This window comes from Mus musculus, chromosome 6 (genome assembly GCF_000001635.26).
Source record: "Mus musculus strain C57BL/6J chromosome 6, GRCm38.p6 C57BL/6J".
Classification (NCBI taxonomy): Eukaryota; Metazoa; Chordata; class Mammalia; order Rodentia; family Muridae; genus Mus; species Mus musculus.
In genome coordinates this window covers 88,835,355-88,963,057 of record NC_000072.6, presented here as the reverse complement: position 1 = coordinate 88,963,057, position 127,703 = coordinate 88,835,355, and the positions used below count along the sequence as shown (strand labels likewise).

Here is a 127,703-nt window from a genome sequence, read left to right as displayed (position 1 = left end):
GGGGAGAAGGAATGGGATAGAGGCTTGGGGGGGGGGGGCAGGAAAGGGGATAACATTTGAATTGTAAATACAGAAAATATCCAATTAAAAAAAGAAAAAAGAAAGTCCCTCTCAAGGATGCAGGAGGGGCCAGCCTGTGTCACATGCTGTACATGTTCCTCTTTGTAGCTTCTGGGGACAGGAGTTGTAAAGCTCTCCAGACTTGACTGGGGAAGTCAGACTCTGCCCCTCTGGATGCCCACCCTCTGGAGCTCTGAGCATGTGGATTGTGGAGCAGGGGTGCCTGTGGAGCCACTTCAAAGATACAGCTCCTAGGATGGGCCTGATGTCCTTGGCTGTTCTCTCCCCTAGACCATCCTCCTTGCCTCCCTCTCTTCTTTGTCCTGAACTTTCATTTCTGATCAATCTTACTTCTTTTCCAACCTATCTTATCAGCATATATTAATTATACAGAACAATATATTTCATTTTTTGGCAAATCATACCTAATGTATTTCAAATATATACACCCCTCCCCATTGTGATCTTCTTGTCCCATTCTTCCCAGTGAGCCATCCTCTCCCCCTGCCCCACCTCTTCCACACTAGGACCTATGGCCTCCCAGGCCATGGGCTTTTGACTTCACTTACAGTACAAGACCTGAATTGCATCCCATGGAACAGGCACTAATTCCAGTCAGAAAGAGATGATGGTTCCTGTAACAGACCTGCCACTATCACCTCTTGCCTGGCTGGTCACTCCTATGGCATAGAGTCTGAAACTGAGTAAGCCAGTTGGTGACAATTCTCGCCCAACAGCCTGCATAGCACTTTCTGGCACTGGCTAGCAGGAAGGGAGCTTTGAGCCCAACCCCAGCTTGATTTCTTTATTTCCTCAACCAAGATGTCCAGTACTACATTGTCAGGTCTTTTTCCTGATGCTCAACCAACAAGCTTTTCATCCTGCTACCAGCCATTCTGCAGCCACTGTGACTGCAGGCATGGCATGTCCACAGCACCGGAAAGCAGGCTGGATGCAACACAGATACATTGTTCAGCTCAGCACGCATGGGATCCTGAACTCCACTCCCCAGGGAGGGGAAGATGGAAAGGGAGAGGCAGGCAGGAAAGGGAGAGAAAAACTTATGAGACTCCATGACTTTATGCAGAAAGCCAGATTTCTGCCTGCCCCAGGAAAGCCTCCCTTTCCTTCCATTGGTCAGAAGCAAGTCAGATGACCACTTTACCTGCAGGGAAGCCAGGACACATGACTCGGCCACAGAAGCAGTTAGTGGGGGTAGAAAAACAAGAGAGGATATGGCGTCAGATTTAGCCACAGATGGAAACGGTGGCCACCTCAATCAGGAAGGGCAGCAGCCAGAGAGAGAGAAAAGCAGGAATCGCAACAGGGCCCTGAAGAGGAGACAGGGAGGAGGTAGTCTGCAGGCACAGCCAGGTGACCACCATACAGAGGACATGACTCTGACCACACAGGCCCTGTCCCTGCCTACCACAAGAATGTGCGGGTCCATCTTTCTGTTATAAGCATCAGACTCCCACTCAGACCCATCTATAGCCTGGGGAGGGCTGGCTGCACTCAAAATGCAAGGTACCCTAGCATCCAGCGTCTCCTCCATCTCTCATTTTCACCTTAGTGGTGCCACTTCAAAGCACCTTTCCCAGTGGGGCGGTGCCACCTGGGACCAGCAGCTCCAAGTTTGTTCCAACATTCCTCATTGCCTATGCTTGACTGATGTCCCCTCTCCCAAACCCACTCTTAGAGACACTTCCAGGCCAGTCATGGGGAAAAAAAAAAGGGGGGGGGGTGTTTGCAGTCTGTCATGTAAGCAAATCTGTGGCCTGGCTTCAGTGGCTGGTCTCCCTAGCCACATTCCAGACATTCACAGGCAGAAATCTGGAGTCTAGAAATATGTGTGAGACTATCCCCAAAGAATGCAAGGAGTCAGGCTGAACGTATGTGCCAGCGTGACGTGGTCAGGAGACCAGATGTGTGGTCCTCCCCTCTACAATGAGATGGCACCACCTTTCTGGTTGGGATAAGTGGACCCAGGCCTTCTGCTCTCAGCCTGCGGAGCCTCACTGGGTTTCTTGTTCCTGGTACAAAAATGATTTGATCAGGGAACAAACAGGACCCAGGATCAGATGACAAATGTCTATAGCAGAGCTCAGGAAAGGGAGCCTGTTCGTCACTGAAGGAGGAAGGGACGATTCAGGAAGTCACAGGGCAGACCATGGCACGTTCAGGGTGAAGCGAGCCTCTGTGTGGAGCAGAAAGCTAGAGCAAAGGCTGCAAGAGCTGGCTGAAATGGAAGCATTGGCATGCCGCTCCGAGGCTGGCTTCCGCCTGAGGGCCGTTTTCTGAGGCAGGGTCTGGTGATGAGACTGTATGAGCAGAGTGCTTCAGATAAGGAATCTCAGGTGGTGTCTTGTCTCAGCCATGCCCAGGCTGAGCAAAGCTTGGCGTCACAGGGCTGAGAAGCAACTAGCGCAGTGTCCACCACAGCAGGAGGGAGCAGAAGTCCAAGGCCAACCTCCACCCTTCCTAGGCCCTATTCTACAGCTCTATGTTCCACCAAAGACTATGACCCCAGGGTGGCTAAGCTCACAGAAAGGCACACCATGGACCCAGGGGGACAAATGCTGATTAGCCTGCTTGGCTCATCTGCACCTGTCTACTAAGTTGTGTGAATTCAGACAAGATTTTTAACCTCTCTGTGCCTTAGTTTCCTCACTTATAAATTAAGAGTGGTGAAACACACACATAACTCCAACAATAGTTTGGGTTATAAATCAGCCAATGTGTGTGGTGTGCACTGGAAAGAGAAATATCCTCCTGAATAAAGGCTAGAAGCCGTGAGAGAGGCGTGACAGCCGCAGGCCCTGACAATCCACACCACTGTAGCCCCCTGCTGGCCCTTCAGCTGAGCCACGGCTGGCTCCACGCCCACTGAGAGCGTAGAAGACAGAAGACAGCTCCAGTTCTCCTTAACAGCTAGGAAGAGCCTGCCCTGGCCCAGAGCCAGACAGGACTACTCTCAGCCTTGGTCTTCCTGCGGTGCAGAGGACTGGCATGTGGTACAGGCCTGTGGGCTGCTCCAAGATGTCACTCTGTCCTCCCAGTACCCCAGAACTGTCTCCTCCATCCTCAGCCCCAGGAAGCCTGTGAGTGGTCTCCAAGGCAACAGGGCATCAGAACAGCAGAGAATATGTTGAGGATGCTCAAGAGTAGTTGGGGGTGGAGGAAGCCCACAGATTGATACCTACCCCATAAGGCTAGCAAGGATCTGCCTGTATCCACTGCCCCCACAGTCTCCTGGCACCCACCCTGACAGATTCTATCTTCTGGGAGCTACAGACCTTCAAGTCAGGTTGCTGATGGTCAAACTGAGGTACAGAGCAAAGTAGCTCCAACCAAGATTGTTCAACCGTCCCTCCTGGTCCTTGCCTTTCATTAGGTGATGGTCAGGACAGCCAATGGGGAGGCAGCAGAAGGCTGGGTTCAGAGGCTTTTCAGACCTGCAGATTCCCAGGTGGGAAGCTAACCACAGGCCCAGGGAAACCCTGGCATGCAAGTCCTAGTTCCCCTCCCAAGGCCACAGCAGATATTGCTAATATGCAGACATGTCTCAGGTCATTTGGAAACAGCACACAGGAGAAGGGGCAAGAGCCTGAAGATGGCAACTGTAATAGCATGGATCTCAGGCGCTTGCATGCCACAGGGGCCAGCCCCTTAACCCCCTCACCCTAAACTAATTGTGTCTCCTTCAAACTTCACATTCACAACATATCCTCACCTCATACTATATTTGGAGATAAAACCTATCAGGAATAAATTTCAGTTAAATGAGGTCATGAATTTGAGCGGGGATCTGATCCAACAGAATTAGTGTCTTCATAGAGACACACTCCCTCTCTTCAAGTATGCCCAAAGAAGAAATCGCACAACACACAACAAGAAGTTAGGAAGCCCTGGCTGTTCTGCCCTGACCCCAAATGCATAGCCTACAGAACAGAGAGAATGAGTCCATCTAAGGTGTCAATTTGTGGCAGCTGGTGCCAGCTATGACCCTCACATAACAGCTCTGCTTGAATCTCCGCTTTACAGAAGAGGACACAGGCTCAGGCAAGTGATGCCTGTGAGTACATCTGTAAGGGTGGAGTGAGGACAGACCAGGTCATCCCTCCACCGCCCACACTGCACACTGCATGGCTAAGTATGCATGGTTGTTCACGCCAGACCTGTCTTTTGTGGAGTCCAACAGTAATGCCAACTGTGCTTCGGATACTGCTGCTACTTAACAGCATTAACTAAGACTCAGTGTACTATTGGACAAGCCCCATTAGCTTTACACATGGATTCCTTGCTGGCCCCTCCACTGAGTCAGTCCCACTTGAAGCCTCCTGCACAACTTCAGATGGACTCTGAGTGAGACCACAATCCACTGAGGCTGGTCAAAGGCTGGACAGGACGTACCAAGCACTCTTGTCCACAGCCCATCTGTACTTCTCTAGTGGCTCCAAGACCCCAGCAGGAGTGTCCCCACAGGAAGGCAGCAGCCATCTGGCTACATGCCACAGCACATCGGTTGCCAAAGCCCATGTTGAAGAAGACCCATGTACACCCAGATCCAAGGGAGGGGAGGGCATTGGTCAGTTTTCTTCATCATTGTGGCAAAATACTTGACAGAAGCAACCTGGGAAGGAAGGTTTCTGCTGGCTCACAGGCTGAGACAGTACAGTCCTTCCTGGTGGGGAAGTCTTGTCAAAGTTCATGGTGCCCAGAGCAGGTCACGGATCGCATCACAGCAGGAAGTGGGAAGCAGAGAGTACTGAGTTAAGCACTGGAGCCAGGTCTCAAGGCCCATCCTCTCCCACCAACCCACTTTGCCAGCCACGCCCCACCTGCCAAAGGCTTTACAGCCTGTAGAGGGGGGCCACTTGCTGAAGGCTGAGTGTCCAAACACACGCCTGAAGGACACCTCTGACTCAAACAGTATCAGGAAGTTGAACCACACCTCTGTGAGGCAAGGGTGTTGTGGTCATGCGCCAGAGGACCCCATGGGAAAAAGGTATGATTAAGGCCATCTTGGGAAAGTACAGGCCACATACAGTGCTAAAACCAGATCTGACCTGCTAACGGAAATGACAAAGAAATTTCACTGTGACTTGTTTCTATTTGTGTTCCCATTAATCACCTGTCTGTTGTCATTAAGTTGTCATGCCTGCGTTACTGGCAATAATAACCTGGGGTTTGATCACATCTCACAAGGTGGTTTGCATGGGCTCAGCTTCTTCATGGGGATGAGGAGAGGGCTGACACAGCTGATATAAAACGAGCAAAACTAAGACTTCTCAACCAGCTGCCAGGGAGACCCCGAGGAGTTTCTTGAAGTCCCAGGACCAGTGTCTGCCAGAACAGCTAAAGTAGAAGGTCCCAGCGTTGAACTGTATATGACTGGAAACCCCAGAAGATGTCTTCAAGTCCCCGGAGACCTCCAGGGCTAGTGCTGACATTCTCTCTCAGAGGCATCTGCACATTGTCTCCACCTCAGGTCATGTGTCTGTGACACTGCACTATTCTCACCTGAGGGAGTGACCCTCTGCATTCCCCCACATGCCACTGAGACAAGGTGTTATACTCATGAGTGCACACCCTCCCCGCCCCAGAAGTCTCCAGCTTCTATAGGGAGTTAGTGAAACCTCTAGGAGGTAGATGGGAAGAATCAGAGCATTGGAAGTGTGTCTTGAAGGCCATATTGGGAGCCAAGTCATTTCCTGTGTCTCTTAGCTTCTCGGCCACCATGATATGACCAGTTCTGCTCCATCATGTGCTTCCACCATGATGTTAGGGCCTCAGAAACCTCTGAATGTGCGAATCAAACAAGCCATTCCCCCTGTTATTTTTTCACAGCAGTAGAAAGCTAACTAACACACAGGGTTACAGGGTAAAACAAAGTTCATTAAAAGTTCAAACAGGTAACAAAGGTCATTATATCACCCCCAACTGGATGTGACTTATGTGGCAGGGGTGGTGGTTAAGCTACCATTCTCACCACAAGGCATCTCATGACTGGTGCTATTCTCTTCCTCTGGAAGTGAGACCAAGGGAGATGTTCTTTCACATCCTTCTCTATGACCTCTCTCACTGCTGAGGCTAAACGACTGCCAAGTCCTCCTTACTAACAGTCAACGGGTCTTGTCTTCCACCTCAGTGTTTTATGCTAAGATTATCCCACCTAGGGATACCCAAACCTGTCACTTTCCAGACAAAAGAATCATTGGCTCTCACAGGAAGGTGAGTTCCATAGACAGAAGAGCTCTTAAGCTTACCCCACTGCCCACTATAGAAGGCATGCATGTGTACAAGTTGAAAAGACATCTCTTACACTCGGTGCTAGACAAGATCAAACCAGCTCTTTTGCTGAGCTCAAACAGAAAAGCATAAGGACGAGGTTGTTTGAATATTCTTAGAGGTATAAAGGAGCCCACTAGACAGTGGAAGCTCACTAAGGTATGGCTCCCAGGGCACTGAGAATGATGCAAACAGTAAAGATGCTGGTGTGGGTTGCTTCTCCATGGTGGTGTTTGCAGTTCCATCAGAAATGGCAGAAAGGGTCAGAGTTGGTGGTAATTTCAGCACTCAGAAGCCAAAATAGGAGGATTGCCATGAGTTCTAGGCCAATCTGGGCTAAATAATGAGTTCCAGGCTAGCCTGAGCTACAGAGTTAGACCCTGTCTCAGAAACAAAACCTAACAACAAAATCCATGTATATGCCTAGCAAAAGAGCCAGTGCACCATTCTTAGCCCATGAAAGCAAGTCTTTAGTGGGGAGGCAGGTATTTTGTATTTTGAAGGGAAATAACACAATTAGCTTGAAGGAGTTTATACTTCAGCTTTAAATGGCAATGTTCATTTAGACGGCATCAGATCTTTGCAAAGCTAGGGTGTTGGAGATTGCTGTGATTATTCTGTGAAAATCAATACAAACAAGAAAGGAAAGCAGCCACGTCCAGCCTGATCCCAAGGCTTGGCAGGCTATGTGGTGTCTGAGGCGATTAAGTTGTTATGGCATAAATACTTATTTTAAAAATAAAAAAGCCACTGGAAATGGTCCTAAGAGAAAACATCAAACAAAGCAACATCTGTTCCTGAAAACTTAGAGGATGCATAGGAGTATAGTACACTGTGGCTACCTCTACCTCTGCCCCAACCACAATGCAGACTGGCCCAGATGGCTGCAACCCAGGGCACAGGGCCCCCTGCTAGCCCAGCTCACAGGGCAAGCCTTTCTTCCCAGGCGAGCAGACCTTCAGAATTTCCCATCCTGTCCCCCTGTTGCTAGGGCCAAGTTCCACATGAGGGCAGCTAGGAAGTAGAAGTTAAACTCTTCCAGCAAATCACAAAAAACAAACAAAACCAACAACAATACCAAAAAAAATTCAAATTGTAACAAGCCCCTTGGTAATATGGGGATGAAAGCCTAGAGTTCCCACAGTATAGTATATAAAATTTAAAGTTTCCAGTACAAAATTATAAGATTTATAAAGAAGCATAATGCATGAGACTTTTAAAATCAAGTAATGCAAACTGTGAAAGCCAGCAAAAGCTGAAATTAACAGAAAAAAAAGACATTGAAGTAATCATTTTTTATGCTCAAGGAACTGAGGGAATATGTACCTAAGGAAGTACAGAAAGGTATGATAAGAACAATGTACTGAACAAAGAATATCAATAAGGAAATATAAGAAAATGTTTGTACCTCATCTTATTATAATATAGTTCAACTTAGTCTCAAACTTGTGATCCTTCTTTTTCAGAGTACTGAGATTATAGATGTATATCATGCCTCACTGAGTAGTAGTTTCCTTCACATCAAGCATACTTTCCTGGAGAAGAGAAGGGAGACTCATAAAACAGGAAATAAAACTTACAAGGCTCAAGAAGTTCCTGAAATTTACAGAATTAACAAGATTAACTGAGTTTAATTCCCATATAATGGAATGAGGGAACTGAATTTTACAAGTTGTCTTCTGATCCCAAATGTGCTGTGGTACATACACATATACACAATAAATAAATAAATAAAATCTAAAGAGAAATGTAATCTATGAAATACATCTGTTAAGATAGAAAGTGTGAACAGGCACTGAGCTGCATGGTCAATGGTGACATTATAGTAATCATGACAAGTTTTCCTGGCTTTGCCACATTAACACATGTAATATGGAAAACAAAGTATCTTAAGAAAAATGGAAGCAGAGAGAGAGCCATATGGGAACAATACCCCCTATGACACTGTAGTTAAGCTAGTCCAACTCTGAAGATGATCTGATCAATAAAGTGTGTATGATAAGCTAGACATGCAAGTTAAACTTAGCTGTGTAGAAGGCTGAGGCAGGAGGATCATAAGTTCAAGGCTACCTGACTATAGAGTGAGTTCAAGGACATCCTGGGAAAGTTAGTAAGACTCTGTCTCAAAGTAAAATGCAAAATCAGGGCTAGGGATATAGCTTGGTGGTGGAACACTTTCTTGGCATTTTCTGGGTCTTTGATTCAATCCCTAGAAATACATTTATATGGTAAAAACAAACAGTAACAACAACAACAACAACAAAAACCCTTTCATATGACTAAAAATGAACACATAGACCAAGACATGCAGGATGCAGGCAGAACAGTAGTGCAAGGGAGCTTAGTGGCCACCACGCCTGTGTGAAGAAGGAGAGATCACAAATAAAGCTTTTGTGTTTTGGAGACAAAGTCTCACAATACAGCCCAGGCTGACCTGGGACTTACAGAGATCCTCCTGCCTGTAATTGCTAGGATTACCAGGACGAGCTCTCAAAGTAACCTTACTTCCTCCTATGATACTGATAAGAGAAAAGCAAACTAAACTTGGAGCCTTCAGAAGGAAGAGAACAGTAAAGGCTAGAGTAGAAGTTCATGAAGCAAGGAATGCAAAACCCATAGAGGGGGGAAAAGCCAATGAAGCTCACAGCTAGTTCTTACAAAAAGAGCATCAAAATTAACAAAATTTTACCTAAATTGTTGGGAACAAAAGAGAGCACTCAAACTACTGGAATCAGAAATAAAAGAAGTGACATTACTAATACCTTAAGAGAAATAAATATGCCAATACTATATGACAAAAAGTAGATAAATTACAATTTCACAGAAGAACCCAAGTAATTTATAAATAAACATACTGAACAGGTTAATCAATTGTCAGAGCAACCTACAAGGCAAACACTAGGTCTAAAAAGCTTCACCGCTGCCAATAGTTAAAGAGAAAAAGACTTCAAGAGGACAGGAAAGGAAGGAGCACCTCTCATTCAGTTTATGGCCAGCACTTCCTGTGCGAGATGCAGATGGCCCAGGAAAGAGGATTACAAACCAGGTCCACACCCTTGCCATCCCAGAACTCAGAAGTCAGAAAGCAGGAAATTTAAGACCCCAAGCAGCCTTGGCTACATGAGACAAAAATTAATCAATAAGACTTATTTATATCTGTAATGACTAAGGATTCAGAAATCCTCAAGAAAATCCTAGCAAACCAGATCCAACTATGTACAAAATAAATTACATACTGTGGCAAAGGTAGATTTGTTCTGAGAATGCAAGGTTGGCTCAATATCTGAAAATCAATTAAATTAACATGTCACAATAATAACAAGTAACTGAGCTAACACAAAACCCATTAGTGAAAGGCTTATGTGTTCCTTCCCTGAAACTATGGAGACAAGGATGTCTATTCTTGTACCCAGTACTTGCCTAATGTGATGCAAACGGGAAAAGCGATATCTAGATCAGAAAGGAATAGGTGGAGCTAACTGCTATTGCTTTTGCAATGGTCTTAACCTAGAAAATCCTGAGGATTCCACTAAATAGCAAAACACACACACACACACACACACACACACACACACACACACAATTGTGATAACCAATATATGAGCTAAACAAGGTTGTAGGATACAAGATCAATATACAAAGCCCATTGTGTCATTATACATTTGCAGTGAACAATTCAAAAGTTAAATTAAGAAAACAGTTCTGAAAGCCAGGCTTGATGACATGGGCCTATTATCCCAGAATTCAAGAGACTGAGGCAGTAGGATTGCTACAAGTTTGAGACGAGTCTGGGCTGCAAAGCAAGTTCCTATCTTAAAAAGAAAAAGAAAACAAAAAAGAAAAAGAAGATAATTGTGTTCATAACAGGATCGAAAGGAATAAATTTCTAAGAAATAAACTTAGCAGAAGACTTAAAAAATCTTGAAACTACAAAATAATATTTAAAGAAAATGCAAAAGATCTAAGCAAGGGAGAAGTCATCCCCTCTCCCGTGGATTGTAGCACATTGCTGTTAGCATAAATTCCTCCAAGGGACCCACACACTCACATACTCTGCAGCAGGGTCCCAGCCAGCTATCTTGTAGGACTGAGGAGCTGATGCAGACATTCGCATGGGATCACAGGACTTGGGACAACCAAACAGCACAGGAAAGAAGAAAGTGGAAAGATTCAACCCTTAGTCTCAGCATTTATTAAGAAGCAATGAAAATAAAGGAAGAAAATAATGCAGATGAGAGCAGAAAATGACAAGGCAGAAAAAGCACACAAGAGAGAGGTGCTTCGTACAGCCAAAAGAGTGTGTGTGTGGTCTTTGAAAAGTGTGAGAAAATAAACAGAAACGCAGGGACCTGGCAGAACGCAGAGGCTGAAGAGATGGCTATGACTTTGTTAGCTGCTCTTGCAGAGGACCTGAGTCTGGGTCTCAGCACCCATATACAATGGCTCACACGCATCTGTAATTACAGTTATGGGGAATCCAAAGCCCTCTTCTGTTCTCCAAGTCACCATCACACACACACACACACACTCACACACACTCACACACACTCACACACAATCAAAAATAAAAATAAATCTTCCTTAAAGAGAGGGAGTGTCTTGGCACACATCTTCCATCTTGCACTTGGGAGGTAGAGTCGGGAAGATCAAGAGATCAAAGCCAGTCTGAGATACTCTTGGCTTTGTCTCAGAACACCAAAGAGAACACTGTTACAGACTCTGACTACGGTAAAAACTTAGGACACTCTGAATAAATTTTTATGCCTACATATCTGAAATTTTCTATGAAAGGGAAGGACAACTTACCATATCTGGCACAAGAAGAAATATAGACTATTAAAGGTTTCATAACTTTCAAAGAAACTATTACAGAAACTTAAATCATAATTTAACATCTTTTCACAAAGGAAGCTCAAGATTCGGGTGGCTTCACCAGCAAATTAGAAATTTGACTTAGAGAAGAGAAAGAGAGGAGATGCTTCACAAATTGCTTTATGAGGCCAGACTATCCATGATACCAAAATCCAATAAAGATGTTATGAGAAAGAAAATATCAGTTGAAAAAAAATAAATGGAAAAATCCAGAATTAAATATTACCCAATTGAATCCAATAAACTTAATCCAAATGAATATGATCTGATCATGCTGATTCAGACTTATTCCAAAAAAATAAAAGTTGTCTCTGCATCTGGAAATCATTGCAGTAACAGAATGAGGTGGAAAGGTTGTGCCTCCCCAGATGCAAAGTGTTCAGTTTAATACACCTTTAGGGTGTATTTTTGGTGTGTGTAGGGGAGGGCATGTGCGTACATAGCCATGGAGGGAAAACGTAGGTGGCCATGTGTGTGGAGGCCAGAGGTGAACCTGAGGTGTCTTTCACAATCACTTTCTTTTTGGGCAGGGGCTCTCCACATCCTGCCAGCTCATGGATCCCTCTATACTTGCTGGCTAGCAAGGCCCATGGATCCCCTGTCTGGCCACCTCCTCAACACTGGGATTGTAGGGCTTTTTCACAGATACTAGAGATCTGAACGTCACTCCTAGTGCATATACTGTGAGCATCTTGCCAACTGTGATACATCCCCAGACCTTCTTAGACATATTTTGCAAACTTTTAGTGTTTTTCTTGAATATTAGTCTCATCCCTCAACTCCCAGACAGGATCTTATGTATTTCAGACTGACCTCAGTTTGTTATATAGCCAAAGATGAGCTTGAGCTTTCCATCTGCCTGCCTCCACATCCCTCGTGTTAGATTACAGGTGTGGACACGCCCAATTTATGAAATGCCACAGCCTGAACCCAGGGTTTCATCATGCTGGTCAGATACCTGGCAAATGAATTATAGCCCCAGACCCATTAAGTTTGTCTTCATCTTACTCCTGTCAGCCTTGAGATTACACATTTCTTTACATGAGGATGTATAGTTTTGTCTTTCACAGTTAGATCTTGATTCTACCTGGGACTGATTATTTCCGTGTATGGAATAAGATTGGATTGTTTTGGGTTTGTTTGTCTATTTGTATTTTTTTTTTGAGAGGGTCTTACTATGCTGACCTGGACTAGCAGGTAGTTCTTCAACGACAGGATGCTAAAGGTGAGGAATAGATGAGGAATAGGGGTGAGAAAATAGAGAAGACAGGAAAGTTAGAACCAGGACAAGTTGATGACTTATGCCAAGCAAGTTTAGGGAGAGATGGGACAGTCACCAGGAATCAATCTACAATGGGATGAGGTCAGCAGGAAACTAACCAAGCAATGTTGCTAAGGGGAGCACAGGATAGCTCACATGTGTCAGAGACCCAGCACACAGTGGCCTTGGGACTGTCATCTCCAGTCTCTTCAGTAGGGAAAGCCAAGTGCCTGGAACCAAAACTCCTTCTAGGCTCTGGCCCCAGTCCCAGACCTGACCTTACCAAGTCTGCCTCGGACACAGGACTGGGTCCCTTTTGTACTTTCACCAGGGCCTGTGATAAGGCTTTGGATCAGCCTGGTTCTGGACTCAATGTAACTCTGGCTGGCCTGGAACTCCCTATGTAGAACAGGCTGGCCTTGAGCTCAGAGTGGTCCACTTGCCTCTGCCTCTCAAATGCTAGGATCAAAGGTGTGTGCCAACACACCCAGATCTGTTTTAGTTTTTTGTTGTTGTTGTTTTGTTTTGTGTTTGTTTGTTTTTTAATCCTAGGCCTTTGACATTTATGTAAGCTGGTGAAAATAGACTCTTTCAAACATTTTTGCCTCATATTTGTCTTGCTGTTCAGACAGTCAAAGGCACTCTGTCTACTGAACTGGGACTCGTTTGAATCATCTGTCCCATAGTCCCTCTGACTTGATCAACCTTTCTAATGCAATCCACAGATAATCCCAGTTTCAGTGGTTTTCCACTCTTTACATCTTTCTTTTTTTTTTTTTTACTTGCCATAACATGCAGGCCAGAACCTCTCATTACAGGCCAAGGAGAGATGGCAACCATGAATAAGCCTGAGGTCAGCAAGCAGGCTCACTAGACAGCCAGACCAGCCAACTTGGTACTACCCATACCACTCCACCACACAGAGAGACAAGTGAAAATGAAGAATCATTAAAATATATATTGAGCTCCCACTTCCTGTAGATAATCCATTATGTGGAATATGTATTGAAATTTTGAAATAAAATTAAAATTTTTCCCTTTTAGAAAAGTTAAACTAAATTGAAAATGAGAAAGTCTAGAAATCAAAAGGCAGCAGTAGGCAGAGCACAGCATGGGAAGAATATAGCAGCAGCACGCGTGACAGATGCTGTTGTTAATAGCATGGGATTGTATCTAACGGGTGCTGACATTAATAATTACACAGCAATGTATATGGCAGATCAAAGGCTTGTGGCTAGAGAATACACAGAACTCCACTAGAAAAAAAAAAGTCAGAAAGAGCAAGACTTGAGCAGGAACTCCACGGAAATTACCCAAATGGCTAACAAGTGCAGGGGAGGCTGTGAGGACCCTTCAGTAACCATGGGCATTCAAGGGCTAGCCACAGTGAAGTATCTTTACACAGCCGTGAGCCAGGCTAAAGCCAAAATGTGGGGTAATAGCGTCAGCAACAATGTGGAAGAACTGGAATGGTTGTTTGGGGGAATCTGTGGCTCATCATCAAAGAAAATGTCTTAGTTAGGGTTTTACTACTGTGAATAGACACCATGACCAAGGCAAGTCTTATAAGAAACAACATTTAATTGAGGCTGGCTTACAGGTTCAGAGGTTCAGTCCATTATCATGAAGGTGGGAGCATGGCAGCATCTAGGCAGGCATGGTGCAGGCAGAGCTGAGAGTTCTATGTCTTCATCCAAAGGCTGCTAGTGGAAGACTGACTTCTAGGCAACTGGGGTGAGAGTCTTAAGCCCACACCCACAGTGACACACCTACTCCAACCAGGTCACACCTATTCCAACAAGGCCACACCTCCAAATGGTGTCACTCCCTGGTCCAAGAATATACAAACCATCACAGAAAGTTAAGTCGTACATTGACAATCCCACTTCTAATTCCAATTCACTTCAGTTATAGCCTTCACACAGAAGAGTGCAGAGCCTCATGGACCCTGCATCCAGGACAGGAATGAGAACGGCCACAAGATCCCGGAGGTCAACACAAGCTGTGAGCCCACCAACAGGAAAACAGAAACACAATATTTATCTAAGTAAATCCTGCAGCAAAGAACCCAAGCAAACTGCAGTCACACACAGGTATGGTGGGTCTTGCTAAAGGAATGCTACTTGTGACACAAAGAGGAGACAGACCAAATGCCTGCTTAATTTTGTTCCTTTTGTTTGTTTGTTTTTGAGACAGGGTTTTACGTTGTCCAGGCTGGCCTTGAATTTGCTATGTAGTCAAAGATGACTTTGAGCTCTTAATCCCTCCTGCCTCTACCTCCCTAAGCACTGGGACTATAGCTAGGCAGCGCAATGTCCATACATGTATATTTTAAGGCAAGATTAGACAGTGATGTTTATCACTTAGCACAGCAATAAACACAGGAAGGCTCTGGCCACCAAAATTGCCAAGAGATGAGAGTTAGAACTCAAAGGGAGCTTGGGGGCTCTGTCAGGGCTCAGGGTCATGACCTAGTGGATACTCCCAGGATACATGCCTTAGAAGCCTTTGCTTGTGTGTGTGTGTGTGTGTGTGTGTGTGTGTGTGTGTAAACATACCACTTGTTTTTTTGGATTCTGCTCTTATTTGAGGAACTGTCTGCTGAAGGCCCTGTGCCAAGAGGTTGGTCACCAGCCTGTGACACTATTTAGAAGATGGGAGTGTGTGTTTGAAGGGGACAGTGGGACAGACCCTGGTCCTTCCTCTTTCTCTCTCTCACTTTTCTTTTTTTTTTTTTAAAAGATTTATTTATTTATTTATTTATTTATTTATTTATTTATTTATTATATGTAAGTACACTGTAGCTATCTTCAGATGCACCAGAAGAGGTCATCAGATCTCATTACGGGTGGTTGTGAGCCACCATGTGGTTGCTAGGATTTGAACTTCGGACCTTCGGAAGAGCAGTCGGGTGCTCTTACCCACTGAGCCATCTCACCAGCCCCTCTCTCACTTTTCTTAATGTGTAGGAGTGTTTTGCCTACCTGTGTCCATGTCCCACATGCAAGCCTAGTGCCTGAGGAGTTCAAAAGACATCATCAGACCCCCCTGGAACTAGATGGTTACTGATGGTTGTGAGCCACCATGTGGGTGCTGGGCACTGACTCCAGGTCCTCTGCAAGAGCAACAAGTGCTCTTAACCTCTGAGCCATCTCTCCTGTCCCTTCCTCTTTCTCTTTGCTTCCCAGAAAGGATGACAGGAGAAACTCCCCCCACCACATGATCCCACCACCATATTCTGCCCCAGCAGCTCCAAAAGCAACAAAGGCAACCAGCTGTGCACTGAGACCCCCAAAACTGTGAGCCAGAACAAGCCATTATTCTTTAAAATTATTTTAAATTACCTTTTCTTTTATATGTGTGTGGGGGGACATGCTAAAGCACATGTGTGTAAATGTGTGAAAAGCAGAGGTTAACTACATCCTTTCCTCCCACCATATAGGTTCCAGGAGTCAAATTCAAGTACCAGGCTTGGCAGCAGGTAAAATGCCCTTCCCCACAAAGCCATCTTACCAGCCCAGCCTTTCCCGTTTTACAGCTGATTATCTCTGGCGCTTTATCACATCGATGCAAAGCTATTTATATAGCTTCAACATTTTCATAGTCACTTGATTTTTTTCCCCTTGAGCTTCAGTCTTGTGTAGCCCAACCTGGCCTCACCGTGCGGCTGAAGATGACTTGGAGCTCCTGGTTTTCCTGGATTCCCACCTCGGGAGCTCTGGGATGACCGACGTGTACCACCGAGCCCGGCCATATCCACCTGATTGTTAACCAGGCTGTTACTCCTGGCAGCAGCTCTACTTTCTAAAAGTGCAGCGTGAACAGTAAAGTGCGGGGATACCAGGCAAATTGTCCTCTTTCAGTGAAACAGACCTAAGTTTGGGCACAAGACAAAGGGCAAAGGGCCAGGCTGGTGCAATAAGAGAGTGGGCACTGAGCCTATCTCTGCCTGTCTGGCCTCTGCTTCACACAGTGGATCAGCACCGGGTGCAAATTGCAGTTTTGTAAATTGATTTCATTCCCAGTGCACCAGGGAGCCTGTCACACAAAGAAACCCCAGAGCAAATTCATTTATTAATTGATTCAGCAAATATTTATCGAGTGCTTGTTTTATTCACAGAGCTGTGAACCCCTTTGGAACCGAAGAATTTATGTCACAGAGTGAGTGAATTCCCTCTCATTGGCCACGAAGGCCTGTGCTTCCAGACACTGACACTTTGAATGGCATTTGTTGTTGTCTTTCTTCCTGTTTCAAAGGTGGCACATGTTCATTGTGGAGTATTTTCAAAGGAGGAAAAAAACAAAGTGGAGAAAATAAAATCAATGTATGCATCAACCACATCATTTACAAATGTGTATTCATGCGTCTGTGTACGCACATGTGTATGTGTGCTCACACATATGTGGGGTCCAGAGGCGAATGTTGACTACCTTCCTCAATGGATTCCCACTGTATTTCTTGAGTCTTAGTGAAGTGTTTGCTGCCATGGTTTATTTCAGTACAAGTGGAGTGACAGGGATAACTTGAGTTTAATCCTTAGCACCCACATTAAATGTGTGTGTGTGTGTGTGTGTGTGTGTGTGTGTGTGTGTGTGTAAACTTAGGCTCAGTGCTGAACGCCTATAGTCAGAGCACTGGGGATACAGACACAGGATCCCGGGGCTGGCTAGCCAGCTAGTCTAGATGCATTGGTAAGCTCTAGGTTCAACAGGAGGCCTCGTCTCAAAAATAAGGTGGAAGGTGATGGAAGAAGACACCTGATAGCCACCTCTGGTCTACACACACACACTCACACACATACACACACACTCACACATACATACACAGATATACACATATATATATACTCATACACACATACACACTCATACACATACACATATACACACACATATACACACACACTCACATACATACACACACACATATACATACATATACACACACATACCTACATACACACATACATACATACATGCTCACTCACACAACATACATACACACTCACACACATATACATGCACACATACATACTCATACACACACACTCACACACATACACATATATACACACACATATACATACATATACACACACATACCTACATATACACATACATACATACTCACACACACATACATACACACTCACACACATATACATATATACATACATACATACATACATACACACATATACACACATACATATACACACAGTCACCTACAAACACACTCACACACATAAACACACACACATACACCAAATGAATAATTTAAAAACCAGTCACAAGAAATCAAGAACCATGTGACACCATGAGTATATGTTCCCTAGAGCCTCTGGTTCATAGGAAGTAGCATGGTGGGTTCCAGGGCATGGGAGACAATGGAGAGTTAGTGCTTAACAGGGACAGAGCTCCAGTTTGGGAGGTTGGGGTGGCTACGGGTTTCTTTGTGCTTCACACGGGTGAGCCATGCAGTTAAAAAGGTGAAATAGAAATTTTATGGAACCTCATCCCAGCTTAAACAATTTTATTTATTTAATAATTTATTTTACAAACACCTCATGTTGAAGTCAATTTTTTCTTGCAAATAGTGTTCCCAGATTGGGACTTTATGTGGCCTTGAAAACTATTTCAATCCTTAGCGGCCCACTGGTCTCTGCTGGATCACGGCACCCTGCACCAGTGACAGCCAGTTCTTCAAGCCGGATTCTTACCTTGCTCCTCCCCCACACATGAAGTAGGCAGACAAGTAGGCAAGGGTTGAACAGGTGAGGGCTGTTAGTGACCACAGGGAGGTGAAGACCCAACAGAGAAACAGGCCCGCAGTGGGATGCTGAACAAGAGGGACACCGAGGGTTACAGCTCTGAGTTTAGGAAAAAACCTGTGGCCAACCAGATTAGAAGCAGAAGCAGCCAACCCCAGAGGCTGGCCCACTGGAAGCAGGAGACGCCTCTGGAGGAGCAGGAGGAACCCACCTCTGACAGGTAGTCTACAAAGTCTGACAGGATGCTGTGCACAGGGTTTATATAGACCCAGGTTGAGCCCTGATTGGCTAGATGCACACAAATGAGGAAAAAATAAGGGCCAATCAGTGGAGAGTTTGCCAAAACTAAGGCACATCCCCCACCCCAAGGGCTCTGCCCCCTTTCCCCTCCCCATCAGTTCGCAGCAGAAGAGAGAAAGGCTGAGGGGTGGGGTGAGGCCGAACCTGAGGTTTTTGCTGGTTCAGATGCTGCTCTGATCACAGCTGTGGTCCTTCATACTATTAGGCTGGGACCCCTGCTCTCCCCTGCACACGCTGGGAAGCCTGTCTGCCCTCCTTCCACCAACCCCACCCACTCAGAGAAAATTTCCCCGTCTGCTTGGAGAAAACTCCGGGCTAACATGTCACCACTCCTGGTCTCCCCATTTCCAGCAACTCACCCAAGAGTACCTGCTGAGGGGCTCAGTTTTTGACCATGTATGGACACAATTCCAGCTCCTAGCTGGTACGTCATCATACTCACCTAAACTCTATAAAAGCCCCTTGCTTTAACCTGAACCTGTGACCTCACTGACCTCCACTTGTGAGATTGGTGAACCTACCCGAGAGCTGTTGCGTAATAATAAACCTGCCTTTATGTCTAATCTGGCCAATATCTGTGTCACTTAGGGAGAAAAAGTGCCTATCACGTGCCACCATCACGTACCACAGTCCTGGCCTGAGGACAGTGGCCTGAGGTATGCTGACCAGTGTAGCAGTGACTGGAGAAAACTACAAGCTCTCTGAAAAGGGTTTTCCCCAACGCACGGGTTTCTCACACAGTTGGTGGCATGTCAGAAGCCAGCCTGGATCCCAGTACCCTGTGTGGCCTGTACTGCCCCCATAGAAACTTCAGGTTCCCTCTGGGAATGTCAAGTCATATTCTGAGCCTTTTTATCACCCTTGGGTGCAGAGGATATTAAAGTCTGAAGGTGTAGGGAGGGTCCCCTCTGAACTGCTGTGCCCTGACCACCTGTCAGAACCTGCTGCTCTTACAGTGTTGAAAATACCACTCAAGGGTCTTCTACTGCATTCTAATACTACACAGCCTTCCCTTGTGTGAACACAAAGAAAGATGATTTAAGCCCCCCACCTCGTGGTTGTTTTAAACTTTTGCTATTATAATTGTCCCTACAGGGAACAGACGCATAGCTAAATCTTTACTTGCTTAATTACTACCTTGGAATAAATTACTAGGTCTGGAATTGATGGTTCAAAAGACACAAGCATGTAAAAGCTTTTTGATACATATTGCCAAATTGACCTAGCAAAAATGTACTAAAACCTGCCTTCAGCCCTGAAGCAAGAGCCACGCCCCCTTCCCTGCACATGGCCCAAAACACCTCCCAAGCCCTCACACCCCCAACATCCCACCCCACCACACACACACACACATACACACACACACACACACACACACACACACCGCCCTCAGCTTGGGCTTTTCCTCACCTGCCAATCACACAGTTGTTCTTAAGCACCTTGTGGTTGTGCTAGGAATGTTCTGGGTTTATTAGCCACTCATGGCTTCAAGTCTTTTGTCAGAGTTCTTTGTCCATCTCCCTGTGGAGGGGGGTGGGGGGCTCCTCTCCTCTCCTCTCCTCTCCATAATGGCCTACAGAGTGCTGAGAAGTACCTGCCTTCCTGAAGCGGGGGGCCCAGCTGCAATCCGTACCCTCTCTGGTTGCTATGCAGATGTGCCAGTGGAGGGGACCAGTCTCCATGGCCACAGATGCCCGGGTCTCCATGAGGAGCTAGCAGGGAGAGGTTGCCATGGTGATGCTACCCAAGCAGGGCCTGGCTCCCCGCCCACCATGCAAGGCTTTGAGGGCTGTGGGGAGGAAACAAGGGGTTCCGCAGCCGTGTGCCCCGCAGAGCCCAGCCTGAGAAGCCAGCGGCTTAGACTATTCCATCTTGAACATGGAGATGCATGATAAGATGAGAGAAGAAGCTACCCATCCCAAAACTTAAAAGTCATGTCCCTCGGCCAGATCCGAGAGCCCTCAAGGCGCTAAATGAACGCTTTGTGAGTAAAATCGGGATTATCTTGTGATTGGCACAGTCACGGTGCGTTATTTGTGTGAAGTGTGTTTAAAGAACCGGCTTGTTAGAGTAACATTCAAAACACACACCCGTTCTTTAAAAGCGTGCCTTTGAGTTGTAATTGCCAGGATTCTCAAAAACAATGAGCGGGAAGTGTCAGCCCTTTTGGAGACAACCTGTCCCTCATTTTACAGATGAGTTGTACCCCAAAATCCACGTGATGAATTACACACACACACACACACACACACACACACACACACCTCGCTTAAAGATAGATTTTAAGGAGAACATGAAGTTAAAATGATTCTTTGGGGTGGTCCCAAGCCACTGGCTGGTGTCCTTGTGAAGAGGAGGGAGGACATAGACACCTATGGGGAGACAGTGTCTACCAGAAAAGCAAGTTGGCCTCAGAAGAAGCCAACCGTGACTTCCCTAAGCTCACCTCCCAAACACTCTGAGCTGTCCCTCTTATGCAGAGGGCAGCTCACTCCATGCTCTGCTTATTTCTTTGAAGAAACTGACTTAGTTTTGTTCCACCTTCCTAAGAGGCTGAAGGGACGATGTCACCACTCCTCAAATAGCCACAGCTCAGACTATCTTTGGCAGGCCTGAGTTCTGAGTTCTTCCTGCCTGAGGTTAGGGATATTCATATCTTTTTTTAGCTCATCCATGACCTCACATTCTCCCAACCCCTCCCTTGCACCAGGCACTGGGCAAAGTGCTGGGATGACAGAGTATGCAGGGAAGACAAGCGCCCGCCCTTCCCATAGTGCTAGCATCTCAGGTGCTCCCCAGGCAGCAGGGAACCGATAGGACAGGTCCTGAAGGACAGGGTGTAGCCAGGGAGAAGAGAGGGGAGCATCTGAGGCAGAAACCAGAGAGCCAGGAGCAGGCAGGGGGAAGGCTGTGGGCAGAAGGAGCCATGAGTGGCTGTTCCCAGGGGGTGCCCATGAGACCCTGCTACAGTTCTGTATGGAGGGGTAAGGGTACAGGGGCAATAAGGATGGTGTCTTAAGTTGTCCCCAAGTATACTGTGCTGAGGGTCCCCTCTGGTCCCCTTGTCTACAGCAAGCATTGGTAGAATGCAAGTGAAATTTAGAGAGAAAACTAAATTAGAGTCTCAGTTTTGAATCAGCAGGGTATGGGGCCTCAAGGATGCTGTGTTGTAGGGGCACTGTTATACATCCCTGACTCCTGCTTCAGGGCCAAGAGCAGCTGATCCTGCTGAAGGTGATAGGAGTGTTGATGGCTGCTACTGGGTACTTAGGAAGGGGCTTCAACCAACGCTGGCCACCCTACTGGTTCACATTCCTCTCAGGGAGGAGGAGGCATCAGAAGGAGCCTGCCCTGGCTGGTTTGGGGCTCACAGATCTAGAATTAGGGACAGATCTGCAGGAACACTCAGGGGAGTCCCTGGGGATCGACTGCTCACCTCTACATCCCACCCCCACCCCCCTAAATAACCTCTTGCTGGCAGTTCCACTCTGCAGCCTCTTTTTCCCCTGGAAACTGGCTCCAGGCATGTTTGTCCTAATCAGCCCCTACAGATACACAACAGGTATTCAGCCTTCAGCATCCTAAGGATGGAGAGACTGTATCTGCAGAATGGACAAGGGTAAATGGGTTAAGTGCTCGACTCATATTGCTTTTCCCCTTGCCGGACCTTGCCAAGCTCCATCTTACCATTTCCCACAAAGCTCTGGCCAGGCCCTGGCAGAATGAGCTCAACCGACAGCTCCACCCTGGTTTCACTTCGCTGGCTGCCACTTCCACTCAAAATGCTGTCTCACACCCGCATCACTGGCCCATCTCCAGGAGGATATCCTAGACGCCAACCCCACTACAAAGATTTAGGTGCCCGTAAAGTGTTTCAAAAGTGCCTTCGGAGAAAGCAATTGGGAGTGGGAAGCACAAGGCTGCCAGTGAAGAAGAAGGCCCTCCCTGTGTCCCTGCTCCACACACCAGGCACATCTTTCCCATCCCCCACCCCATCCCATGTTGCCCAACACCTAGGCTCCCCTGTGGCTGTCTGCTCTGTAGGAAAAACTTACTGAAGAACTAGGAAGGGATACCCTGAGGTGGTGGCCAGGTCTGTGGGCATCCTGGCCAGATTAGAGGCATTACCCTGTCACTCTGGATCAAAAGTGCTGGCCCCCCTCCTCTTCCTCTTCACAGCCTCCAATCCCAGGAAAACTGCTTGCAGCTCTGTGGTCCTCTGTACCACCCTCTCCAACCCCAGCAATCCATCCCAACACTGTCCACCTCAGAGCCAGATGATCAGCACTTGGCTTCCCCCGGGGGAGGCCCATGGTCTGGGCTCACTCAGAGTATCAGGAACTTGTTCCCTTGGAGAAAGGTCCATCAGGGACACTTGATTCCATTCTGACACAGCTGAAGTTCACATTCAAACAACCATGAGATTAATCCCTCTAGGTGTGGTAAACTTTAGACAGACTCCTGAGGGTCCTGCCATGGGGGCTTCCCCACCAGTTGTCGGAGGCTGACTGGAACAAAGACTTGAATCTGTCTCATTATATGTCACGCTTGGGAGAATAAACTGTCAAGACACTGGACGTCTGCACACTGACTCCCCCCCCCCCCCCACTCCCTGCCAGTTTCACACAGGCCTGTGGTAACCCCAAGCTTGGGGCTGGCTCACATTTCTTTGTCCTGACAGACATCAGCATGGAGCTGACAAAAGGTGGAGAACACACACTTGTTTTCTGTGGGTTCACAAGTGCAGGCCCTCTCCAGGGTGAGACTACTCACAGAGAGCAAGAGAAGCTGTAAGTCCCGGCAGCCTTAAAGTCAAACCTCAGCTGCCACCCTGCCAGCAGGGGCTGGGTATTCCACAGCCGAACAAACCACAAAAGCTTCAGCAAGGCTGTGGGCAGGAAGGAGCCAAACCCTTTCTGACTAGTACAGAGATTCCGTGCCCCTCCGTTCTCTCTAGAAAATTTTCAGGGCCACTCTTACATATTAGGTGTCAGGCATCCTCTGTAACCACGGGCCTGGCACTCAGCCCTTCTGCCTCCCAGTGTAAAATGGAGTCGCTGTTCCCTCCTCGCTGCTGTGTGCTTGCTTCAGTGTAGAGTGAGCTGAAACACTCCAAGGACTCGGCACAGAGCTTGGCACGCAGCAAGTGCTAAATGAGTCTGGTTATTCTTAGATCCTGGGGCTGTTCTGCTGGTGAGGTAGAGAACTAAGAAGTCACTGAGCAATAAGATCACCCAGAGAGGAATGAGTACCACCAACCAAACAAGGTAGTCATGAGGAGCACAGGGCAGGAGGGGCGCTCCTATGCACAGCCAGAATAGACCTGAGTCCAGACTGTTGGCTTGGATCACCGTGGAGCAGGAGAACATCAGAGAGGAGACTTGAGCCCCAGAAGAAAGTCATGGCGATGGAGAACCAAAGTTGTCTCTATCCCATTCCAGGGAGCACTGGCCCTCCTCTGCCTGGTACTGGCTTCCAGAGAAGGCAAGCCCAAGTCTGGAGGGAGAGATGAAGCAAAAAAAAACAAACAACAACAAAAAACAAACAAAAACAACAACAAAAAAAAAACAAAACAAAACAAACAAACCCTCCACACCTTCTGCGCCTGCTCTCCCCTGAATGTGCTCCCAAACCAGCCTGGATCTGAGGGTCTAAGGCCTTATACTCTAAGGCCAACCAGATGATACCCCGTGGTCCACACCCATGTTGTCATCTTTGTCTTCACTTCCAAATGAGGTTCATGAAAGCCCACAGAGGCTCCACGGCTAGTGGGAGCAGCTTCTGTGGAAAGGGTAAGCATGCCTGAGGACTCGGGTCCTCAGCGAGCCTCTGCCTACCTGGGAAGACAAAATGGGGAAGGGTTTACACAGAAGACAGAGCAGCAGATAGATAAGGGGTCTGCTGAGCTGACATGGGATTTCCACAATGCCCCTCCCCCACTTCTCTGTGTTCCCCTCCCCCTCCCCTCAGGAAACCACCCTTTTTTTTTTTTTTTTTTGTCTGAGAGGCTGCCACTGACTAGAGTCCCCAGTTGCTAGGTGATGAGAACTCAGTCTGGCAGGCAGAGTATGGAGAAGGGCAGGGGCTGGTGGGCTTGAGTGCACCCCCCCACATGTTTCCACAACCCTTCAGACAGCTGGGCACACAGACCCACAGGCCCAGTGGCAGGCAGAAGCAGACAATGGTAGTCGCAGGCAGGCGCTGGGCCCCGACAGCACACTCACACCACCAGAGTACACCCAAACAATCCAAGGCTTCTGTATATAAACACCCCTCACTACCCAGACAGACACAGCAGGAAGACAGGAGGCTTGGATTCACACAAACACAGGCACAGGTGCACCCCAGATGCCTGCTGCTCTGCAGAGGAGGGAGGGGCCGCACCAGGCTTTACTAGAGATCAAAAGGACCCCCCACCCAGGGTAGGTACAATGGGACACCCAAGGAGAACCACATCCTCTCCCTAAGAATGCTCCCCACCCCATCCATCCCTACCTCCCACATCATCTAGAAGACTAGAGGCCATCTTCAGTCCAGAGCTAAACCAGGTTTTGTGCTTCACTTTATCTCCTTTGCTGGGGACACTGAAAATGCACCCCCCCCCTCGGCATTTGCTACACAGATCAGACTAGCCTCATACTAATAGATCTGCCTACCTGTCTCCCAAGTGCTGGAATTAAAGACATGCACCACGGTACCCAGCAAGTGACCCTAGGACTTTTACAGAGGAGACAGGCACATGTATCCCAAGAGACCCTGACCTGGATGCATTTGATAAGAAGAAACTGAAGTAGTGATGGGGGTCATCCAAAGGCTGAGGAAGAAATGTGAGTTAGGTGCTTTCCTCCTTGCCTTGAACAACTACCTGACAGGTAGCAGGTTAAGGAAGGGTGTATTGTGGCTCACAGTCTGAGGGTGCAGCCCATCACAGTGGGAAATCCTGGCAACAGGAACATGAAGCCCCTGCTTACAGTGCACCCACAGTTGGGAAGCGGAGAGATGACCCTCTGGGGCTCAGCTCATCCTCTCCTTTTAAGTGGGCCCTGGCACACAGGGCGGGCTCTCCCTCCCCAGCTGACCGCTGGGAATACCTCAACGACTGCTCTGAAGTGTGTTCCCATGGTGATCTAAATCCAGTCACAGGGAAGGAAGATTAACCATCACAGGGAGCCACAGTGGCTGCTGCCCAGGGACAGGATGCTCAGCAGGGAATTCAGTCCCTGGGAAGGCTTGTGAGCAGGGAGTGTCATGATTTCTCTTGGGGAGGCAGGTCTAGAAAGGAAACCTGGGTGTAGAAGACCACAACCTTGCAACAGGCTGAACCAGGGATGGCCTTGGAGACTAAAAAAGGAACAGATGTACAATTTGGCAGGAATAAGACCAGGTCCTAGGCATGGTGGGGTGTCTCCCATTCCAGGAATAAATCCAAGCGCCTGGCCCTCTCCTTAAGTGAGCATACCAGTTGACACAATAGTGCCAACAGCATGAAGCTAAGATCCATTGTCACCCTCAGAGGCCACAGGTGGCAGCTCTTGCCCTTTGACATGCACTGTGGTTTGTGCTCTGTAGGAGCAAGGGGAAGATGGGAGCCATAGACCAGTTAGGGACTGACATAGTTGAGCACTCAGAGCTTCCAGGGCAAGCCAGCACCCAGCATATGCAAAACACCTCTGCCTGCTCAGGTGTGATAGCCCATAGTGGCTCGAGACTCTCAATTCCCCATGTAGACCCAGCCACAGCAATTATACTACAAGAACATTCTAGAAACTTTACACCTACCACGGGGCATGAGAACAGAAATTTAGAACTTCTACTGTGTATCTCCCCCCCAAAAAAATAAATTGGCATATGAGAGCATACAAAAGTCCAATCTCCTCATCAGGCAACCCTGTCCCTTCACGGGGCCACGCGACAGATTCGAGCTGGCCTCTCCCAGGCTCATCCTCCTTCACATGGCCTGTAAGTGGATTTGTGGATTATCATCTCTGGATTTAATTAAACTAACCCTAACAAAATGCACAAGTGGCTTAAGAATTGTCGTCCTGTTCAGGAAGCAGGGCTGGAGATAAGGGAGACAAATGCTTAGTGAAAGATTCGGCATCAGCCCTGCGCTTCATGGGTCCCCTGTGCTTCATATACACGGATGCCGACGGACCTGAAGATCCTCCCCTCCCCCGGGGGACAGCGATGTTTTATATCCTTATGTGGGACAAACTAAGTAGTGAGAGGCATGCATGTTACCCTCCAAGGAACCCCTGGGCACACTTCTTCCCCAGGGCTGCCACAACTGCAGGTTTTTTGGGAGGTCAAACCATTATAGTGAGTTTGTATTGCAGCAGAGATGAAAGTGCAGTAAAAAATGTTAAGCATCTTGGGCTTTTAAACTATTTTGGAAATAGTTGTGAGCTTATTACTGAAGAATCTCTCCCTCTCTGTCCTCTCTCTCTCTCTCTCTCTCTCTCTCTCTCTCTCTCTCTCTCTCTCCCTCTCCCCCCCCCCAAAGTTCAATCCTTGAAAAGCCCTCCCCTAGCTCCCCCTAGTGGCAACGTGTCACATAACCAAGGTGCGCTGAAATAGATAAGAAATGGATACTGCTAGGTGATGTAGTAGTGTTGACGGTGTCATGAATGCCTGAGCGGACACAAGAGGAATCTGCTTCACCCCAGTGGTTTCTCAAAGCCCACAAGTCAGTGCAGAAATGAGATACCACCACCAAGTCACCAAACTCAAGGAGTTCCCTAAAGAAACCAGCAGTCCTCTTTCAAAATCAGAGGTGTGATAGGCAAGGAAAGACTGAAGAACAGTGCCTGGCAGGTCAGCGGAGACCTGGGCATCACCATTCCTGTTGAGCTACCCCAGCTTGCTCCTTGCCTCACCCATGGACACCAATGAGAACCTCAAAGCCTCAGCTGACTGTGTTGTGCCTCAGGCAATATAGGAGCCTGGCTTATTCCCCAGAAATCAGAAGAACACAGGTGGAAAACAGAGTATCTCATCACCCGTGAACAGGGATGCTGTGGCTTGGTTCTAGACTCCAGAACAGTGCAGACCTTTAATTTACGATGAGGTTGTTTCTGCCAGCTGTCAAACAAGCTGGAGTTTGACTTGTAACTAAGCTAAAGGCAAGCTTGGGTCAAGAGACAAGACAGAGGCCTGTCTGGATGGCCTGGACCACAGAGTCTGAAAAGCCTGGTGCAGTCAGCATAAGGCTCTGAGGTCTCTGTAGTGCCCATGGCTGGGGCAGGAGGCAAGCTAGGGCAGCTAAGCAGGAATGGGGATGTCCAAGTGATAAGGGAGGAGGGAGACAGATGAGCATCAGTGAGCCCTATGAGGAGACAGTTGGCTATGAGAGCATCTCTCCCCTGGAGAGCAAAAGTTAGGCCTCAGAGGGGCTCTCTTGGGAGACAATATCTGTCACGGGGCACAGATCCACCTCCTCAGGAGGTTGGCTCAGAGGACTGTGCATACACTCCCACGGGAGCTAACACAGCAGGGACGGGAGCCAGGGGCCCCGCTTGAATCATCAGCATGTTCTGAGCCTCCTGCTTCCTGTTTAATGAATGAAGGAGACAGACTGGGGGAGGTGGGGACACTGACTGGATGCAGCCCAAGCCTTAGTCCCTTTCTCCACAGCACAGGCTCCTCCAAGTCTCTGATAGAGATGGGTTAAGTGTTAAGATGGGATAAGATGAGTTAAGCAGTGGTACTCTGGTCCTGGGCTCCCGGTCCACCCGCTCCCTGCTGGGTCCGGCTCCAGGTTAATAATGTCAGTGGCCCAGATCCGGTGGGGACCAGCAGGAGAAGGGCTCTACTATAGTTACCTCTGCTGTGAGCCACTCCTGACTTCCCAGCATTAAACAGCTTCCTCTGAGCTCAGCTCTGAGGGACAGCACTTCACACAGAGCCCAGCAGGGTAGCTCACCTCCACAGGTCTGAAGCTGGGGGAGAAAAGGGGGGGGGGTAGGAAAGCTGAGGGCTGATGGTGACTGCAGCCACTAAGGATTAAGAGTCACTTGGAGCTTCTTTGTCACAAGCATCACTGAGGGCTGGGCTAGGATGCAAGTTGTGTGGCTGGCTACATGTGACCTTTCTGCACGGCCTGGAGTTAGAGTGTGCGGTAGGTTCCCGCCGGGCTGCTACAAAGAAGGCAAAATCTGACTCCCACCTCTAAGCAGCATTCTGTCCAAGTTGTGGGAATCAGAAAGGTTGGCCCAGATCCAAATATGAGGCTAACCCCTGACAGGGGCAGGAAGCCATTGCCATGGATCCTGTGCACTGGTGCATGTTCTGACCCACTTTAGGAAATGCCTCTTTCTGCAGGGTTCTTCTGGCCCTGTGTCTATACCCAGGTTCACATAAGGATCTTCCTTCTGGCTCTGGATCGCCTCTGTAGCCACCGCCATTGCAGTGTTAATCCAGCCCACAACTTTGTCTACTGGTCTCCATTTCCCCGCCTGACACTGCGCGTGGCACAGTGACCCACAAGAGAGACTCAGCTCCTGGTCTGCCACGTCTTTTGGAGCAAACCATCTTGTATGAGGTTCTGACCTCAGGAGCAGCTTATGTCATCCATGGGGAATGGGGAGGTAACTCCTCTGACCCCCTCTGCCTCAGGCCTGCACCCCAATCCTCTACATACCCCCAGCCTTCACCAACTTGGTCAGTATCCTGCCCTGGGCTGACACTCCACTCTGACATCCTCTGGGTCCTCTTTTTCCCTGAGCGCAGACCTGGGGACTTTAGTCCTGTGACCCTGATCATTCCACTGAAGGACCAGCTTCCTGAAATGTCTCAGAGATGGAGCCAACACCTGCCAGCTGCTTATCACCCTGCCCTCTTATGTCACAGGTCCAGGCAAGAATACAGCCCTATCCCTGCAGGAGTTCACATCCCAGGAGACTCATAGTGGCTGGAAGAAGGGGGGACCATGGGGTGAAATACAGGTGATGGAAGCAGGGAGGAGACAGGGCTGGGATCAGGTGGCCCCTGATCAGCTGCCCTCCCTGCAGAGCTGTCCCCTGTAGGGAGGGGCATGTCCCATCCAGGCATCTCTCTGCAGCTGGAATGCTGGCCCTGCTTATCTGATCGGGGCTCCTGAGAAACTCCCATAGGTGCTGTGTAATTACGACTTCCCTGGTGGTTAACTCTGAGTCAAGTTAGCCAGGTTAAACCAATACTCAAGCTGAGGTCAAAAGTCAGTCCTAGAAGTTCCTTCAAGGGTGTTTTCTAGACAAGGTTCATATTTAAATCAATGGACTTTGAGGAATCAATGGATTGGAGTCTACTGATCCATCAAGTCAGTCTCACTTGATCCATCAAGGCCAGAAGAGTGCAGAGGCTGATCTCTCCTGCAGGAAGAAAGGCTTCAGGATGCTCTCAGATTTGAACAGCTAGGTACCTCTTTCCAGCTGCCCAGCCCAGCTCTAAGGTGCTTGACCTCTGCATGCCTAGGGGCCAGTTCTGCAATCTGTCTCTCTCCCCTTTTCCCTCATGGCTCTGTTGATTTCCTTCTCGGGAGACCAGCTTCTCTAAGGAGCTATCATCTACACAGACTTGAATGACATGAGCCAGGGACACTGACACGCAGACACCTGGGACATGGGTTCAACTGAGGACCTGAGAGCAACTAGCCACTTACTGCCATCCTGCATGGCTGGGAAGTTGGAGACCCTAGCAGAATACAGAGGTGGGGATGGCTGTAGGGCCAACTATGCAGGCCTTGTAAGAGAAGATGAACTGTTCTGAGGAGTGAGGTGGACCGTGGGGGCTGGAGATCCAAGAGGGAGTGATGCTGTGGCCTTTGTTTGCAGTGACAACCACAGCTAATAAGTCTGGGGTATGGGTGATTAGATTCTGAATATGTTTTGGATGTCGAATCTAAAGGCCAGGAATCTAAAGGCTGTGAGCTCTAAAGCAACGAGAGGGATCAGGTGGGCTGAGGGTGTGGTCAGAGTTTAAAGAGCTCCAGAGATTCCTATCCCAGTGGCATGGCAGGAGATGGGCAGTCACTACTGTCCCCTAGGCAGGGTAGAATTTGGTAACACATGAGAGTACAGGAACCATCTTTATCCCAGCCACCCTGAGGCCTATAGGTGTAGACACCTGTGCTCTAGACAAAGACCAGAGTAGCCCCTGGCCCAGTGAGCAAGGACCCTGCAAAGAGAGCGAGACCAGAGCCAAGCCAGTCACCGAACAGAGCCCGGGGAACTCAGGCAAGCTAAAGAGAGAAGACACAAAATAATTAGTGAGCAGAGTGTAATTAAGTGCTAAATTGTGTGTTTCAGACTGGCTGAGCTGCGGGAGTGTGGGATGGGGGAGTCACACCACACAGGAGTGGCTGAGGAAGGGCGACACTTAGAGAGGGTGTGCCACAGAGAGACAGGTTTCCCAGGTGTGCGAGCAATGGGAAGGAGTGAGGCAAATTACAGTGGAGGGGACGGGGGGGGGGGGGTGCTAAGGAAAGAAGCCCCAGAGCAGTGGAGGAGGAACACAGTCCATGAGCCAGGAACCCCCGACATCCTGTGCTATAACTTAGGGACAAACTGTGCTTGTACTCAGGGACAAGAGTGGCATTCAGCTGTGTTCAGATCCAGGGCAGGGTCTGAAACTGGGAACACCAGGCAGGCAGGCAGGCAGGCAGGCAGGCAGGCAGGCAGGCAGTAAGGGAGACCTGGGTGTACAGGTACACAACTGCTTTTGATCCCCTAGTCTGGCCCTGCCATAAGGCCCTTAGTGTAAATCCTATCCACTCTTATCTCATACGTCATCCAATGGGAGTATCAGGCTTCCTGGTGGCATTGGTTGGTCGAGACTCAAGGGTCCTTCAAGACAGGGTGATCTCACTGAGACTCTCAGAAGTCAGGAGTGCTAAGAAAGGACCCTGTGGGACTCTATGCTCTAGAAAGGCAAAAATGGAGGCCTCAAAGTCCAACAACACTCAAACATTTGGAGTTCATACCTGGGGCAGGAGAGGGCCTAGCTGAGAGGTAAGCCTGGTTGAAAGGCAAGCCAGAAGGGCCAGGCTCCAACAGGGCCTGGCAGGGCCTGGCAGGGCACTGAGGCCAATGACTGGGAAGGAATCAGTGTGCAGGAAGCCCCCCTCTTCAGTTCTCTGTTTGCAGTGTGGCTTAGCACACACTGCCTGTTAAACAAATGTTATGACAGGACTACTCGAGCACCCAGAGACAGCAGTGACACTCGGCTGTCACCAAGGGTGGCCTGCAATGGGGCTCTCTTCTCTAGCCAAAGCCTCCAAGGTTCACACATGGGCAGAAGGGAAACAGTATTGCAGGATCCTTCTGTCTCTCCAGGCATGGTCCTGTCCATCAGCAAGGATTGATGCCGGCCCTGTCCTGGGGCCTAGGACACAGCAGCTGCCTGGCTGCAAACGATACCTAAGTGCCACAGGCTGACCAGACAGAAACAAGTCCAACTCACACAGGACCCATGTAAAGACAGAGCATAAAGCCTCAAGGTAAGGAGATGAGATGGTCAGATAGCAATCTGGGGCAGACTTCAGGGTGGAGACCTGAACAGAGTGAAGGAACCACATAGGGATATGGAGGAAGAATATCTAAGCACTGAACAGCATGAGCAAAGTTCCTGAGGCCAAACGATGCTGGATGGTTAAAGAAGTGGTGGAGGGAGAATGAGCACAGGGAGCCAACTTCATTAGGCAGCTAGGCCTCTGCACACGCACCACGGGGCCATTGGAGGGGATGGAGCAGGAGGGACCAGATCTGAGGCTAGAGAGAACAGGACCTCTCTGGGTGCTGGGAGGAAGAGGGGTGAGCAAGAGCAGAAACAGAGAGGCTAGATATTAGGGTATGGCTGGTTCTACACAGGAAGCTGTCACAGGGTGGGGGTCAGTGTGTCTAGTGTGGCCTTGACAGGACCTCTTTACAGAGGAAATGCGGGGTGTGAGGGCCTTCCACAGGCATCCAAAGAGTGCCAAGCCTCCTCATTCATTCATTCATTCATTCATCCTCCACTCGTGTCCCTTTCCTTTGGGGGAGGGGTATGAGGAGGAAGTGATGGCAGACACAAAGATGTGGGTACAGCATCGCTTGTCAGAGTGAATAGATTACCCTTTTATCGATAGCATAACGAACAAACGCATCACTCAGAGTCTTTTAGAACAAAGGACGCAGCTCTGAGACTGGGAGAGACTTCTGCCCAGCAGACCTTTGTTCTCTAGAACAAACACTGCCCAGCCCTGTGCAGGCCCCTGGGGATGTGGAGACTCAACAGGCCCAGCCCAGCCCAGGCTGTCTCTCCAGCACCAGAGCACAGGAGGTCTCTGGCCAGCCAGAGAGAGGGCCGGGAACATTTGTTGAAGATGGGTGATAAGGCGAACCCAGCTGCAGACACAGCTAGGACCAGAGATGCTTGGACAATGATCAGAGGACCATGTGCCACAAAGCAGACAGGGCAGGGCTTGCACCAGGAAGTTGCTGGGTCCAAGAGACCTCTGACATCTGCTGGGGATGTGCACTATGCCCACTGAGGTAGCACAGGGAAAGAACCATCCTGCCATTCCCTCAAGATAACAGAGCTCCCTGCCGGTCTTCCTACCTGGATCCCACCCAATGACCTTCCTGCTAATCGTGAACCTGCCTTCTGTCCTCTGAGCCCTACTCCTACACCTTATGATAAGACCTCAGCAAACTGCCAGCCCTCTCTGAGTCTCCACAGAAGGCCTAAATTCAATCTGTTATTTGCAGAGTCAGGGACACAAGGCACAAGGAGCCAGTAGCCCTCGGAGGACTGTATCCTCGGCAGTAGCCCAGCCAAGCAGCTGATTTCACTGTCTTTAAACAAAGCTTCCAGATGGGGCACTGCTGTCTGTGGGTGCGCTAGCCGGCTGCTTCAATGATCCACTAATTGGGTCTCCAGGGAAGGGGCTGAGGAAAGGCAGCCCCTACCCTATCCATTGGTCCATCCATTTGTCCGTCCATTCACTGAGAGTTTACCATGTGTGTGAGGATGCTGGGGGCTGTTGCAGTTAATGGGGAGACAGTATTGCACAGATGAGCCAGCTGGCCCACCGTGCTTGCACAAAGAGCAGACCCCAAATCCCCTAGGACAGAAAGTTAAACAGGATTGATTGGTGGCGTAGAAGCATCCTGGGGTGAAATTTAAACTAAGACCTGGCAGGTAAGATGGGACCAGCAGACCTCCAAGGGAAGGGACAGGGGACTGTAGAGCAAGGCCAAGAACCAGCTTATGCTTAGGGGGTTAACTGCTTTGTTTGTGTTGGTGGGCATAGCCTGGAGGAGGGAAGACAGGATACTACCAGCAGGTGCCTGTGAATAGGTTCTCTAGGTCCTGAGCCCCAGGCACCAGGCCTAGGAAAGGTGTATCACAGGTAAATTGCTCCCCTGCTGGGCAGGGCTTTAATGACCATCAGTGTGTTCAGTGCTGGACTGGGAACCTAGGGACCAGGAACTGACTGGACCATACTGTTCAACCTGGTTGGACCCAGCCCAGAGACCCATTTTCTTCTACCTGAAAGTTTGGAAAAATCTGAATCTGTTGCCAGCTCTCACAAACGGGAAGACAGAGCTGGCCATAGGAGGTTTAGGCAGGATGGAAAGTTCAAATCCAGCATGAGCTACAAAATACGACTGCTGAATAAACCAAAGTCAAACGAAATAAAACTTTATGCAGATGAGTCACTTTCCAGTGTCTCTCACGCTGTCTGGCAGAGGTGGCCAGGCATCGTGCCAGGCCTTATCCCTCTCCTGGGTCCAGCCTCTCAGCTTGCCAGACTGGCATGTCCAAGAGCCCCTCTCTCAGCTGACAAGGGGCCCAGGAAACTGGGAAGCCTCCCACCCCTGGTTCCAAGACCATCTCCTCACATCCCTGCCTACAGACCTAGGAACAAAACCCTTTAGAATACAATTAAATTCAAAGGCCTCCACAGCCAGAGTCCATGGGTAGTCCATTCACAGTCCAAGGTGAACCTGAGGCACAGTGAGGCTCAGGATAGATAGCCCAACCAGACACACCAGGCAACTTATATGACATAAAGTAAAACACCTTTCCTAAACCCCGGAGCATATCCATTCCGCTGTGTGATTTTTGGGTGAATGGCTGACCTCTCTGAGGCTCCAAGTCTTCATCCTAAAGATGAATTCCTGGGAAAGGCTAGGCTCTTGGCAATGTCTTCAATGTCCACCTTCCTGGGTGTGCAGCCAAGCTGAGACCGGGAAAAGGTAGTGGAGTGGTGCCAGGTTCTAGCTCAAGGTGATAGGCAGCCAAAAGGTTGGAAGAGAGGATGCAGCAGTGGCTCCTAGCCCATCCATTCAGGCTACAAGATGCAGCAGGAGAAGAGGACCCAGGCTAGGAGGGGAGGAGCAATCTGGAAGGGAGGGGTGCACCAGTAGTATACAGCACAGGCTAGACCACAGCTGGGATGAGAGGGTGGGACAGGGACCAGAGAGGAGACATGAACTGGGGTTCCAGGAAGGGTATAGGAGGAGAGACAGGGTGAGGTAGACTGGGATCTAGGCAGGGAGCTTGGGCAGGAGGACACCATGAGACAATGGGGATACAGCTCCACAATATATCCCCACGGTGTCTGGGCTGAGCAGCTGAGTGTAGCCAGGTCCCAGGTCTGTCCTAGGAGATGGCTTGGAGGGTGGGGAGGGAGCAAGGGCCTCCCACTCCCTGCCCTCCCTCTCTCTTCTTCCTGCCTCCCCATCCCCTCTTCCTCTCTTCCTTTGCCTGTCTCCTTAGAGCCTGGAGCCACAGCACCCCCTGCTGTCCTCACACTGCATTGCGTCCTGAGACCACATTGCCATCTCTGGGTTATGTTTCCTAAGGTGTGTGGTGCTGTCTATGCAGCCAGAGATTCTGGACCTCAGAACCTCTATCTGGTACTGAAGGGCAAGGCCTGGGGTCCCCACTGGTGTGCCAGCCACTGTGGTGGGACAAGCAGAATGCAGGCACCCCAAGTCTCCAACCATGCTGGATTCCCACTAAGCCTCCCATCTTCTGCAGCTTCCTTTCAGAACCTGGAGAAGGTTCTGCCGGGCTTGGAAGAGGACAGCCCAGGAACGGGCTTCAGATTTAAAGTACACTTAAAGCAAAGGAAAAACAAAGTCACATGACAAATGGGAAATTGCAGCCCTTCACAAGCCGAATGAGAGGTCAGCACAGAGAACAGCCTCACAGGAGAAAAACAGTGGAGACTCGGAGCAGAAGGTCTGCAGGGGAACGAAAAAAAAAAGCCCAAATGGCCCTGAGCTGGACAAGGCTGTCTCTACAAATGATGAGTGAACCAGAGATCTGCAGGCTGCAGGCACCATTAGTCACCATCAGAAATGCAGTGTGCCCTCGGGTGTGCCTGCAGCATTGTGGAAACAACCCTCCTGAGCTGCCAACACCACCAAGGACGGACCCAGCACACAATGACGGGTCCTACAGACACAGGGTGTCTCTACAGTTACACCCTGGGAGCTAGGGCATTGTCTCCTTGGAACTGCTGACAACACCCTGCCCAGGAGCTGGTGTTACATAAGCTCTGCTATGTCACAGGAAGAGGGCCTCTGGCTGGGGAGGGCTGTGAGTACCCAGTGCAGCAGTATGCCCCAGACTGCACTGGGAAGCCTCTGGGCTGGCTGTCCAACCTTCACTGGACTACCTCTAAGAACAGGAGACTCACCCTGTTACAGGGAGGGGAAGCTAGAGCTGGAGGTCAGGACTCACACCCAGGGAGTAGACCCACCTCCCTGCTCCACAGTATCCTGGGAGTCCAGCCACCCTAGCCTTCAGCAAACGCCATGAAGACCCATGGCCAGGAGTCTGGGGATGTCCACTACTGTGCTGAATAACACTGGCAGTTCCCTTTCCACTCTGAGTCAATGCAGGTAACCTGTCCTCCTTCAAAGAGGACTATCCCAGCACACACAGACAAGACCAGCCTCCTCTAACTCTTCCTGGACTCCGTAGTTTAGTCCTAACATTTGGTTTTGCCTAAACTGGCATTCTGGGTATGTTGGGAAGCAACTCTGCCTGTATCTTCTCTCCTTTATGGCCTTAGTCTCCACTGCCTCCCCAGCTAACAATAGCCTCTTTACATCACCCCCCCCCCTTCTCATCCAGGCTATTTATTTGCCTGTTATCTGTGATTTCTAGTAGAACACAGCCCAGAGGACAGGGGCCCTGTCTATTCTATACACCACCAGAGCCTAGAGCACTGACTGGCACATAGTAGGTATTTAGTAAATGTCTGCATGAATGAGCAACTGCAGATTGGGAGCAGCAGGCTGGAAGAGGGCTGCTGCACACAGGGCCAAAGTCAGGGTCTGGCCATGAGCCCTGCTTTGAGCGGCATCCAGTCAGGCAGGTCCCATGCACTGTCAAGCCCCTGCCTTTGTGCCCCTTCCCCTCCCATCAGTCTCCTCAGGCAGGGAAGAGGCCAAGAGGTCATGGGTCTCCTAGAGACACACTGGGGGGCAGGGGGAGGGTCTCTATTCAATAGGAAGCATTGTGACACCTAATCACTCTGTTCCTGGTGGAGGGTGTCACAGGGGTGATTCTCAGTAGCCTCAGTAGCCTAACAGAAAATTAGCATGGCAGCCAGCAAGAACAAAGAGGCAGATCCCTCCCCCCCCCCAGGGGGCCCTGCTCACAGCCAAGCTCTCCCTCACAGTATCCCAGCCCTTTAAGCCTAGCCTCTCACAGGCCTTAGACAGAGGAGGCCCTGAGAACTCTCACAGATGCAGGTGCTCTGACAAACGCGTGGAGGAAATGAGCAGGTGCTCAGCAGCCCTGTGGATGGGCCCCTCTGTATGGAGCTCTCCTGCGCATGCCTGTGCTGTCTGGTCTTTTGTTTTTAATGTAGACTTTGCAAGAGAGGACACACAGAACTTGGAATAATGGGTCTGTAGTAGAAAGGATCCCTTTCCACACCTGGCTCCCACCCTGCCCCCAAGATAAGCACGCCCACTGAATCCTTGCAAGATTTCTTTATGCATATAGAGAGATGTGGACATAAGGACAGATGGACACACACACACACATGCACTCTAAGCTTGGCTCTGCCTGTTATACCTCTCCATTACACTCCGTCTGGAGTCTCTTCTTCATCAGAATGTATCTTGAACCCCTGTGGCTCTCCTGAAAGCCTGTGTGTCACTTCACAGTGAATCCCCTCTTGTTGGACATTAAGGGTACTTCCAGCTCTCTGCTTTAGCAGATGATATCTTGATATGCCAATCTTTACACATTCCTCCCTCTGCAAGCTGCTTTTCTTTTTTGCTCAATAATAAATGATGCTTATCTTCCCGGGTAAACAGCCCTGCCAGTCCTTTGAGAGCTGAATAGCATGCCATTGTGCTTTCTAGCCAAAGCAGATGTAACCACTCCCTCACTGGAGTCTAGACTGTTGCCAGCATTTTGTTATTACAGGCTGCTCTGCAGGGACATTCCTTCAAGCTAAGCCTTGGCACATGTCCTTAATTCTCTCCTCGGCCACGTGCCCAGAGATGGAATTTATAGGTCAAAGGGTGTGGTTTTTTTTTCTTTTATCTTTTTTTGGTGCCACATTTTAAAATCCTTTGAAGTGTGTGTGTGTGTGTCTGTGTGTGTCTGTGTGTGTCTGTGTCTGTGTGTCTGAGTGTTTTGTATTTTCTTTTAGGCTAGAGGTTCCTGGAGGTGCCCTCAAAGCTTTCCTGTGGTTTTGCATAATGGGCTCTGTATGCTTTCTCTCCCTCCCTCTAAAATTGCTCAGCCATCGTCTGCGCCTGCCTCATGGGTGGGAGCAGACTAAGTCTTTCCCCAGCCTGGAAGCTTTTTCCCCTGAGCAAAATGTGGGAGGAGCTGTAGCTCACTGGAGTTCCTGTGTGACCTGGGCAGCCAGGGAAAGCAGGGTGTGGTGGTGTGTCCATAGCCACAGCTGCTCCTGCTCTGAGGTTGAGTTGGCCTGAGACCTGGGACAAACATCTCACCACTAGGAAGCATTACCCAGACTCAAGCAGAGGAGCCTGAGTTCCAGGCCAGCCTGGTCTACAAAGGGAACTCCTGGCAAGCCAGTGCAACATAGTGAGCAAAGAAATGAACAAAAACAAAATCCAGAGCTCAGTGATCAAGGCATCAGGGCAGTAAAGACTGAAGATGCTGAAGATGAGCCAACTCTTCACCAATGGGCCTGACTTGATACCTTGGCCATCAGGAACATTACTAGGCCCACTGGCCAGGCAGGGCCTGAGGATTGGGTGTCCCCTATCAGTGTCACTGCCTGCCATGGGCTGGAAGTGTTGGAGCCATTGGAAGAAAAGGTTCACCTTCTCCCTGCACTCTCTGGCCTTCCAGCCTGCTTGGGTGTTCTATGCTCAAACACAGATTCCCTTTGGCCAAAGGCAGGATAAGACTGAAATGGTTGGGCCAATGACACTGTGGCAACTCCCTAGCCACCAGGTGGACAGCTACAATGGTTCTGAGAAGCCTGAGACAGAGGAGGAGACCCCACTAACCCTCGAGTGCTGGGATGGTGCTGGGCACTGTTAAAAATCACTATTATTGTTAATTATAAATTCTCTAGGTTCTTACTGTAAGCACACCCCTCTGATGTTCATGTTCCTGCAAATAAACAAAGACACTAGGGGGGAGAAGAGCAATTTGACTCCCTAATTAGCAGCTATTAGATCCTCCCTAGTTTCTCTGAGCAAAACGACTATCAGATAGTCAACCAGATTACTCTTATGCCTAGAGGAAACTACACAATTGCAGCTGATTGCTACAGCTCATGAAAGTATAGCCTAGTCAGGGCTGTTTTAGTATAAGACTTTGGTTATTACAAATCTTGGTGAACTCTAAATAATTCTGAAGCCATTTCTTCCTAGAGACCAGAAAGGAGTACTTCCTCTGGTGGTCTAGCAGAGGGACTGCTGTGATTGGTGGCAAGAAGGAAGGCTGTGAGTGGCCTAAACACAAACCTCCCTGGCTCTAATTAGAGCGAAAAGAGTTAGGCTGTGGTTGGTGCAAACTCAAACCATCATTTGCATGTAAGGCTTGCTGTAATTGGTGTAAATACAAATGTTTATTTGTATGTAAGGCTTATGGTGATTGGTGCAAACACGAATCCTCATTTGCATGCAAGGTTTGCTGTGATTGGTACAAACTCAAACTGTCATTTGCATGTGAGGTGTGTGATCTGTGTACTCACCTTTCTTCAGGTTTTAGAAACAGGCTGCTCAGCTCATTCAGCTCAATGCTAAAAGAACAAAAAAATGTGTCCCAATATGATGGTTCCTAGTGCCAGACTGTCCCGAGGACCCACTCAGGGCTGTTGACAAAGCTAATGCTTGCTTCTCCCTGACTCATTTTGAAGACCCTTTGTGAACAGCATCCAAAGAAACTCTCCTGGATTCCAGAAACAGGCAGGCAGAGGACACACAGCTGCTTCAGCCTGAGGCATCTGCCCTGCGGACCCTCATGCTGCCTTGTTATGCTTTGACCCCATGGATATAAATAGTGGTTATGTCCTTGGCAATCCTGAAAGGTTTTGATCTCAAACCTCCTTTACTTTCTGAAACATGGAGGACCTCAAAGAACTTGGTGTCCATCTTCACTGTCTACATCATGACACTTGTTGTTAAAATGACACACTTAGAATTTATGACACTTCCCTTTTGTTTAAGAAAAGGTCTCATGTAGTCCAGACTGGCCTCAAGTTGGTTATATAGCTAAGGCTGATCTTGAACTCTTGATCTTCCTGCCTGTAGCTCCCAAGTGTAGAGATTACAGGCATGGCTCATTATAACTGGTTTAAAGTTTTATTTTGTTTTAGGGTTGGGTTTTTTGTTTTTGTTTGTTTGTTTGTTTGTTTTGGTTTTTTTTGTTTGTTTGTTGTTCTTTTGCTTTGTTTTCTTTTGTTTTACCTTTGAGACAGGGATTCTCTGTGAAGCCTTGGCTATCCTGGAACTAACTCTGTAGATCAGGTTGGCCTCAAACTCAGAGATCTACCTGTCTCTCCCTCCTAAGTGCTGGGATTAAAGGCGTGTATCACCACCTGGCAAAGACTTTTTTAAAATAATTTTAAATTTCATTTAAAAAAATGTATTGTGTGTGTGGGCATACATATCATGGTGTACATACTGAGATCAGGACAACCTGTGGGAGTTAGTTCTCTCCTTCTACCATGTGGGTCCCAGGATCCAAATTAGATTGTCCAGCTTGGCAGCAATCACCTTTACCTGCTGATCTATCCTGATTGACCCCTAAAATGGACTTTATAAAAATTATTTTGGTGACAGTAGTACTTAGGCAGTCCAGGCTGGCCTTAAATTTGCAATCTTCCTGCCTCAACCTCTCAAATGCTAGGATTGCAGATGTGTCACCACACCCAGCCGAAGAGGCTTTTAAAGAACATGCATACACCCATGCATGTCCCTTTAGCTTCCAGAGCTATGAAGTCAACACATACTCTGCCTAGAAAGTTCTACTGGACATCAGAGAGAGATAATGAGAAGGCAGGGGTTGTCTTACATTCTTTAAAAATAGTTTTGACCTTAAGAACTCAGGACTCCAGTTTGGGAATTCCTGGTCTGTGTCATGCCCCTGCTTCAAAATCTTCAGGAATTGTAAAAAACCACTGGGAAGCAAATAGGTGACATGTGTATGCTATGACCACAGTGACTCTGTTCCTCAGAACAACACCCAGAAGGGTTCTCAAGAAAATCAGACACAGAACATGTGTCCCAGCATCCCTTGTTACCACCACCAAGCAACTCAAATTGGCAAATAAATGATACCATTTATGGAACAGCGGCATATGGGTATCTTGAGTATTAGTACCAGTCCCTAAATCAAAGTGAGATGAGCAGTAAGTTGGGGAAGGTGAATCAGAACAAACTGGTTTGGTTTACTCCAAAGCAGAGACAACAGAGGTCCTGCTGTTTACATGTACACACACAGACAGAGACACAGAGAGAAACAGTGAGAGAGACACAGACAGAGACAGAGAGACAGAGAGAAACAGGGAAAGAGAGACAGAGACAGAGACAGAGACAGAGACAGAGACAAAGACAGAGACAGAGGCAGGGGAGCGCAGAAGCAAGCACAAAGTTCAGTTGCCTGCTGTGGGACCAGATTGGGAAAGAATGGATGGACAAAGGGGATTTCCACTGTACCCATGATGCTTCATCCCCAAAGCAATGGCTTCAGCCAGGGATGGAGTGAACCACACCAGCCTCTGAGCCCATTTGTTACCATTTTCAGTCCTGACAGCCACCTGCCAGCTGCCTGCTTAATATCCATCTCTTTTCTTTCTTATTCATTTATGAAAAGTAGCAGTCCCCCAAAGGAAGCCAGACAGGTCCAGCTGCCATCATAGAGAGGTGACACTTCTAGCAATGTTTGACCAATGAGGCAAATGTAAGATATGAGGCACCCTTCTCACACACACAGGGTGACAGTGGTACCAGGGAGACACTCTGTAGGACTAGACAGTTGGAGCCACCATCCTGTGAAAGAGAAGTGGGGCTTAGGACAGTACATCACCGAGGGGCCTAGGTCAAAGATGACATCATGGGGCCCTGTGCTAGCCTGGATCTCAGACTCTCTTCTTGAAGTCAGTGTCGCCCAGCTAGTATCTACTCAGCCATGAATTCTTCAGCACCCTCAACACTGGCCAAGCTGGACTGTCACCTTCCAGGCATATCCTGAGTATGTGGTTACTCACTGAAGATGCAAATGTCCACGTGCTCCACCCCACTTCTTTCCCTTTAGCATCTCTGAGGAGGAAGCCTTCCCAGGCACACAGCAGAGCTAGAACAGGGACTAAGCACACGAGCCAGTCAGCCTGGAAGCATTTGGATTTGCCTGTGTGTGAACAGGCACAGCTAGATTTTTTTGGATGCCTGCAGGCCTCTGGTTTACTTCAAGCCAGTTTGAACTGGATTCTTGTTGCTTGTATGCAGAGGAGTCCAGCTGACAGGAGAGCAGAGTGGCCTTTGTGGCTCTAGATCAAAGGTTCTCAACCTTCCTAATGCTGCACTGTGGTGACACTCCTACCATAAAATTATTTCATTGCTACTTCATAACTGTAATGTTGCTATAGTTGTGAATAATAATGTAAATATCTGCTATGCAGAATAGCTGATGTATGACCCCAGTGAAAGAGTCATTGGACCCCCAAAGGGGTTGAGACCCACAGGTTGAGAACCTGTGCTCTAGCACAAACCTGGCATTGGGCAGTTTGTCCTAGAAACCAACCACCCAGTTCTCCTGTATTTTTAAGAGAGATAAGGAACCACACATTGATGAAGGAAACAGATTTATGTACAGCTTGGCCAAATGGCGAGTGTCTAAGCTCTTCCCCATTCCAGTCCCTGTGCCTGCGGCTAGATGACAGTTGTGAAAGTCAGGAGTCAGGGCTGGAGCAGGGGTCAGCTCACTTGACAGACACCAGGTTGCCTCCTGCTCTATTTTAGGGAGAGTCTTTTATTCAAGTCTAGGGTGAGGAAAGTGGAGGTCTTGAAGATTCCCCATTTGCAAGGAGAAAAGAATTTTGAGGGTTTGAAGAATTCTCTACCAAGTCCAGGCCTGGCAGAGGATTTTGGACAGAAGCCCCCTTCCTTTGATTTAAGTTCACTCAGTGTGACAGGTGAGGGGTGGGGGCTGGGGGGAAGGGAGGGCTGGAGGGAGGACCCAGCTGGGCCTGAACTTCTCCCTCCCCAGGTGAGGAGTGGGCTACAGCCCAGGGTCACAGTCCCTGTGCTTTGGAGCCTCTTACTGTTGCCTTTAGAAAAAAAAAAAAGTCTTCCTCTTGGTACCAAATAATGACATTTCAGCATTTAGCCTTGAAAACCCTGAACCTTTCTTCTCGCTCCTGAAGAATCCGCACCAAGATAAGAAAGAAAGGGGGAAAAATCCTCTCTTTGCTACAGCTGCAAAAGCAGCCACACTCAGTCACAAAAATGGCTTCTGATCAAGTGGGGGAATATATATATATATATATATCCCTTCAGTGTCAAAGCCTGAAGCCCTTTCTAGTTTCTGCTGCCGTAGCTACATCTTCCTGGAAGGGTGATTTTGCACAGAGCCTTTAAGATGCCTTCGGTCTCGTCCTCCGAAGCGTGTGATTGTTGAGACATCTCGTATGATCATTTCTTGCCCTGCTAATAACATCTAATTTGGCGTCTGCTGTTTTCAGAAATCTCTTTGTCAAGTCTTAAGAGGATCACTGCCATTTGCATGGATGGAAATAATTAGCAAATGCTGAGATATTGTTAGGGGCCTTATCGGAGCCAAGACTCCTAGGGTCTAGCCTCATTTAAATCAGCGCCGTCCTGGTTCTCCCTCCTGCCCCACCCACCCCTTGCTCACCTTCAAACCTGCCTTGGTGTCCACCCCTCTTCAGGTGGGGCTAGGGATCGCTTTCGTCTCCCTCTCTTTCACATCCGCTGGGCTCTTCAAGGTTCAAGTGCTGAGAGCTCAACTCAGAAGTGGCTTGCGCTAGAAGGCAGCTGCACTGGTTCTTGTGCCTGCGAATCCCAGCTGGTCCCTGCCCCGTCACAGGTGGATCCAGGTGTTCAGAGGCTGATTGGTTCCCGTGTGCCACCTGTGCCCAGCTCTGGCCTGGCTCTGCTGTGCCGCTAGATAGCTTCCTCCTCCAAGAAGTAAAATTATTCAGCAAACACTTTACATTCTGTAGAATTCCAGAAGCACTTTGGCTGGAGACTTTGGCTGGGCCCAAGGGATGTACCCATTATTCCTTAGGGAGGAGTGATCAAGTGAGGCCGTGGCTCTGCAGTTTGGTTGGTAGAGATTTCACCTGGCATGCACAGTTACACTACTTCCCACTGGCAGAATTCCTTGGGGAAGTCAGAGCAAGGGTTCCATTATGGTCAGTCTTCCATAATAGAAGCCAGCTCTGCCGTGCAGAGGGGGCTGGAGTGTAGATTTAGGAGTAAGGAACAAACACTGACAAAGGCTACTAGGATTGTGAGTTGGGCTGTGCCTGCCTTCCCTAGACTTTTGCTGGAAGCCTGCATTGAGTGTTTTCTGTGGATGGTTAAGAACATTGAACAGGTCTCCCCACACACACCCTACCCCTCTTTGGCTTCTGCTTTGAGTAGAAGAATGTCAGGCAGCTGCATCTCTTGTGCAGCCTGGGGCTTTGAGTCCTATGCAGAAGCCTGAAGGAGTCACTCTGTGACCACAGTCACTGACTGACTGCTAAGCACAAAGTTCAGACAATTTGAACCAGGTTTTCTGGGTACCACCAGCCTCCGGTGAACTGAGAAGAATCTACAGCCATTTTTTGCCCAGACCAGAGGAGCCATTTCCCCTGGTAGCCAGCATGAAGGACTATGCCCCTGTTGGTGCGGGGAGCCCTTGCCATACCTTCTTCTGGCTACAGATTACGAGCCACAGTTGTCCTCACAACGAGAACACAGGAGCAAGGGCTGCCGGAAGCAGAGACACCAGGCAGTTGGCAGAGGGCAGAGAGCCAAGGCTGATGGGAAACAGAGAAACTGTGTTTCTGGTCACCAGGAAACTTTCATACCAGGGTACCACCACCCACCTCAAGAACCAAAGGTCTTTAGAACCAAGAGCACTACTAGGATCTGGGAGTGTGGATGCCCTTTGCCTGAGAGCTGTTATGGTAGCAGCTGTGGAAGCTGAAGGTCCCAATCCCTGAGGCTCACCCAGGAGCCGTAGCTCCCAGCAGATGACATTTGGTAACACTATGAGATGCTGCTTAGAGCTGAGGGTAAGTGCTGGACTTGCAGAGCAGAGCAGTGAACCTTCAGCCTCAGTGCCTGGAGTCCCAACCCTCTGCCTGCTGAGGCTGAAGTCATGTGTCTTGTAGTCTTTCCAAACTCCACAGTCTGTCTGTCCCTGAGCCTTCGTCACCACGGCCCCCAAGTCTGCCCAATACCAGAAACCGCTTTCTTCATACTCATGACATCCTTCTGGGATGCTCATTGGCTGGACTGCTGGGGGCCATGTCCCTGAAGCCTGGGTGGGCAGGGTGGGCTTGACTCTCCCTTGTGCACATGGTGCTTGGCAGCAGCTGTCTGCAACACTTGAGCAGCCTGTGGGGTGTCACCCTAGTGCTACAAGGTGACATTTAAAGCTTACACATGTACAGAGAGTCTACAGGACAGCCCTCAGAACAGAGGACCCGAGGATAGAATACCCTGGTCTGGGGGTGTCACATTCTGTGACTTTGCTTTGAGGGTGTAATGGTTTGTATATGCTTGGCCCAGGGAGTGGTGCTATTAGAAGGTGTGGTCCTATTGGAGTAGGTGTGCCGCTGTGGGTATGGGCTTTAAGATCTTCATCCTAGCTGCCTGGAAGCCAATATTCTGCTAGTAGCCTTCAGATGAAGACATAGAACTCTCAGCTCCTCCTGCACCATGCCTGCCTGGATGCTGCCATGTTCCTGCCTTGATGATATTGGACTCAACCTCTGAACCTGTAAGTCAACTGCAATTAAATGTTGTCCTGTTAAGAGTTGACATGGTCATGGTGTCTGTTCACAGCAGTAAAACCCTAACTAAAGCAGAGGGGATGCAGAAAATCAGAATATGGTGGGAAGGGACTGTTGAAACTCTGAATGCTGATTATTTTTTAAAGCATTTTTCAGGCCTACAATATATCCTATTAATAAGGACCAGGATCTACAACACTAATAAGGACCAGGGTTAGCCTTTGAAGCTAGAGAAGAAAAAAGCACAGGAAACTTCCAGAAGGCCCCTTTGCAATGGTGGCCCATGAACTATCACACTAACTGTCTGGGTCCCAGTCCAAGGAACCTATGGAGTGAAGGCTCGCATCCCTGTGGTTGGAGACCCGTCTCTGTGGGGTGGCTTTGTGTTTCTGTCCAGACAGATGGAAATGATTCTGTGTTACAAGGCCACCTCAGAAGATCTGACTGCAGTAGCTCTGCACATGCTGCACAGCAGGCTGCAGTATGCAGCTCTGAGGCCTCCGTGCCAAGTGATATGAGAAACCAACCACTAGGACTGCTCAAGGAGCCAGCCCAGGCCCTAGCCTCAGGTTCAATCACACAGCAGCCCCTTCATCACCTGGGATACCTTCTATCTTCCTTCAGTCTCAGGTCTCCACTGTCTGCCATTCCTTTTTCTCCTCTGCTCTCTGGAAGTCCTCAGCTACCTTCAGAGCTGATGCTGAAGCTCCTCTTGTAATGACCACCAGAGGGCAGCAAAGGATGCGCACCAGACTGGGAGAATAAGCCTACAGCCTTCAAAGGTAGGGGTGTGTGTGTGTGTGTGTGTGTGTGTGTGTGTGTGTGTGTGAGTGAGAGAGAGAGACCACCAGAGGGCAGCATAGGATGTACACCAGACTGGAAGAATAAGCCCACAGCCCCAAAGGTAGGTGTGTGTGTGTGTGTGTGTGTGTGTGTGTGTGAAGGGTGTCTGCAGCAACCACAACCCAGCCCTTCCTGTACATAATGGACTTTATTCACAACATGGAAACGAGGGACCACTTTGCCCACAATTATAGCAGTCCCTCATGCAAATGAGGAACTATATTTGCACCAATCACATTTTTTGGATGGAAATGGCTGCTAGAGTTCCCCCAGGCTTATGATGGTAAAAAGCTCTCACACACAGGGGCTTAAAACAGTGGCCAAAGCCTTCAGGAGCCGCAGTGCTTTGGCAGCAAACAGCTGCAGTTGGCCTGGAGATTTCCTCCATGGAGAGTTGAAAGCAGTAGGTGCTGGCATAAGCTGCAGTCAGGCTGGCTACTTGGCTGACAGTCTTTGCCCAAGGCAGGCTCTTCAGAAAGACAAGGCGTGCACAGCATGTGACTGGCAGCCTGGTGTGTTGGCTAAGATTAGGTTCAAGTGTGAGGGGAGAGCCCAATGTGGTTAAACAAGATAGCCATTTATCTTGCTCATTCCAAAAGCCATTCGAAAGCTGAACTCCAAGGCCACGGCAGACACATTGCAGTGTCAGGGATATCAGCCCCTGTATCTTGTTGAATGAGAGGCTTCTGGTCCCCAAGTTAACCCATGGTTCAAGATGGCTACCATTACTACAGCCATTGCAAAACAAAAGCAACTCCCCCAACCTCGCAGAGCTGGAAAGAGCCCAGTCCCTCTCTTTGAGAATGTGACTTGCCCATTCCATCCCCCTGACCAGAACTTGGGTACTGGACCTCACTTAGGGGAGGCTGGAAAGCACAGGCTTCGATAGGCTTCCGTTAGGAACAGATAGATACCCAGCCCCCTCTCCTAAAAAAAAAAAAAGACCTAAGACCCTATCTGGGAGGATAACTTTTAGTCCCTGCAGAAGACTGATTAAAACTAATTTAACTGTGAATTCCAGAACCTGCTCTTGGGTAAGTCCCCCTAGGCCAATTTATAAGGACTTGGAGTTGTACCATTTGTTCACTGTGGCAACACCAAGTCTATCCAGAGGTCTTGCTGGTCATGAGCAAGCACCCACAAGCCCTTCTCCCACTGCCTGGGAAGACTGCAGTGGGCTGTTAATAGCTGCAGAGCTTTCAAGATACAACAATGACGTGGTAACAGCCTCCTGGCAAGCACCGTACACTGGACACCGGCTCACTCCAGGTCACCCAGCTCCTGCCCAGTGTGACTCAAAGTCAGAGGAAGGAGGTCACCCTTCACCTACACATCTCAACCTGCAAGAAGTTTACAGCTCACTTTGTTTTGCTTTCCCGTGTGCGAATAATGTTTGTTTTTATTTTTAAAACAAAGAACAGAAGAGCTGGAGAGATGGCTCAGTGGTTTAGAGCAGACGACTCTTATAGAGGGCTGATGCCTGCCTTACTCAGGGTTTCTGTAGCTGTGATGGAACACCATGACCCAAAGCAACTTGGGAAGGAAGGGGTTTTATTTTTATTATACTCTCATATCACAGTTTATTATCCAAGGAAGTCAGGACAGGAACTGAAACAGGTCAAGAACCTGGAGGCAGGAGCTGATGCAGAGGCCATGGAGGAGTGCTGCCTGCTGGCTTGCTTCTCATAGCTTGTTCAGCCTGCTTTTTATGGAACCCAGAACCACCACCCCAGGAGTGTCTCTTCCCACATCAATCATAATTTTAAAAAAAGTCCTCAATCTGTGGTTCTCAACCTGTGGGTCGTGACCCCTTTGGGGGGGTCAAATGACCCTTTCACGGAGGTCACTTAAGACCATTAGAAAACATAGATACGGGCTAGTGAGATGGCTCAGTAGGTAAGAGCACCCGACTGCTCTTCCAAAGGTCCAAAGTTCAAATCCCAACAACCACATGGTCGCTCACAACCATCAGTAACGAGATCTGACTCCCTCTTCTGGAGTGTCTGAAGACAGCTACAGTGTACTTACATATAATAAAAAGAAAGAAGAGAGAGAGAGAGAGAGAAAGGAAGAAAGGAAGGAAGGAAGGAAGGAAGAACGAACATATACTTACATCATGATTCATAACAACAAAACACAGTTATGAAGTAGCAACCAAAATAATTTTATGGTTGGAGGGCACCACGACCTGAGGAACTGTATTAAGCATTAGGAAGGTTGAGAATCACTGCCCTACAGGCTGATCTTATGGAGGCATCTTCTCATTTGAAGATCCCTCCTCTCCAATGGCTTTAGTTTATGTCAAGTTGACAAACTAACCACAACTGAGTTCTTTTTCTAGGACCCATTTTGGGCTGCTCATAATGCTCTGTAACTCCAGAGGATCCAATGCCTTCTTCTGGTCCCTGTGGACACCCCACACATACCAACACACCCACACATAGCATACACCCAAACACACATACACTCAGTCACATAAATAAAAATAAATCTTTTTTTAAGTTGGCATCTGCCTCAGCTCTGTGGTGCCTCCCCTCCCTGCACTTCTAACAGCTTGCCCAGTGACAGCTCTGACAAGCCAAGTTTGCTACTGTGATGTCACAGCCTACTCCTCCCAACTACACACACACACACACACACACACACACACTCTTATGCATGCATGTACTCACACACACAACACACATCCACACTCTCTCACACATAAATGCACACACTTATGCACACATGTACATACATATACACACATGTACACACACACAGAGCAAAGACGAAGACATAAGTTCAGCTCTGGACTTGACTACCCAGTCCTCCTTGGTGGATCCAACAGCTGCTGTCATTTCAGTGCAAGCAAGCTATCTGTACCCGAGGACCAGGCTCCCATGTAAGCATGGCACACTTCCAAGTGTGCCACTTGGGAAGAGATTCCAGCAGCTTTGTGGTCTGTCCCATCACCACCCAGACTGAAGCTCACTGACCACGCCAGGTCATGTGCAATGTCCTGGCGTGTCAATGTCCTTCTGGGCCTGGATCCCAGTGGGTCTTCTGAGGGCCTTACCATGTGACAAGATGTCAGGGGCCATGCCCTTGCGCCCTCCTGGCCTGAGGGCCAGCTACTGGGGCAGGTTGATACCCAGCTGAGCTGTGATTGCCTTTTGGCTCTGATCACTTGGCTTGGCTGTAACCTTAGCAGACCTCCTGCTTAGAGGTCACCAACCACATTGAGTCCCTCTCCGTTCCATGCCTTACAGAATACCCTACAGTGCCAGCCCTTTTTGACTTTAATGTGCATGGGTGTTTTGTCTGCAAGGAGTCTGCATACCAAATATGTGTCTGGTGTCTGAAGATGTCAGAATAGGGCAGATCTCCTGGGATAGGCATTATAGATGGGTTTGAGTCATCACATAGGTGCTGGGAATCAAATTCAGGTCCTCTGCAGGAGCAACCAGCGCTCTTAACTGCTGAACCACTGCTCCACCCCACTCCCTGCAACTCGTGCCCCTAACCACTGAACCACCACGCCAACCTACTCCCAGCAACCATGGCTCCAGCCCAGTTCCAGCAACCAGGACTCCTAACCACTGAGCCACCGTCCCAGCCTAGTTCCAGCACTTTGTTCCCGTCAGCAACCTAGCAGTGTCCAGCACGGTCTCAGAGACCTAGAATGGGTTTCTCTGGCAGGAGCTTGGTAGCACACAGGGTCAGATGGGTCTCTATGCCCCTACTTTACAGATGACATAACTGGAGAGGGGTGGCCCGAGATGACAGCTTAAGGAGCTGAGGTTGGTAGGGCCCACAGGCTCCCCTATACTGCATTAAACATGGCAGAAAGACCTCAGCTCCACAGAACTCCCTTCTCTCTACATGGGTCCCCTCCCCTCCAACCTGCCCTGGCAGCCAGTTCTGGGGTCATCCCTTTTGGGGGTGCCTCCCTACCACTTGTACGGCCCTGCTGCTGAAAGGCATCAGCTCACACCTACTACTCTTTTTATTTTTATTAAAAAATAGATCAAGAAAATATATACACTGCAGCCTTGTGGCCAAGAGGTCGAGAGCAATGGAAGAAGGACAAGTTGCTGGGCAGGCAGGACACCAGCAGGAACGGAGTGCTGGGAAGGCTGCGGTCCCACACTAGAGCACAGGAGGCAAAGGAGGATGGGGGTGGAGATCAGGAAGAGGCTGGGGGTGCAGGCACACCTGCCCAGGGCTATCCACACGAGTTCCCATCTGTCTTTACAGGCCTCCCCGAGGCTTAGGTGCCCACTCAGGCATTGATGGCTTTCCAGCGCTCGCTGTCTGTGCTGTTGATGCTGCCCGTGTGGCAGGGCATGGAGGCAATGTCATCTAAGTAGGCCACCCCAGCAGAGTCAAACTGTGTGCTGGAGTAGTTGGCGGCAGAGGCGCAGGCAGGTCCTGCAGACTCTATGCCCTCGCGCCGGGCCACAGCGTAGGGCTGCGGCAGGTGCATGTCTGGCTCTTCAGCCTCGTCCACTTGGCATTTGTAAGAGAAAAGGATCTTGGGTTCAGAGCTGGGGAGAGTGCATAGAGAAGCCATGTTGTCAGGAGGAATGGGGCCAGACAGAAGCCTAGCTCATCTGAGAATCCGAGGTCTCTGAAGGAACCCCTGACCCACCACGGTTTGCTCTGAAGCTGGTCCCACCTACTCCTGAGAGCTGGGGCAGGACCATGGGTGTGTCAGCCCCTTGTGGGAGACAATAATTAAACCCTAGCCTTCACCAACCCTGGCCAAGTGTGTCCCCCATGCCTGCAGCATATGACTACCCACTACCCCTGAACCTGGTCACTGTCTTCAGGATAGCTAGAAGAGGTTCAACAGAGCAGCAGCCTGTGCAGATGGAACAGGCAGCAGCCTGATACAGCCTCACCTAGGCTTCCCCTGAGACAGCCCATGTCTACCGCCCAGCCCCGACAGGACAGCAAACCCCTGCCTGCACGCCACCAGATCATACTGCAGCTAGTCCTGTCCCTGCATCCTGGCCTCGGACACTCCCCACCTGCACCTATGCACCAGCTCACTGTGGTCCCTCAGGGTCCCTTCCAGGCACACACTCAGGCCTGCTTTGCTCCCCTGCTGTCTGTACAGTAGCTCACAGTAGGTGCTTGCTGACACACTAGGTAAGGTGTGTGTGCACTGCCGAACTGCAGCCCTGACTCTGGGGTGTGCACCTGTTCTCACCGCACACACACAGAGCATCTACGCAGATGCACTCACGTGCCGCTCTGTGCCCTCTGCACACCCACCTCCACTGCCACGCACACACAGAAGGTGCAGGTGCCGCCACATTAGCATGCAGAGGCCTGGCCATCACTCACCCAAAGAAGCCACGGAGGAAGGCCACATAGATGAGTGGTGCAAAGAAGCTGAAGTACAGGAAGGTGGTGGCATCTACACAGCTGTGGTAGGGAGCAGGTCAGCACGGCCAGGGCCTGTGCTCCTGCCCCAACCCCAAGCCTTGCCCAAAGGAATGAGGACCCCTCTGCCACAGTGGTGGCCACTGTACCCCATGCCCACCCCATCCCCATAGTGGGCACCCTCTTACCAGAGCCCCACAATGATGTTAGCGCAGAGCAGAGCACTCCCCAAACCCTGCAGCAGGTTGAGTGTGGCCAGGATGCCTGCATACACGTAGAAACTCCTCCGTGCTGGGGGGCAAGGGTCATGGGTTCTGAACCACTCTACCCTCCAGGCCCACGTATAAACCTTGGCGTTTTGCCCCTTCCCAGGGCTCCCCAGCTGCAGCCTGGGAGCAGGCCAGTACCCTCATACCCCCACCCCAGCAGGTACTCACAGGGCAGGGATACACGCTCCTTCAGTGGGGTCTTGGGGAGAATTACCACCAGTGAGTAGACCTGCAGAGATAGGGGTGACAGGGAGGCCGGGCCAGGCCAAGCTACTTCACCTGCCCCCAGGGAGCACGCCAGACCTCACCAGGAAGAAAAAGCAAGAGCTGACGAGCCAGAACTGCCGGCCACCATGGCCATAGATGTTGAAATCCTCAGCTGAAAGATGGGAGTCAGGGTACAGGATCTCCAAGGTCCCCTGTAGTAGGCGAGGAGGTCAGCTCAGTCCTACCACTGAAGCCTCTCCTGGCTTTCCCTTGCACAGCTCAGGGCTCTCCTGCATGCCAGGCCCTACCCCTGCCTATGCCTTGGCCATGCCCACCCACCTAACTCCAAGGGCAGCTCAGACCCTGATGAGTCCTTTGTGGGCAAAGCCTAAGGACAGCCCTATCTAGCCTTAAAACAACAACATTCCCATCGCATATCCTCTCAGGCTGTCTGTCCAGGCACCAGCTCTCACACATTTATAGCTTTCTCGAGCTTCACCTATAGTCTGTGTCTAGAGAAAGTGGACCCTGCCTAGTCCATGTGACTCCTTAGGAACACATAGTTTAGAAATGTGACCCTCGACCCTACCACCACCACATACCTGGGTGACTGAGTAGGCCAGAGACAATACTGTGGTGATAGCCAGCACCCGCTTGATGCTGGACTTGCTCTCTAGGTGACCTATAAGGTACAGGGGTGAGTCAGCCCCTTCTTCCAGGGGCCATCTCTGGGTCACTGCAAGAAGGGCAGGGAGAGTGGGCCTGGGTCCAAAGACACATACCAAAGGCAAGACCCAGGATGATCACACTCAGCTCAATGGCCAGCAGGAAGAAGCGGGTGATTTCCCACAGGATCTGGGGCACAGAGAGGCACAGGGTCAACTAAGGGTGGGCTCCACCCAGCTAGATGTCCCTGAGGATCTCCAACAGGATGAGGATACAGAGGGCACATCGTATCTTCCACCAGACTGGCTGCCCCCGCACACCTTGTCAGCAACTGTCGCAGCATCAGAGGCGCTGACTGTCATAGAAACCACAGCCCTGGCAATGCCTACCAGGGCTACCACAAACACCTGCAGGGCAAGAGAAGGACAGAGTGCTGTGTCAGGACCAACAAGGCTTTGCTTCCTCAGGATCCACTCAAGAATAGGAGGTTTTAACTAGACGAGGAAGGGGGCAGGGAGGGTCCAATACAGGCTTCAGGCATGGACCACTCCACTGCCGCCCACCCAAGGGCCTGACAGTGACCTGTGGTTAGAGAACCAGGCAGCTGGGGTTCCGGCCTATCTCTGCTGCTCCCCTGCTCTATGACTTAGGAAAGCCAGCCTCTGCCCATTCCCACCATCTCAGAGGACACCAGCCTCACTAGCCTGTTAGTGCCTTGAGGCCATGTCCCCAGCCCCCAGTGCTCCCCAGGTCACGTCTCCCTACATGCCCACCAACCATTAGTGAGAAGCTCAGAGCCTGACCACAGAAGGGACCAGGGAGCCACTCAGCTCTTGGGATGACGTCTGAGAGTTTCAGTGTGGGGGCATTCCAGTCGGTCTCCTCTCCTTGCAGAAAAAAAGAGCCCGGCACCCTAGAATGGTCACCCTTAGAGCCTCTGCCTCATATCCTAGGATATGGAGCTTCTCCATATCCTAAAAGCAGCATGCATAGAGCCCACCAAAGGCTGAGACCACAGGCCCCTCAGGTGAGCTTGCTGCAAAGACATTACCTAAGTGGAGGAATGGTGGACTGAACCTAGCTACTGTGTACATTTTTCCTAACCCAGCGTTCATTGCACCCCTCTAGTGCCAGCTCCCAGTTTCCCATAGGAATCTCCTGGCTCCCTCAGTCAGCATGGTCTTCCGACCTGCCCCAACCTTTCCTTTCCTTGCTAGCCTGTTATTGGCTCAGGCATGAATGTGGGATCCTAGGTAGACCAATCCAAGGATAGTTTAGGGTTCCCCTAGCAGCCAGGAAAGAGGGGCTCCCTGGTGCAGCTGGAAAAGCTTATGCTTAAAGCAGAGATGGGCTTTCTGTCACTGATGGGAGGGAACTCACCAGGATGTAGAAGGTGATAAAAATGGGGCTGGAGGTGACACGGATCTTGGCCCGAGCTAAGGGAAGCTTCCAGAGCAGGAAGATGAAGAAGAGCACATTGGGAATGAGCAGCAGGAGGTCCCAGTACCGGACCCTGCAGGGGGCACAGATGCTGGCTCACTGGGGAGGTAGGGACACATTCCCTGGCCCATAGCACCCTGAGAGCCCACCCACAGCCCTCCCTCAGTGGGGCCAGGAACCCTACCTGGAGGAGCCAATATCCTCATATAGCAGCAGCAGGCACTGGTGGGGCTCACTGATATTGGATGCTGTGGGCGGTGGCCACGCTGTGCTTCCATTGGCCTCCTGCAGGCTGGCCATTCCACCGGCAGTGGCCCTGAAGACAAGCCCATGTGGTTAGGGCACAGGGCCCTGGCCCTCCTCCCTCCGTCTAAGGCTACCAGGGAAGACCAAAATGGCAGCGCAGAGTGCAGGCTGTACTAGGACTCACTGAGCGGGAGGCTGGGAGAAGGGGGTTCTTAGCTCCACACAGGGCCTGCTCTCTCCTCTCAGGCTCTGCCTTAAGCCTTTGCCCCTGACAGATACACAAGCCACCTCCAGTTACTGAGCATCATGTGCCAGAGAGCAATGATAGGCACCATCCAAATTGTTCTTCCAGAGATGAAGGAGTTCAGAGCATGGTCCCCAGCCTGCTTCTGCCACTTGGCCTCCTGGTGCTTCAGTGTCCCCTCTGAAATGGCACTGAGACTAAAAAGTGAGGCCATGGTGATGGAGAATGCCTCAGCAGGACTCTATTGGGAAGGCTAAGTGATATGCTCCCAATTCCACCTTGCAAACCCCACCCACCATCTGATCTGAGGTCACACACCCGCTGAGGTCCTCAAAGGAGCCCAGAACCCTCTCTGCTGCACTGGAAAAGCAGCTGCAGGTGGAGGGGACACCTGAAGCACACAGAGGTCTCTAGGCACAAAGAGGGCCAAAGAGGTCATCTGAGAAGGTCAGGCTCCCCAGAGAAGCTGGAGGCCAGAGTAGCCCAGAGGCCAGTGTCTTTGTGGCAATTTGGGGAGGAAAGTCTGACATTCAGCCTAGAGGATGAGAGAGCTCATGATCTGGGGTCCCAGAAATGTCTTGGAGGGAGAAGACTAATGGTGGCCAGAAAACCCTAGACGAGGAACCTTGGTGAGAGGACTGTGTAGGGATGGTAGTGGGGCCTCCTGCAGGACAAGCTGAGCCTCGGGACTCATAGGTAACTGTATTCTGATCAGTGATCAGAAGGTAATCGCCTCTATCCAAAACAGCCAGCAGCTGGGCAAAGGTAGTGCACGGGTGAAGCAGTGTCAGCCGTTGACCACAAGATGGCAGTAGAAAGAAGGAGCCTGAACTGCGGCAAAATGAATGGGCCTCCCAAATGGGATGTGGGTGGATCCAGACTCAACAGAGCCATACACGTGACCACTACAGAACCAGGCCGGGATTGACTCTGTAGACCCGGTGGCACACTTCGTCCCAGACACTCCTTTCTCCAGACGTGGGTGCACGAGCTTGTATACTGCCAGGAACACTTAAATCTTTTCAGAGGAAAAGGTCGTGGCTTAGGGACCTACCTGTCTGTGGCAGGAGTGGCAAAGAGCTTGGTGCCCCCTGTTCAGTGTCAGCGGTAACTCAAAAGGAGCATTGTGGTCCACTAACTCTAAGCAGTAGCAGGAAAAGGCAGGGCTTGGGGGGCACTCGGGGACATCCTGGATTTGGCAGGGTCATTACACTCTAGTGCTGTCTCTGCTGAAAGGGACAGGAAACCTCTGAGCAGGCAGCCAAGACCCTGTCCTCAGCCTTCTCTGATTTGTTACACCTCCAACTTTCTGATGGGGAGGGGCAAGGAGGGAAGTATGTCCCTGGTTCCTAGTAGGGCATTTCCACTTTTTCCCAGTCCTGACGATCGGCAAAGGTGAAGGGAGCAACCATCCTCCACCCACGCACCCTCTGCTTGCCCAGCGGATCTGACCATGTGGTTGGTATAACCAGCAACTCACTGGGCTGCTCAGGTGTGGGTGGGACAGGGCAAGCAAGGCCTACCCTCTTGCCGGCTCCCTCCCAAGGATGGGGGTGGGAGTGGGGAAACACAAACCTTTGTACTTAAAAAGCAAAGTTCTGCTAGGGATAAGGGCTGAGAAGACAGTGGAGTGGTTCACTATGACGGGAACAGAGCGCAGACAAGTCTCCAGGACCCACACGTCTTACCAGCAGAACCCGGGATTTCAGTCTGCTTTCTCCAGCTTCCCCTGAAGGAGGGACTGGCCACAAGGACACCAACAGAGTGCAACTCGCCAGCTTCAGGTCGTGCCCTTCTTCCTTCCTGTCAGCCGGAATACTGATGTGCCGATAGGAACAAGAGCAGCCATGTTAGACCATGAGATAGAAGTAGGTCTCTCCATGAATGCCCAAGGCTGCTTCCACAGCCAAACGAAACAGTGCAGTCCTCTATCTAGTTACCATGGCCTTGTGTCCCAGTTAAGGCTGAATTCCAGGGAACATAGGAAGGTTGATTTGGGTTGGTGTTCTGTCAAGAGGACGCATGACTGGGGAGTCAGCCTTGGAAAACTCTGGATAAAGAACATTCCTCAGAGAGAATGGCAAATACAAAAGTTCTGAGGTAGAAACAGACTTGGCCAAAGACAAAAAAGACTAGGCCAGGGCGGCTGGAAAGAGAAAACAGTTGGTAAGACTGGGTCAGATGGGGTGGCACACCTATAACATGATTTCATTCTCGGTACTGAAAAGGCTCTTTCCAAAGACCCCAAGCCACTGTGGGTGGGGTCCCTTAGGCCACTGCAGAGAATGGACAGGTCTAGGTGAGACAGGAAGGAGAGACAGCAGCAGGATGGAGAAGGTGGGATAGGGCCAGGCAGCCAATGGGCACACTTTCCCCGGGGGCACTCCGAACTTCGGCTCTGTCCACAGACTTAGATGGGATTAGCTCCATACAGCACAAATGTCAGGAAATGCGAGCATTTTCAAATCCAGCCAACCAGAAAGTCCCAGCACCCTGCTGAGGTCAGCAGGCCAAGTGTGACTCTGGGCTGGGGCCTTGGAGAGAAAGCTCACAAAGAGCAAAGTCACAAGGTGGATGCAGAGAGAAACACTGGACTCCTAGTAACCCCGGACTCTGCCACATACGACACCCATCCTTCCCAGTCATGAGACGGCCAGGTCCCCTTCACTACCAGGGTGTTTGAGTCTGACTTCTCAATTTTCCAAATAGATCAGATGTTTACTTGTCTTGCATTGCTGGACACTGGATCTATGCTAGGCAAGCACTGGACAATGAGCAGTGAGACTTGCGTCATCACTTTTGAGACAGGGTCTCCCTAGGCTGCCCATGTTGCCCAGCCTTGAACCTGTGATTCTCCTGTCCCAGCTTCCTAATAGCTAGGGTGGCAACAGGCTTGTGTCCCCAGGCCTGGTTCCCATCTCCTGTAGGTTATGGAATTGGCAAGCCAGGCTAGGATGGCATTCCTGGCCCTGCCTCCTGCTTGCTGTGACCTTTGATGAGTGAGTCACTTCCCTTCTGAGAGTCACAGGGACAATCACAGCAAGATTCTATGACAGTCAAAAAAGGCGAGCTGTGAAAATGTCTACCAAAGGGCTGGAGAGATGATGGCTCAGCGGTTAAGAGCACTGGCTGCCTTTCCAGAGGTCCTGAGTTCAATTCCCAGAAACCACAAGTGTCTCACAACCATCTGTTATAAGATCTGATGCTCTCTTCGGACATGCAGGTGAACATGCAGACAGAACACTCACATACATGAGAGAGAGAACGAGAACACAGGCAACAGGTTGAAGGAATGAACACAGGGTGAGGTGTGAGCTGCCACCTGTGACACTTCCCTGTAGGATTGGGAACCCATCCCTAGGAGTCACAATGTTCACAGATGTGGCGACCCATAGTTCAGCTGTCCCCTCCAGAGCCCAACATCATAGCCACTTCTACACCTAGCAATAGCTCAAGGTACTCCTTTCTACCTGAGCAAGTGGACAAACTCCCAACCTGAAATACCCCTACTCCAGCAGTACTGGGGCTGGGAGGAGGTCAAGTTCACTGCACTGCCATGACTGTGCTACTGAAATAACTGAAGTAATGGTAACAAACACATTAGACACTCTTCCAGTGCACAGCCTCCATGCCCTGTGCTTCCTTCCTAGGTACACTGGACAAGCACCATCAGGACCCCAATCAAAGGAGGAGCAGGCATGGCCCAGGGGATCCACAGACCCCACCCTCTATCCTAGGGCCCAGGGCTTCTCCCCCAGATCTTCTGGCCTTGGGCACATGCAATGATAGAGAAGTGAAAGGAGCTGGCCCACCAGGGAAAAGAGGAAGGAGAGGGGGCAGACTGGGACAAAGAAGAGCTATGACATCTTGAAGGAGCAACAGAGCATCATGGAGGAGCCCAGGCCTCTGGAGACCGGGGGAACTGAGGTAAGGTTTCTTCCACCCGTGAACCTGAAAGGGCAGCTCTGACCTCAGCGCATTCTCCAGAGGCCAGGCTCCTGCCCACGACTCAAGCCTCGCCTTCCTCCTACCCTCTGTGGCTAGCTTGTTGGGCCTAGGTGGGACCTGTTCGGACACCCCAGACACCTCCCCAAGGGCCTTCTCTCCCTGCCCTGGGAGAGGTTGAGAGAGCTTGTCTTTCCCATCTGTGCAATGGGATTGCCCAAACCTTCTGAGTTCTTTTATGGGATTCCTACCCAGTAGAAGGTAGCAGTGCAAGCAGCCCCCCAAAGTTCTCTCCCTTCCCTCCTAGGCTGCTAAGCCTCTAAATCTAGCTGCAGAGCAGCATAGGAAATCCCCAGAGGATAGAGGCTAAGTTCCATGCCTCTCTGAATCTGTCAGCCTCAGTGATAGAGGAGAGATTGTGTCCTAAGAGGCCACTGTGGACAACAGGAAGAAGGGATGGTCCAGGTGACCTGCCCTCTGCCTCCTGACAATCCTTCTTGCCCTTCTTTAGCCACCAACTTATATCTCCCCTACCTCAGGGGCCTTTGTGTTTGCTTACCCGCAGCTTGATCCCATCATTTGACTCATTACCTCCCCCTCTAAGTGGACTTTATCTAGCCCACCTGGCTGTTGTTCTTTCAATGATTGTTTTTAAAGATAGGGTCTCATTGGGCCCAGGCTAGCCTCCAACTCTGCAAAAAGCCAAGGCAGGTCTTGAACTTCTGATTTCCCCCCTGCCTCCACCTCCCGATTCCTCCACCACCACCCAGTTCTTTGGTGTGCTGTTTATAGAACTGGGACTCCATCGGCAGCAGGTGTATTTACATGCTTGTGTGTCTTGTCTGTCCTAGGTCTTGTGACCCAACCCTCTAGAACAGGTAAGATCTCAAAAAAATGCTATGACGCGCACACATTTCCAGCACAATGCAACCAGGCTGGACAAGGATTGGGGGTGTCTGGACCCCAGACCCCACCACCCCCTCCTCGCTACGGAGCTAAGTGGAGTTGCCCTTCCTTCCGCAAGGCCAGGAAGGCAGAGGCAGAGCATGGGCTGGTCTTTCCGGCTGCCGCTGAGCTCTGGCTGCACCCGGAGCGGCGGGTGTCCAGCTCCATCCAGGATCCGGTCCTGACCGCTAGGGTCCCCAGAAACTTCTCAAAGGTTGTCTTGCGGCTGTACCCCAAGTGGCACGGGGACAGAAGGAGACGGTAGGCCCGAACCCGAAGAAGGAGCAGGGGCAGGGCCTCCTCGCTAGCTTGGCGGAGCAGGAGATGAGGACTCGGCCGCGCTTACCTGAGAGCAGGGCTGCGCAGGCCGCGGGACTCCGACCCCTGCGAGGTAGCGAGAACCGGGGAGCGTCGCGCAAGAACCGCAGCTGAGATGCTACGTGGATCGGTCAGAGGTGGCCGGACGCCGCCAGCGCGCAGGACTCACGGGACCCGCGGACTTCCCCGGTCCTCCCCTGGCAGCGGCGACTCTCAGGCGCCTTGGCTAGTGTTTTTCGTCTAAGCAAAACTGTGAAAACAGTCACAACCCCTGTTTGTGGCACTCATCCCCGCCCCCTCGGCCTCCAGCAGCCTATCGTAACGGGATTCCACCCACAGGAGTGGAACAGACCAATAAAATTCCTCAGATGGGCGAGGCGGCCCGCGGAGCTCTTAAAGGGACTGCAGTCGAAGCAAAGCAAAGTGTGGGTGACGGAAACTTCAAAGGGGAGAATTTTTTTTCTGCACAGCTTACCCCTAAAGCGTTTCGGGAAGCGTACTGAGCACGCTGTGCCTTTGCCCCGCATCTTTCTGCGGACAGCTCCAGTCCTCCGACCGGGTCGCCCTATGTCTTTGAGGATGGCGCCTAAGGGACCGGCGCCCCATAAATACTGACCTCTGGTCACCTGGACTAGGAAGGAGGGAAGGAAGGGCATCCCTTCCTCGGACGCCCTGTGCTTGCCCACTTCAAAGGGATCTGGCGTTTACAGGGCTCCAGTCCTGGTCTCAGTCACCCTGAAGGCTGGGTGCTATTAGTGGCGTTTTGCAGAAGAAACCTGAAGGGGTTAAGGGAATAAGTCCAAAGCCATCCAGCTAGGAAGTGGCCAGACCAGATCTCTTGCTTAAGCAGGTGCCTTCCAGAGGGACAGTCTTTCCTGTCTGTCGCCTTCCCTCCCTGTGGGACACCCCCAGGGCAACTTGGAGGCCTCATCTCAGGTCATCTGCTTACCTGTGCACCTTTGGCCGGCCACAGGATCTGCCCTATAGGCCATGTATTTTCAAACTTGTGGCTGCCCTTGGGCTTCTCTGCATGCAACCTCGGGCCTGTCTTCTCACATTCTCTCTTCACAGAGAGCTTCCTGGGCTCTCCCTCAAGAGTAGGTATTGACTTGCCTACCCCTTCCTCAGGCATTGGGGGGGGGGGCAGTGTGTCTCAGCAACACCTTAGAGGTGCCTCAGTGCTGGTTAAAGATGTAGGCACCTGTTTATTATAGGATCCCAGGACTGCCCCGTCCTGGTCACACAGGGGCTGGAATGACTCTGGGCCTCTTTGTGATTGGTCCGAGACTTAGCATCCCTGAGACTTCCAGGTTAGTCCCATTTGTCCATTTTGGTCTTAGTCACAGAAGCTGGCTGTGCCTGCCTGCGCCTACAAGGTCTGTAACAGCCACCCTGAAAACCATCAAGAGCTCCCAACTTCCTGCCAAGAGAATACAGTGCCCTGTTTAGGAATAATAGCAAAATACATGTCCTAGGCCCTCCTTGACCTCCAGGTGTCAAAAAGGCCACAGGAATTGAACTCAGGGCTTCTAACCATGCTCATAACCACTAAGCCTTTTCTCCAGCACCTGTCCCCAAACCCCACTGTCAATCACAAGGGCCTAGGGACTAAGCAAACGGGGTGTGGTGGGATGATATGTTTGTAATCCCAGTGCTCTTGAGGCTGAGACAGAAATATTGTCTCACACACCTTTAATCCCAGCACTTGGGAGGCAGAGGCAGGCGAATTTCTGAGTTCGAGGCCAGCCTGGTCTACAGAGTGAGTTCCAGGACAGCCAGGGCTACACAGAGAAACCCTGTCTCTGAAATAAATAAATAAATAAATAAATAAATAAAAATAAAAATAAAGAACTATCGTCTCAAGTTTGAGGCTAGCCAGGGCTATGTCTCAGAAGAACAGTAACAGTATGTCACTCTGCACTTGACCCTCTGGAATTCGGGGCTCCATGTGTGATGTCTGGGAGATTTTTACGGCATTTGCTGAGTGATGGAGGTCATCGAATGCCTCTTTCCCTCTGGCAGCAGAGGCAGTTGCTCCTCCATCACTGTGGCCTCTGCATACAGGACAGTGTGGCATCCAGGAAGTCACATGAATGGGGATCGGTCAGGTAGTGTTCCTGGCTTGCACCAGTGCAGGGTATGGACAGCTGTGCCCATCTTGGGAACCTAAAGCATGTTTGGGACACTGGGACCCTCCCTATGTCAATCTCACTCGCTGTTCTGATCTTTCAAAATTACAAACCACACCTCTTTCTATCCCATTACAGTAAAGGGATTACCCACCTGCAGGGTCCTTCCAGGCCTGTGGTGACTCTACCCCTCTCCGTTGTCACCAGGTCTAGCAAGGCCCAGGCTACTTGGACTCTTCACAGAATGTGGCTCTGGTTTATCTTGTCCATGACACCCTGCTAGTAAGGATGGGTAAGCATGGAATGGCAGACCAGTAATGAGAGATTCTATAAAGGAGGAAGATAAGTTGTTTTTTGTTTTTTTTTTTTTTAAGAATTGGGTGCTTGTCATATCATTGGAACTTGTAGGGGCCTAGGGGCTTATGGTGGACACAGTCAGCTTTTCAAAGAACATATCCTATTATGGTGGCATAATATGCTTTCTATTTTTTATTTATTTATTTTTGAGTCTCTGGCATATAGATGCAGTACCTTCCTGCATCGATAGCAGCTCTGGGTACCACAGTGGCATCCAGCAGACAAGAGGGTGTGGATTCCTGTCTCAGAGGTCATACTAGCCCATCTCCCTAAGATACCCTTTAGCACCTTGGGGTATCTCTTGTACTATAAAGCCTGCAGATCCCCCTTTCTGAGCGTCCTTCCTGATTTCCTCTCTGCCCTACACTAGGTTCTGTGTGGGATTATTGATGCTGTGCATACAGCAGAAGTCACATCCTGCCCAGTAGCTGAGAACCAGATGCCTAAGACTGTAGGAACAGTAGCAGGCCTCTCACTGGAAGCACTCAGCCTGTCTCTGCCCACCTCGTCAGGTGGTAGCTACTGATTCATCCTACACCTCGATTTAACAGATCCCTCAGGTGACCTCATGTCAGGACAGAGCTCCAACTCCTAGACAGACTGCTAATCTGCAGTCTGAACTCTCCCACCTTTCCTGGGCATTACAAGCTTTGAACCAAGGGAGTGGTAATCCCTATATACTCCCAGCCTTCGCTGTACTGCATCACGCACCAGGCCCTTTTCACCTGGAACATCCTCCCCATACCTTTGCCAACTGCAGCCAAGTACAATTGATTCCCACTTTGATAAAAGCCCACAGCAGCCTGGGTGCTTGAAGGATTGAACCTCAGTGCTTTGGGAGAGGTTGATGCCAAATCAGGAAGAAATCAGAAAACAAGCTGGGCAGTGGTGGCCCACGCCCTTAATCCCAGCACTTGGGAGGCTGAGGCAGGCAGATTTCTGAGTTCGAGGCCAGCCTGGTCTACAGAGTGAGTTCCAGGACAGCTAGGGCTACACAGAGAAACCCCAGCCTCGAAAAACCAAAAAAAAAAAAAAAAAAGAAATCAGGAAACAGTCTCAGTTGCAACAAGTGGCCATACCGACACTTAGATACCTAGGTCACACTCTAGAAGGCCGGATTGGTCCTCAGAGCCACTAGTGACCCAAAGTCCCGCTTCCTTGCCTTAGCGTGGTAAACGCTGAAGGGTTAAGCCTAGGTGTGCAGGAGGCGAGGGCTCAGCCTTTTGAAAGCTGTGGGCGGGGAGCGGGGCGGGGCTTTCTGGTGTGGGCGTGCCCAAACATTCTAGCCCTCCTTCCGCTCTAGATTGACGAGGACGTAGTGACGTCTGAGTCCTCCCGGCGCTTCCCGGGCATGGGCGGGTCACGTGGTCTAGTTTTCGCGCGAAAACCGGTGGCAGCTGGTGCGGTGGAGCTAGCGCAGACATGGCGGTGAGGAATGGGCTGATCCCGGGCGGGCGGTATTCAGCGATCTCGGCTAGCTTGGCCGGTATCTTCCTCTAGTGGCAGGCTTGAGTGCGGGGCTACCTGCACCAGTCTGGGACGGGTCGTCTCTGCTCTCCTCATGTGTCTCTAGGCCCCGGGTTTACACGCACTTATGGTGGTGAGGCTGCAGGAAATGGAACCCAGAGCCCCGCGCATGTAGGGAAAGCCGGCTACCACGTAGCTGCGTGCATCCCTTCTCTCTTGAGAGTCTCATAGCTGGGCCGGGGAGGCGTATGCCTTTAATCCCAGCACTAGGGGGTTACAGGCAAGCGGGTCTTTGAGTTTTACAGAGTGAGTTCCAGGGCAGCCAAACTGCACAGAGAAACCCTTCCTCAAAAAGAAAGAAAGTAGAAAGGGTCCCACTAAGTAACCCAGGCTGGGGTTGAACTCGCTCTGTAGTGCGGGTTAGCCTTGAACTTGGCGATCATCAGGCTTCAGCCTCTAGGTATTTTGGATTTCATGCCTGTGACATCAGGCCCGGCTTTCCTACTCTGTTTTGTTTTTTTTTTTTTTTTTTTTTTTGGTTTTTTGGTTTTTTGGTTTTTTGGTTTTTTTTTTTTTTTTGGTTTTTTCGAGACAGGGTTTCTCTGTATAGCCCTGGCTATCCTGGAACTCACTTTGTAGACCAGGCTGGCCTCGAACTCGGAAATCTACCTGCCTCTGCCTCCCAAGTGCTGGGATTAAAGGCGTGCACCACCACTGCCTGGCTCGGCTTCCCTACTCTTACTGTTAGCGTTTTCATTAAAGGTTAAAGATCTGTTCTTTCCACCATTCACTTCTAGAATAGTGTTCCTTGATGCCTCTTTTATCTTCACCTCTTGTTTCAGCACCCAGCATATTGTGGGGTTTGGGCTAAGTGGGGTGTGAAAATAGATTATAAACAGGTTTTTAAAAAAAACTACATAGCCCCCGAGGTTTTTCATAAGACAGACATGGACAGATCTGAGGGACTAATATGTCCCTGAGAACAATGCCTAGTGTACAGGAGACAGACTGTGGGAAGGCCCCATGGTAACCAGGAGGCTGTCAGCCTGTGTCCCTCCAGTGTCTGATGGCAGACTTTTTCTCCTACAGGAGTCTTCTGAGTCTCTCTCAGCATCTAGCCCTGCCCGTCAGCGGCGCCGGATCAGTGATCCCCTCACCTCCAGCCCAGGCCGCAGCTCCAGACGTGCTGACGCCCTGACCTCCAGCCCTGGCAGAGACCTCCCCCCATTTGAAGATGAGTCTGAGGGGCTGCTGGGCACAGAGGGGCCCATGGAGGAAGAAGAGGATGGAGAGGAACTCATTGGTGATGGCATGGAGAGGTAGGCTGTGGTTAGGTGGCTTAGCAGAAGGACCCCCCCCCCCCCCCCCCCCCGTGTCTGGTGGCCTGGCCTTGGGGACCCATGAGTGTATGAGCCAACCTGGTGACTTTGCCTTTGTATATGGCTTGGTTGGGATGTGGAGGTTCATCACCCACTGGGAAGATGCATTTAGCTCACTGTATACACCTCAGACTAGACCCTAAAGCCCAGGCAAGCCCCCGCTTAGGAGAAGGGGACCCATAGAGTCTGATCTGAAGAGCCCTGAAGGGTGGCACCAACTCGGAAAGATGGTTCAGTCAGCAAACTTGCACCCAGCCTGCATCAGGCTCTGGGTCACAAGTGTTCAGAGTTGTAAGCAGACATACAGAAGGTGACTGAGGCCGTCAGGAAACTGAGCTTTGCCAGGAGGTAGGGAGATCTCCCTTACCGACACCAGTTATGTGGCCACTTAGGAGGCTTTTGGCACCTTGCTTTTGTACCTTTCCGTAGGGGATATCTGAGGGGTATGAGCCATCACTGGGCTGTCTGCACCATCTGGTTCTTTTCTTTACACACTGCCAGGCTAGGTGTGAAGAGACTGGGTCTGCAGTGAGTGTCCATGGACTGATGGAGTTGATCATCCTGGGCTCAGCAGCAAGGGCTTTCCTGCAGAGTTGCTGGGGGGGCCGCGGGGGGGGGTAGGGGGGCTCCAGGGCCACCTCCTCTTCTTTAAAGTGAGAGACACTTTAGAGATGTCTGAGGACTATCTGACTCAGGGTTTGTATGGAAAGAAACGAAGTTTTATATTATAAGCCTTCAGTGCAAAGACGGTGTGTGCAAGCTTTCTGCAAGCCATTCTCTTCTGCCTGTTGATCCCAGTTTTAATCAAATTACCAGAACTGGAGTCTTGGTGTTCATCCTTTTGTGCCAACATTTTACTCTGGAGTTTTCAAAGTTCAGTCTTTTGTTTGTTTGTTTTTTTCCGACACAGGGTTTCTCTGTGTAGCCCTGGCTGTCCTGGAACTCACTCTGTAGACCAGGCTGGCCTTGAACTCAGAACCACCCCACCCCCGCCTCTGCCTCCCAAGTGCTGGGATTGAAGGTGTGTATTGAGTGTTTTACCACATGCATGCCTATGCCTGTAGAGACCAGAAGAGGGCGTCAGACCCCATGGTTGTGAGCTACCTTGTGGGTGCCGACAACTGAGCCCAGGTTTTCTGCAAGAGCAGCCGGGTCATTTCTTTAAAAGTCTTTTTTTTTTTTTTTTTTTTTTAAATATTTCATTACATTGCTCATTGTGTGTTTGTGTATGGGTGCACATGCCATAGCACACGTGTGGAAGTTCAAGGACAGCTTCTGGAGTTGAAATTTGACCAACCCCAGACTGTGTGGCCTGTTCCGCTGTAGACTAACTAGAATCTCACTGAGTGCGTGTGTTTCCGGTGGACTGAGATCCTTTAAGGGTCAGAACACACTTTCCTCAGAAACCACTACATTCTACGTAGGACCAGTCTGCACTTCTACCTGCTTTGCCTCTGGTGTTTTGAAACTGGTTGCTTTGAGAGGGTAGTTTGAGAACATTAGCCAGTCACCCTGAAGAAGGGAGAACTCCGGGGTCTGTTTCTCTGCTAGGTGCCCCCTCCTGTGGGGAGGCCATGTGGCGATGAGGAAAGAGCTTGCAGCCTGTAGCACTGCATCTGCCCCTTGTGTCCTGATCTACTATAAAATCACATCACCCTTCAAAGATGAAAGGGCATCGCCTTGAGGGGACTGGGACTCACACCATAGGGAACCTGGGCCTGGCTCTCTGTTAGATGGTTCTTCCTTTCAAAGACCTAACAAGTGGTCATCTGGAAAGAAACTGCTCAGACAGTTGAGCCAGTGGGTGTGAGCCTTTCAGTCAGCCAGTCTGGCTGGGTTGTGTTCAGCTGGGGGAAAGGCATAGACAGATAGGGAGGGTATAGTCCCTGGACACCTGGAATCTGCTCTCTGACCTTGCTGGTGTCAAGGTCTTGGCTTCCTCTATTTCTGTTTTATTTTCTTCTTAAAATTGTAAAAACAAACAAAACTATTTGTTTATTTTATGTGCATTGGTATTTTGCCTACATGTGTATCTCTGTGAGGGTATCAGGTCCCCTGGAACTGGGGTTACAGACAGTTATGAGCTACCATATGGGTACTGGGGATTGAACCCAGGTCTTCCTGAAGAGTACCTGTCGCTCTTCACTGAGCCTTGTCTCCAGCCCTTAACTCCTTTTCTTACTGGGAGTTAGGAGCTCTTTGGAGATTTCCCCATATTTAAAAACAAAAACAACAAAAAACTTGTGTATACTTGAGTGTCTGGTGTGTATGCGCATGAGTGTATAGATGCCCGCAGAAGTCAGAAGAAAGTGTCAAATCCCCTGCCTGACGTTGGAGTTCTACAGGTTGGTTTATGGGCTGCCTGATCGGAGTGCTGGGAACTCAGGTCGCACTGCGCCTTCGCTCCAGCCCAGCCCCTTCAGTTGTAAATACACAGCAAAGTGCCTTCTCCGTTTTTCGTGTATGTGGCTCAGTGGCGTTCATCTGCATCATTCCACCAGAACTTTTTTTTATCGTCTCAAAACTTAAATCTTCCCCCCAAAACGCTACCTCCCCGTCCCCATTTGGCTGTCCTTCTGGGTCTGACCCCTCTGGCCCCCATGGGAGTGGTTATGGCCTTATCCATTGGTGTAATGTCAAGATTGATCCGAGCAGCTTCACCTCTTATAGTCCCCTTCTGTTTTAAGGTTGAGTGATAATCTACAGTGTAGGTTTATCCATTGACCACCCTGGGATAATACCGCTAAATTTGGTTCTCACTATGTAGCCTTGACTGGCCTCAAACTCTCAGATCTGCCTGGCGGTCTTCCGGCACTACTATACCTGGTTAAATTGTTTTGTTGTTTTCATTTAAAACGTTATTTTATATATGAGGGTGCATCTGTGGGTATGTACATTTGAGAGTGCAGGTGCCCGCTATGGGTGCTGGGAATTGAATTCTCATTCTCTGCAAGAGCAGTCTGAGCTAGGCACAGTGGCACCCACATACGCGGCTTTAATCCCAGCACTTGGGAGGCAGAGACAGGAAGATCTCTTGAGTTCCAGAACAACCAGAGCTACACAGAGAAATCCTGTGTCAAAAAAAGAAAGAGTATTAGTACACTGCTCTTAAGCCCCGAAGCATCTCTAGCCCCATACGTGTTCACACTGTTGAGAGCAGACTTGGGTTAGCCAGTCAGTACCTTGCATTTCCCCTGGGGTCGTGGAATTCTAGAGATTTTGCACGTTTGTTATCCAAAGAGCGTGTTCTATTGCTTTTATTAGGTTTTCATAGTTTCTGTTCTGTGTCATGATTCCCCCATTTCCTCCCTGACAGTTTCATGTTTTCTAGTGTCTGATGAAGATGGTGCCATTTGAAGATTGTAAAAATGACCTTGTTTGATACTTGGTTGGTAATTTTCTCAAGATTGGGGGAGACTGCATCTAGAGGAAGCACTGGCCACATCCATCATATACCACCAGCAGGTGGCGCTGTGGATGTGGGGCTTGCTCTCCACCCAGATTCACATGGCTGTGTACCTCCTGCACGGAAAAAGACTCCCTTTTCCATCCTGGGGGCTTCGGCCTCCTTGACGGAGTTCCTAAATCATATTCTTCAAACTTTCAACTTCCTGTTTGCAGCTGTCCAGCAAGGACTTTGTAAGCCCGTGGAGCAGACCTAATTCTTAAGTGGGTTGTTTGGGGATTCATTGTCCACTGTTGGTCTCTTGCAGAGACTACCGTCCCATTCCGGAGCTCGATGTCTACGAGGCCGAGGGATTGGCCCTGGATGATGAAGATGTGGAGGAGCTGACAGCCAGTCAGAGAGAGGCAGCTGAGCGGACCATGAGGCAGCGGGACCGTGAGGCTGGCAGAGGCCTGGGACGCATGCGCCGGGGGCTGCTCTATGGTATGTGTGGTGGGCATCCCAGAGGTGCCACTTGGACGTCCAAAGCATCAGGAATGGGGAAGACGTGGGCAGCGAGTGTTGTGTAGAGGATGCTGGGAGAGGCTTGCTCACGGGGGTGCTTTGCTACCCAAGACAGCAGCGAGGAAGATGAGGAGCGGCCTGCCCGTAAGCGCCGCCACGTAGAACGCGCCACAGAGGATGGCGAGGAGGATGAAGAGATGATCGAGAGTATTGAGAATCTGGAGGACCTCAAGGGCCACTCGGTGCGCGAGTGGGTGAGCATGGCAGGGCCCAGGCTGGAGATCCACCACCGCTTCAAGAACTTCCTGCGCACCCACGTGGACAGCCATGGCCACAACGTCTTCAAGGAGCGCATCAGTGATATGTGCAAAGGTATGGTCCTGATAGGCTGGGGCGAGCAAGGCTCAGAGGTGCAGCATCTCTCTTGAGTGAGGTCCTGGATCAGTCTCAGCACTGGGGGGTGAAGGTGGCCTGGCTTCTGTATCCTGCTGGCTCTGTGTGCCGCACTGAACTCAGAATGCACAGGAGCATTGGGTGACAAGGACTGAACCTGAGGACCCCAAGGTCTCCTGTATCTGCACCAGAGCTAGGCTGTTTGGGGACATGTTTAAAAATGTATTACGACCCTGTTTTGGTTTTTGGAGGGTTTGGTTGGTTGGTTTTTGCAGAATCAGGTTGAGCCTAGGGCCTAGCACATTCTAAGCCAGTGTTCTCCCACTGGGCCACTCTCCAGCCTGTGCATTTCAACTTTGATGCAAAAATGGCAGTCTTTCTGTGTGACAGCATTGGCTTTACAGGGTATGACAGCGTGGGGCTGTGGCAACCCCTCCAGCAATGGCTGTAGTTCTTCTGTAGCTTCTCTATGGCCTGGGGCACACTGCTCTGTAGCCTGAGGGCTCTATTCCTCCTGGAAATGACATCCTCAGAGATTTGTATGCTGTTAATGTTACCACTTGGGTCTCCATTGCACAGCCACAGAGTGGGCCTAGGGTGCACACTGGACTTTCTGGCCCTCTTAGGTTTGGTTTGGGTAGAGAGGGCTTTGACCAGCAGGGTTCTAAGATGTTAGCTACTTTCATGACCCCAGCTATGTCATCAGTCCCACCCTCTATCCTCCTTAGAGAACCGTGAGAGTTTGGTGGTAAATTATGAAGACCTGGCAGCCCGGGAGCACGTGTTGGCATACTTCCTGCCGGAAGCACCGGCTGAGTTGCTGCAGATCTTTGACGAGGCTGCCCTGGAGGTCGTGTTGGCCATGTACCCTAAATATGACCGTATCACCAACCACATCCATGTGCGCATCTCCCACCTGCCTCTGGTGGAGGAGCTGCGTTCACTGAGGTGAGCAGGGGGAGAGAGTGGGGTCTCCCTTGCCCAGAGAGCGGTGGAGGAAGTAACCCCATAACTTCTGGTGTGCCTGTCACCTCCCAACACAGGCAGTTGCACCTGAACCAGCTGATCCGTACCAGTGGCGTGGTGACCAGCTGCACCGGAGTCCTGCCCCAGCTCAGCATGGTCAAGTACAACTGTAGCAAGTGCAACTTTGTACTGGGGCCTTTCTGCCAGTCTCAGAATCAGGAGGTGAAGCCTGGCTCCTGCCCTGAGTGCCAGTCTGCTGGGCCCTTTGAGATCAACATGGAGGAGGTGAGTAACCCAGACCTGCCACGCCATCTTGAGTGTGCAAGAAAGACCTAGCCCATCTACAGGGCCAGAAGACTTTAAGGCAGTTAAACATGGCAGCATGAACTAGATTGGCCTCATGTCTTCAAGAATTCAGTATATTTGAAATTAGGTGATCCTGTTTGGTGTGTCCACATTTGTGACCTCTAGAGAGATGGGCAAGCAGGGCCCTCTTATTCCTGCCCACCCCAATAGAGCACTACTTGCCCATCACATGGGAATCTGGACCATCTTATCTGGTGGGCTTGACTGGCTCCTGGTACCTTTTGTGGGTGTTTCCAGGGTTATAACCACCTTGGATCATGTAGAGCCCTGCTTTGAAGGCTCATGTACCCCTGGACTCTGAAATCCTGGGTACAGCATGCATGCCTGTGCTTGTCTTCATCTGCAGCTGCCCCTCCCCTCCCCCACCCCCTCATAATGCCTGGCTTCAGGAGTGTTAGCACACTTGATGCTTTCTGTGGTTCTGAGCTGTCTAGTTTAGAGCTGTCTGGCCAGGAAGTTGCCTATGACAGTGTTTTAAGTCCAGGTCTGCTTTAACCCGCGTGACCCGGCTCTATTTAGTTGTGCCCTCTCCTTCCATTGCAGCCCCACCTTAGCTGTGTCTCAAACTTAGACTCTGGCCCCGGGACACTGAGCTGTACTGTGCGGGGATTAGCAAGAGGGGTCAAGTATGTGCTGGCCTTGCTGGCTGCCCAGTGTGTTCCTTGGGTCTTAGTCTTGATTACGTTTGGGGAGAGAGGTTCCGAGGCTCTCTTCTCATGGAAAAAAATGGGTATTTGGAGGCTTGATTGTCTAAGGTCTCCTGGGCAGCAGTGATCTTAAGGATCAGGCAAGCGTATAGATGTGATGTATGCTTCTTTTATTGGGACAGGGGCTTACTATATAGCCATGACTAGCCTCAAGTTGACAGACATCTACCTAGCTTTACCTCTGGAGCTCTGGACTTAAAGGTGTACACCACCATGACCTGAGAGTGTGAGAGTGTGCTCTTTTAGCTGCTGTGTCTTGTGGATCAGTCAGCTCTGGGTGCCTGTACAAACCCCTGGTATCAATTACTTGAAGAAAAGTTGATTTATGGCTTGGTTTTAGAGTCATCAGTTGACCCTGTGGCTTTGTGCCTGTGTGTGATGCAGCAGGCTGCTCATCTCACATCAGAGACACAGAAGAGAAAAGAGACTGGCCAGTATCCTATAGTCCCCTTCAAGGGCATACCTCTGTGACCTAAGGCCCTCCACAAGGCTTCATCGCCTCTCATACATGGACTGAAGAATTAGTGCCCCACAAATAGGCCATGGGGGACATTTGCAGCCCAGACTGTAGTATGTTGTCTCTTTTTGGATAGTAAATGAACTAGTGGGACTCTCTACCATTTGGTCTTGCTCTGCCGCTTGAGGGTGCTGCTATAGATGCCGCACACATGGCCCAGCTTGACCCTCATAAGGTCGGTCATGCTTAAAGCTCGGCATCCCCTTCTGCCAACTGTGGACACACTTAAATCTAGGCTCTGGGGCCTAGCAGATGCTGGAGCCTCGGGCAGGGATGAAGACACTGTCTAGGGATCGTGGCAGGTGAAGAGACTTTCTGAGTCATAGTTGGCCTGCCCTTTGGTCTCTGGCTTTCGTGGCCTGCAGTAAGGTCAGAGCACATGAGAAAGCTGTGCTTTGAGGAGAGCGGTTGGCTGTGTAGGAACCATGACCTTTGTCTTGTGCAGACCATCTATCAGAACTACCAACGTATCCGCATCCAGGAGAGTCCCGGCAAGGTGGCGGCTGGCCGACTGCCCCGTTCCAAGGATGCCATTCTCCTCGCTGATCTGGTGGACAGCTGCAAGCCAGGGGACGAGATAGTGAGTGACTGTTAGAAACTGGTGGTATCTGCTGTGGCCAGTGGAGGTAGGGTCCGTGTCCATGGGTGCGTTCAGCCTGGCACCAGCTCTTGAGTCAGAAGGAGAGCTTTTTTTCCTGCTGGTTGGAGTGGCGGGTGTTGCTCCATCTTGCTGTGATAGTACAGGAGAGAAAGTTTAACTTGGGTCAGTGCCAGAGAGGCCTCAGTTCATGGTCTTTGGGCCTGTGGCTGTGGAGGTAGCCACACATCTCATGGAGCTAGAGAGCAGAGAGAACTGGGAGATGTGTCAGGGTCTAGAGAGTCCCTTCTCAAGGGCACAACTTAAGTGACTTCACTAACACTTTGTAGTTGTGCCAAGATGAGAATGAAACCTTAATGAACAGCTCCTTCCTCTGCCCCTTGCGCTCCCTCTCATGCAAAGCACCGTGGGACAAAGCTCGTGTTTCTGAGCCTGTTGGGCTGTTCATCTTGTTTGCAGTGTGGGGAGCGTGGGGTGGAGCCAGGGAAAGCAGCATGGATGTGGGCCCTACGATAGCTCAGGACCTCAGGTTGCACCCTCTGACTTGTGACTGCCCTTTCCCAGGAGCTGACCGGCATTTACCATAATAACTATGACGGCTCGCTTAACACCGCCAACGGCTTTCCAGTCTTTGCCACTATTATCTTGGCCAACCATGTTGCCAAGAAGGACAACAAAGTAGCTGTGGGGGAGCTCACCGATGAGGACGTGAAGATGATCACCGGTCTCTCCAAGGATCAGCAAATTGGAGAGAAGGCAGGTGGCTGGGATCCAGGGACCAGGCCCCCTACCTGCTGGGCAGGGCCTCAAAATATGGGTCTTGGTGGCAGGCTCTGGAAGTCTAGGATCAAAGGTTACCCGAGGCAAGGGCCTCCGTGACATGACAGAAGATGTTGTGTACCAGAAGGGCAAAGGTTCAGCCTATGGTATATGGTACCAAGCCGTGCCAGCCTGATGGTCGTCCTGGAAACTGAGTGTCTGGGGCTAGGACTGTGGCTTCTGGGGATAACAGTCACAGCACTGGACACTCTGCCCCAGGTCATAGCTGTCAGTCATAGCCAGTCTTGCTGCTTTGAGCCTCTCAGTGAGATTTTATGTGTGGCTCTATCAGCTCTAAGGGAAACTGCTGTTGTGGTTGGTTTTCTTGCTATATCAAGACCATGACTGGGCTGGAGAGATGGCTCAGCAGTTAAGAGCACTGACTGCTCTTCCAGGGGTCCTGAGTTCAATTCCCAGCAACCACATGGTGGCTCACAACCATCTATAATGGGATCCAAGTGTCTTCTTCTGGTGTGTCTGAAGACAACGACAGTGTACTCATATACATAAATTAAATAAATCTTTAAGGGAAAAAAAAAAAGACCACGACCAAAAGTAGCTTGGGGAGGAAAGAGTTTATTTGGCTTCATGCCCTGATAGTAGTCGGTCATTGAGAGAAGGTAGGAACTTAAATTTCTTACCTGCCTGTTAGGTTCAGTTTCATGAATCTCCCTCTATCCCTCAGATCTTTGCCAGCATTGCACCCTCCATCTATGGGCATGAAGACATCAAGAGAGGCCTGGCTCTGGCCCTGTTTGGAGGGGAGCCCAAGAACCCAGGTGAGCCCCACCCCCCTTGCCAGCCCTCACTGAGGGGATTAAGCATAAGAGTTAACAAGAGGCTGCAGGGAGCGTGGACATGCTCACCCTGGTCCACTCTGATGGGCTGTCTCTGCTGCTTGGCTGTGGTCTCTCTCTCTTTGCTGAGGAACAGGTTTGAGTTGGAGGGATCTAGCCTGTCCTCTGGCCCTCCTCCTGCAGGTGGAAAGCACAAGGTTCGAGGTGACATTAATGTGCTCTTGTGTGGGGACCCTGGCACAGCAAAGTCCCAATTCCTCAAATACATCGAGAAAGTGTCTAGCCGTGCCATCTTCACCACTGGCCAGGGTGCGTCAGCAGTGGGTCTCACCGCGTACGTTCAGCGGCATCCCGTCAGCAGAGAGTGGACCTTAGAGGCGGGAGCCCTGGTTCTGGCTGACCGGGGGGTGTGTCTCATTGACGAGTTTGACAAGGTGGGTATCTGGGCTCTGGGGCTGAGCTCTCTGTGGTGGGAGGGCTTTATTAGAGAGTATTAAGGCCTCTTGGGATGCCCTGTGTTGTGTAGATGAATGACCAGGACAGGACCAGCATCCACGAGGCCATGGAACAGCAAAGCATCTCCATCTCCAAGGCTGGCATCGTTACCTCGCTGCAAGCCCGCTGCACTGTCATAGCTGCTGCCAACCCCATAGGTATGCCTGCTGTAGTACAGGCCTGGGAATGACAGCACACACAGCCCCATCCAACATGACCTACCAGAGGGGGACAGAGGAAGGACGTGGGAACCCAGGGTGATTGTCCATCTGTTCCTTACACCACCTTTGGGTGCTTTGATTCTTTGTCCAGATGGGGCTGGAGCTGCACCCATGCCCAGCCAGGAGGTGACTAACACCTAGGGGCCCGTTTATCTTATTAGAGTAGAACTTTGCTTTGGAGCAGCTCTGGTTTTAATGGAATGAGGCATAGTGTCTCCAATCCCTTCCCTTTCCTCTACCCCCCACTCTGCCCTAGAGGCACCCAGGTCCTGAAAAAGGATCCAGAGCCCTGGCGGGGGGGGGGGGGGGTGGATGGGTGGATGGATGGATGGATGGACTGAGAGCTTGCCTCTTAATCTTTCAGGAGGCCGCTACGACCCTTCACTGACCTTCTCAGAGAATGTAGACCTCACAGAGCCCATCATTTCCCGCTTTGATGTCCTGTGTGTGGTGAGGGACACTGTTGATCCAGTTCAGGTACATTCCCATATCCCTGGTGCCACCTGCAGGTTCTGGGCCATTGCCTGCTGTGCTGGGTGCTGGGTGGACATGTCTTCATACCCAGGTGTCATCCTGACCTTTTAGGGCTTCTCCAGGTCCTCCCTGGCTGCCTACTCAGTCTAGTCACAGACTATACCCTGTCCTATATCCCTTCCTCTAGCTCTGCCCTCTAACCCAAGAGACTGCTGTTGTCTAGGATGGTTGCTTATTTGCCTGCCAGTTAAAAGAATAAATTACACGGCACCTGTCCTCCATGGGGACCCACAAAAGCTCTGCTTTGTGGCCAGCACATGTTCCACATCCACCCTGCACCTGCTGGGGTTGGGGGTGGGGGATAGCTGCTGTGCACTGCCCCTGCCAGCCCTGCACCTGCTGGGGGTGGGGGTGGGGGGGGAATAGCTGCTGTGCATTGCCCCAGCCAGCTCTGCAGCTGCTGTCTTCATGTTAAATGAACCCATTGCCTCTTCTCCCAAGAGGTGACCTCGGGCTTTGAATGTGCTCTTTCTGCTGGAGTGTCCTTTTCCCCCACAGATGCCTCTTAGACTCTCCTGTGGTGAGAGGCTTCTGGACCACTTGATTCGCCGTGGTTCCATTTTTTTTTATCACTGTGTTTCCCTTAATTTACCATAATTCCTGGGTTCAAGTCTTGTCTCTGCTCCTGAGTAGCTGGGCTTGTCACTGGTGCACGGCTGTCTCCTGCCCCCTCTAAGCCTAGCACTACTCTGCACGCTCGCGAGCCTGCCTGGCCTCAGTCAAGTGTGGCAGTCACTCTCCTTGCTGTGTAGCTTTTCCTGCCTTCCTACCCACACCCTTATTGTGCTCTCCTGATTTCTTGTCCTAGGATGAGATGCTGGCCCGCTTTGTGGTTGGCAGCCACGTCAGACACCACCCCAGTAACAAGAAGGATGAAGGGTTGACTAATGGTGGCACCTTGGAGCCAGCCATGCCCAACACATATGGCGTGGAGCCCCTGCCTCAGGAGGTGCTGAAGAAGTATATCATCTATGCCAAGGAGAGGGTCCGCCCGAAGCTCAACCAGATGGACCAGGATAAAGTGGCCAGGATGTACAGTGACCTGAGGAAGGAGTCCATGGTGAGCCAGTGGGACCCTGCACTGGTGCCAGACACGGTGGGGTCAGAACAGGCAGTATTAAATGGCTTGGCACCACTCTGGTGAGTGTCTGCCTTGTGTGGGCATGGTACCTTCCCCAGCACTGGGAAGAAAAAAAAATGGCATTCCATATCTTAACCATTGAGTTACAGATGAACTTTAACTGTGTGCAAGAGTGTTGTCTTAGTTAGGGTTTTGCTACTGTGAACAGACACCATGACCAAGGCAAGTCTTATAAAAACAGCATTTAATTGGGGCTGGCTTACATGTTAGAGGTTCAGTCCATTATCATCAAGGTGGGAACATGGCAGCATCCAGGCAGGCAGGGTGCAGGAGGAGCTGAGAGTTCTATGTCATCCAAAGGCTGCTAGTGGAAGAGTGACTCCTAGGCAACTAGGGTGAGGATCTTAAGCCCACACCCACAGAGGCACACCTACTCCAACCAGGTCACACCTCCAAATGGTGCCACTCCCTGGCCCAAGAATATACAAACCATCACAAGTGTCATAGTGTTTTGATTGCTAAAGTTCTGTATTAGCTGGTTTGGTACCAGATTGCAAGGCCAGCCACTGGCTATCTTACAACACCTCACCAAGAAGCCAGCTGGACTTTTTTCGTTTGCGGGGGTTTGCTTTTGTCCTTTCTGTTATCCACATTATCCACTGTCTTGGTTCATACAGAAACGATGGCTTCACTCTCACTGTTCTGGATCTCACAGCGCTCCATGTAAGCTAGACGCAGGTGTAGCCGACTGGGGGGGGGGGGGGTACAAGCTAAGAGCAGAATAGCCAGTGGTGCCAGTGGCAGCCACACAGGCCAGGGTTTTGCACCTGGCATTGGAGCTGAGCATGGCCGGAGATGCTGCTCCGTTGGTCATCTTGGCTCTGGCTGCCTGGCATTTGCCTCTGGTCCCTTCTGCCCCCTCCTCCTCTGAGGAAAGCATCAACATTGTTCTCTGCAGGCAACGGGCAGCATTCCCATCACGGTGCGCCACATCGAGTCCATGATCCGCATGGCCGAGGCCCATGCCCGCATGCACCTGCGGGACTACGTGATGGAAGACGATGTCAACATGGCCATCCGAGTGATGATGGAGAGCTTCATTGACACCCAGAAGTTCAGCGTCATGCGGAGTATGCGCAAGGTAGGTGTGTATGGCTGAGGCCAGGTTCCTGGCCTGTTTTAGGGACTGGAAAAGTGGCCTGGAGCCTTGGTTAGCTGTGGCCCCTTAAGCCATGAAGGTGGCTTGACAAGGCTGGCAAGTGAGCTTCTGACCTCTGTCCTCTTTTCACAGACTTTTGCCCGGTATCTCTCCTTCCGGCGAGATAACAATGATCTGCTGCTCTTCATACTGAAGCAGTTGGTGGCTGAGCAGGTGACATATCAACGCAACCGCTTTGGGGCCCAGCAGGACACCATTGAAATACCTGAGAAGGATCTGATGGACAAGGTATGCAAGAGCTGGGTGGGGCGGGGCGGGGCGGGCCAGGGCAGGGCAGGGCTTGTTGCTCTGGGGAGCTCTTGGCCATTTGGGGTGTACCATCAGTAACAGGCTTGAGCTAGCGATAGGCAAAGGGAAACAGGTACCAGCAGCCTTGTCCGAGTACCTGTGGCTGGTGAAGCTCAGGTCTGGAGCTCTGAACCAACACAGCCCTTCCAGAGGTGAAGGCCGGCGTCTTCTCCTGCTAATGGCTCTGATGCTGTTCTTTCTCCAGGCCAGGCAGATCAATATTCACAACCTCTCTGCCTTCTACGACAGCGACCTCTTCAAATTCAACAAGTTCAGCCGTGACCTGAAACGCAAACTGATCCTACAGCAGTTCTGAGACCAGCACAGGGGCCTCTATGTCTGAATGAGGCTCGGTCACCACGCTGAGCCTACGTCACTTCCCACTTCCACTGGGGCTTGGTGCCCTGTAGGGGTGGGAGGATGGCTTAATGCAGACCTTTACCTGTGAGCCCCTAGGCCAAGGCTGTAGCATTAAATGACTATTTATTCTTCTGCCCCCCTCTAGAGCACTCTTCTTGGCCAGACCCTCTGTCCAAGGCTCATTAGAAGGCTGGGGTTGTGTTCAGGTGACAGACTTTATCAAAACTATTGCTGTTTTGGCATGAGTTGTGTTTCTGGACTGTTTTGTTTTCCCCTTTAGACAAAGAGCAACTTAGAAGTATTTGCAAACTTTTCCAGAACATTCTCAAAGCCTGTGATGGAGGAGCACAAGACCCTGTCTGCTGAGGGCCCATGCTCCTCTCATGGGTTTCTTCCCACCTAGCCAGTGCCTTCATTTGCTTGTTGTACAGTTTCTTGTAGTTTATTTTTTAATAGATTTGAATAAAACCTAAATAGCGCTATCCCTTTGGTTCTGGTTTAATGTACCAACAAGGCTTCCCTGAGCTTTTTGAAGGCCCTTTCTGCCTGCCCTCAGTTTCAAAATGAAGTAGGTCTGGTTAGATCTGCTTTGTGGATGTGTCCTGTACTTTGGGTTTTAAATGTCCCCCTTAAGGGTCATTGCTAATGCGATAGCCGTCTCTCCCTCCCTCCCTTCCTCCCTTCTCTCTCTCTCTCTCTCTCTCTCTCTTTCTCTCTCTCTCTCTTTCTTTCTTCCTCTGCATTTATTTTATGCTGAATTTATTCCTGGGCCATGAGATTTTGTTTCTTCTGGGATATCTTTTTCTTCTGTGCAGCCTCCTCTTCTGGCTTTGGAACGATCTGTTCCTTCTCTGAGATCATCTCACTGTGGCAGGGGGAGCTCATGTATGGGTTAATCCGGCCATGAGCTCTGTAGGTTCGTCAGCGCATCTTAGGTGCCTTGTTCACCTGGATGTGTTCAATGGCTAGAAAATCCATGTCCAAACCCTTAAGTTCAGCATGACTCTGCATTTTTAAGCATATGCAGCAAAAATTTAGCACTCTTTGGTCACCGTCCCTGTGTCCAGCCTCACTGTTTGGCCTGGGCTCACCCACTGACTCCACCATTACACCGCTGGAATGGCACACATTGCTTCTTTATAAAGAGACGTCCTTCAGATACTTGGTGGCTTTGCGGATATGCATACCCTTGGTGGCCTGGGCAGTTTCCCGGGTGTTCTTAAAGTGAACTCGAAGGTTTGAACCTCTTGATTTGCATGATTTTGGGGGAGGGGGGTTCTGGGTCAAGAGAATAGCGAACCATCTTCACAGGTCATCTCTGGCTGCTTACAGGAAGAGAAAGCACAAAGGCTACTGGGAGAATTCATGAGACCTAAGATATTAGCCTTTTTTCAATTCAAGGTCTCACCATGTAAACCTGGCTAGCCTGGAATTCAGTATGGAGTTCTACCTGTCTCTGCCTCCTGGAATTAAAGGCGTGTACCCCAGTCTAGCTCAATGCTAATTCACCAGCTTGGAGCCTTGTGGGAAGAAGTAAGGTTATTGGACCCCAATGTAGCCTTTGTTTCCAGGTTACTGTGACGTGTCTGCCACTATGAAGTATTTTCTCAGTACTCAAGCCAACAGGCCATAGGCAAATCTTTGGAACTTAGCCCCAAACCTTACTTAGAAGCTTTTTATCAGGTGATTGGTCACGCCAACAGAAAGCTACATAAGGCAAGACAGCTGTTAAACACACAGAACTGACATCCTTATAGTAAGGGGTTCTTGTGTTCAGACAAGATACATCTTTACCCACTGTCTGCTTCCTAGGAAGCTACAGCTCCTGCATGTGGAGTCCACGGGTCTGGTTTGGTTTCTTCTGCCTTTTAATTGTGCTGTTAAGATGGAATATTCTCTTTTTTTAAGCAGTGCCAGAACAAGCCAGAGCCCTGTTCATGTCCTGCCAGAGCTGCACTGAGCCACATGCATGCCCCCTGGCCTGTACTTCTCAGGGGTCACCAGAGTGGGGCCAACTGTCTGCTTCTCTTCAGCCTTGAGCTCAGGTTCCTAAGCTTTGCAGTTTTTCCCATTTCTCGTGTTTTCTTTCTCCCGTGGCCTCTTACAGAATTCTGCGGTTTGGGTGTTAGCAATGCCCCTCCTCACTTGAGCTCTCAGGGCACACTTTTGTAAAGATCACACCATGAAATCTAGTATGTTATTGATTGTCGGTTCCTGGGAGATAGATCCTCTTCTGGATTGTGAAAGTTTCCTTCTCTTAGTTTGTATCCCTGAAAAGGTTTTGTTTGCTCTTTTTGTAGAGATGCCAAGTTTAATCACATAATTGAGAGAATAAGGCGTGTGTCTTTTTTCTCTTACTCTACCAGTCATGTCCCTGTGCTGAGCCTTGCTTAGCTGTGACAGTAATGCTTGGGATGAATGGCTGTAGGCGGCGTGCCTGAGATTTTGTGAGGCTGTGACTGCTGGGTGAGACAGGCTCCTTTGTTTCCCAAAGCTATTGGTCTCTTAGCTTTTCTACTACGGGGTGAATTTCACTAAACCTAATTTTACTTGAAAGCGTTCACTTAGGGGCTGAGGAGATCGCTCAGCGTTTGTGTGTGTGTGTGTGTGTGTGTGTGTGTGTGTGTGTGTGTGTGTGTGTGTGTGTGTGATTATTTGTTTTTTGCTGGTTTGGTTTGGGTTTTTTCAAGACAGGATTTCTCTATAGTTCTGGCTGTCTTGGAACTTGCTCTGTAGTCCAGGCTGGCCTCAAACGCAGATCCATTCGCCTGCCTCTGCCTCCTGAGTGCTGGGATTAAAGGCTTGCACCATCAAGCCTGGCAATTGCACCAGTTTTTAAAACACTGAGAACATGGGATATATTCTCAGAACCTATGTAAAAATGCTAGGAGCAAAGGTGTGTTTGTCCCAGCACTGGAGAGGCAGGGATAGGCAGTTCCTTGGGCCTCAGTGGCCAGCCAGACTACCCTACCTTGCCAGCTCCAGAGCAAAGATCCCATCTCAAAAACAGTGGACAGTGCCTGAAGGGTGACACTCCAGTTTGTCTCTGGCATACACACACTTACACACAGGCATTCATTTAGACTTTTATTTTACTATTTGTGTATGTGCATCTGTATGCAGGTGTACATGTGTGTGCAGGTGCATATGTGCAACAAAATGTGGGTGTGTATGTGCCACGGTGTGTGTGTGCAGATACAGATCAGAAAACAACACTCAGCAGTTAGTTCTCTTCTTCCACCATTGGTTGGTTCCAGGCATAAACTCAGATTGTCCAGCTTGGTGTCAGGTGCCTTGCTAAGCCATCTCACCAGCATCATTTAGACCAGTGGTTCTCAACCTTCCTAACACTGCAACCCTTTAATATAGTTCCTCATGTTGTGGTGACTCCTAACCATAAAGTTATTTTCATGGCTAATTCATAACTAAATTTGCTATTGTTACAAATCGTAATGTAAATATCTGAGATGTAGCATGTCTGATATGCAACAGAGTCATTTGCCCTCCAAAGGGGTCCACCACCCAGTTTGAGAAACACTGATTTAGACTTTTAAATGTTATTTATATGTCATGTTGTTTTTCTTAAAATTTTTAAAATCAAATTTGTACTTTTGTTTTCTTAATGTCCCTGATGCTGTTGTAGGTGTTCTACTTTAATTATACACCCCTGATGCTGTAGGTGTTCTGCTTCTCACACACACACACACACATACACACTCACACACACATTTGAGACAAGGTCTAACTATGTAGCCCTGGCTGGCCTGGAACTCACAGAGAGCCTTCTGCCTCTGCTTCCCAAGTTCTGGAATTAAAGACGTGTGCTACCACACTATTTTTATTTTTGAGACAGGCTCTTACTCTATAGTTCAGCCCCTGACTTGGAACTTAAAGCAATCTCCTGCCTCAGCCCCCTGACTCCTGGGAATACAAACATGAGCCACTGTGCCTGGCTTTCATTTATCTTTTTGAATAATAGACTTTCAGCAATTGGTTCGACCAGGTTCTTCGTTTCTCTTAAAACAATAGACATTTATTGATTTGTTTTCTGTGGATTAATTTAAAGATTTATTTATTTATTTATTTATTTATTTATTTATTTATTTTATGTATATGAACACACTGTAGCTGTACAGATAGTTATGAGCCATCAAATGGTTGCTGGGAATTGAACTCAGGACCTCTGATGCTCGGCCCCACTCACTATGGCCCTGCTGAGATTTATTTATTTATTACATGTAAGTACACTGTAGCTATCTTCAGATGCACCAGAAGAGGGCGTCAGATCTCATTGTGGATGGTTATGAGCTACCATGTGGTTGCTGGGATTTGAACTGAGAAGAGCAGTGTTCTTACAGGCTGCGCCATCTCACCAGCCCTAGATTTTTTTTTTTTTAAAGTAGCGTCTTATATTGAACACTTATTAGTTCATTCACTTTTAACCTTTTAAATACATGCATTCACAGCTATGATATCTCTGCCAGCTGTGGGACTTCCCTGGGCTTCCACACACAATATTCTCACAGGATTCATTTTTGAAAAGATGAGATTTGCCAGGCAGTGGTAGCGCATGCCTTTAATCCCAGCAGAAACAAGCGGATTTCTGAGTTCAAGGCCAGTCTGGTCTACAGAGTGAGTTCTAGGACAGAGAAACCCTGTCTTGAAAAAGGGAAAGAAAAAAAAGAAAAGCTGAGGTTTACACTATGATTTGCTCTGACTGGAGAGCTATTTACAAGCATGTGCATTTGGGCTTGTGGCTTCCTCCATTGAGTATATCTCACTTGCTTCTGTGCTGGCTGCTTTATGTCAACTGGATACAAGCTAGACTGTAGCAAGATGGGCAGAGTGGTACACACACCTTTAATTCCAGCACTTGGGAGACAGAGTTCAAGACCAGTGTGGTCTACAGAGTGAGTTCCAATACAGCTTCTTAATAAGTGGTTGTGTGGAAGGACCCAGCCCACTGTAGGTAGGGCCAACCCCTAGACAGGTAAGTAATCCTGGGTTCTATAAGAAAGCAGGCTGAGCAAGCCAGTAAGCAGCACACCTCCATGGGCTCTGCATCAGCTCCATCAGCTCCTGCCTCCACGTTCCTGCTCTGTTTGAATCCCTATCCTGACTTCCTTTGATTTTTGGTCATGGTGTTTCATCACAGCAATAGAAACTCTAGCTAAAACAGCTCCTTTTATACCTTTAAAAGTAGTTCTTACAGGACAAAGTTTATACTTACCCTGACATCCATAATCCTTCACTCTATAGGACCTGGCCCACCTACACATCTCATCAAATGATGTAGGCTGTGTAGTCAGGTGGTCCTCAGGCTAGGTGAAGAATTAGAAGGTCTTCGCTCCTGTGTTCTAACTGTTGCTGCCCTGCCTTGTATCCTTAGGTTAGCCACTTCATCCTTGTGTTCGGGGTCCTCACATTAAAGGATAAACTACAGAACTGTTAAACACCACACATCTCTGTCTTCTCCACTCTCTCACAGTGATATTCACTCTCTGCTTATGACAGAGCATGTCCGTTCTGCTCTTTGCTGGAAGCTCAAGCCTTGCCTGTACTTTCCCCTCAACTCCTGTGTTTCTAAATACACTAGAAGAGCCAGGTGGATCTGTCTATCTAATGACACCCCTGCAGAAAAGGAGTGAATATGTTTACAGAAATAGTCAGCATAGACCAGGCAGGATGGCACAGCCTTTAATCATAGCACTCAGGAAGAGGCAGGTTTACACTATGATTTGCTCTGTGAGTTCAAGGCTAGTCTGGTCTACATTAGGAGTTCTGGGCCAGTTGGGGCTATAAAACTATAAATAACATTTTTTATCTTTAAAAAGATTTTTTTCGCTGGCTGGAGAGATGGCTCAGTGGTTAAGAGCACTGACTGCTCTTCTGGAGGTCCTGAATTCAATTCCCAGAAAGCACACAACCATCTGTAATGGGATCTGATGCCCTCTTCTGGTGTGTCTGAAGACAGCTACAGTGTACTCATAGACATAAAATAAGTAAAAAAAATTTATTTGGTTTGGTTTTTGAGACAGGGTTTCTCTGTATAGCCCTGGCTGTCCTGGAACTCACTCTGTAGACCAGGCTGACCTGGAACTCAGAAATCCACCTGCCTCTGCCTCCCAAGTGCTGGGATTAAAGGAGTGTGACACCACTGCCCGGTGTAAATATTTTTAAAAAAGATTTTTGGTTTATTTTTAGACTTTATGTATATGAGTGTCTGCCTGCATGTTTGTGTACTGTATGCATGTGTGGTGCCCACAGAGGCCAGAAGAGGGTGCCGGATCCCCTGGAGCTAGAGTTAACATCAATTCTAAATCATTATTTAGGCGCTGGGAACAGAACCAGGTTCTCTGTAAGAGCCAGTAGGTGTCCCTAACATTTAAGCCAATATCCAGTCTCTTTATGCTTTATTTACATGTGTGTGTGTGTGTGTGTGTGTGTGTGTGTGTGTGTGTGCATGTTTCTGTGAATAAGTGCCATGTATGTTCAGGTACCCACATGTAGTAAATATTTAAACTCAATTAGAGGTTTCCTCCTCATTTTTTTCTTTTCAATTTCCTTTCCCTTACCTAAGGAAGAAAGGAAGACTGAGGAAAGGAAGGGAAAGAGAAAAGAAATCCCGAATCTAACCTCTTTATTTTGTTTCCTCCCTATTCAAGACCACAATTATTTGTATACCATCTCCTAAAATGACAACATATCTATAACTCATAAAATGACCAAAACCATCCATCCCAACTTAAGGGACAGGGATGACAGTCTCCTTGTAATTGTTTCCTGCTGAACTGAAGCAAAGAATTCCTTTTGGAGGACCCAAGAAAATTAGAAAAACAAAACCAAAACAAAATCAATCGGTTACTCTTGTTTGTTTTTGTTTTTCAAGACAGGGTTTCTCTATGTAGCTCTGGCTGTCCTAGAACTCACTTTGTAGACCAGGCTGGCCTCGAACTCAGAAATCTGCCTGCCTCTGCCTCCCAAGTGCTGGGATTAAAGGCGTGCGCCACCACGCCCGGCTAAAACCAGTTACTCTTAAGAAAGCTAGCTGTAGCATCTGTTGTCCAGTCTCTGTATGTTGAGAAAGTGTAGGCTTAAATGAAGTCTGACTGGAACAGTCTGAAAGGCTGGGCCAAGTGAGCTAATTATTCTGAAAATGTCCCGGAAGCAAGTCTTTAGAGGAAATAGCTTTGATACAGCTGAAGTAGGATCAAGCAAGAAGCTGGAACAGTAGGTCTCAGTAGCTCAGGATCCTCGAGGGTGAATCCTGTCAGGGCTGCCTTCTTGGTCTTCCATTCTGCAATATACAAACCTTATCGACATTTGCATTGAAAGTGCGGGGTGCGGAGATCAATTAAGAATGATTTTCTGCTGTTTGAACAGGTGAAAGACAACTGTCTTTCTTTAGAAGTTAGTCTGATCATATAATCAAACTCAAATCTCCATTTACACTATCTGAAAAGATGGTATGTCATAATAAGCCCTGAGAATTTTGTAGTCAATACAATTTGTTGTCTGTATATAGACATTTAAGTCCCAGAGCTGTCCCCAAGTATAGGGATCAGTGTATACATTACCCATCTTGTTGATCTTGCCAGTCTTCCTCTTCTTGTCTGTAGCCAAGATCTTCAGGGAGTCGCCCTCTGTCAAGTCTGATCCTTATTATTTCGGAAGGAGTCCAAAGCCTTTTCTTCTTTTTTAAAACACAAACCTAGAGTCTCTCTCCCAACACAGCATGCCTTTAAGTACAGACTGATTCAATCTAGTAGAAGACTAGGCACTGGGTTTCCTGGAGCTGGAGTTACAGACAGTAGCAAGTGTGGGTGCTGGGAACCAAATCTGGGTCCTCCAAGAGCCACAAACTCTGTGCGGAGCTGTCTCTCTAGCTCCCCTCCCCCACCAGACAATCTTATGTCGCTCAGACTGCCCTGGTCTTAACCTGAATCCCTTCTAGTGCGGTACAAATATTACAGGCGTGGGACAGTCACGCTTCAGTCAGTGTTTTCACTGTCACTTAAAGAAGTGAGACATCTTTCTATCTGAGAATTGCCACAGTTTCTCTCTGTATCTAGAATGGTTTCGCCAAAACCCAGCTTACCCAACATCCATGCATCCTATAAATGTCTCCATAGAAGGTCCCCTCTGCCTCCGTTTGTGCTTAACCTGCCTTCCTACACTTGTGGCTCTGGAACATGCTGAGGAATGTTCCTGCCCTCCTGACACTTAGGAAGAGCAATGCCTGTCGGATTTGCCATATTGGCACAAAAAGAAACTTGAAGTCAAGGAGAAGCGCTGGCTAGAGAGAAAGGTGACTCCCACAAGATGTCTGAAGACAAGGACAAATCTCCTCAGGCTGTGAAAGCCAACTGGAAATTGGGGGTCTAAACTACCCCTGGAAGCTGTAGTGGGTCAGAGGTTAAGAGCATGGACTGACCCAAGTTCAGTTCCCAGCACCCACATGGTGGCTCAACAACCATCAGTGGACTTCAAACACGCACGTGGTGCACATATGTACATGTAGGGAAAACATTCACACACATAAAATGAAAATAAACTACACCCGGCACAGAGTTCAGCTCTCTGCTCTTGCCCAGTCCCTTCACCAAAGCCTGGTCCTCTCCGGCCTTCAGGATCCCCAGGCCACGTGCCCCAACAGGTCCCTGCTGATCCTGGCCTCTGTCTCCTTCGCTGTAACTGGGGCCCGGTCTGCTGCACAAAAGGTTCGGGACCCGCTTCCCAGGGAGGTCCCCCCCCCCGGGTGGCGAAGTGCTCGAGGCCCGAGGTGCAGGTGCGAAGCCGGACTCCGCAATAGGGTCCCGCCCCCGATCCCTCCGCTGCATCGATTGGGCGGATGAGCGCGTGAGTGGCGGGTACGCAGGCCAACGGGGCGCACGCGCGCCGCCGCCTTCGCTTTGCGCGCCCCCGAGGCCGGCCCGGGCGCCGCGGCGCTGCGGCTGCGGGCGGCAACGCTGCACCATGGCCCGGCCGCTGCGGGCCGCCCGACTGCCGCCGCCGCTGCTGTTGCTGCTGGCCGCCGGTGAGTGGGGCCGGGCCAAGCCGCGAGGGCGCAGCGCGCCACGGGCCAGTGCTGGCAGCGCCGCAGAACAAAGGCTGTGGGGCGCGCGGGGTCGGCCGCGCGCGGGGAGGAGGCGGCGGCGCGGGGCCTGGCGCGGGGACCCCCCAGGCGCCCTGTCCTGGGCGCTGGATGCTCCGTGCCACGCGCGCGCTCGAGGACGGCGGCGGCGGGGCCGCTGCACCAGGGTGTCCGCGCCCCACCCCTCGCCAGGTGACAGGTGACAGGTGACCAGTCTGCGGCCAAGGAGCAGAGGGGCGTGTGCGTGTGTGCGCGCGAGGGTGTAGAGAAGCTCAGCAGGGAGGCGAGAGCGCACGGGTGACACCCTTGGAGAAATCGCATCGTAAAGGTCCGGCGGGTACCCAAAGCGCGTGGGCCGGGGATGCCGAGGGCCGAGAAAGAAAGAGCTGCGTGGCCGAGGTGGATGTTTACATGTGCGTGGAGCTTGCCTGGGAAGGCGTGTGCGTGTCGTTGTGAACGCGTGTCCTCGACTGCGCGGGGCAACTTTATTAGGAGCTGACAAAGGGGTAGGTCTGCGACAGCGACTGCCGCCATATGGGGCTGTGTGTGAGACTCGGGTACGTGGTTTTCATTCAGCAGTCACTCCGGATACCTCGTTAGTGTGGGCGTGTGACAGGTCGGGGCCTGAGGCAGGTAAGAAATATGTGTGTGAGGGAGAAAGAGACAGCTTCTCAGGGTAGACATGGGATTCAGGGGTGTGTGCGAGTGTAGGGGGCGGGCACAAAAGCTTGACAGGCTCAGAGGCAAGCCGCCACCACAGAAGGGGAGGGAGGAAGGCTGACTGCAAAGGTGGGTCAGACCAGGACATGGGAGAGCAGCTTTCTCAGGGAAGATCGGAGCTGGGACCCTGTCCTAAGGTGGGCCTGGGGCAGGAGCAGGGTGCTGGGCTGGGTGGGCTACAAGACTTGGTGAACGCGTGTCCTCGACTGCGTCGCTTCCCCTCCAGTGGAGACAGGCATGGGACTGGCCACTAGTGCTCAGGCAGTTACCCCACCAAAACCCACCCAGTGTAATGTATACAAATTCGAGGAGGCGTCTATGTGAAGTCAGGTGAAGACCTTGTTTGATATGAATAGGTGGTGGGCCCTTACTTTGAGACTGTCAATGATAGAACACCAGGAAAATGTCTGGAGAAGGGCGGAGGTGGGAGAACGCTGATTAGGGTTGTACTTAACTGTAATTCCAGCTCTTTGGAACCTAAGGGGCAGGAGGATTGGGAATCCAAGTCCAGTCTGGGCTGCAGAGCAAGACCCTGTCTCTAAATAAATAGATAGATAAATAAAACAAAAAGTCAGAGAGGTAACTGACCCCTCACACTGCTGTGCCTGCCCTGGGCACATTTTATGGGGAAGTGTCTATTGATGTTGGCCTGGGACATCTACACAGACCACCCAGATCTTTGCAAAGCTCTGGGAGGTCTGCTCTCTCTCTCTAGGTAGGGACCACACCATCTCTGCCAGCAGTGCAAGTCAGTATGGAGACCTGACTCTCATGACCCCATCCTGGTGACCAGTGGGATGACAATCAGGGTCCCTCCTTTCCTCTTCTCTCCCTCACCCCGTTTGTATGCCCCCATCTCTGTGCAGGCACACGTGTGTCTATCAGCGTGCCTCCTTTCTACACCTTTGTGTAGAAAGAAGAACGCTTCACTCATGCACTCTTTCTCAGCGGCAAACATCAGTGGAGTCGGGTGGGGGTGGGGGATGGGGGTGTGGGGTGGGGGTGCATCTCTGTTGTGGCTGCCACTCCGGGCTGTGGGGGCAGAGTGGCAGATGCTGCCCAGCCACCTCCCATGCTGGTGTCTGCTAAGGGCTTAGGGGGATCTGACTTGAAAGCTGCTGACAGGGGAGGGCCGAGTGCAGCTGGTGGTAGACAGAAGAGCCTGCCTGCCAGGGCTGAGCGGGACCGTGCAGGAGGACACACACTGGGTTCTGGGGCCCTGGCTTTCTCTACCCCTAAGATGTCTGCCTGTCTCCGTGACCTCCCCTTTCTGGGCTTGTTTGGATCAGATCTTTCTTGATGCTGATCCACCTTGTCCCTCCCTGTGTGCCTTTTCCTTTCTGCCTCCCTTTGGGGTGATGAAGTAACAGAAAATTCAGTGAGCTTGAGGAAGAAAAGGAATCACACAGCAAGTATAATTCTGAGACCCTCCCCCCCCCCCCCCCCCCCGCGCATATGTCCTAAGTGATCACCCAGTACCCAAGCCTTTGGAAAATAATCAGGTCTATATAAAGACAGAGCAGCCATTGCAAGGAACATGCCTTCCAGAGAATAAAAATTGGTTGGGAAGAAGTCAGAACCAAGGGAAATATCAGATTCCCCTCCCCCCTTTTAAAGTGAGATTTCAGTCTTTGTGAATGGCTATAGGCCACCAGGAAAGGTTGATAAAGAGGAGATAAAGAGGAGCAGGTCACTCCAGCTGTTGGAGTGCAGATGGAGAGTAGAGGGTCCCACCTGGACAAACCCAGGATGAACCCAGCTCTGCACACAGACGTGGCTGAGCAAGAAGCTTTGCCCCCCACGCCTGTAGCTCTATCTACCTTGCTGTCTTTGGGGCAGTTGGCTGGAGTGTGCTGGGCCAGTTGGCTGTGGCTGCTTCTCTACCACACTTAAGTTAGGAATGTTTTGTTTTGTTTTGTTTTGTTTTGTTTTGTTTTGTTTTGTTTTGTTTTTTCAAGATAGGGTCTCATCATGTAGCTCTTGTTGTCCCAGGGCTTACTATGTAGACCAGGCTGGCCTTGAACTCACAAAGATCTGCCTGTGTGTGCCTCCCAAGTGCTGGGATTAGAGGTGTGTGCCACCACACCCAGCTAAGTTAGGTTCCAAGGAGGTAGTTCAGAGACTCCAAAGCAAGCAGGGCACATCTTTTCAGGACCCGTGTAGAGGGTGAGTTCACGACTCCTGAGGAAGACCAACTTTACTCTCTCCTACTGTGGCTGAAGCTGTCTTCTCCGGCATCCCTGCTGAGGCACAGTGTGTGGATAAAGCTGTACTCCTCCTGGCCTGGAAGTGCGTCTGCTCAGGCGCACTGGGAACCTGTACAATATTCAGGGTTTAATTAGCACACACATCCCTCATCACCTGACGTTTTCTTCTCCCTGGGATGCATGAATGAGTTTTTCCAGATTGGTTTCTCTCGTTTGGCTCCTTGCCATCCCCGCTCCCCAGCCCTGGGGAGGCTGCTTCTGCAAACGAGGGCTGCCGAAGCAGCTGGTATCTTGTATACAATTTAGATTCCATTTTTTCCCCTAAACTGCTAATTTCCCTGCAGGCAGAGACTGTCCAAAGTCCATCTTTGCATCACCAGGGAGGACCTGGCGGACCACCCCGCTCAGACCATAAGCTCGGGAGAGACCGAGTGATTCTTGTATGAATTTTACGTGCAATAAGATGGCACATTCCTCACGTGGGGATCTTGGTTTTAGTTGGCAGTAGGATTTTGTGAATCTGTTCCACTTTTTTAAAATTAGAAAATAAGTGTTAAATAAACAAGGACACTTTATAGAAGTGTTTCTAAACAGGGCCCCTGTGGGCCTGTGAATAGATATTCGTGGTGGATAGCATTGTGGGGGCACTTCAGAGGAAGACAGAGCCCTCTACCTGAACTCAGCTAGGAACCCCAGGCAGCATGTCCAAAGGCAAAGGGTGTCCTCCGATCCTCAGTGCGGGCTCCCCTCCTGGGTACCTACATCCCGTGGGGGTAACTATGCTGCCTTGAATATTGTTTTATGCAGCCCAGCTCAGCAAATAATTACTTCCCCAACCTCCTTTATAGAACATCTGCAAGACCTTCCTGTGGGGAGAAGCAGCTAATTACAGCTCTTTCTATTAACTTAGTCCCACGAGTCCTCAGTGATTTCATCTGTAAAACAAGAGGGTCCGACCCAATTATTATTTATTCACTCAAGGGCTTGTTGAGCCCAGTTGCATATCAGAAACTAGACTCTGTAGTGTAGAGGGACCCACTATGTGCTTACCATCTGAGGGACCCACTGTGTGCTTACCATCTGAGGGAGGTTGTATGATTGGGTGAGCAGATTGTAGGGCCAAGGCGGGAATAACAAAGAATGGCACCCTGCCAGGGCTAGTGACTAGGAAAGGCTGTTCAGGAACTATTTGGGACCGGGAAGTTGTCTCGGTGGATAAGAATGGTTGCCATGCAAGCATGAAGACCTGAGTTAGAGTCCCAGTGTCCACAAAGGCTGGGCATGGCTGGACATGCTGTAACCCCAGCTTTGGGGGGGCAGAGACTGGTGGATTTTGGAGTTTGCTGGCCAGCCAGCTAAGCGTCCAGTTCAGTGAGAGACACTACTAGCTCAAGGGATTAACACTGAGAATGATAGGGAAAGCCACCGGGCGTTCTTCTCTGGCCACTGCATGTGTGTGCATACTCACATGTTCACGAGCATACAAGAACACACACACACAGTATGCATACTCACATGCTCACATGCATACAACAGACACACATACACACCGTGTGCATGCTCTCATGCATACAACAACAGACACACGTGAGAGAGAGAGAGAGAGAGAGAGAGAGAGAGAGAGCCGTGAGAGAGAGGGGGCTGTGTCCAGTGTCCAGAGACAGGAATAAGAATTAGGCAGTTGAGGAGGAGGAGGCCAGAGAGGTGGCTCAGCAGTTGAGAGCACTCGCTGCTCTTGCAGAGCACTGAACTGGGTTCAGTTTTTAGCACCCGCACTGAGGTTCACAACTCTACTTCCAGTATGCAATGCGCTCAGCCTGGCTCCATGGGCACTACAGAGCAGGTGGTACATGCAGGCACACATTCAGGAAAAATACAAATCAACAGCTCTTTGAGAATTAGGTAGGGAAGAGATGAGGATAAATGGATGCTCATGTAGAAGGCATAGCATGTATGAAGAAAGCAAAGGAGGTTGTAATGTTCTGGAAATCTCTAGAAATTCAGTTTAAAGCACAGAGCATTCAGGGAATGATTTCGACTGTGAAGAGTGGGGGAGGGGTACTGGGCTTTGTCCCTTGATGGGGAGTCCCTCTACCACTTTAAAGAATATGGCTGGGTCATCTTTGCGATGGGATGGTAGGTACCGATTTGGCTGTCAGAAGCTACTCTGAGTTTTGTTATTCCAAGTGTGGTCTGTGGACCAACAGCATTACTCATCCATGCAGAGCCCGGCGCACTGGGTGAGTCATATGTACACTTAGGCTCTGGTGGCACTCTGTTCCAGAGGGTAGTGTGGAGGAGAGTACACAGTGAGCAGTGGTGGCGAATCTTGAAATACCCGAGAGATCCCTGGGGGATTGTCTCTGGAGAGAGTTGGTTAGAGGATATTCACCGGCCAGCATGTTGGGAGTGTGTAGCTTGGGGAAGCACCCCCACCTTCTCATTTGAATAGACCTGATTCCTTCCTACCAAAACTGGCCTTTGGAGCTGTGAGTAGTATATCCCTCATTCCAGTAATGTGTCCTTGGCTGTTTTGTTGCAGTGTGAGGTCTGGCACACTGTGTGTGTGCTCTCTTGGGGAGCACCATCATCCACCCCGTAGAATGAGATGAGGAGTGAGCATTCCCAGGCTCTGCCCAAGTTGTGCTCCCTCCTAGCATTACTTCTTGTTCAGCCTCTCCCTGCTTTGCAGTCTGCTAGCAGGGCACCGTGCTGTCATCCTGTGGTGTGCTTTCAGGCCTCATGTACACACATACATACATGCCTACATACATACATACATGCCTACACACTCATACATACATGCCTACATACATACATGCCTACACACTTATACATACATGTCTACATATATACATACATACATGCCTACATACATACATACATGCCTACACACTCATACATACATACATGCCTACACACTTATACATACATGCCTACATACATACATACGTGCCTACACACTCATACCTACATGCCTACATACATGCCTACACACTCATACCTACATGCCTACATACATGCCTACACACTCATACCTACATGCCTACATACATACATACATACATGCCTACATACATGCCTACACACTTATACATACATGTCTACATATATACATACATACATGCCTACATACATACATACATGCCTACATACATACATGCCTATGCACATACATACGCACATACATACATGCATGCATACACACACATATATACGCAGCATGTTACACTATGCTATGGTGATCTATTATCTTCTTGGGCTCTATGGAGATCAGGGACTATATCTTTCTTATTTCTGCATATGCTGGGCTTTGTATAATACCCGGTGCAAAGCCAACATTTATAAATTGCATGCATGAATGAGTGTAATCCTACTCTGATATGAAAGAACACCATTTATAACCTTTCTCAGTGTACATACAGGCTGCATCAAATTTGGGGGTGTGTAACAAATCATCCCCAAATTTTGTGACTTACAACAGAACTTCTTGGGATGGCAAGATAGCTCAGTAGGTAAGGATGCTTGTCACTAAGCCCAATGACCTGAATTCAGTCTCTCCAGCCCACACAGTAGAAGGAGAGAGCTGATTCCCAAAAGTTGTCCTTTGAAATCCATGCACATGTGCACACAAGCACACACACAAGAGAGAGAATAAATGTTAATTTAAAAACAATATTGAAAAACCTCCAGAAATTTTTTGTTACTGTTTTTTAATGTGTATGGGTGTTTTGTCCACACATATATCTGCACATCATGTATCACATGTGTGCCCAGCACAGGCAAAGGCCAGAAGAAGACATCAGATCTTCCAGAACTGGAGTTCTAAATGGTTGTGAGCCACCATGTGGGTACTGGGAATTGAACCCATGTTCTTGGAAAGAGCAGTCAGGACCCTTAACCAGAGAGCTATTTCTCTAGTCCCAACCCCCAGAAATTCTTTTTTTTTTTTTTTCTTTTTTTTTGGTTTTTCGAGACAGGGTTTCTCTGTATAGTCTTGGCTGTCCTGGAACTCACTCTGTAGACCAGGCTGGCCTCGAACTCAGAAATCCGCCTGTCTCTGCCTCCCAAGTGTTAGGATTAAAGGCGTGCACCACCACCGCCCGGCCAGAACTAGAAACATCAACCTGGGAACTGTCTAGAAATGTTGATTCTTGGGGCTTCTCACAGAATAACTGGGCTCAAGGCTTATCTGTGGCTCCCCTCTGTTTAATTCCCACACACTCTTACCCGCAAGTCCATGCTGGGTCTGGGGTAAAAGGTACTGATTTTGAACAAACTGTAAATTTAGGGCATGACTCTGGGCTGGCTGTGTAGCCTGGGATCTGCTGACGGTTCTCATGGCAGCCAGACTTCTTCAAGTTTCATATCTGTGCCTCCTGGCTGTTTATGGTTTCACCTGGAACACTATGCTAACCTGGTTGCTTTCTACACGGACTTCTGTAGATCAGGCTAGCCTGGGCAGATGGACCAGAAGTCCTAAGAGAAGAAAGCTTGAGGCATGTAATGAAGATGGGACAGTGGCTCAAGTCTGCGGAGTGGGGGCTTAGCCTCAAGGGAGGAAGAGTAAAGTTGAATTTCAGAGGTGTGTCCTCCTGGAGGATGCCCTCCCCACATCTCTGAGAAGAACCTGGCACCTGGGTAGTCTCTGCGTGAGACCCAGCATCCTGACTCACTACTACCTATCTATTATGGGATGGATATTGCTCTCCCCCATTACATTAGGACTAGAAAGTCAACATGAGTATCTTAGGCTCTCCCTGTGACGGGGTGAGCGTTGGAGAGGAAGAACACATTGGCATCCTCTCCTCGAAACCAAAAGGAACCTTAGGGGCTGTGGACTTCACGAAGATTGTCACGACTCCCTCTGGTCTCTAGATATCTTGCTGGAGCATGACTACGTAGTGTCCTACCCACGTGAGCTAGTAATGTGGACACAGGAGCATTATGAAGACAGCTTTAGCTATATGGCAGCAGAGCCTTTGACTTTGGATCTGGTATCTGGTATCTGGGATATCTAGAGTTGCTCTGGAAGAGGTGTCATGGTTCCCAGCTTCTGAGCCAGAAACTCCAGCAGAGCTCCCCACACCACGTATAACTTGGCCTCCCACAGCTCGGAGTGAGGCCTGTGGATAAGCTTGCTGAGAGTAGAGTGTCTCTGAGCCACAGGGTCTAGCATGCCGCTCTTGCCCTGTGGGTCTGCCTTTGCCTCTGTAGTCAGCCTGAATTGGCTGGGAGGCCACACTGAACATTGATGAGCCCTGACACTCACGTTAGCCTCTTCTTGCAGGAGATACAACCCTTTGTCTGCTCTTAGGGTTCTCTAGATGGGGGACCTCCTGGCCTCCGTGCCTTCCTCAGGTCCCTGTACAGCAGCACACAGTACTTGGGGACTCATTGGGGACAGATAGCTCTGCCTACTTGGGACAAATGTTCTCCCTCTGGGACTCGGGGCTTGGAGTGACTGTCCATGCTTTAGACATGAGGACATTAAGGTTGGATGTGAGGAATGAGCTTGGAGCCACTCAGCCTAGGGAGGGAAGACAAGTATAAACATTTTTTTGGGGTGGTACCCTTCTTGCCTCCCCTTCTAGCCCTCTTAAGCTCCACTTACCCCACCCAGGTGCTTTCCTATTGGTCAGTGTGCTATTCCTGGTCCTGGGCTGACTGACGTGTGCACAATGTACCTGACATCTCCCCAGTTTCTGCTGGAACTCTGTGATCCTTTCCTTTCCTTCAGCGGCCAAGCCCCGTCTTCCTCATCAGGGGGTTGAGGAGATTAAAATTCAGATACTGTTTGTAAGGCACTTTGTACATGGCCCTGAAAAATATGAGGTCTTGTTTTTATTATAAACATCAGTGAAAATTTCCCTTCATTATAATCACAGCAGGTCACAGTCGTCCGCATTCAGTGCAAGGGCATGGGTGGGGGCTTGGACCTGCCCTCCCCACACCACAGATGTTCTTAGTCTTAGGAAGGACTCAGAGGGCATTTCCACCAACCTCCAGGCCTTCTAGGTGGGGAAGTGAGACCCAGAGGCCTTGAGCAACTCCTCAGAGCTTTCAACAGTACGGTGGCCAAGCTAACTGTGGAACTGGTCAGTAGTGCAGTTTGGCTGCTCTCAGTGTCGGGCGGAAAGAAAGAGAAGATGATCCCTTTTGATTTGTAGTCTGGTCATTGTTTTGTCTCGATAAACCAGGAGAGTCTAAGGTTCTAAATAAGCGTAGAGCATTACCAGCACTAGTGGGTTTACCCTGCAACCTTGCGAGGGTGATTAAACTGCAACCAGGAGTCCTGCCTGGATGCCAGTTGCATCTAATGCAGGCTGGAGGAGTTTCGGGCTGGGATGCAAACTTAGAGAACATTGTCACATGCAGAGCAAGGTCCTTGGCTCGCATTCGTACCCGCAGTGCCTGGCACAGCTACCAGACTGGGACCGAGGAGCTTTCTGAGCACCCTGAGGATGAGGGAGCTGGGTCACCGAGTTCTCACTCCCTGCTGGTCCTGCTGGTCACAGGGAAGACTCAACACACTACGGAGGGCATCTCAGGTCCCCTTGAAGCCGAGAAGTGTCCGTCTTTGTGGCTTGTCTAGCCAGTCCTTGTCCTCAGTACCCCTCCTAATATCTGGCTTTGTGTTTACAGGAGCTTCCCTGGGTGCCTATGCAGTGGGCGTGGATGAGCCTGGCCCCGAGGGCCTCACCTCCACGTCCCTGCTGGACCTCTTGTTGCCCACTGACTTTGAGCCACTGGACTCAGAGGAACCCAGCGAGGCCATGGGTCTAGACGCCGGCCTAGCCCCAGGCTCGGGCTTCCCCAGTGAGGACAGCGAGGAGTCCCGGCTCCTGCAGCCGCCACAGTACTTCTGGGAAGAAGAGGAACTAAACGGCTCCAGCCTGGACCTGGGTCCCACTGCAGGTAGCTCTGCTCACTTACCTCTACACAGGATATCAGGAGTGATCCATGGTGAGGGGCCATGAGACAGTTTCTACTCCAGCCCCTTCCCCTTTCCTCTCTGGTGGCTTCCAGGCTGCCATACATCTGTCATGGTCACATCTCTGAGACTAAGCTTCTCCTTAATACTGACTATTGTTTTGAGCCCAGGCACTCACACATACAGCCTGAGGCTGATAGCCAGAGCAGCGAGCAGCTTGCAGTCCTTCCAGTCCTCTGCAGTGCTGTGCTGGGCTTGTGGGGTCCTCTGTTTAAAGACTAGGAAAAGAGAACTGTGGTATCAAATTCAGCCACAGGTCTTCTTCCAAAACTGTGACATGCTCAGGAGATCTCTGCTTTGTGATTTAAACAAGAATTGGTTAGGAGCAACGGCTGCTCTTCCAGGGGTCCGCATGGTGGCTCACAGCTACCTGTAATTCCAGTTCCAGGGGACCTGACTCCCTCTTCTGAATTTCTCTATACTCCCAAGACACCAGGTGCACACTTGGTGCACAGGCAGACGTACATGCAATGAAAACTCTCATGCACATTAAAATAAAATATATAAATCTTAATAATTTTTACATGAATATTTGTGGTTTTGATAGCTATATCTTTAATCACAGCACTCAGGAGGCAGATGCAGCTGGATCACTGTGAGTTCCCAGTCAGCCTGTGAATGAGACCCTGTCTCCAAAGGAGATAAACACTATAGAAATTAAAAACAAAACAAAACAAAACAAAAAGACAAAGTTAATTCAAAGGAAATAAAGCCACAACACAGAAAACTGAAAAAAAAAAAAAAACCCAAAACACTAGAACCATAAGGAACACTCTATTTTCTTTTTCTTTTCTTAATTATTTATTTATTTTATGTATATGTACCCTGTAGCTGTCTTCAGACACACCAGAAGAGGGCATCGGATCCCATTACAGATGGTTGTGAGCCACCATGTGGTTGCTGGGAATTGAACTCAGGACCTCTGGAAGAACAGTCAGTGCTCTTAACAGCTGAGCCATCTCTCCAGCCCCAGGACCGTATTTTCATTCAACATATTTCTTAAATATATTTCCACATTATTAATTATCCTTTCACAACCTGATTTTTTTCTTACGAGTTTCCTTTATTTTTGTTTTATGTACATGGGTGTTGTGCTAGCATGTATTTCCTCTTTGTACCCTATGGGTTCCTGCGACCCAAGGAGACCAAGAGAGGGACAGGTCCCCTGAGACTGGATTACAGACAGTTATAAGCCACCATCTAGGGGCTTGTGATCAAACCAGGTCCTGTGGAAGAGCAGCCAGTGCTCATGACTTCTAAGCCATCTCTCCAGCCCCTACCACTCAAATCTTAACAGTTGTGCAGTATCTCACACATGGTTGTCAGGTGGCCTGAGCTCCTCCCCTGTTGTGGATTACAGGGTGAGTTGCAGCAGCAAATGACCTCATACCTTTTTGCACTGCCCTGGCTATTAGGTGTCCTGGTATAATGGCTAGAATGAAATCACTAGGTCAAGCATCCCACCCAGGAACAGAAGGCAGGGAACCCAAATAGCCCCCAAGAAATAAGGCAGTGGATTTGCAAAAGTCTGGCAGGATGTGGGCTGATCCTTAGGAATCCAGGCCACAGATGCATGTCACCACCCTTGGGTACAAAGGACTGGAAGGTGACATCTCTGGCAACCATCTCCTTTCCACTCCACATCCAGTGTCCCATCTCCAGGTGCCTCAATGTCCTGTTCTTCCTCTCACCAAGTAGCCTGTCAGAGACAGGGCCATGGGAGCCCAGGGCTGTGGCTGATCAAGTCAGCCTAGGGCAGTGGTAGAGGAGAGCTTTAGACAGTTGGAAGGCAAGTGGAACAGCTCTGCTATCAAGTGTGTGGGTCTTTACAAAGGCTCTGTTAGCATCCCCACTGTGACCCCCAGAGGGACTCCAGCATGCACTCACCAGAGGTACCCAGTTGTGGGGCCTGGGACGTTTCCCACCGCCGAGTTCCATTAGCCAAGTGCAATGGCCTAAGCATTCCTTGTGTGCGGGAAGCTGATGCAGTGGATGCCAACCTAGACTAGCAAGACCCAGTCTCAAGAAAGCCAGGGTCTGGAGATGAGGCATGAAGGTAGAGTTGCCATCCTGGCCATACACAAAGGCCTGGCTTCCATCCCTAGAATCCGTCAAGGGGAAGATTTTGCTCAGTTTGATAGGAAAATTATAATGGTCTTTGGTAGTAGCCTAGAAAGCTTAATGTAAATAAAGTATATATTAATATATATGTATAATTAAATCTATATATGTACATGTATATATTCTGAACATAAATTATATAACACATTCTTTTTTTTTTAGATTTATTTTATTAATATATGTAAGTACACTGTAGCTGTCCTCAGACACTCCAGAAGAGGGAGTCAGATCTTGTTGTGGATGGTTGTGAGCCACCATGTGGTTGCTGGGATTTGAACTTTGGACCTTCGGAAGAGCAGTCGGGTGCTCTTACCCTCTGAGCCATCTCACCAGCCCCTATATAACACATTCTAAGCAAAATATTTTACTTATAGAAATATCAACTATAGTTTTCAGGGTTGGAGAGATAGCTCAGTGGTTTAGAGTACTGGTTGTTCTTCAAGAGGACCCAGGTTTGATTCCCAGCACCCATATGGTGGCTCATAACCAACCATCTATAATTCCCAGGTCCAGAGGACCCAGCAGGCATGAAAGTGATGCACATACATATATGTAGGCACAACATTCATGCACATAAAGTGAAAATAAATAAAATACAGTTTTCATTTTGGACTTGAAGCATGGGGTAGTGGAGAGAAGGCAGATTCTATAGTTCCAGCCCTGCCCACTAGCAGCAACTGACATCAGTGAACAGTGCAAGGCTAAAGAATGAGGCCAAGTCTCACCTAGGATAGGTGGGGGTCCTCACCTTGCAGGGAGGGATGTGTTCCCAGCACCCAGCACAACATTTGGCCGTGAGAAGTGCTCTGCAGATGGCTGTCACTGTCACCACTGTCATGCTTCTTCCTGCTGAAGCATTCTTTTTATTTCTGCCACTGTACAGTTTTTATATAGAAGAAAGAAAATATGTCTCTGTCACTTATAAACAGAGACATTTTTACAGTCTGTCATTTGGTTTTTTTAAGTTTTAAAGAATGTGTTTATTTACATGCTGTGTGTGTGGCTGGTTGTTTATGTGTACTATCTGTGTGCAGTGCCCAGGCCATCCAGAAGAGGGCATCATCTCCCCCGGAACTAGAGGTACAGGAGGCAGTGATCTGTCCATGTGAATTCTAGAAATCTAACCCGAATCCTGTGAAAGAGCAGCCAGTGTTTTTAACTGCTGAGCCATTGATCCAGACCCTTGGAAATGCTTGTTTGTTTGTTTGTTTAAGAAGTTTTTTCCTCCCTGAGATATCTCTATTCTGCTATTCTCCTGTGCTTTTATACTTTTATATTTAGTAACTGCAATGTTGGTGAGAGGTAGAAACCCATATCAGTGACTTTTCTTGTTATTGTGATTAAACACCAGACGAGAAGCAACTTAAAGGTAGAAGGGTCTCTTTGGGCTCAGAGTTAAAGAGGATAGAGCCCACCATGGCTGGGTAAGATGTGATGGCGGGCAGCTCCATGGCAACAATAGCGTGCGTCGGGCACACCTTACCTGCTCACATCTTAGAGGAACAGAAAATAGAGATCAGAAAGGAAGCCTCCAAGCCTACCCCTAACAACTCCCTTCCTCCAGCTAGGCTCTGCCTCCTAAAGGTTTCACAACTTCCCAAAACAGTGCCATCATCTGGGGACCAAGTGTTCAAACAGGAGTTTATGGGGACATTCTCATCTAAACCACCAGGGGGCTTCATCTCCTCTTCCCGGGTAGGTGACTCATCATCCCAACAGTTCAGCCCTCTGTCCTAAAGGGGCAGTCTGATGCTCTGTGCCTCTCTCTGGATCTTCCCACTGGGGCAGAGGCAGGCAGGCAGTGGGTAGGAGAGCAGCAGAAGTGCCTGGGACTGACTCCTGGGGTCGCAGCAGAGTCTGAGTCCAGGGAAGGGATGTCTCTCCTCCCTGGGCTACTGCAGGCCTCATGATAAGAAGTCTCACCATCATCTGCTAAGTTCAAGCCCTGTCATGGTTTCTAGCTCTCAATATGGCTCGCTTGGCTTACTGTCTTCTCATCTTTGTCTCACCAAGTGATGTTAGCACAGTCCTCACAAGGAAGGGAAGACACAGGCAGGCAACCTTAACTGTTGGCCTCTTAACTGTGTACTTGTTGTGGCCTTCCCCTCCCCTTTTGTGTCTTGCCATTTTATACCACATGACTCCATCTTTCTGGGCAAACACTCCTGGGTGAACCCCAGTTATATAGAACATAGCTTATATTTCCAGCCCACCAGAAACTGGTCTCCATAGTACAGCCCCACTTCCTTTTCTGCCTGGCAGAGCTGAGTGGATGAACTACTCAGGGGCTCACCTGTGACTCTAGCACTGCCCCTAGAATCCTATTCTAACTGGCACTGGCTCAAACCTGCTCCTCCAGCCTCTACACCTGATTCTTCCCATCCCATTGGCCACAAAAGCTCTTTTTCACCTATCTGCCTGGTTGCTAGATGACCGTCCCTCACTACCCAGCTCAATAGGGGACAGTCATGCATGCTGTCCATGAGCAGATGCTGGCAGCTATGGTGCTGCTAGTGCCCTGTCCATGGTGTGTAGCCTGGCAGGTAACATGGAGCTGGTGTCCCACGCCACCTCACACTCTGGGCCAGTGGTGGGTGAAGGTACCCATTTCCCAGTCCACCTGCCAGCAGTTGTGTCTCTGCATGCCATTAGCAGCCCCTAAACTCAGTTTCCTCGCAGTGCCTGCTGTGCGTTACTGTAAGAGGGATGAGGTGGGAATAGAGTTAGGGTCCACACTGGCAATGGGAAGGGAGGCAGATATTTAGAAGACCCAATGGGTACTGTGTCACTCACCACCATTGCTGGCTTCTGCTCTCACTCAAGGAGTCAGAGTCCTACACCCCATGTCTGAGGAACTGAGTTGTCTCAGCTGCTCTTCAGGTCTGTGTCTCTCCAGAAGAGCAGACACAACAAAGTGAGGAGGGGTGTGGTGTGGATGTAGCCATGCCGTCAGCAAGCTTGAGGTGGAGTTAAAGCAAGATCAGCTCATTCCCAACGCTAGAGATAAACAATAGCTGCCATTTTATCCAGTTTTAGCCGCTTTCTACAGTAGGATTGGAAGGTTCTGGAAGCCAGACCTCCACAGTAGAAAGGCACATCTGTGAGACCTTTGGGTCTCATGGTCCTGAGCTGCTCTGTGACATTTACCCCTTGATCATGACACTAAGCCGCCCAGGAGGTGAAGCTCCGGCCCTTATTAATCACCTATTAAAGGCCTATTTTGGTACTGTCATAAACACAGTTAAACTCTCCCCCCTCCCCTCATGTAGCCCACACTTCCAGGACTCACAATCCTCCTGCCTCAGCCTCCTGAATGCTCTGGTTGCAGGTGTCCAACACTCACAGTTGGCTTCTGAACCATAAATTTCAAAGTGAGTTTCAGAGCTGATACGCAGTCCACAATACCCCACAATTGCTCCCTGCCACTCTCTACCCATTTTCTTTTCTGTAAGACAGGATCTGCATTAGGCACTAAGATCCCAGGGAAGAAGAGAGTCAGAATCCTGCCGGAGAGGGTGTGAATGACCCCTGGACGCCAGCAGGTCCTAGAATCCCCATGCACAGACTGGCGGGCTTGTGTGAAAAAGGATCTGTGGGGCTCAGGGAACAAGGAACAGGCTTGCAGCTCCAGCGGGAGACTCAGAGCCAGCTTGGGCTGTCTGGGCTATCCTGTTCCATTTTGTTCTATTGGCTTCAATCCAGGTAGAGTGTCCAGAAAAGTCATTGTCCCTTTCCTTAGTGACCCCATAGGGAGTGAGCTCTGCATCGCAGGACCAGGAAAGGGCTGATCAGGGTGGTTCAGATTGGGTCCTGAACCCCTTCCCTGCCCTATCACAAAGCCAAAATTTGCCGATTGGCAAGGGCTGGGGCAAGCTACCCCTAAAGCCAGTCCATGGGGGTCACATAACTCCAAGAAGAGGGAGGCATATTCCCCAAGGGGAATCACACTCACAAAAAGAAGGGTCGTGGAGGGGACCACGAACAGCAAAGCCTTGAGTACGGCTTTCACTCTGAGTATCTCATGGGTCTCAGAAGCAGGGCAGCCACGATCACTGTTTTATAGCTAAGGAAACTGGGTCAGAGATTTTAAAAGTGGCACTAAATTACCCAGAGAGTAAGTGGCAAAGCAAAATCTCAAATCAGCCACCCTTCCCTAGATGGAATCACTCTTACTAGACTCCTTTAATTACGCCTGCCTGAAATGGAACTTGCAGAAACCAGACACCGAAGCAGCTGTCTGCTGGGACCTGGGGATAGTGATGTACCTCAAATCTGTGCTGAGCCGTAGCTGCTGCTGGTGGTGCTGCCCCTGCGTGCTCTGACCCTGCAGTTACTGTACCCATGTGAGTGCATTCACTGGGAAGGACAGGCCCCGAGGCGGAGCCAGCTGCCAAGCACTGGAGGGAACACTTGCACCCCGACCCTAGGAATAAAGCTCTTTATTTTTATGCTTGTAATAAATACTAGCATATAGATATTTTAAAGTGCAAATAAAAGAAGAAAATAGAATGGGCCTACATTCTCATCACCTAAAGCTACTGATGGATTATCTTGGCTCTCTTCTGACTTTATTTCCCTTATAGGAAATGGATTTTTAAAAGGCGTTGGCATTAAACAGAGCTGTGGTACACACACCTCTGGGGTCTGATCTTCAGCCCCGACGCCCTGTGCCAGCAAGTACTTCTGCAACTGTGGAGTGAGGGCTGATGGTGTCCTAGGGTCCAGTGGGGCACTGGCCACTGCTTCAGCAGCACCCGCCTTCCACTGTAGGGAGCCAGAGAGTGCCAGGCCTTGCTTCTGAGACAGGGTCTCATCCAGTTTCCCAAGCTGACTTTGAACTCCAGCAATTTTCCCGATCCAGCTTCCCAAGTGCTCAGTAGAGGCGAGCTGTGTGAAATCCCAGCCTTGCTTCTACCTCTTTGAAGATGGTTGAGGCTGATCCTTAGAAAGTCAGTTCTAGTTGGCTGATGGCCTCTCTCCCTTCTCCTATGTTCTACACAGATCTCTTTTGGCTTTGGATATTTCCATGTTAACACTCGGTTGAATTGCTGACTGGTCGGGTGCACTAAGGGTACAGTTTTCAGAGATTTGACATTAACCTGAAGGGACATTTAAAGTGATCTTTTAAGGTCTCTGGCCCCGATGCCTGTTTTAATTCCAGGCCTTGAACAAGGAGGTCATTCCATTAATATTTCAGCTAATGCCAAATGTCTTCAGTGCTAACACTCTGCCCTGGGGAGAGGGACAGAATAAGGTCCCCCGGCCGTAGTCTATCAAGGGAGGGACTTGTGCAAAGCCCAGAGAAACATACAGCACGATATATTTAGAAAGCAAGCACCGGCACCATGGTGAGGTTAAAAGACAGAAATAGAAAGGGGCGGAGGAGCAAGCCATTTGAGGAGAGCAGGGTTCACAGAGCATGTGCTGGCTGCCCGGGAGCCCGCAGGATCTCCCAGGAGCGGCCATGTGGAGCCTCCTCTCCTGCTCCAGGGAGCCCCCAGCTGGTACATCACACACCAAAGCCAGAACTCACTCCGCAGGCACTGGTGGGTATTTGCTCTTTAAAACTGTGTTGAAGCCCGGTGGTGGAGGCACACGCCTTTAATCCTAGCACTCAGAGCAGAGGCAGGCAAGTCTCTGAGTTCGAGACCAGCCTGGTCTACAGCTAGAGCTACACAGAAAAATCCTGTCTCAAAAACAAAGACAGACAAAACAAAACAAAAGCCCACAGGGTTTCAAGGACAGGAGCATCAACAGGGAAGGTGGAGGATGAGAGGTCTGGTTGTGTGGCCCCAGCGTAGGTATGGTAAAAGTTGGATGCACTCCGAGAATATATGAATTCCCCCTTTTCTTCCCTTGAAGAACCTTTAACAGGTGGCTCTCTATAGATAAAAGGAGTTGGGATTAAAAATATATAGGAAGAAAGAGAGAGGCAACAGGAGGGAAAGGCTTTTTTTTTTTTTTTTTAAGGAGGCCAGGAAAGTTCCAGAAGGTAATTAATTGCAGCTAGATACCTGACAGAGGGTGGGGCTTCCAGCAGCCCAGCATTAGAGGTCCAGGTGACTGGGACCTCATCGTAGTGGTGACTGTCACAGCTGACCCTGCAGCCACTTTGCTCCCTCATGAGATGCACAAGGGGTGTGCAATGTGATTCCAGGATGTTGCTGGGAAGGCAGGAGCGAGACATCCACCACTTTTCCTGTCGCTGTAACAACATGCCTGACAACAGAAACTTAAGGGAGGGTTTACTGTGCCCCACACATTGAGGGTGCAGTCTGTCATGGTGGGGAGAGCACGGTGGCAGGAGATGAGGCAGTGGGTCACATTGCCTGAGAGCCAGGAAGCAGAGAGAGACAGAGGAATGCTTCACCTCAGCCCACTCTTCCCTGTTTATTCTGTCCGGGACTCCAGAGCCCCTGGGATAGTTGGACCAGGTTTAGGATGGGTCTTTCCACCTCGTTTGACATAATCTAGAAACCCGCCCCAACCCCCAGACATGCCCAGAAGTTTATTTCCATGGTGATTTTAAATTTCATCAGGTTGGCACCTAAGGTTAACCACCCCAGGCTCCTTCTCATTTCTTACATTACGATGTCAAACAATATCCCACCATGGAGGGTGGGTATGGGATATATAGACTTCAGGACATTTCCCGCGGTGAGGACTCCCAGAATTATGGCTCCTACCTGTATGTCTACAGCAGCCGCTCCTGGGACTCAGGCCCAGCTTTACACTGTGGCTGTGGTCAGAGAAAATAACAGCTGGTCACTCCCTTTCCTATGTGGATCCTAAGCTGAGTCTGGCTGTTGAACGAAGCGACTGCAAAGTGACTTTAACTCCATAGAACCCAGGCCTCCACTGTAATGGCAAGCGTCCACACACAGAAGCCATGTTTTCACTCCCGGGCTCCCCATCAGAGAAGCAAGTTCCCAGCTCTGGGGTTCAGAGATCAGGTTGTCTAAGACCTAGCAAAGAGTTAGATTCCAATTTAAGCCACAAGGTGGCGCTGTAACTTTACAGCATCTTTTCCCCAGCAGTTCCAGAAGAAAGCCAGGGAGCCTCTTTGCCTTTAGGGACTGCACAGGTGTGTGTGTGTGTGTGTGTGTGTGTGTGTGTGTGTGTGTGTGTGTGTGTGTGTGTGTGATTGTTCTGGGGCTGCCTTGCCTTGTGACTTTGCTTGATCTTGTTGGGGTGGGTCAGGTCTGAGAGACTTCTCTTAGTGGCCCCTACTCTTTGGATGATGTCTTTGGCACAGGCTTCCTGAAAACAGCCCCTTATCTCCTGGGCAGTCCTATTAATCAGCTGTGGCTGCATCCCGGTGCCATGGGTACTCCGATGCATCTTAACCTCAAGCAGACTTTTGGAGTTTGGCTTCAGTCAGAGAGGCTGCATCAGCAACTGTAGTGACTTGGAGCCACTAAGATAGTCCTAGTCAGCCTGGGGCAGCTGCAGTCCACAGGCACGGTCTTAGAGTGGCACGTGCTGTCCACAGCTCTTCCTCTGGCTGTCCTTCACAGTTATTTATGTTTTCTTATTTGGCGGGTTCCTTGCTGTGCTAGTGATGGACAGAGAGCCCCGTGCTCCTAGGCGAGCGTCTACACTGTCTCTCCCTCTCCTTTCCCTGATTCCTTTACACTTTGCCATGGGCACCCCATCATTCAGATCTGCCAGAGCCTCTACTACCCCATAAAGCGCTCATCCTACCATGGGGCTCTGCAAAGTCACTCGATCCCTGCACCAGCCTGGGGAGGAAAGGGTTTATTTGGCTTGTGCTTATATATCATAGTCCATCTTTGAGGGAAGTCGGGGCAGGAACCATGGAGGAAGCTAGCTGCTCACTGGCTTGCTCGGCCTGCTTTCTTACACAGCCAGGGATTGCCAGGCCAAGGGTGGCACTGCCCACAGTGGGGCTGGACCTTCTCCCCTCAATCATCAATCAAGGGAAAGCCCCACAGACATGGCCACAGGCCAGTCTGATGTTACTTCTCCCCGAATCAATGGACTCAACTGGTGTCAAGTTGACAGAGACTGGCCAGCACACTACCGAATCGGCATCTTAGCTCTCCTATGACCACAGTCCCGTTTGGCCCTGGAATGCCACCAAACACCTGTTAGTGACTGACTCCCTCGGTGACATCTGTGCTTCCCTATTGTGTTCCAGTGCCCAGTATCATAGAGAGCTCAGCAGTGATAACCAGGTGTCTACCAGTGACTGATCTCCCTCCATTGCTTCAAATCATGCAGCACTTGTCTGGAGGGAAGGGTAGTTGTGTTACTCTGTCTCTCTGCTTCCACAGCACTCAGACTGATCCCATGCCCCTTCCCACAATGGACCCTCCTTCCACCACCTCACAAGCTGGGCCGTGAGGTGCTTGTTAACTTCCTAAGAGTCCTCCCCGACTTCAGAGGCAGCATACTCCCTGACACCTGAAGCTTCCTGTACCCAGCCATTAGCAAGGCCTGTTTGTCTGCATGTTGACTCTTAGATTTTCCTTTCCTCTCTATTAGAGGTTGGACCTGAGGGCTGTCCCTTCTCCCTCTCCTCTTCACTGTCTGATTCAGTCCACAGGTTCGTCTCTGTCTCTGTCTGTCTCTCTGTCTCTTTCTCTGTCAGTCTCTCTGTCTCTCTCTTTCTCTCTCTGTTATGTTTCCCCATATGTACAGTACAGCAGCCAATATCCCCCAACCCCCTCAATGTCAAATCTGAGGCTAGTGCAGAGGGCAGAGTCCATGTGTTCTTCTCCTGCTGTGTTCTTGCCTTAGGCAGGATAGTCATTTCTGGGCAGATGGCTAGTTTCAGTTATCTGTCTTAACACAGCACAGGCCACACCATTACCACAGGCTGCCCAGGATTCTGTCTTGTTCATGCTACTCCCAGGGACTACCATATATTCTCTAGTCCATTGTCTGTTTTGGGGGCAGACCTCATTCATCAAAGTGCAGTATTATTACCCCATGCAACAAAGAGGAAGACATTACCCCGGGATCCCTTGTGGGTACATTCCACCGCAGGGAGCAACCTCAGTTTTCATATTTCAGCAGAGACAATGCTGCTGTCCCCACCCCCACCCCCAACTCATCTTTGGTTCATTTGTGGACCTGTTCCCATGTGAGCTGACAAATCAGAGAATTGAATCCACCCAAGTCCAGTTGAGTTTAATATGGTAACTTATAGGCACATAGAAAACTTAGGGCCGACTACACCATGGAACAAGAGTCTCCCTCCCCCAGCAGTTACTTACACACACACACACACACACACACACACTCTCTCTCTCTCTCTCTCTATATATATATATATATATACACATACATACATACATACATACATACATACATACATATCAGAGTGGGGAGGGGGCTCAGGTGTCTTATGAGGCCTCTATGCCCCCACAAGGGAATGTGAATGGATCGGCTGGGTATTGTGAGGGTCAGTCTCCTGTGGGTAGTCACAGCTATTTTGATTTCAAGACACCAGGCCTCTCCCCTCTACGCGGCCCCACCTACCCCATTGCCGGGGTGTGGGGTGGGGAACTCTTGGGAACTTCCCACTTGGTGGAACTCTGCTGATGAGGGCTCCCTCCACCCCGCACCCAGATTCTGCCTTGTCCAGGGTCTCATGCGACTCACTGACTGCCCCCACCCCCACCCCCAGGGCTCTTTGGAACCTCCCTCTGGACTCACCAGCTCTCTCCATGGCCACAGTGCTGATGTCTGTCATCTGCTCACACTCAGCTCTCCTCTCAAGGGCCTGACTCTTTCCTTTTCTCTCCCCCCCCCCCCCCCGAGTTTCCTGAGCAGCAGTGCTCTTGCGACTGAAGGGATTTAATGTTGTGCTTCCTAGCCACTGTTACCCCCGCATTCTACTCCCCAGGATTGACTTGCTCCCCTCCTCCCCCCTCCCCCCGCCCACTTCAATTATGGTCTGTATGCTACATTTCAGTTTTCAGTAGATCTAGCAATTGTAAGTTCTTGCTCATATTGAACTTACTTTTTTGTTGTTGTTGTTTAAGGACAGGGGCTTGCTATTTAGCTTAGGCTGGCCTCAAAATAATGGCAATCCTGCCTCAAAAAGCTTTCAAAAAGCTATTTATTTGTTTATTCTCAAGGCCCAGGCTAGCTTGAACTTGATGTCTAGCTGAAGATAGCCTTGTGCTCTGGATCCCTGACCTCCAACTCCAGAGTACTGGCATTACAGGCGTATCCACCATGCCTGACTGTAGTGTTTTATTCTTTCATGTTCATGTTTTTGAGGGGTAGCTCCCACTTGGGTCTCTGGAAATCCAGTAGGACTTTGTCGTTTTGTTGCTTAATGCCATCCTCCAGGCAAGCCGCCTGCTTGCTCATCACTCTTTCTTGGGGCTGCTTTTCCCAAATGTCTTGTGAGTCTTGATGGTTCTTTTGTGTTCTACAAAGGTAACACTAGACTGCCTGGTTTCAGGGGTGCTCTGGGTTTCCTCCATGAGCGTGTAGTCCCTGTTCCCTGGATGGGATCACTGCCTCCTTGTGTGGGGAGCTAGCTACCGTCTCTACAGGCTGTGTGCTGTGCAGAGGTGAAGGAGGAGGACCTTAAAGGGCCAAAGCTCCATACCCCAAAGCACACACATAAGAAAAGGGCAGCTAGGTGTTCTGGCTGCTCTGTATGGCTCACCAGGCTTCCACTGTTGCTAAGATCGCTCAGGTTCTAAGTCCTACCTTCCTTGTTGCTATTTTGTTGAGATAGCATCTCAGTCTGCAGCCTAAGCTGGAACTTAACTATGTGACCCAGGCTGGCCTCCGATTCATAGCAGTTCTGCCTGCCTCATGCTAGGATTACAGGAGAGAGACATGTCATATTTTTTACTCCAAAGAAACCTTTTTAGTTTTTTTGTTTGTTTGTTTTTGGGCTTTTTTCTTCTGCAATTATTTTTCTAACATCTCTCTAGAGTCCTGTTTTATTTTTACCAACTGCTTCCTAGACTTGCAGTACCACTTCTATTCTGAGATTTATTGTCATGAAATTCTTCTCGTGTTTTTTGATTTCCAGTGTCTTTTTTTTTCCTAGAAGACACATTTAAATAACTCTGAGAATTTATGGATACTAAAACTTTTAGGTCCTTGTATGCATAAAACATCCTAATTTTGCAACTATAATTGAATGATAGTTTAGTTGGGTATAAAGTTCTGACTTCCTGGTCTAAGAATTCAGCTCAGTGGTAGAGCAGTTGCTTATCATGTGTGAAATCTGGAGTTCCATCCATCACGCCCATCTGAGAGAGAGAGAGAGAGAGAGAGAGAGAGAGAGAGAGAGAGAGAGAGAGAGAGAGAGAGAGAATGAATATATACATGTTTACATGGATGCATGTATCGGCCAGATGCTGACATTGGGTGTCTTCCTGAACTGTTCTCATTATTTCCTTTTTATCTTTTGAGATGGGGGTCTCTGAATCACTGATGTGGCTAGGCCAAATGGCTACTGAGCACCAGGACTTGACCTGTCTGCCTGCCCAGTCCTGGGATTACTGATGTACATCATCAAACCTGGCCGTTAAAAAATGATTTTATAAGTATGTATGTATATGTGCCACATGTATGCAGTACCCACAGAGGCCATGTACTGGCTAGTTTTGTGTCAACTTGACACAGCTGGAGTTATCATAGAGAAAGGAGCTTCAGTTGAGGAAATGCCTATGTGAGATCCAACTGTAAGGCATTTTCTCAATTAGTGATCGAGGGGAAAGGCCCCTTGTGGGTGGGACCATCCCTGGGCTGGTAGTCTTGGATACTATAAGAGAGCAAGCTGAGCAAGCCAGGGGAAGCAAGCCAGTAAAGAACATCCCCCCACGGCCTCTGCATCAGCTCCTGCTCCCTGACCTGCTTGAGTTCCAGTCCTGACTCTGAATAAACACTTTCCTTCCCAATTGCTTCTTGGTCATGATGTTTGTGCAGGAATAGAAACCCTGATTAAGCCAGGCCAGAAGAGGGCGATGGACTTTTCTGGAACTTGACTTGGAGGCAGTTGTAAGCCATCTGACATGAGTGTTGTACCTGAACTGCTGTATTCTGGAAGAGCAACCAGGGCTCTTAATTTTTAAGCTGGCTCTTCAGCCTCACACCCGTCCTTATGTGGGTGCTAGAAGCTCAAACACAGGTCCTTCCTTGTGGTTGAGTGGCAAGCTTCCTGCTTCCTCTCTGCTTCCTGGTCCACAAAGACATAAACAAGCTGTTGATTCCAGCTCCTGTTACCATGGAGACCCTTTTTCCCATGTCCCCCTTGCCATGGTGGCCTATATCCCTCAAACTGTGAGTCAAAACAAATCTTTCAGTTTCTTCTGGTCAAGTTCTTGGTCACAGCAACGATAAAAGTCACTAATACTTTAATGTAATCTGTCTCCTTCAGTCTCATTTTGTTCAGGACTTTTTATATTTATTTTTATTGTGTGTTTTTTTGCCTGCACATGTCTATGCACTGTGTGCATGTAGAACCCTTGATAGCCAGAAGAGGGTGTGAGCCTCTGGAACTGGTTGCGAGCAGCTATGAGATCTGGGAATGAAACCCTTTGCTCTTAACACCAGGCCACCTCTCCAACCCGTAAATTTCTATTTTTATTTTATTACCATAAGGGAAAATGTGAATGGGCAGCTAGCTCTGTGTGCCCTTGTGGGCTGGCTTCATTCTCCTCCCTGGCTTACGTCCTATCCTTCCCCAGCGCTGCCAACTGTCCGGTTCCCCTCTGGCCTTCCACCGCATGGGAACACTACTCTTCTTTCATACCAATAAAGACCGCTCAGCAAGGGTCACCCCACCCATGGCTGACAAAACCTGTCAGTTAGCTCTCCATCTCTCCCTAGACTACGTCTTCCCAGACCTGACTGAGAAGGTGGCGTCCATGGAAGACCCAGGCCAGGCTCCGGACCTGCCAAACCTCCCCTCCATCCTGCCCAAGATGGATCTTGCTGAGCCTCCCTGGCATATGCCTCTGCAGGAGGAGGAAGAGGAGGAGGAAGAGGAGGAGGAGGAAAGGGAAGAAGAGGAGAGGGAGAAGGAAGCAGAGGAGGAGGAGGAAGAGGAAGAGCTGCTCCCTGTGAGCGGGTCCCCAGGAGCCACCGCACAGGCCCATGCCCCTTCACCTAGCACCAGCAGCAGCACCAGCAGCCAGAGTCCTGGGGCCACCCGGCACAGGCAGGAGGATTCTGGAGACCAGGCCACATCAGGCATGGAAGTGGAGAGCAGTGTGAAACCCACCTTGTCAGTGCCCTCAGTCACCCCAAGTACAGTGGCCCCGGGGGTTCAGAACTATAGCCAGGAGTCTGGGGGCACTGAGTGGCCAACTGGGGGGCTGGGGGTCCAGTCTGAGGTTCCCCAGGGAGCTGGTGAGGGGGCCACAGTGGGAGCAGCTGACTTCGATGGCCAGCAGGGGGCACTGCCGTCCTCTTCACTCCCACAAACAGTGCCTCCAAGTGGGACTGAGGTCCCCAGTGAGGGTCCCCTTTACCCCAGAATCCCAGACTCTCTCCCACCTGGACCCCAAGACACAGAGTCAACCCCTTCCTCTGCTACCTGGGGACAAGAAGGTCTCAGTGAGCAGCCCCTGGAGGGTCAGGCAGCTGAAGCTCACTCACTAACACCGTGGGACTCTACTCAGGTAAGACAGAGGTGCAGACTGCCCTCGGTGCCTGAATACCTGCTGTCCCCTGGGTCCTCGGGGTGTCAGCAGCAGTGCAGTGTGATGGGGGCTTACCACACTTTTCCCACCCCACCTGTCCACACCCATGTGCCCAAGTCATTGTTCATACACACAGGCCGCAGGAGGAAGGGACGTGGTGTTCACAGTGCATAGGGCCAAGGCAAAGCCTCAGGATGGGCCAGGCCTCTCACTTCCTCTGTGTCACTGTTTAGCCTTATGCACGCAGAGTGGGGACCTGACACTGCAGCTCGGGAGGATGTGGTGGTCCTCAGTTCCCAGGGGCTCAGGCTCTCCAGAGGTCTCTCCTAAGGCCTGTGTGCCCTGCTTGCTTCCTCTCGCACAGGTGATCTGCAAGGATTGGAGCAACCTGGCCGGGAAGAGCTACATCATCCTGAACATGACAGAGAACATAGACTGTGTGAGTGCTGAGCTGGCCCATGCGGAAGGAAGGGCCACACGGGCAGAGGGAGGTGCTGCAGTGGGGGCCCTGCCCAAGAGGCCAGCCCAGTCCAGGGCTGAAGCAGCACCTACCACTTAGGGAAAGCCAAAAAGAGCTCTTTCCTACTTAAAACTCTAGGACTCTTCCCCCCCTTTGCTTTCTGTAATTTGTATTTTTTTTTCTTTTTATCCCAGGCTGACCTCAAACATAGTATGTAGCCAAGGATGATTTTGAACTCCTGAACCTCCTGCTTGGTTTTATTCAGTGTCGAGCATCAGACTCGGGGGCTCATGCATGCTAGGGCAGCACTTTACCAACCGAGCTGCACCCCCGGCTCCCTCTTATTCTCACTTAAAGGATCTTTTGTTCCAGTGAGCGACATGCTTCTGATGATGATACTGAGACCTGTTCTGTTGTCTTTAGCATTTTGTTGAGAAAGGATCTTGCTATATTGGCCAGGATGGCTTGGAATTTCTGGGTTCAATCAAAACTCCTGTACCCACCTTCCAAGTACTGGGACTACCGTCAAGCACCATTGTTACCCAACAGTAACTTTTTATGTTGTTTTTATGCTGGGGTGTAGTGACATGTGCCTGCAACCCCAACATGGTGGCAGCTGAGACGGGAATCAGGGTTCAGAGCCAAGTTGGGCCACACAGATGCTATCCCACAAAGGATGTCCCCCATCCTAGCTGCTTTATCATCTTGCCTTAGGCTTTTTAGAAGCAACATCTGTTAGTGTTTGTTCATAGCTCTCTAAAGAGACATCAAAAGGCTAATGGGAAAGCTGTGTGTGTCTGAGAGACAAAGACAGAGACAGAGATACTCAGAGCCTTATATAGGTCATGTGCTAGGCCATCAATCACAAGAAGGCCACATCTGAGCCTCCTCCATGTGACTGAGATGGTGTCCTCGTCTTATTCTGTGGCTGTGATAAAACATTGGCAGAAAGCAACTTGAAGAACAGCAGCCATTTGGCTTACACTTCCAGGTCATGGTCAGTCACTGGGGGAAGTCAGGGCATGATGAAAAGCAGAACCCATATGAATGAGTACTGCCTAGTGACCTGCCCTCAGGGTCACAGTTAGCCTTTTCATACAGTCCAGGAACATCTGCCCAGGGAAAGGTGCAGGCCACAGCGGCTGGGCCCTCCTGCATCAATTAATAAGATAATCCCTCACAGGCATGTCTAGGAAACAACCTGTTCAGGAAATTCCTCAGCGGAGTCTCCTCCTCTCAGATGCCCTAGGTTATATCAAGCCGACAGTTAAAGCTAGCCTATGACTGTGGCTCTGGACATTAGGTCCTTCCTCCTGAGGTGACTGGACTGTTCGAGAAGTATGAAGAGTTGTCCGTGTTCTGGAAGCCAAGGCAGGGGAGAGGTTGGGTGTCTATAATTAATGTGCTTGCATGAACACTGGTACTCATTAAGACATCTTCATGATCATAGGCACTCAGTTTTACTCTTGAAAACGTGAACTTCCAGGGCTAGGGTGTGGCTCTGTGGTGCTGCTCAGCACAGTTTTGGGTTCATCCCCAGCATGTCGGGGTAGAAGGTAAATCAGAGGAGAGATGTTCCATCTTCTCCAGGCAGGGAGTGAGTTTGCTGTTGGTGTATCCTTTCCCGAGCGCTGTATGTAGACTTGTCTCCCATCCAGCGGTCCATGGTTTCCTTTCTGACTTATGTTTGAAGAGAATGGAACACTGTGCATTGAAGGTGATGGGCCACGCAGAGCCCTCATCGTCAGATAAAAAAGAATAGGGAGGAATGTGCCACTGCCCCCAGAGACGGCTTTACACGATGCAGCTACAGTTTTAGAACTTTGCACTTGAGATCATCGCCAAGAGTAGTGTAGGCTAGCCAGCTTCTCCTGTTTCCTATCTAGGATCTAGGAGACAGGAAGGGAGCCGGCAGAGATCAGCAGGCACAGACACAAAATGACAAAGTAGCAAATGCCAATCTGACCTTGGAGTTTAGATGCCGGGAGCATCTTTGCCCCAGGATGTGGGATCCCATCCTTTCCCTGGAACAAGGTGGCTGTCGCTATACAGGGAAGGGTGTCATACATGTGGCCGAGCAGCAGGCAGGTAGAACACCGCCCTGTCCTCACATCAGTAACAACGCTGACCACTTGACCCTGGGATTTGAATGTTTGGGACAGAACTGCTGACTGGGAAGCTAAAGTGTCTAGACCTGAGCTGCACCTGGCTTTTGCTATGGTCACAAGGAGCAAGCCCACCATAAAAGTCAGCTTGGTGGATTTCAGGTTGACCACCAAGGGGGGGGGGTAGGTCCTTATCCTAGGTAGGAACCCAACAAGAGTAGCAGTTCATCTCTGCCTCGGGGGTCACAGGAAGGCATTGGGCTTGCACCCACGGTGGCCTGTTGACATGTCTAGAGAGCTGGACATGCAGGAGAGGGATCTGGTTGGGACTCTCCTGGTGGCAGCAGCCTGGCCTCTCTCTGCCACAGAGTTCCTGTGGAGGTCTGGGTTTGTTTTCTTGTTACATTCTTTAATTATACTTGACATGATCATCCAAACAGTGGGGTAGAGTCTGGGGGGAAAAGAAGCCACCTCACCCTACACCCACCCCACTCCCTAGGCGAGTTCCAGGGTACTCTGAGTCATCTCTATGGGTTTTTCAAGTCCCTTGCTGTAAGGGCATTCCCACTGCTCCCGAGGCTCAGTGACATGGTGGAATGACCAGCAGAGGAGCCTGCTGTTTTCAGCCTCCCTGCTCTCTGGTGGCCATGGGGACTTACTGTTGTTGTTTCCAGCGCTGGATACTTTGCCCCATGATAAGGGTGGACAGATCCATGTTCCCTCTACCCGACTGACTTTGGGGCAGGCTCACACCTTTACCATGGTATTTAGAGATGGAAGTGAATCAGCTGTATCTGCCTGTGCCCTGCTCTCAGCTGGGCCCAGGGCCGACCAGGCTGGGGAGAGGGCCATCTAGGCCTTTGGGATCTGGGATGAAAGCTACCATCCAACCTTAAGCTTGGCTCCTCTGAATCCCTAGGAAGTATTTCGGCGGCACCGGGGACTACGGCTCCTAGCTCTGGTGGAGGAGGTACTGCCACGCCACCGCAGTGGCCATCGTGGAGACTGGCATATTTCTCTGAGCAAGCCCAGTGAGAAAGAGCAACACCTGCTGATGACCCTTGTAGGAGAACAGGGTGAGCAGACAGGGGAGGTGTCCCGCCACAGGCCTGCAATGGAGGCTCAGGAAAGAACAGGGAGGGCTGTGAAGCTAGGAGACCCAACAGGCATTCTACTGCAGGGCTCTGGGTGAAGTGATACCTGGGTTCTGGGGATGAGGAGACAGGTATGGCCATCACACTCTATGAGAGCGGGATCCTTGGGCTGCAGAGGTGACTTCTAAAATCATGCCTTTCATAGTTTCCCAGGGGGTCAACTCAATGGGAAGCAGGCCAGCAGGGGACATACATGGGCCCTGAGGTTCCCTGTGATTAGAAGCACAAGGGCAGCAGAGGCGGCTCAGGCATTCTGCCATAGGAGAAGGGTTGGGTGGTGTGGAGACACCTCAGGGTGCTGTGGTGATGATGGCGTTTTTCCTCCAGGCGTGGTACCCACTCAAGATGTCCTTTCCATGCTCAGTGGCATCCGCAGGAGTCTGGAGGAGGTAAGTGTGTAGGGACTTGACCTGGCAGCCACTGCAGCATCTTCTACCATTCTTGACTCTCCAAAAGTGCCTGGAAAAACTTACTGCTGTTCCAGAACAGGGGTGTGTCTCAGGGCTCTGGCCATCCCCAGACACAAAGAACAGGTGCAGGTTACCACCCGAGCAAAAGGACTGCACACCCCCAGGCCACAGTGAGCGATCGACCATCAAAGAGGGGATTAAGTAGGATGGTATCTGAAGTATCATGAAGAACACGGTGGGGGGGGGGGGGGGGGACGACGACAAGATAGGCCCCGCCCCTACCAGTGCTTCTCCGGGGGAATCTGAGGTGTGGGGTGGATGCAGGAACTGGAAACAGCCCTCTATAGTCAGAGGTAGCACTGATCAGATGTGGTGGTCTGGCCCCTGCTGGGCTATGGGACACAAAGCTGGGGATCTAGATAGCCCAGAGCTACCAGGGGCCTTGCCTGAGTGACTCCCAAAGCTCTCGTGGTGGAACTTTAGATCCCCAGCAGGAGCCAGAACACCACATCTGATCAGTGCCACCTCTAACTGTGGAGGGCTGTTTCCAGTTCCTGACATCCCCCACCCCTCAGGTTCCCCTGCAGCATTGGTGGGGCGGGGCCTATCTTGTTTCCCCTCGTCCAGGTTCTTCGTGATCTCCAAATCTGGGCTCAGGAACACAGATGGACAGAGGGCACCTGCAAGGGTTCCACACAATGCAGGGAGGAGCTGGAGCCCAGCCCCTGCTCCAGAGCTCACTGATGGCACTCACCTTCCTCGGCTCCCTCCCTTCACCTGAGGCTGGACTGTAGGGAGCTTTCCCATTGGGAGGGAGTCCAAGCCAGCCAGAGCAGCCTGCAGTAGGGAGGCACATGCCGCCTGTGATCTTACCACTGGGAAAGGGAAGAAGCTAGAGACCCCAGCTGTGGGCTGCAGTTGGCATCCCCACAGAGGTTCCAGGGATGCGGGGCCTAGCATGGATGGCTAGGGTGACATTACCTTATGCCTAAAGATGAAGCTTGCTTCAGGCCTCTGCCTTTGGTGAACTCAAGTCTCCCAGATGCCATGTTGCTTTGTGAAACTGATGGGGACAGGGGTGGGGCCCCATCTATTTGGGCCGTGACTGTCATCACGTCTCAGTGATGTGCAGGGCCAGAATTGGTGCATTCAAAGTTGTGTTGGTGTAGAAACACAGTGAGGAAGTGAAGGAGCCAAGAATGTGGACCCTGGGAGAGGCTTGGAAGTGTTCTTGGATGAACCAGTAGGGACAGAATGGTATGCCCCTCTATGCAGGTCCAGGCCCCAGGGCTGTCAGGGGCTCTAACTCACCCTTGGAATGTTAGCTCTTAGGGCTTTCCTGATACCCCCACTCTTAGATTGGCATCCAGAACTACTCCACCACCAGCAGCTGCCAGGCACGAGCCACCCAGGTGCGCAGTGACTACGGGACGCTCTTTGTAGTGCTGGTGATCATTGGTGTCATCTGCTTCATCATCATTGTGCTTGGCCTACTCTACAATTGTTGGCAGCGCCGGATGCCCAAGCTCAAACACGTGGTGAGTAGGCCAGGGAGGGCTTAGGACTGTAGGGCAGAGTGTGGCTAGTATCACCCAGTGCTACCCAAGAGCCTCACCTAGAAACCTGTACCAACTCAGTTGTGCTCAGTGCCACCATCTACCCTCTCTGAGCCTGGTCTTCGAGGAGATACACAGTGAGGGGGAGTTAAGTCTCACCAAGGGATCCCTCCTCTCCTCCAGCTCTTCCTAACCCCAGTGCCCCATTCTGCAAGGCTTGAGAGCAGCTGCTCCCCTCAGTCCTAGAAGCCAAAGGCTCCTGCAACCTGCACAAGAGAAAGGGGGCAGGCCCTGCACATTCTGCCCTATCTCGTATGCTTTGAGTGGGCTGTCTCATGTATAATGCGCTGTTGGAAGGGATCAAGTGACACCAAGGGGGTCACAGGGTTTACCTGCAGAGGTTTAGGTTTGAGTTGCAGGCACTTGTATCCTGGGCCCCAAGGGAGTAGTACCCTGGGGGCTTGGCGTGGCCAACCACTGTGCGCGCCTAGCGCTCTCTCCTGCTGCTGCAGTCGCACGGTGAGGAGCTGCGCTTCGTGGAGAACGGCTGCCACGACAATCCCACGCTGGACGTGGCCAGCGACAGCCAGTCGGAGATGCAGGAGAAGCAGCCCAGCCTGAACGGTGGGGCCATCAACGGCCCGAGCAGCTGGAGCGCGCTCATGGGCAGCAAACGCGACCCTGAGGACTCGGACGTGTTCGAGGAGGACACTCACCTGTGAGCGCCGGGCCACGGGCGCGAGACTGCCCGACGCCACGGCCCCGCGCCCCTCCCGGTCCTCCACGCGGACCACTATGCTTCCCCACCGCAGCAGGCGACCGCGGCGCAGCTCCCACCCCGCCCTGCCCGGCCCCGAGCGCTTGCCCGAGGCCAGCGCGCTCCCCGCGCCAGGACTCCATTAAAGCCGCTAAGACGCGCGGGCCGCTCCGCCTCCACGCCTGTTTTTTGCCTTCCGAGGGCTGCACTCCGGGGAGTGGGTGGGATGGGCCTGGAGGAGTAGGTGGGGCAAGGGAGGCTGGCTGGGCGTGGCCAAGGACGGGTGGGCTGGGAATTTCATGGAGTTTGTGGGCGTGGTTAGGGATATGTGGGCGGAGGGTAGGGAGTATAAGGTCATCTGGGTGGAACCAGGCCGGGTGGGCTGAGCCTGAAGTAGGCTGGGAAAAGTCCTGGTGGGCGAGGCCTCGGCCTGATGTGCGGGACCTGAACCGAGCTAGACTCAGGACTGACAAGCGTTCCAAGCCTGTGGGAGGTGCTGTTTTCAGAACGGATCCCAAGAAATGTGGGCGGGGCCTGCAGCGAACTGCTCTTCCGGTGAAGCTCTTCTGAGGAGGCGGGGTCTTGGTAGTGAGCTATTCTTCGGGCGAGTGGGCGGAACCTGGGGGAATTGAGTTGTCCTCTAGACGGGTGGGCGGGGTGAAGGCTAGAAGTCCCCAGAGGCTAAGTGGGCGTGGTTAAGGTTACTGGGTGCGGCCTTGGGGAGCGGCCTTCTGGATGCGAGGGCGGGGTTCGGGCCGGACGGTCCTCCGGGCGGCAGGCGCCGCTGCGGAGTCGCAGGCGGGCATAGCTAGGCCGTGCCGCGAGGGGCGGGGCGGTGAGTGTTTACATCCGGCCGGGCACAGACGACTCCCGAGATCACTCGGCCGGGGGTCCAGTCTCTTTCGCCATGGATACCAGCGACTTGTTTGCCAGCTGCAGGAAAGGGGACGTGGGCCGTGTGCGGTGAGAACCTGAAGTGCAGGAGGCGGGCAGGCGTCCGCAGGGCTTATCGGGCACGGGTGTGGGGTTGGGCGCCGTGGGGCTCCCGAAGCTGACCGAGTCAGGGAGATCGGGCTCTAGGTCCCTTACTTAGCTCGGTGCAGGGAAACGACTCCTCTCCGTGGAGGTTCCAAGAGGCGCAGGCGCCGCTGGTGCAGCCAGTTACCAGCCTGGCGCCGAGACCGTGATCTCCGTGGGCAGGCAGGGAAGAGAAGGATCCTGACCCTTTTCTTTGATAGACTCCTTTCTCCCATGGCCCTTCCTTCCAAGTCCCCTGGTCCTCAACAGATGTGACCAAGCTGCAGCTCTCTCCGACACCAGATGCCACCTCAGAGTTAATGATCCGTCCCTCAATTTGAATGCAGCTCTGAGAGTTCAGGTCTTGCCTCAGATAGCCTCCTTGGGCTGCCATGTCCCAGTGATCGCTTTCTGGTTCATGACCTCTTCTCCTCAACATTTTATCAATTGTTTTTTCCACTTCTTCCATAGATCTGTTCTGTTCCCCTCCTTCCCCGCCCCCAGTGCCTGCATCAGCTTTCTTCTGACTTCCCTGCCATTGGCTCCCCAGGCTGAATTAGGGGCCCCATCACCTTCTCTCTCCCAGATATTAAAAGACCAAATTCTCAGCCTTCTGAACCTGGGGCTTGGCCTCTGTCCATGAAGCCATCACCCAACTCACAGTTGCAGACCCTTGCAGACCTGTGTAGTCCCAGGCCTTACCCTTCTCAGAGGCATTCCCTAGCCCAGAGAGATGTGGCCTCCTTCCCCTTCCTGGTTGTCTCTCTCCCAGATGAGAAGCAATTCTGACCCAGGCTTTGAACTTCCTGCCCAGGTACCTGCTGGAGCAGCGAGACGTGGAGGTGAACGTGCGGGATAAGTGGGACAGCACCCCTTTGTGAGTGTGAGCGGTGGGGTAGCTGGGTGGGCAGGGTGGGCCTACCCTACTGACAGCTTCCCCCTTTCCTAGGTACTATGCCTGCCTCTGTGGGCATGAGGAGTTGGTGCGCTACCTGTTGGCTAATGGTGAGAGAGGGTCAGGGTCTGCCTGTAAGCTCTGAGACCTTGCTCCATGTTTGTATGCACCCTTGATTTCTTGTTAACTCCCTAAAGTCAACACATAGTACTCTCTAACCCTCTATCCACTTTCTCACGTTACCCTTGACACCCAGGCCAGTTCTGGGGCTGTCTCCTGTACTGTACCACCATTGGTCTGCTAAACTGACTCTCTGATCTCCATATTTGCAGGCAGGAGGATCTTTCCACAGCAAAGCTGATGGGAGTGTTTGGGATAAAAGCACGTGGGCATGGTTGCCCACACCTGCAATTAAATTATTGGGAGAGAGAAAAGTCGAGACAGGGATTATCTTAAGTTCAAAGCTAGTCAGGGCTACATTGTGAGACCCACTCTGACCTCCTCTCACTTTGCCTTCCTTGGGTCTCCCACCTGCTGGCTGCCCCACTAGACCTACCCATCTCCTACCTCAGGGTCTTCTCAGTTGCAGTACTTCCTGCTTAGACTGGAGTTCCTTCCTAGATCTATGCATCTCCCGCTTCTTTCAAGTCCCTGTGCTTAGCCACCTCACTTCACAGTTCTCCCCATGTGGCTGCCACTGCCATAGTCACCCTTGGTTCTGTTTTGTAATAATGCCGGCTGTCATATAATAAACTATGCATGGGCTCCACTAGGTTCAGTTGGGGCAGGGATCTGCTAGTCACCAAGATGGCTATTTACAGGGCCAGCCCCTCAGTCTGGCCTTAACTGCATATAGTCCAATATTTACATGTGTATTCATGAGTATGCCTACATCTAAGTGCACAGATTGTATGCCTTGGCCTTCCCAAGGACCGAAGGGTTGCCTGGGCCTCTGTGGCAAGGAAGGGCCTCTGGGGAGCTGGGGAGGCCAGAGATCTCCCCAGACTAGGTGTTCCCTTGACTCTGACTGATGAGCATTGCTTTGTAGGAGCCCGCTGTGAGGCCAACACCTTTGATGGAGAGCGGTGTCTCTACGGAGCGCTAAGCGACCCTATTCGCCGTGCACTGAGAGACTACAAACAGGTCACTGCGTCCTGCAGGAGGCGGGATTACTATGACGATTTCCTGCAGCGGTGAGCTGGGGGTGGAGCTTGCAGTACTGCTGGGGTTGCTGGGCACTCTCAGTGGGTTCTGGTGGGTGGGTTTGCTGAGTGGTCCTGGTGCGCCAGCAGTTGTCAGGATGATGCAACCTTTCCTGGCTTTTCCCAGGCTTCTGGAACAGGGCATCCACAGCGATGTGGTCTTTGTGGTACACGGAAAGCCGTTCCGGGCCCATCGCTGTATCCTCGGTGCTCGCAGTACCTACTTCGCCAACATGCTGGACACCAAGTGGAAGGGCAAGAGCGTCGTGGTTCTCAGGCACCCCCTGGTGTGTCCATCTGCCTTGGGAGAGAGTGCCAGTTTCTGGGAGAACAGATAGTTCATGCTGGGTGGTAGCCTCTGACCTTCCCTTTCTACTCTGCCTGCAGATCAACCCGGTGGCCTTTGGGGCTCTACTGCAGTACCTGTATACAGGTGACTGACCGACCCCGTGGGCTGGGACAGCAGCACACCCAGGGTGGCCCAGAGCTGATGTCACCTTTGGGGAGGAGGAGTGTGCCCAGCATGACTTAACCTGTTTGGAGAGGACAGGTCCCATCTACAAATTGAGCAGGTCTTAGGTCCTTCCGGATGAGAAAACCAAGGTATTGAGTAGGAGTCACTCTCAGGTCCTGACTCAGCCTCCTCAATCCCCCAGGCCGCTTGGACATCGGTGTAGAACACGTGAGTGACTGTGAGCGCCTGGCCAAGCAGTGCCAGCTGTGGGACCTGCTGGATGACCTGGAGGCTAAGTGCGAGAAGGTGTCTGAATTTGGTGTGTACAGGGTCTCAGTCCAAGGTCTTGGGTTACAGCCTGCAGCTCTGGTCCACCTCTCTAAGTCCCTGCCGTCTTCTCCCCCCAGTGGCTTCCAAGCCTGGCACGTGTGTGAAGGTGCTGACTATTGAACCTCCTCCAGCAGATCCCCGGTTACGGGCAGATATGGCCCTGCTAGCTGACTGTGCCCTGCCATCTGAGCTGCGGGTATTGAAGGGCATGCCAGCTTGGTGGGCATGATGGGTGTCTAGGGATGGGGCTGTGAGGGGCAGGTTCCACAGAGCTGGGTTCCCTTCCTAGGCCAACCTAGAAGCTACTTCCCTTTCATGAACGGCTTTGCTCTGAGTCGTCTCTTTCCTATACCAGGGTGACCTTGGAGAGCTGCCCTTCCCATGTCCCGATGGCTTCAGCAGCTGCCCCGATATCTGCTTCCGAGTGGCTGACTCCAGCTTCCTCTGCTACAAGGTACCTGTCCCACCCCTGGCCGCGCTGCTCAAGCCCTGGGCTGGCCCCTTGGGGCAGATTCGAGCCCTGGTCCTTTGTGACCTTGCTTCCTCAGGCTTTCTTCTGTGGCCGCAGTGACTACTTCCGGGCCCTTCTGGATGACCACTTTCAAGAGAGTGAGGAGCCTGCAGCCTCTGGAGATCCCCCAGTTGTCACCCTGCATGACATCTCCCCGGACATCTTCATTCACGTGTTGTACTACGTATATAGTGACCATACCGAGGTGAAGTGGCGCCCAGCAGGAGGGCAGTGGTGAACAAGCCCTGGGCCGTCTGCCGTAGTGTTGTCACAGTCCTTGGGTCATTCCTGCACTTAGCTGTCCCAGAGTTCCTGAGCCAGGCCTGTGGGTGGCTTTAGACAGTACCAAAGGTTCCCTCTGTTGGTATGTGTTCATGGCAGTGTAGCAGGGCACTATACAGGAGAGAAGTGTATTTTCCATTGGGTCTGAGGGGTGAGGTGGCTTGCTGGGGTCCCAGGTGCCCCTTTGTCTGGTTTTTCCAGGGCATTGCCACAAATCTTCCCTAGGAAGGTAATGTTTTAAGGCTGGTGGGCCATATGGTATTGTCAGGGCTGTTCAGCCTCCAGGAAAGGTCTTTGTAGAAATGGTGGCCCTGACCCCCAGGCTGTGGCTCCCCCATCCTCTTTGTTCTCTGTTACTGAGATGGAACTACAGGAATCTGTGTCCCTACATCATTTTCTGGTGACCCCAGTCCTGGCCATCTGGCTCCCACCAACCTGCCCCCTCTGTATTAGGCTTTGTCACTAGCCTTCCTTCTGTCACTTCCCCTCACTTCCTTTCTCATGGCCTGCCACTCATTCTGAGGTTGAGTCTGAAATCCTGTGTCGCAAGCTCTCTCTGGAAGAAGCTTGGTACCCCAAGAACATTTTTAATAGCTCAGAGTGTGGACTGGCCTCTGAACATTGTCAAACAGTAGATTAGTCTCGGGAGCTGTGTGATCTTAGACAAGTTATATCCCTGCTCTGTGTTTCAGTGTATTCCCCAGAAGATGGAGAATAGTATGTTTCCTTGAGTCTTGAGCATATGACCAAACGACCAGAGAATAGTTAGGTGGCAGAGTGACATCCAGAAGTGTGGTGGCATAGTCCCTCTATTTTTTTTTCCCCTCTGCTCAGTCCCTAGGCCACCCAAGGTCTGAAGCTGGATTCTTGACCTTAGCCAAGGCCTAGCAGTCTCCTCCTCAAACTTGTGTGGTCTTTCACAGTGGAAGGAGCCATTCCCAAGCTGTGGGCTGGAATAGAAACCTCCAGCTCACTTTACTTTCTTTCAAGTCTTCCAAGGCTGGCATGAATCCTCTACAGATGAGGGGACTGAGATACAGAGGTGAAGGGACTTGCCTGGGACCCCACAGCTGGATGGGGAGAGCTCAGGTCTATGCCTGAGCCCACACTGCTTTTCCTAAAAGGCCTGTAGTCCTAAGCACTGACTGAGGCATGGAACCCCCCTCTCCTGAGCTGATTCTGCCCCTTGCACCCCCAAAGACCTGGGCCAGGCTCCAGAGATGTGAGTCTCTTGTATTTCCACTGGGGTTTCCTCCCTGGACCCTGGGAGCCCTTGATGATCCCCTGTGTCCTGTTGTCCCTTTTCGTGTCACAGCTGCCTCCTGAGTTGGCCTACGATGTTCTGAGTGTGGCTGACATGTACCTTCTGCCTGGCCTGAAGCGGCTGTGTGGCCGCAGCCTGGCCCAGCTGCTGGAGGAGGACAGTGTGGTGGGTGTTTGGCGCATAGCCAAGATGTTCCGGCTGGCCCGGCTGGAGGACCAGTGTACCGAGTATATGGCCAAAGTCATAGAGAAGGTGGGCAGGGGTGCAGAGAGGGGGAGCCTGAGAGGGTGGGATGCAGCCTGTGCTGAGCCTGCTTCTCTGCAGCTGGTAGAGCGGGAGGATTTCGTGGAGGCCGTGCGGGAAGAGGCGGCAGCTGTAGCGGCCCGGCAGGAGACAGACTCCATCCCGCTCGTCGATGACATCCGCTTCCATGTGGCCAGCACGGTCCAGACATACAGTGCCATTGAAGAGGCACAGCAGCGACTGCGGGCACTCGAGGACCTGCTCGTGTCCATTGGCTTGGACTGCTAAGCCCTTCCGTGGCCAGGGCAGCCACGGTGACAGGCATGCGCAGTGTGTGCACGCAGCAAGATGGCATTACAATGGGCAGAGGGGACCTCACAGGATGTCCTTGGGATGAGCCTCCTCCTCCAGTGCACAAGGAAGCCCCAAGATTTGGGGCAGGCACCACTCAGGGAAAACTGGGGTACGGTAGGCTTTGAACTTAGTCCCATCTCCCCCAGCGTCCTACCTGCTCCCTCCTGGTTCTCACCCAGCCCTGGCTTGCTTCGGCTATTTCCGCATACAGGGCTGGACAGGACGTAGGGGGTGTGTGGCAATAAAGCTTGAATTCACTCTGGGGACCTGAGCCTGTTGTTGGGGTACAGCTTGCGGGGGGGGGGCAGGCTTTGGGGAGTGGAGCTGGTGAGGAGAGGAAGCTGGGGACTGTGGATAGGGGACTTGGGCATTCTTAGCGGGACACTCCATGGAGGGTGACCCAGAGGCTTGGAGAAGAGGTTCTCTGATCTGAGCCAGTAGGCCTGTATCCCTGCCACTTAACCACACCCGGTGTGACTCCATGGCCTAACTACAGAGACACAGAGGACTATGGTATTCCCTGGATGCCTCAGGCCAATGGACCACACCCCTCCTCCACACTCCAGTAGAACTTTGCTTTGTCCCCAGTGCTAGACAGCTGTCAGTCTACATGTTGTCCTGCAGTGCCATAGATCTCCCCACCTTTGTGTTTGTCATGTCCCAGAACTTTCTAGATTATTTTCCTCTTCCTCACCAGTGCATTTCCATTTGTTTTGCTCTTGTGTGTTCATCTTTTGGGGAAAGACCTGAAGCTGCCAGCTAGGACAGGTGGCCTCGAGTCAGGGTTGCTGGCAGAGGGTTGCAAAGGTGGAAGGCAGTTTGCCA

The 127,703-nt window shown here is 50.5% G+C and overlaps 4 protein-coding genes and 3 long non-coding RNA genes across 37 annotated transcripts; 4 read left to right on the top strand and 3 right to left on the bottom strand.

Moving 5' to 3' along the window:
- Nucleotides 1-16,577: 16,577 nt before the first annotated feature.
- Gm36354 lies at nt 16,578-23,137 on the bottom strand. The gene is made up of 2 exons (XR_377844.2): nt 20,150-23,137; nt 16,578-16,730 (listed from the first exon to the last, which is right to left on the bottom strand). It is a non-coding gene; the product is annotated as a predicted gene, 36354 (long non-coding RNA).
- Nucleotides 23,138-45,957: 22,820 nt separating this feature from the next.
- Nucleotides 45,958-48,269, top strand: Gm36268. Its single transcript, XR_869251.1, has 2 exons — nt 45,958-45,990; nt 46,628-48,269. It is a non-coding gene; the product is annotated as a predicted gene, 36268 (long non-coding RNA).
- A 2,548-nt stretch (nt 48,270-50,817) lies between these two features.
- On the bottom strand, nt 50,818-60,807 carry Tpra1 (transmembrane protein, adipocyte asscociated 1). 6 transcript variants are annotated; one of them, XM_006506063.2, is made up of 13 exons: nt 60,528-60,802; nt 56,980-57,109; nt 56,346-56,520; nt 54,986-55,117; nt 54,742-54,874; nt 53,682-53,768; nt 53,478-53,550; nt 53,298-53,377; nt 52,797-52,907; nt 52,657-52,717; nt 52,408-52,510; nt 52,181-52,261; nt 50,826-51,375 (listed from the first exon to the last, which is right to left on the bottom strand). In XM_006506063.2, the coding sequence occupies exons 4-13, from the start codon at nt 55,099-55,101 to the stop codon at nt 51,111-51,113; spliced, it is 1,110 nt and encodes a 369-aa protein (XP_006506126.1). In that variant the 5' UTR covers nt 55,102-55,117; nt 56,346-56,520; nt 56,980-57,109; nt 60,528-60,802; the 3' UTR covers nt 50,826-51,110. The 6 variants fall into 6 exon arrangements, 5 of the variants coding, with proteins under 5 accessions (NP_036036.2, XP_006506126.1, XP_006506125.1 ...); XM_006506062.2 differs by lacking the exon at nt 56,346-56,520 and adding an exon at nt 55,232-55,482; NM_011906.2 differs by lacking the exon at nt 56,346-56,520 and having other exon boundaries at nt 50,818-51,375; nt 60,528-60,807.
- A 3,470-nt stretch (nt 60,808-64,277) lies between these two features.
- Nucleotides 64,278-79,584, top strand: Mcm2 (minichromosome maintenance complex component 2). The gene is made up of 16 exons (NM_008564.2): nt 64,278-64,413; nt 65,542-65,771; nt 69,545-69,720; nt 69,853-70,113; nt 70,863-71,082; nt 71,178-71,385; nt 73,136-73,270; nt 73,853-74,044; nt 74,793-74,886; nt 75,088-75,338; nt 75,431-75,557; nt 75,985-76,097; nt 76,963-77,214; nt 78,194-78,376; nt 78,527-78,682; nt 78,948-79,584. The coding sequence occupies exons 1-16, from the start codon at nt 64,408-64,410 to the stop codon at nt 79,056-79,058; spliced, it is 2,715 nt and encodes a 904-aa protein (NP_032590.2). The 5' UTR covers nt 64,278-64,407; the 3' UTR covers nt 79,059-79,584.
- Nucleotides 79,585-88,011: 8,427 nt separating this feature from the next.
- Nucleotides 88,012-120,501, top strand: Podxl2 (podocalyxin-like 2). 18 transcript variants are annotated; one of them, NR_166540.1, is made up of 9 exons: nt 88,012-88,139; nt 97,769-98,041; nt 113,070-113,863; nt 114,249-114,323; nt 117,369-117,525; nt 117,931-117,992; nt 118,641-119,270; nt 119,372-119,551; nt 120,082-120,501. NR_166540.1 is itself a non-coding variant. In NM_001347327.2 (8 exons), the coding sequence occupies exons 1-8, from the start codon at nt 88,079-88,081 to the stop codon at nt 120,289-120,291; spliced, it is 1,812 nt and encodes a 603-aa protein (NP_001334256.1). In that variant the 5' UTR covers nt 88,012-88,078; the 3' UTR covers nt 120,292-120,501. The 18 variants fall into 18 exon arrangements, 15 of the variants coding, with proteins under 15 accessions (NP_001334256.1, NP_001366146.1, XP_011239677.1 ...); XR_001785137.2 differs by lacking the exon at nt 88,012-88,139 and adding an exon at nt 88,255-88,395; XR_001785138.2 differs by lacking the exon at nt 88,012-88,139 and adding an exon at nt 88,255-88,395 and having other exon boundaries at nt 120,061-120,501.
- On the bottom strand, nt 115,784-120,204 carry Gm15612 (predicted gene 15612). Its single transcript, NR_045880.1, has 3 exons — nt 119,962-120,204; nt 118,995-119,577; nt 115,784-118,075 (listed from the first exon to the last, which is right to left on the bottom strand). It is a non-coding gene; the product is annotated as a predicted gene 15612 (long non-coding RNA).
- A 181-nt stretch (nt 120,502-120,682) lies between the features above and the next one.
- On the top strand, nt 120,683-127,144 carry Abtb1 (ankyrin repeat and BTB (POZ) domain containing 1). Of its 9 annotated transcripts, none has more exons than XM_006506791.3 (12): nt 120,683-120,911; nt 122,158-122,185; nt 122,293-122,348; nt 123,287-123,431; nt 123,568-123,727; nt 123,828-123,873; nt 124,097-124,213; nt 124,302-124,420; nt 124,580-124,678; nt 124,773-124,940; nt 126,333-126,533; nt 126,606-127,144. In XM_006506791.3, exons 1-12 carry the CDS (start codon nt 120,848-120,850, stop codon nt 126,810-126,812), a joined length of 1,410 nt encoding a protein of 469 aa, XP_006506854.1. In that variant the 5' UTR covers nt 120,683-120,847; the 3' UTR covers nt 126,813-127,144. The 9 variants fall into 9 exon arrangements, 7 of the variants coding, with proteins under 7 accessions (XP_006506854.1, XP_030111540.1, XP_030111541.1 ...); XM_030255680.1 differs by having other exon boundaries at nt 120,690-120,911; nt 122,158-122,220; XR_003956266.1 differs by lacking the exon at nt 120,683-120,911 and adding an exon at nt 120,942-121,289 and having other exon boundaries at nt 122,158-122,220; nt 124,793-124,940; nt 126,606-126,620.
- The last annotated feature ends 559 nt before the right edge of the window (nt 127,145-127,703 follow it).

Coding starts and splice junctions, on each gene's coding strand:
- Tpra1 (NM_011906.2), bottom strand. CDS start 55,101: ATGGCCAGCCTGCAGGAGGCCAATGGAAGCACAGCGTGGCCACCGCCC. Junction 52,511..52,656: donor GGAGCGTGTATCCCTGCCCT/GTGAGTACCTGC, acceptor CTTGCCCCCCAG/CACGGAGGAGTTTCTACGTG. Junction 52,262..52,407: donor AACATCATTGTGGGGCTCTG/GTAAGAGGGTGC, acceptor TCCCTACCACAG/CTGTGTAGATGCCACCACCT.
- Mcm2 (NM_008564.2), top strand. Junction 75,558..75,984: donor AGCTGCTGCCAACCCCATAG/GTATGCCTGCTG, acceptor TTAATCTTTCAG/GAGGCCGCTACGACCCTTCA. Junction 78,683..78,947: donor AGAAGGATCTGATGGACAAG/GTATGCAAGAGC, acceptor TTCTTTCTCCAG/GCCAGGCAGATCAATATTCA.
- Podxl2 (XM_030255445.1), top strand. CDS start 88,308: ATGCTCCGTGCCACGCGCGCGCTCGAGGACGGCGGCGGCGGGGCCGCT. Junction 113,864..114,248: donor CACCGTGGGACTCTACTCAG/GTAAGACAGAGG, acceptor CCTCTCGCACAG/GTGATCTGCAAGGATTGGAG. Junction 117,526..117,930: donor GACCCTTGTAGGAGAACAGG/GTGAGCAGACAG, acceptor TTTTTCCTCCAG/GCGTGGTACCCACTCAAGAT.
- Abtb1 (NM_030251.3), top strand. CDS start 121,234: ATGGATACCAGCGACTTGTTTGCCAGCTGCAGGAAAGGGGACGTGGGC. Junction 123,432..123,567: donor TATGACGATTTCCTGCAGCG/GTGAGCTGGGGG, acceptor GGCTTTTCCCAG/GCTTCTGGAACAGGGCATCC. Junction 123,874..124,096: donor ACTGCAGTACCTGTATACAG/GTGACTGACCGA, acceptor TCAATCCCCCAG/GCCGCTTGGACATCGGTGTA.